The sequence below is a fragment of the Empidonax traillii genome, unplaced genomic scaffold (genome assembly GCF_003031625.1).
Source record: "Empidonax traillii isolate 1590-97213 ecotype Southwest subspecies unplaced genomic scaffold, ASM303162v1 scaffold175:size1888319, whole genome shotgun sequence".
NCBI lineage: Eukaryota > Metazoa > Chordata > Aves > Passeriformes > Tyrannidae > Empidonax > Empidonax traillii.
This window is the reverse complement of record NW_020955368.1, coordinates 1,729,862-1,865,666: the sequence shown is the minus strand read 5'-3', so window position 1 is coordinate 1,865,666 and position 135,805 is coordinate 1,729,862. Positions and strand designations below refer to the sequence as shown.

At 42.6% G+C, this 135,805-nt stretch overlaps 1 protein-coding gene and 2 long non-coding RNA genes across 9 annotated transcripts in view; all 3 read left to right on the top strand.

Moving 5' to 3' along the window:
• Window positions 1-25,561: 25,561 nt before the first annotated feature.
• FAM53A (family with sequence similarity 53 member A) lies at window positions 25,562-95,894 on the top strand. Of its 7 annotated transcripts, none has more exons than XM_027885958.1 (6): window positions 25,562-25,658; window positions 46,617-46,863; window positions 53,560-53,614; window positions 57,708-58,510; window positions 64,053-64,097; window positions 94,698-95,894. In XM_027885958.1, the coding sequence occupies exons 2-6, from the start codon at window positions 46,786-46,788 to the stop codon at window positions 95,022-95,024; spliced, it is 1,308 nt and encodes a 435-aa protein (XP_027741759.1). In that variant the 5' UTR covers window positions 25,562-25,658; window positions 46,617-46,785; the 3' UTR covers window positions 95,025-95,894. The 7 variants fall into 7 exon arrangements, with proteins under 7 accessions (XP_027741759.1, XP_027741760.1, XP_027741758.1 ...); XM_027885959.1 differs by lacking the exon at window positions 25,562-25,658 and adding an exon at window positions 25,795-25,879; XM_027885957.1 differs by lacking the exon at window positions 25,562-25,658 and adding an exon at window positions 25,803-25,893.
• Window positions 95,895-122,697: 26,803 nt separating this feature from the next.
• On the top strand, window positions 122,698-127,901 carry LOC114058542. The gene is made up of 3 exons (XR_003571469.1): window positions 122,698-123,004; window positions 123,147-123,255; window positions 127,872-127,901. It is a non-coding gene; the product is annotated as an uncharacterized LOC114058542 (long non-coding RNA).
• Window positions 127,902-135,375: 7,474 nt separating this feature from the next.
• The window catches only part of LOC114058543, a 3,026-nt gene continuing 2,596 nt past the window's right edge, over window positions 135,376-135,805 (top strand). The window contains exons 1-2 of the long non-coding RNA XR_003571470.1: window positions 135,376-135,444; window positions 135,725-135,805. The exon at window positions 135,725-135,805 is cut by the window's right edge and continues 53 nt beyond it. This is a non-coding gene — a long non-coding RNA (uncharacterized LOC114058543). The remainder of the gene's footprint in view (window positions 135,445-135,724) is intronic.

Sequence of the window (135,805 nt, the reverse complement as noted above, 5' to 3'; positions counted from 1 at the left end):
AAAAAAAAAAAAAAAGACACAGAAGCTTCAGAGAAAATGAACCAAGTCTGTCGGAGAAAATCCCGGAGCTCCTAGGTAACCCTGTCCCTCCCCCTCGCTGGATGCCCCGAGATGCAGCCCAGAGTGTTGTGGCACACAAGTTTCTTGTCTTCACAGACGTGACAGTAGCGATGCAAATAACAGAGGTAGTGGGGGAGCTTAGCCAGGGAGCCAGGTGCTGGGCTGGAAGGATGAGGATGAATGGTTTGGGAGGGAGGGTGTCTAAATTGTGCTCTGTAATCACGTCAGGCCTGTCACGCCACTGCTTGTCAGGGGTGTGCGGTTGAGGAGATACTTCTGCACCCTCTCGTCCTTTCTTTGCCTTTCCTGAATGGTTTAGCCCTCCCGGGAAAGGCTCAACTGCTGTATTTATTCTGGAAGAGGGACTGAAAAACCTTCATGTGTGTTACTGAATGGGGAGGGTAAAGCTGAGAACTGCAAACCCTCCCCTGCCTCCCCCGCCTTGTGGCTGCAATAAAACAAAGTAACACTGCAGGTACTGACTGACTGCTCGCCTTGCCTGGGGTCATTTATCTGCTGTCCAGTGACACCAGCAGCACTTTGTCACCTTAGCTCTGGGTTTAGCCAGGATTAGAGGGAAAGGGCTGGATGGTTTGTGGGCTCAGGGGGCTGCAGGTTCACGGGAGGGAACTCTGGGGCACAGGCAGAGCACAGCCTTGCAGTGGGCATTGCTCTGAAAACATCCCCTGTAAAGTCTCTTGGCACCATCACTCCTGTCTGACAGGGCAGGTGTTATATCCTGTTTGATAGAGCAGGTGGGGGCATACCTGCTCTGTGCTGCAGACATGCTGAAGTGGGCAGTGATCTGCACTTGGAGGAGCTCCGTGGATCACAAGCAGCACGGCTGCATTATCCAGCTGCACTGCCACAGTTCCTGGTGATGCTGGATCACCCTCAGCTGGGATGTCTGCTCTGCGCTCCTGGTGCCGTGGAGACCAGGATTCAGTGGTGTACACAGTGGTACCGTGTAAAGGAGTGTCCAAGCAGGGAAGGGAGTTGGGAATGAACCAGGAGGCCAGGGGCCGGCTGACCATTCTTATTTGGGGGCTACTGTGCAGTTTTCTTGCAAAGCAAATAGGGCTCATTTGTGCTGTTTCATTTGCGCTGTAATGCCTCTTGCATGCCATGTTTGGGAGAGAAGGTGGGAAACAGAGGGAGTCACAAGAAGGGGGCAAAACGAAACACCGGTTGGTGTTACGTGGGAATTTAGAAAACGAAGCATTGGTTGGTGTTGTGTGGGAATTCAGAACAGAGGTCTGCTCTGTGGGCAGGAGAGATGACTTGAGGAGAGGCTGTCCATGGAAACTTTGTTTCTGTTTAATGAAGGACAAGAAAACTATGCAGCTTCTGAAATATCACAGCAAAATCATCTCAGTTACCCTCTCCCAGCTGCGCCGTCAAAGGAGTTACATTTAAATGTTTTGTTTGGACTCTTCTCCCTTTCCCCCTCCCTTCCCAAATCCCTGAGCATCCACCCCCACACACATGGAATATATAAACCATCCAGCCAAGGGTATGAGAGCCCTGTTGCGTGAGCTTTGCAATTGCAAAGAGGGAAGGTAAGAGGCTTTCTTTGTTCTCCAAATCACTGTCAGTTGCAGTTGGAGTAAAGCTGTTAACTCATTGGCTTAACCAACTTTTCCCAGAAAAGCTTGGGCATCCCGTGCAGCAGTGATGCTTTGTTTGTAGATGTCTCTTTGCTTCACCAGCCTGCCTGCAGTCCGGGGGAAGTGGAAGCAAAGGGACTCCTTGTTAGACCCTGTTGGCTGAGACTGCAGCACAGTTTATAGCCTTGTTTTGGGGTTTGGGGAGTCATTCGCTTCCACCTCTCCTGATTTTTAGCTCTGTTTGTGCTCTTTTAAAGAGGGTGTCTTGTGTGGCCCAAGGAGAGCAGCAATGTGGGAGTGCAGAGCACAGGAGGGGCGAGCACTCAGCAAATTTCAAGAAATTAAAAGACCTACCAGGCGTTTCTGGTAAAAGAGAGTTATCTGTGATATGGGGCAGCCGTTTAATAAGAAGATGCTGGTTGCTAGAGAGGTCCTTGGGGAAGAAAGTAAATCCAGATGTGCAGCCCCTTCCCCTTTGCACAGCATCATCTTCAGTTAACGCACTTGCCCTGTGATGCTGCTGGTTTGCCAGTGATATAATATGGCATGTCTGCTCCATTCCTACATTGCCTAACAGGGAGCAGCATGCCTTTATTATATCAAATTCCTCATATTTTGGATATGCAGAGCTGTGGTTAACTGTGGAATTGGCTCAAATTGTAGGTATTGTCAAGGGTTTGGGTGCATTCACGCTTAAAACCCATAGAGTAAGGTGGCGGCTTAAATACGAGTCAGCTGGGCCTTTGTCAGGGTTTGGCTGTGGATTAGGGCATCTCATCAGCTGAGTGTTTTATATCGATAAACAACTCGGTGCTATCTTGTGTTTTTTCTCATTTAGCTTGCAGAAGGCAAACCAGCTTCAAAAGGCAAAAAAACCAGCTCCACAGTTCTGTAATATTACTACTGCTTAAATAACTGATTTCTCTTCTTCCACGGGGAAAAGGCAGAATTGTACCAACCCGGACCAAATAATGAGAAGAACTGTGTTTCCCTTCATCACTCACATGTGCATGACTGGAATAGCCCCCGCACAAAACCAGTCTGGAGTAAAGGTTCTTTCACTCTGTAGATAAAAATAATTGTTCACAGAAAAAGTTACTTATGTTATGTGACAGATTCTTCTATAGAAAAGGCAGTTTTGCTGTTGCTCCAGTGGCAACAGCCACAAATAGATCTACCCAGAACCAATTGCACCAGCCAAGCCTCTTCCCTTGATTACTGGGCAGAATGTGGGGGAAATGATAAGGAGTGCATGGCAAATTGAAAATAAAAATGATGCATTGTTCTGTAATGCCAAGGCTTCACTTTCTGCATATGTGCCCTTCGTGCCGTCATCTTTTCAGGGGAAAAATATTCTCATTCTCTCAAAACGCTGGTGGTCACTCAACCATGGTGAATGTGCTTGAATCTTAAGATTTATGATCACAATCCTGTTATCTGCAGTGTCAGGATGATTATCCCAGCAGTCCTGTGGGATCAACCTAAAAATTTTTGGACAAGAAAATTATTTGTCAGGAATTACAGCAAGAAGATGATTTGTTCTGAATTTGAAACAGACATAGTTATTTGCAGCTGCTCTGGCTGCCCCCGTCTCATCTTTCCCATGCTGTCCAAACAAGATGAGATACAGGTTCTGGTTTCTTCTGTCAGCATGTGACTGGAAGAAAATTCTCGCTTATTTTCTTTATTTTACAGCTGTAAGTGTGCAATAGTGGCATCGTATCTTAAATACAATTCAAATAAATTTTATCTTCTGTGTCCAAGGACTTGGTCTCTTGTATCAGGATGGGTATATTTAATGGAGCAGACATGAAATACAGAGAGAGGTCTCTTGTGTGCAGAAATCTGAAGAAAAGTGTCTCTTTGCCATGCAAAGCTTACCACTGCCCAAGTTCTAATCTCCTTAACCAAACAAAAGGCAAGCCCAGTGACAACTGCACTGCTAGTCTCAGTATAATTTCTTGAAGCCTCTGGTCAACTTTCTGCAACACTTTATCAGAAAATAAAAACTGGTCTTCAGACCAATGGAGTATGAAAAACCATGAAGTTTCCCTGGAAAAAGGAGGATCACTTTGATACTTTTTAAAATAATTTCATGAATATTCCTTCTCTAAGCACCCTCCGCCCTCAACTATGCCTAGACCTCATACTAGATATTAACTTCAGCATCTGTACAAATTTGAGCAAGTGGAAAGTTCTATAGACTTCAAGGACTGAAAGATGCTTGTGTCTCAGTGCTTTATAGATAACTTGTCTGATGTGAGACCTGCTGCAGTAAATGGAAACCTCCCACTGACTTCAGATGGCTCCCAGATTAGGTGTTTGGGAAGGCCACAAACGCCACCTGTGATAGAGAAGTGACTCAAGTTGTGTTACATGAGGTTTTCTGCCTGTCTGATTCCTCATTCTAGATGTGTTAATTGTGCTGGGCTTGTCTTCTGCTGGACGTGCTGAATATTGTTCCTGAACACAGGGCTTCACCAGCACCCACCTGGGTGGTAGGATTTGAATTCTTGCATCTATAATTGTAATTTAATTGACTTGAACATCTCCCACGAACACCTAGGGGCCAGGTGAGGATGTCTGAGAGGTATCTCAGAGCAATTATGAGTGGACTTATGGGGAGCTCTGTGAGATCTCTGGGCACTTGCTCCTCATCCTTCACAGTTATCTTGTCAAAGAAGCGCAGCAGAGTAGACTCCTCTTCTGTCCACGTTGCACAGCCACTGAGGACTCTGCTGTGCTGAAGGTCAGAGCCACCTGAAAACTGTTTATGGAAGTCACAACCCGACAGAATTCCAAATCTGTTAGTTGCTCTTGCATTCTTACGGTCTCCAATGATCCTTCTAATCTGGCTATAATTTATAGCCACATCTGTTTTGTGGAAGAGGTGAGTCAAATTCAACAGCTGAAACAGGGTCTAGGTAATGCCCAACACCATTTAAGGCTGGAAGAGACCTCAAGACAACCACATGGTCCTGCTACTTGTTTCGTACCATCTCTTGTAGTTGTCAGACCCCTTTGTAAGCCAACTGCATCAGCCAGTTGGTTTAGCTCAGTGAAGGTCACAAAAAGAGCCAGAGCCTGTGCAAAAAAAGGAGGATCAGGAGGCTGAGGGAAAGCACTGGAGATGCACCAGGGATCTTCAGGTCGGGTGGAGCTGTGCCCCAGGACAGAATTTCTGTTACGGCAAAAGCAAACTGAACAGCGGGACATGGAGGGAAGACATTGCTCTTCCTCCTCCTGCTTCCAGCTGTGCTTTCCCTTCCTCTCCCTTGGGCCAGCTCTGGCACTGGTGGAATCAACTGGCTAAGCAGGCAGAAAAGCACACCCGGAATAGAAAAGGAGTTTGCATCTCAAAGGGATCTGAATGAAGGGTCAGTGTGAGGGAGCGGTGGGGAGAAAGGAGAGGCTGTACCCTCAGTTCGTGTGAGGGGAAGGTGCTGCAGTGTGGACAAAGCCCAGGAATCTATCCCTAGGGAGAACAAATCAGTGAAACCGAGGGAGCACCACCATCACTTGGACAAGAGGTTCAAGGAGCCGGTTAAGAATATGAAGACATTTTGTAGCCAGTGTCCTGTCTGCTGGGTGCTGGAACAGAAGACAAGGACAGCAGTAGACGCTGAGATTTCTCTGGTACACTATCCCAGCTCCCAGCTATCCGTGGCTTAAAGGCTTCCTGAGTTAGACATGCTTTTGTGTTTTGTGGCCCTTGGCATGCCCTCCCCCTGGAAATTCATTTTTCATGTCTTTGAATCCATGAAAACTTCAGCATGATAATTGATAGAAGATCCTCGGATGAAAGGAACCATAGTGATATAAAAACACATCTTGCAGGAAAACACCAGGATTCCTCCAGTATCATGAAAAATTCATGTAAACAACACAATGTTTTTCCTATTTATATATATACATAAAAATGAAAACAAATCAAAAAATATTCAAGGATTGGTAAAATCCACATGCCTTTTGCAAAACCGTTCTTCTGTTTTACTCTTGTTCCTCTTACACAATGGAAATCTTTTTACATTTATGCTGCCCCTACACAGCCTAAGGGGTTTTGCCCATATTAACAGTGACTGTTTCTCTTCCTGCCTTGAGCTCTCACAATGACAGAAATTTGGGAGCTGTGGCTGCTGCTAGAGGTGTAGGTACCATGGTATAGGGCTGCTGGTGTGGCTTTGGAGTGCCAGAACCATCCAGCAGCCACCTACGCTCCCACTCCCAATGTTAACCAACACAGGGGAAAGCCAACTGATATTATCACCAAAAACAAACATCTTAGTAACTTCCTGAGCCTAAATGGGAAGCTGGCTTCAGAGAAGAAATTCCTGTCTTATTTTACTTGAATAAAACAGAATAATTTAGGTTAACAGGGACATGAAACCATCAGATCAAACCTCAACCCCACTCAGAAGACAGCTAGCTTCAGTTGGTCAGGGTTCTGTCTGGTTTAGTTTTGGTTATCTCTGTGGATGGAGAAACTGCCATCTCTCTGGCCCCCTGTTTAACCACTCTCATCATGAAGTAACCTTTCTTAATATCCATTGGAATTTCATTGATGCAGCTTGGATCTATCACCTCTCATCCTTCCACTAGGCACATGTGAGAGGAGTCTGGCTTCATGCTCTCCATAATCCTCATTCAATATTGACGACAGGTGATGTAGTCCTTTCCACTCCCTGAAAAGAGGGCAGAGCTGTGAAGCAGAAGTGCTTCAGTCCCATCCCTCACTGCTCTGCTTTTTGGGTTGTTTTCATTTTCTGTGTGACTTTAGGGTGTAGTTCCTTGTACTTCTTTTTTTTTGGCTGCCACTGACATGGCAGATTTTTCAGGTGACCTTCGCTGTGCTTGGCTTCTTATATAGCCCCTGTTACTGTGGTATGATAACACTGTTATGGCTTTATTACCACCTGCAGGGACACTGAAAACAAAAGACACATGAAGTAAAGACTTGCAGCAGAGCCCCTGGGTTGGTATGAGGGATGAGACCTCCAGAACACAGCCCAGGGCAAGAGAGAGATTTACAGCCCTGGGTGTGTGTCGAAGGCTCATGGCCATGTTTTTTGGTGGTTCCAGATCTCTGCTGAAAGTCTCAGCTCGGGGCCAGGACCCAGGGCACAGACCAATCCTCTTTGGCGAATTTTGCTGGAGGAGGGACAAGAAACTTCTACTCCTTTCTGCTTCCTGCGGTGTGGAAGGTCACGACACATCCAGCAAAGGGCTTGCGTGCTGGCTTTCCAACCAACCTGCAAAACCTGCTGCCTCCATCCCCTCCCCGTCCTTGGCAGTGACCCGAGCAGCCCAGGATGTGTGTCCTCCACCCCGCCTGCTCCCTGGCAGCTGCCGAGCAGCAGCGCTTCCAGCTGTGCGTCTGAGTCTGCTGGAGCGTGTCTGCTTAAGGGGTTTATCCGAGTGCCTCGAAGAATCCCCTCTAAAGCATTAGGGTGGAGACAGATTGCTTCTCTTCTGCAGGAGAGGGAAGTCTTGCACCGGGGACGGCGAGTCGGAGTGGAAGGTGTTGGTTACAAGTGTTGACTCGGTGCCTGCAGGGAGGGAGCAGCAGAGCTCTGCCGAGGGAGAGCTCCCTGGAGTGATTTGCATCGCTCTGTTCCATGTGTTCAGTAAAACCAGAGCAAACCTGTCCACGGGCACTCCTTACTTTGGTGTAGTTTCTCACCAGATTAAAGCAAACCGGTAGAAGCCTGGTTTTAATATGGTGCAGGAGCATCCATCCCTCTCCTCGCTCCGGGGGTTTGTATTAGTTTAATGAATTGCTTTAAATTAACATCTGGTTGAATGGGTGCAACTCTTTCATGTAGATGAGGCCTGAGGCCAAGAGATAAACAAGAGGTGAGGTGAGAGGACCTCTAAATTATTCACAGCCCAACAGAAACCCATATGAATGGATTGAGATCTATTTTTGTCTTTATTCTCCCACCTTTTAGAAGGAACCATAAAATGGCTGGAATGACTCTCAGCAGAAAGCCAGGGCCAGGGAGTGGGAGGAGAAGAACGCCAGAAGGTTATGGGTGCAACTCTTGGAGCTTGTACCTGCGAGTGCCTCATCCTAAAAGGCGGGGGAGCTGCCAGAGAGTTACACATGTGCAGCACATGAATGGGTGTAAAGAGGAAACACAGGGAAAGGCTGCAGGGCTAAATCCCAATCCCATTTAAAGTCAGTGGCACAGCTCCACTGACTAAGGCTGGCCCTCAGCCCTGAATTCATTTGTTCCGTGGGTTTGCTTGTGCATTTGTTAATCTGTGCTGATGAGCAATAATTGCTACAGGAAGGGAAAAGTGGAGAGGAGGCAGTGGCAGCACAAGAGCCCTGGAATCTGTCCTGACCCTGCCCGGACTCAGCATTTCACTGCATGGTTTCACTGTGCATTGCTGGAGGGGAGCATCCTGCTTGTGCCAATGCCACATCAAAGGGCAGTGTGTTGTGCAAGATTTCAGCATCCCAGGGTAGCAGACAGTAGCAGCCCGAGCTGCCTGTGAAATGAGCTGGGATATGGGACTGCAGCCGGACAAAGGCTCCCATTCCTTATGGAGATGTTTGGGAAAACTTAAAAAATCTAATCACTCACATGGAGGGATTCAGGGAACTCTTGTAGTACAGAGAAAGTGCATGTGACAGTCACAGAAGGGTTTCACATATCAGTGGTGGTTAACTACAAATCAGTGGTGGTTAACATCAGCCCCAGGTGAAGGATGTTGGTGTAACATTATCACAGTTCAGCTGTAGTCTTGTGGTCAGGGATGATAGTCATGGATGAGATGATGAGATTGTTCTCTGTCACCTCTAACTCCATCATCTGGGATTCTCTGTTGAGGGTCTTTCACCATCTCTAGCTGTGGTGGGCCAGTGGCACAACTTCCATGGGCTGGGAGGCAGCACGGGACAAACAGCAGCTGTTTTCCACTTTCAAATCCCCATCCCATATGTGGAAGAGCTGGCAAGCTCCCATCTTTTATGAATGCCTGAGACTTCATAACTTCTAATCTTGGATATCTGGTGCATTTTCTTCTCCATATCTTCCTTTCCTCCCTCCAGCCCGCCAGCCTTAACATCTGGAGTTGGGTTGGGAAGATTACCAGTGTGCAAAGGCCTGAGATTGCTCTAAACCAGACAAGCCAGCAGGCTGTCCTGTGCTGGTGCTTTCTCTTTTCTCTGAAAACTATCCCATCTAGTATTCCCTACAAATAGTCGGTGGCTAATTTTGGTCTCTAATAATAGGACTCCTTGTCCACCCCTTTATTTCTGAACTGGAATGAAAATGTCAGTATTGCTTTAATTTGCATCAATAATCTTAGCAGGAAAAAGATTGGGCAGAATTTCTGCAACTCTTATTTCAAAGTGTGTTTTCATACTTGGTTCTTCAGAGTAAATACCCAGAACAAGTTTTTTTCACGTTCTCTTTCGCTCTCATTTCAAGCACTGAAAACGTAATTAATATGTAAAAAATAAAATAAAAAATATAATTAATAACTGACTCTTCATTAAACCTACAGCCTTGTGATTTGCCCAGAAGAGATCTGACCACTAAAGCAAATTTAGCTTTTTATCACTCAGATTAACAATTAATACTAAACAGCTGGACAGAAGTGTTTAAAAGAGTTTAAAAATTTAAGTTTTTACTTAGGAATTACTTAAAATCTTCACAGTCTGTTAATTATTTTTTGTTTCTGTGGTGTGACTTCCCTGGAACACTTCAGACTCCCGAGCCTGGTGTTTCATAGTGTCTGACAGGGAGGATGCTGCAGTTGGTTTATTTGGTTTACTTGGCAGTATTAAGGATGTAGAGGAGTGAAGAAAAGACCTGTTGATGATATTTCTGGGTAAAATGCATCTGTGTAGAGGCTGCTAGCTTTTTAAAAAATGGGAAACATGCTTTCCTCCTTGTCTGACTGCCTCTCACTCCCACCTCCTCCCACTTTTGTGCAACGGGAACTGTTCTTCACTGAATGCACTGACCAGAAATAAACACATTTCTTAGATATCCTGCTTTAAATCTTGTTGTCCCAACATGACTTGGGTTCTTCTTGTTCTTAAAGTATGTAATCTAGTAAGGCTGACCCACTCAATTACTGAGGTAGTCCTTTTATGATATACAACAGAACATTTCCAGAGCAATTTCAACAGTTCTGCAGCAATTTCAACAATTCCTAATTCAAGCAAAAAAAAAAAAAAACTCAACCCTGGAGCTCAGGATTCCAAAGTGTGCTTAGCTTATACTTGTTCTCCAGTGTGTTGTTTCCCTCTTTGTGCACCTCTTTCAAACCTGAGCTAATCCATCAAAGGCTCATCCGCCTCTCTGTGCAGTCAAATATTCCATTGGACAGCGTTTCCTTCAGTCAGATGATATCTTGTTTTCCTCTGGAAGAGCTGGAAAATGCAAATCAAAATGGGAGGACCTAAAGCTACCTTGCTGTCTGGCTTTGACTGAAGTCTGAGTGTTTTTCTAGCTTGTACTCCTTTGCACACTTTATCTCTCCTTACCTAGTTACATCCGAGGGATAAAATCAATGCAATGCCCAACTACCTGCAAAGGACGCTGGTGTGAGAGAGATAAATGTTACAATCCATCTCTAGGTGGATGAAGAACCTCCCTCAAGGGCTGTATTCTATAACAGAATTTACAGAATAAGACTTTATTTATGGGGCAATTATGCCCCCTGGTAAGTCCTAGGAGGGGAAAATGTTCCTTTCCTTGGTGACATCTATGTTGCTAAATACAATGGAGCAGATGTTGTTTTCTGGCACAGCCTGGCTACATAGGTTGGTCTATGGAGCTGTGGCTTCCTCTGGGCCCTAAGACATCATCGTCTGAGGTTCAAAGTGCCCAAAGTGCTGTATCCCATCTAGATGGTTTTTCACAGTATGAAACTGCAGGTGTGTATTTTTGGTGAGCCCTGAGGAGGAGCCAGACATCCCTGAGGATGCAAAGTTTGCTGAGATGGTACTGGAGGACCATGGATGGAGCCAGAGCTGGCTCTGGACTGTCCATACTGCCATGCCAGGCATTTCCTGGGAAGGTACTGATGGGCAGAGGCCACAGCTATATGATGAAAGGCATTTCCAGTTTAGCAGAGTGCACAGTTAATAGTCCAGAGCTTGAGTTTGATGCAGTTCCAGAATTAAGCACACCTGATGTCTCTCCAGGGGATATCTATATCTATATATCTATATATCTATATATATTTATGTCAGTTAGGCAGACTGTGTCCCTCCACATGTTCATGCAGGCTGATGCACCAGTTATTTTCTGTGCTGTGGCTTTGGGTTGTTTTTATCACACGTAATATTTTTGTTAGTGGCACAGACTGACCCAGAGCACACAGTGAAACCGCTCTTTGCAGGTATTGTGACAATTCTGGTGTCAGCTTGTGATGGAAGAGAGGTTCCATGGGGGGATTTTTTCGGGGTTGCTAAATATCTCCAGCTGCTCAGAAAAACTACTGGAGTTGTAGGGAATGGCAGTTCTGAGGACTGGGCCTGGAGAAATTATTGCTGAGCATTTTGCTCTGCAAGGGAAGAAAAAGGGAGGGGATGGGAAAAGCGAGATAAGGTTTGTCATTCAAACCGAAACACGGAATAGCCTCACCTTATATCTTTAAATCTGCATCAATTATAATGCCTTGTTCACTTGCAAATTTCGCTTTTAAGATAAAGAATCATGCCTGGTTTGTTTGCCATTCCTACAGCCAAAGACAAGCTTCACTTACTCCCCTTTTATTTTCAATGACTAAGACTGAAAGAGCTAAATTACATTTCCTCCCCCCTATGGAAACCTGATGAACCAGTGTGAACCTGCACCTGAGAACCCCCGGGAACACCGAGGATTTGGCCACACAGATCGGACAGTTGGATGCTTAATTGCGTTCCGGGCACAAAGCCTGCCTGAATGTGCGTCTTTTATTAAGTGTGTGGGAGGCCAGCACAAAAAATTAGACCCCATTAAGGTGCCAGAAGGAGCAGAGTGGTGCAAAGGCGTTGCAGTGCCTGACTCTGCTGCCCATGTCAGGAGCCCTCTGCAAAATGTACCCTGAACATCAGCCTGGAGCTCACACAAAGATTTGCTGCGGGCGCTGGTAGAGAGAGACCTGGATGGATAGTTGTTTATGGAGCTGATAAATAAGGTTGGTGCCAGGAGCAAAAGCTCAGGGAAAGAGAAGCTGAAAGGATGTGAGTGGACCAGCAGAGCACAGGCAGAGCAGCAGGAGTAGCTGAGGTGTGCTGAGAGCACGTACACCCTGCAAGGCAGGTGATACTCCAGTAAAAGGGTTCAGCCAGAGATGGAGGTGAAAACGGGATTTTGGTCAAGACAGGGAAGTGGTGAAGAACAAGGACCAACTAGCATAATGGAATGAGTTCAGGAAGTGCAGATTTTGTTAGATAAAAGGGCCGTGATTTCTCAATTTGTAAAAAAGATTAAATTAGCTTTGTGGCATTCACTCCAGATCTGTGTTTGCACTTTCCCAGGCTTTGCAAAGTAGGTGATAGGGAGCCTTTTTCTGGATGGGAGCCTCTTTATTACTCTGTGTATCTTTGCATGAATTGCTATGGATGCTTGTAGCAGGAGTGAGATCCGGGCCTCCCTTGGAAGTAAAGTAGCCACTTCATGTGGCCCCTTTCATCATCTTGGTCACTCGGTGAAGATGCATTGTACTGCTGGCACACAGATGTTTGCTGCTTGCATCGGTCACGAACAAGCATAGTGTGTTATAAACAGACATGTTAATATTTTGAGTTTCAAGACCTTTTCAATCACCTCCTCATTATATTTCGTAGCCACAACCCAACAGAAGCACAATAAGCCAGCATAGTTAGTGTCCAATATATCTTACGGTGCTCACTCAGGATTTGTAACTCGGGGCTGTCCTTGGACTCTAAATCAGGACATGAGTGAAGTGCATTGAATGATCCCATTAATATAAATAGCACTAAAGTTAAAAGCAGGGCTCCGTGAAAGGACTTTTGATACACTGGCTACCGTCGCCCTCGAGTCAGCAGGTGGCATTATAGAACAATCGGGAATCACCAAACCTTCCCCGCTTCCCGCCCGCAGCCCCAGACCTGAGCCCACGGGGGAATGAGCATGAAACCCGCCTGTTCAGCACAGCTGAAACCGCACAATGAGCAGTTGCCAATTAGGGCCGGGGCTATTGTCTGAGAAAGGTCAAGTGTTGGCCTTGCTGAAATCTTTCAACACCGGCTCCGGCGAGATTGGGACTTAATATATTTTATACAGCCTGAAAACTCGCTCGGCCCTACTAAGGGCAGAGCCAGCCTTTCCTCTGCCCTTCCCCCGTATTCCCCAGGCCGGCAATACGTGCTGGGAAACCTCGGCGAGGGAGGAACCTGGCTTTTTAATCTGCTGCCACCTCCCTCCCTGTAGGTATTGTGGAAGAATTGAGTTGCTGGCAGGGTGGTAGAAAAGGAGGTGGTTTGGCAGCGTGGGCAAGGGGAGGGTGTTTGGGACTGGGTTTGTTTTACCATCTCCCAAGAGATTTTCTTTATAACTCCGGTGGTACATGTTTTTACAGCTTACTACTTTTAGTATCTGTCACTTGAAAAGAATAGATGGTCTAGATACAGGGGGAAAAAAACATGAGCAAGCAGCAACACGTAACCAACAAAAAGAAAACTTTCCCATGAAATACCCAAGCCATACAGATATTGCAGGGTGCTTAAGGAACCGCAGGTTAGGGAAAGACAGAGCTTTCTGGCTACCTTCTGGACCCAGAGGCTGCAGATGAGAGCCTCCAAGCTCCCTGGGATCTCATGCCAGGTGATCTATCAGCCTAATGACCATGCCAAGATACAGTACCTTGCAGCAGCTGCAGCTGGCAAGGACCTCTTCCCAGACTCCAGACTAGAAACTGGAAGTCCACGTTTGCCTATAGCCCCAATCCTGTGATTAACTGCTGCATGGAAGGGGTTCTTGGTGAAACAAGGGTTTACACGTGCACAAAGGCAGAGGTGAATCCTCTCCCTCACTTCCCAGTGTGTGATGAGCTACTGGTGTCAGTCCTTTTGCCCTTCCATTTGGGGCCAGCACTTATTAAGGCAGATGGTGGCTTTCATTCCCAGCCCACAGTGATTAGTGACTGTGGGGTCCCTGCGGGCCCTGGGCTACTCTGTCCCTCTGGGAGTGCAAGTTCAGCTTTTAAACCCCCGCACAAGATGTGCCCTTTATTTCCACCAGTGGCACACTTAGGATGGGCTCAGGGTGGTCCTGGAGAGGATCTCAACCTCCCTGTAATTGCTGGTGACAACAACCACGGGCTGGCATTGGACATGGCCCACACACTTGTGTTGTCACCACTGCGCTGTGTGACTTGGTGAGGATGTTTTCCAGTGGGCACTGGCATGGAGCCAGGCCACAGCCCAAGTTACTGCTTAAACCCACTGGTTTTAACGTGCTAATCCCCGAGTTTGAACTACGTGTACTCTGCGTGTGTGTGTGGTCTTGAAAACTCACCAGCCTACTTGCAAATTAAAAAAAAAAAAAATAAAAATTCCCTACGATATTTGCCCATTTGTTGCCATGGTGATGAAGGAGTGTGGGACAAAAGAAAGATATTCCGGTTGCCCCGGGCCTGTGAACAAGCAGAATCGGGGAAACTTGGTGAGAATGTGCTGTTAATTGTAACCAGAAATGCAGCATTCAGCCACCACCGCTGCAAAGTGTTCTTCAAACTCCCTTTCATGTCCTGCCGTAGCAAAATGACATCCTCTGAAAGCTGGGTGACAGGAACGCTGACAGCTGGGCTTCCATCGCACCAGGCTAGACTTGGCCCATAATTTAGGCAAGCTGAAAATCCAGCCTTGCTCCCTCCAGGTATTCGTTTTCCTCACTTTATCGATAACCTGGCACGAGCAGATCTTGAACCAAATGTTATCTCGGCGCTGCCAGGACTTGCCGGCAGCTGGAGGGGGAAGGCAGCGCTGCTGACTCCCAGAGATAACAGGTGGAATGCAACAGGCACTGCTTTTGTCTGCCGTGACTTGTAGTTAAAGCTCTCAGATGCTGCCAGGCCCTTTGCTGTCCCAGCCTGCAGACCTCGCTAGACAGAGAACCTTCCTGCCAGCCTGGACAAATGCAGGCAAAAAGAAATCCGAGGCATTTCACAACTTCCAGGATTGAAAAAAAAAAAAATGCATAACCCCCTCTATAGAATTCCTTCCCCCATGCATTTGTGGTGATAAGGAGGCACGATGCTGCTTCCTGGGTACAGAGTACAGGCTCAGAAATTAACTGTGATTGTTGGTTCTCACTCTGTACATGCCCAACATTTGGCATGAAAAGTGTCTGCATCTTCTGTAAATCCCTCTTCAATTGTGTGGAAGCGATGGGTTTAATTTAAACCATGACTGCTCCTACCTAGCTTAAAAATAAAATAACGTAAAAATAGAACCACCCAAATCAGTCATGGTATCTTGGTCATGTTTATGCTACATACATAATGTTAAATTTGCTGCTACACAGATGGAAACCTGAAGCCTACTCTCAGAGCTACCCAGTTTTAAAGTTTCAAAAGGCTGTTGGATCCATGCAGACTTGGCTCTTTCTTCTGAAAAATTATTTTCCCTGTCTCGACCTACATTCTTCTTTTTGCAAGAACCCAGAAGACGATGCAACCTTCAGACCAATTCCACAGCCAGGGAAAAGCCAGCACCCTCGGTTCATGGGTGTGAGGATGCCCAGGCATGGTATTTTTAGAGGCAGCATTTTATAGCTCTTGGTAGGTAAAATGGATTTTTCAAGAAGTGAAAGGGTGGTGGGTTAAAAATGTGCCCAGATTAAATGCGGTCTAATTGATGCAGTTTTAAATACAACGCTGGTCAATACAAAGATCCCAGGACCTGGTTTATAGTCATCAGAGACGGAAAAATAAAGCTCTGCAAGGGCAGAATTTAGTCCCTCCTAACAGAGGACTGGCTCTCATCTTTCATTGTTCTTTCTTCCATTAGCTTGATCTTTGATCTCAGTTCCTGTTAGAAATATCTGTTAAGAGTGATGAAGTTCTAGGCCATTAACCAGATGTACAACACAGTGAGAAGATCCCTGCCACTAACAGACCACCTGATAAAAAAAGACACATACAAGAGTAATGCTTAATAATAATAATAATAATATTTTTCAGGAAAGAAGACACAGCATTTTCATTTCCTGCAGGATGTGTCTGTCACATTTGAAGCAAATCAAGCTGCTGGAAATGCTGTTCACAACAGCCCTTTCAAAATCATCAGTCCTGATCATCCAAAGCCAAGCTAACTTTTAACAAATATAGGAGTTCAGTTTACCCGCCTTCATTATTTGCTACTCATTCCACCACCAAGTTTTTGACAGAAAAGGCACTTGAACAACAGATATTACAGAGACTGACCTTGTAACAGGGCATTGTATTGGTTTTATTTTAACCCTGGTCTATACAGAGAGCAAATCCCTAAAGTTTCCAGCCCTGCACAGGTAACATTCTGGGCATTAGCTCCCATGGCTAATGCTGTGGAAGGACTACTCTCAGACAGAGTTGAGAAAAACCTTCTCCTGAAAAGATCCAGCTGAGCCCAGGATGATGATCAGGTAAAGCTGCAAAGTGCATCTTTTAATTCACAAAGTCTCCCCCTGATGTAACTGATACATAAACCCACGCAGGCAGTGTCCACTGAGGAAGGGACATCAGAAAAACCCAACAAGTTGTTATAACCCAGTAATTTTGCACAGTGTGATTGGCAACACATAAAGGAAAGATGTGTGGAACAATCAGGTTAGAGACTGCAATTCTATGTATTATATATCCATTCTTCATAGGCTCTGGCTAAAGCATTATTTAGTCCCATTCACAATCCTGAGTATTTAAAAGTTCAGTCTTAAGCCTGCCCCTGCAAAAATGAGGCAGAGAAGGAGATCTGCTTTAAATGTAGTCCTAATTACTGCTAGAGAGCTTTTATGAATAACAGACCATAGCACTTCCTATTGTTTTACATTTTGTGCTGTTTTAGGGACTCAGGAGTGATGTCATAACAGGGGGAAACTTGTCATGGACACACATTAAACCCTGAACACAAGGAGAAGACCTTTGATAACAGATATTTGGATACATAGACAGGTAATTCAATAAGGGGAGAAAATACTTTAAAGCAATGAATTAAAAATGAATTAAAGACTTTTTTAGAGTTACTTATATGCCTGTCTTGGAAATTCTACCGCTGTTCAGAGAGGCACACGCTGAACTGCAATCAAATTACTAAGTCCAGCTCTGCAATTTCAATCATTTATCCCACTTATAGGGGTCTTTTTGTCTTGAATTAGGCAAAATGTGAGCCCAACAGGAAATTAAGCAACCAAGCAAAATCAGGAAATTCACTCAAGTGGCTTAGGCAGTGGAATGCCACTGCTATCTTCAAACTAAAACTCCAAAGGGGTTGAACTGCAGTCGGATTTATTTTCAAAGTGGCTAATGTGCTTTTAATTTGTACAAGGCTGGTAACCAGGAAAAAAATACACTGTTCTCATGAAGCTTGCCTTTAATTTTATTCACAGAAGGCCTCAGCATACAGACATAATGAGTTTAAAAATGCGCCACTTGTAAAAAATTTACAACAGCTATCTTAACGACAAAGTTTGAGATGCTTGTTTTAAATAAGTACTGTCTTTAGAACAGTAAAAAAGAACTGAAACAGAAGAAGTACACTCAAAGATTGCGCTTCTTCCTCTAAAAAACATATTTGATGATAGCTCTCGGGGAGGGGAGAGAGAAATTCTTTTAGCTGTTTCCAGCGGCCTCCCTGCATTTGGGACCTGCAGATCCATGTGCAGAGTATTTTAACTGATTTTCCTGAGAGGACAAGCTAAATTTTTTTTGTTCACATAAAACACTCCACTGCCCCAAACCCTCAAAGCAATTTCTTGCTTGCAGATTACCATTATTATTTATCTGCCCAAAGTATCTAGGAACTCTTGTGGTGGTCCAGGTCCCTGTTATGCTGGGCAGTGCACCAACACAGAGTAAGTACATAATCCCTGCCAAGAGGCAAGAAAAGCCAAGCAGTGTCCTTTGGTAGTTTAATAAGAAGACAGAGGTTCCACGGCCGATCCTTGTTATGATTCTAGTGGTCCTCCCTGTGTTGATACATTGCAGTTTGAAATCACAGGCATTTTTTTGGTGGTTGTAAATGTGTGCTGCTGCTTACGTGGCAATGCACTGTGCTTGCCTTTGACTTAAACCAAGCCATGGGGTGCTTCATTTGCTTCAAGAGGAAGCCAGGCAGTCTCACCCTGTGGGTGCCAGGTTTGGAGCACTGGAGCACCAATGCTGCTTTCTGAGCCCTGTACCTGTATCATACTCTTCCTGCTCAGCTCCTTTCTGGGAGTCAGGCTTTGTGCACAGCCTTCAGCTGACTTGTAACAACCCCAGTTCAGTATTCGAATAATGGCTCTAATCAAATCTCCTGTCTTCAACCAATAGTGTGGGAGATCGGGGAAAAAAAAAAAAGCACTGATTTAGAAGAGACATAAGGAAGAAATATTTCATGATGAGCGTGGTGAAGCACTGGCACAGGAGGCCCAGAAAGGTGGTAGATGTCCCATCCCTGGAAACATCCAAGGTCAGGCTGGACAGGGCTCTGAGCAACCTGACTTACCTGAAGACATCCCTGTTCATTGCAGGGGGGTTGAATTAGATGACCTTTAGAGCTCCCTTCCAGCCCAAACCGTTCTGTGCTTCCATGATAACACGTAGCCACTGTTACGTGTCATCTGTGCCTGTCTGTGCATACCTGTACACAATGCAACAGATTTAAAACCAGTTGGGCAACTTCAACTGAATCTGGTAAAGGTTTAGTGACCTTTTGGAGGTTGCACACAATTCATGGAAGTAGCCAAATGCATAGAAGACACCCTTCAAATGCTCCCACTGAAGATAAAGCAAATTAATCAGCTCCTGCGCTCTCAGACTGCAGAAAACACAGGAAAAAACCCAAAACTTGTGAAGTATTCTCCTACCCCAAGTGCAGAAAAAGATTCAGTCAGGACTTGCATCTTAGTCAGTCAGCCTTGAAACACGTCCAAAGAGACACCAAGTTTCATTGAAACATATTTTAAAATTTATTAGCTCCAATATTATCTCCTCCCTTCTTCAGAAACATCCAAGATGTCTCATAGCTCAAAACACAGAACAGTTTAAATGGATGCTTTGAAGTGATGAGGAAACCCCTCTTTCTACAGGACTGATGGATGTCTCTTGCTCTCTTGCACAGGGTTGATTGGGGGTCAGGAATACATTTCCCTCCCAGTCAGGGAAGCAAGGACATGAAGATTCATTTGTCTTTTTTTATCCCCTTCCTCTACAGCCAACAGCCTCACTGACCTCCTGAATCATCCAGGCCATCATAAAAGCCTCAGGCCACGGTGATCACTCTTGTTTTCTGCTTGTGAAACACAGGTTACTCTCCTGAGAATGAAAATCCTTTAGTTTAATTGAAACCTTTGGGCTTAATATATGAGTATCTTTGTGAAATGTAAGAGCCTGAGGTAAGTGGAGGCCACACTGGGTGATCTTACAGTGCAGTTTGTAGTGTCTGGGGGGCTCAAGAGGCAGAACATCCTTTGCTTGAGTGAGAGACAGAGGCAGAACAGGCTGTGAAGGGCTTTGAATGGAAAGATGAGGAGTGTGTGTTGATACAACAAAAATAGAGCCACCGGAGAGTTAGGAGGAGGAGGCTAAAGGACACTGCAGCAGCAGAGTGAATGGGTATGAATGGGATGAGATGGGATTAGTGGGGGAAGAAAGGGAGAGAAAATGAAAAGTTCTGTTTGAGTCACAGGGGGCTCTATCTGTCAGTGACGTGTCTGGGACAGGATTTCTGACAGGAGGCAATTTTAGCTGGAGCAGAGGAGGCAGGTCTGGGAGCACGAGGAGAAACGTGGCATTTGAATTGCCTTCTGCAGGGGAAATTATCCAGAAATATAAGATGTAGAAGAAAACCCTTTAATACTTGACTACACCTGATTATTAATATGCACAAATCTATGCGAAGAATTCATGGTTAAAATCTTGGGTATGTATCACTCTGCTCAGCTGAAACACAGTGAAAATGCATCCCTAAATCCCTGGTGTGATTTGATGATTAAAATAGTTCCTTCTTTATCTAACCACAGTCAATTTAGGAATGAGATGGAGTGACACACAGATATTACTGGCTCTGTTTTCCAGTAAAGTGTCATGTTTGGAAGATCTTTGTTTCCTGGAAAATGGTAGAAGATATTAAGGCCTGACACCATGAACTGCCCACTGCACATCTCCTACCACTTTACAGCAGATTCTTAGGTAGAATAAAAGAAAATAATATCTACGCAGGTATAGACACTACGGAAGTATTTACCCAGTGCGTTTACAAGGAAAAATTAATTTGCTAATTGCTCTCTCAGATTTCTGGAAAAGTAAAAGCAGAAAAGAACTGCAACAATGCTAACTACCACCCCCATAAGACAAAAAAAGCAAAACAAAGTGAAACAAAACCGACCAAAACCAAACCAAAAGAAAAAAACCCAAACTCAACTCATAAAAAATGGGAAGCAGATGAAATGGCTCACGCAGAAATTCTATATTAAGGATGGTGAACCATAACAAGTGTGATGCATCGTGCAGAGCATGCTTTAAGTAACAGGGCTTATTAATCAAATTTACTTGTTAGTGATCTGTCTTCCCTATGCCTGGTGTTGGAAATCACTAGAGGAGTTTGCAGGAGCTCCATAAGCCTTGTCCTGGTAGAAAAAAAAAAACCCTGCAAACTTGAGAACCTGCTGCACCTGTGCTGCCCCTGGCTTTTTCAAGGAGTCACAAGCTGGGAAAAAGTTCTGGGCTGAGAAAAGGCTCGGTCAGGAGGTGAACAAGCCATTTGGAAAAGCAGACAAGTGTAGGAAAGGTCTAGGAAGGAAGTGCAGCATATTGCAAAAAGAACAAGGCACTTGGAAACGTATGGAGGAAGGACTAGAAACTTGAGTAGGCAGAAGATGCTTTGGCTGAACTCTTAGTGATTTAGAGTTCTCAGGCCTGGAGCTGTTCCTCGGGGACTGCAATGGAAAGCTGAACAATGCTGTATTGGCTCAGCACTTGGAGCTTGATTTGCCCTTCTTGAAATCCAGTGGCTAATTCAGACCCTGAAAAATGAATTCTATCCTGGCCAGATGGCTCAGTTTAAGAAGAAACAGGCAACTGTGTAGCTGGAATAGCAGGTAATGGAGGTGAAAGGCTGGGTGTAGGGAAAGTCAGCTGTGTACAGGGGGCACAGGATGGAGTCACTCTTCCATGAAATCCAATAAAACCTGATCTGGTCGTGATTAACTCAACATTTTCAAAATCCTTTTAAGAGTTCACAAAGAACATAATGTCTAGCCAGCTCATAGTGGTATATGAGAGACCCCTGACTAATATTCCAGGATGTCAGCCCTCTTCTTGTTTCAGATTTTGATGCTGAACACTTCTTTGCTTCTCAGTTCTGGCTTATTTATTTAGAATTCTTATTGCTTTATCTCATTTATAGCAAGCCCTTGAACATAAGTGAGGAAAAGTACATTATACAGAAACCTCATCTGCTTGAGCAGTCTGAGCAAGGTTTACATTAAACCCACCAACTGATACATATAATTAGTGGCACAACTTCCTCTTGTGCCCAGAACCTGTGAAACTGGTCAACAAAGAGAATGGAGAAGTGTGAAAAGCAGCTTTGACGGGGCTCAGCCATGCTCAAACATCCCCTCAAAACAGGAAGGATATCAAGCACCCCTCAGTACCCAAGCACTGTCTCCTGTACCTGCTCTGTGTCAGACTCCAGTCCAGTTTCTTTCTTCACCCCCTTGCGTGGGGACTCCCCGGGCTGGGAGATGGAATCCACATTGCCTCTTGCTCCCAAGGGTGAGTGCAAAGTGCACCTGAAGGAAACAGGATCAGTGAAGGATTTTATTGGATCTGAACTCCTTCTGACAGGCCTTCATAAATTTGTCTTTTAAAAAAGAGGTCCCTTTGCCATTATATGTATTTTATGGGGAAGCAGATGAATGGCTAACAGTGATTGCTACAAAGAAGAAAAATACCATGATTTGGGATAAATTTACCTGAGAATTGCTATTCCAGCTGAGACCTGCTATCTCAACCCACTTGTCTTGCTTCCTTAACTCACTGTAAGAACACTATGTAGTAAACACACTAATTTTGGCTTACTGATATTGGGTTAATCAATGTACACATCAAAATACTTCCGAAAAATCAATCTGAAATACTGTTGGAAATGCTTGCATGAACCTTACGAGCCGCTGTGCACGTTACGGACTGCCTGAACTATTTTTGCACTTCATGTCTGTACATCAAATAGCTGCTGGGCTCCTTATCTACAAACAGTATGAAAATAACAGCAAAAAAAGAACTGAGTTGCATAGTCTCCTCTGCTTCCCTTCTTTATCTTAGGTGGTAATTTGACTAGAGTGGCAGCAGCTTAGTAGTAACACACACACACACACACTTAGCATTAAAGTCTCTCTTGTTTCTGCCTGAGAGGCAAAGCCAGCGTGTCACTCATGCCTATCTGCCATGTTCTGACTGAGGAGGGGAAAACATTCCCTTTCTTGAATAACTGGATGTGTGACCCAGGTGTGGAGACAGGAGGTAAGAGTAACTGCTACTCCTTTACAGGACACAGGGGGTCAAGATGGGCCAAACCGAACACATAGTGAAGACTTCTGTGATCTTTATGCAGGAGTTTAGGTGCATAAGATAATGCCCAGAAGGACATCTCAGAGCAGCCATGCCATCCATCAGTTCCACTAGGTGAAAACTGTCTCCTGAGGTTCATTCTGATTGAACCTATTTCAGCCTGTTCTTTATTGTAAATACAGCTTTGTGTCTCTAGTTTTGGGGTTTTTTTTCCTCTCTCTCTCATTTTTTTTTTTTTTAATTTAGAAACCTGCCTACATTCATGTCTCACTGTTTGTTGGAAACAGATGGCCCTTCCTGAAGACACACAGTTGAGTGAACAGACACCGACCACTTTACCATGTGGTAGCATGTTTGTAATTAGATATTTAAAGTGCTAGACAATTACTATCGAACCTTGTCATGAGGGAAATTTAGGTCTGTGTTTACCAAGATCTGAATTATAAACTGGATCCCTGCCAGGGCTTTTACTCTTGGGTATAAAATGAAAGAAGACTCTGGTTGAACGCTGAACAACACTGATTAAAGCTGCCACCTGCCCTGTCTCAGACATGACCACTCACTCCTGTCTCCCACCCTGTCCCTTGGCTTTTCTTGACCACTCTATATGGTTTGCCCACGTGCTGAGTTTTGGGATGCAACCAGCTGATCATAGGATGTACCACCTCTGTAACAGCTCTAGTTTAAGGCCCAGCTTTCCACCTGGTTTTGGACTACAGACAGGCAAAAGCAGCTCCACCCCAAGAGAAGTATCAGCCGTTATCATGATGGGAAAAAAGAGCTGATAAAGTTGGAGAAGAGATTGGAAAGTGATAAATCAAGGGAGACATCACAGGGGAGCATTGCAGAAAAAGAGAAAGAAGCTCTAAGAGTTATCTAATCTGTAAGATAATTTAATTACTGCAAAGTTTTGCCCTAGGTGGAAATATCCAGCCTATGGAAGCTGGGAGCAGCAGCACTGGGTGCTGGGGGAGTGTGGCTGTGCCTCTCTCATGTGCCTCCCCTATCACTGCAGCCAGGGCTGTAACTAAACAGTTGCAATGAAGAAACATCAGCTCCCGAAACACAAAGTTCCCTCTGGTTTTAATGAGGGAGGCTGAAGGAAAATATTGAGGCTTAACTGCGGGAAACATTACTGTTTCAAAACTCTGGAAAGGAAAACCAGTTTTATGTCAAAATCTCACACCTAAGCTGCTCTGCTCCGGTGGAATCCTTAGACAGGATGGTTGTGAAAGGTAGAATTATATAACGACTTCATTTTTCTAAGAAATCAAAATTGTGAATTCTAAGTTTGGACAAGGATTTAGCAATGAAATGCTTCAGGGATAACTTGTTTTCAGTGGGGAATTCTGTGTACAAAACTGATTACAGAATGGAGCCAAATCCCTGCCAAGGACATGGACAGGATCATGGAAGCAGATGAACTAAAATTTCCCATGCACTAGAATTCACAACAAGGCCAGGAGCAAAATGAGCACAACCAGAAAGCATTTCAAGAGCCAGGACTGAGGGATGGGAGAAAGCTGTGTACTTTCCTCTGTGTACCTGTAATCGCTTCTGAGATCTTTCTGAAGAGAGGTATGTGTTGATCCTACTGAGAACTAGAACACTAATTTAAATATTCATTGTATAATCAGGGAAAGGAATCTTGGAATACTGTTTGAAAAAAGCACCATAGGGTTGTACAGAGCACAAAAGATGCGAGGATAGCGATGAAGACCAGAAGCAAAACTTTGTAATGCTGTTTGAAATAAATCTGAGGTTAATTTTAAGGATAAAATTTGACAGCCCAGAAAGGAAGCAAGCCAAAGTAAGCATTTCAGGAACACGATTTCGGCTTGGACTCCACATTTCAACAGTAACTCGGGCATCTATGGCAGCACATTATCTTTTAATTCAGCAAAATTTCTCAGGGTTGCAGAAGGCTGGAACAACAGATGGTTTGTTACAGGGACGAGAAGAGCCTCGCTAACAGCTACCATGAATGAGAAATACCCGAACCCCGCTAATGCTGGGCCTGTGGGCAACAGTAAACCCGGGGTTTGGTTTCTCATGACGTGAAGGATTATGCACCCACACAAAACAGCCTCTGCCCGGACAAGCGCACGGCGCAATTGTTGTCCAAACACATCCCACTTCCCCGCCGCGGCTGACTCAGAGCCGCTTCTGAGAAACTCCCAGAGGAACATTTTCTTCTGGAGTTAGGAGGCAGACGCGGGGTGATTTTTCCTGCCCTGTTCTTGAGGGGCGAGGGAAGGGCGGCATTGCTCTGGGGGGGACGGAGGTGTTTTCCCGGCGGAGGGAAGCAGGGAGCGGGCAAGCAGAGGGCAGTGTGAGCACATGGACGCAGCACCGGGAACAGCCGGGAGAGGAGCGCGAGCGCCGGGAGCCGCTCGGGGCGGTGCTGGGGGTGCCTGGCCGTCATTCCCAGGGGTCATTCCCGGGGGTCGTTACCGGTCTCTCTGCACCGGGCCTGGCCGTGAAAGGCACATTTGCATCACGCCTTCACTAAACAAAACAAAACAAAACAAACCCAAAGCCCAACAGAATTAACTCTAAGTTCGGGTCAGGGTTTAGCAATGAGATGCTTCAGGGATGATAACTCGTTTTCTCAATGGGGAATTCTGCGCGCAGAAAAAACCCCTGATAATACAGGACGGAGCCAACCCCCTTGCCGAGGGTACTGACAAGGATCACGAAGGCAGACGAACCATAATTTCCCACCGCACGCGTTAGAATTCGCCGTTCAAGGCCAGGAGCAAAACGAGCACGGGCAGAGAGCGTTTCGCGAGCCAGGACGAACAAAAAGAGAATTAGGAGAAGGAGGAGAAAGAGGAACGGGAAGAGGAGGAAGAAGCAGGAGGATGAAGAGCAGGAATGGGAAAAGCAAAGGGACTACGCACGCCACGCCCACGGCTCCATCCGGGCATGACTGACGTCATCGCCCCTCTGCGCGCTCCCGCCCCAGCCAATGAGAGCGGGGCGCGCTGCCGCAAAGCCTCCTGGGGGCTGTAGTCCCACCTGGCCCCTCCCCGCAGCTGCGCGTCTCCCGCCGCGACCGGGGCAGCGCCCCGCCCCCCCACCCCCTTTGCGGGGCGGGGCCAGACTGCCCTGCCGGCCAATGGCGGGGCGGGTGAAGGGTCGGCGGGCGGGCGCCGCGGCCAATGGGCGCGGGCGGGCGGTGGAGGGGGCGTGGCCGGCGGTGTTTTGTTCGGTTGCCATTGAGGCGCCCGGGCCACACCGCGCGGGGGAGGCGGCGCGGCCGCGCAGGTACCGCGGGGAGGGCGAGGATGGGGTGTGAGGGGGGTTAGTTCAGCGAGCGCGGCCGCGCAGCTACCGCCAGAGCCGCGGGGAGGGCGGGCGTGCGGCACGGGGTGTGTGTGTGTGTGTGTGGAGGGGGGTGGTTAGTTCAGCGAGCGCGGCCGGCGGGTGCCGACAGCCGCGCGGGTGACGGGTAACAGCCGTGTCGGCGACAGCCCCACGGGTAACAGGTAACAATTAACAGGTTACGGCCCCGCAGGTACCAGCCAGCCAGGCGGCAGCACCGGGCGGAGCGGAGGGGAGGGGAGGCGGCCCCGGCCCCGCTGGCAGAGCCCCCCGCGGGCACCGCGCAGCTCGGGGCGGGCGGAGCGGCGAGCGCGGCCCGGGGGGACCCTGCGGGGCGGGGGTGTCCCTGCGGCCGCCCGTGCCTTCTCCAACACCGGTGAAGCGGCGGGGATGTGTTGGATATTCCGCTGTTGTTGTCGGCGCTCGGCGCGGGCCGCACTCCCCCCGCACGGCCGGCGCTGCTGCCGGGGGCTGGAGGCGGCAGCGGCCCCGCCGGCAGGGACAAAACCCCTACTCCCCTTTCCCCCCCCCCAAAAAAAAAAACCAAAACAAAAAAAAACCAAAACAAAACCACAACTTATCGTGTTTAATGATGCCGCTCGGAGCGGGATCCGGGCACACGGGTGGGACACACGGCCCCCAGGGCCCGGCCTGGCCCGGCCGTGCGGGCAAGGGATGGGATGGGGAAGGGATGGGATGATCCCCGCACTCGGCAGGGCTCGGACATTCCTTTGTGCCGCTGCCCTGCACTCACATGTCTGCAGGCACGTCCCCCCTTGATTTTAAGGCGATTCCCCCCCCTCTCTTGCTCAAGGATAGAGTTACCTCCGAGTAGGTGCGTGTTTTCCCGCAATAGCCGCCTTCCATAGTGGATCTTGGGTGGAAGCGGAGGTTTTCTTCCCTCCCCCCCGCCCCTCAAGCAATAGGAAAGTTGGTTTCTAGTTTATGACCCCCAAATTATAAGGACCAGTTGGGCTCAGTGGGCGAGTGAATGGGCTCATTGTGTCATTCCAGCTTTTCTAAGGGCAGTAGCGTGGCTTTGTTCTGGTTGTTTGGCTTATTAAATGTTTTCTGGCCTGCAAGAAGGCTGAACAGAAACGGGTTCTTGAGATTCTGGGTGTTCTTTCGGGAGGTCGCTTTAGGTCTTGTGGAGGATCCTCAGTGCTGGCCTTGAGTCGGGGATCTGAACTCGCGGGGTCGGGATCGGCAAGTTTGGGTGTTTTCCCCTTTAGGGAAAAGACATCACCACCACGGTGTTCAGAAACCAGAATCTGGGCTTTGGAGCAGCACGCCAGCTTTGGGGTTGCAGGGCTGAGAGGGGTCGGGGTGGTTCAGACCCGAAAAGTCCCTGGGTTTTAACGTGCATACCCAATCCTAGGCCTTGGGATGAGTTGAGCCAGCTGGTCGAATCCATTTTCTGGTTCGCTGTGCTTACAAATGAAATTAGCTCCTGAGAACAGTTATTTTACAGCCTTTACTGTTGCACTGGCTCCCGCTCATCCGCCTGACTGATAGGAAATATTTTTGTCAAAACCGTTACTGGCAAGAACCAGTGAGTTTGTGTATCTTGTGGCAAGCTGAAACATCTCTGGATGTGCTTTAGTTGTGAATAGTCTGCTTGCTTCGAGCCTGGCTTATATGAAACCTGGAGTACATTGTTTGCTGAATAGCACAAACTTTCCTGATGAAGCATGTGACTGGGTCTGGTTTTATTGGAGGGGCAGGGTGCATGTTCAAGCCCAGAGAGCTTCTGTCCTGAAAATGCCTGGAAGAGTTGCAGTCGGGGGTCAGAAGGCTAAAAAGCATGCATTTCAAGTAGATCCTAATAAGCTGGTGGAACTCCTAACTAGAAAAATGGGTTTACTGCTCATTCATTTTGAATTTCTGGGAAATACTGTTGATATTAATGTGTCTGCTATTTTTAATTATCCCTATTTTTTGCATCAGTAGCAAGACGTTATTCTTCATCATATGGAAGTACATGCTGCCTGTTAGACAGACTTAAAATACTGCTCTGCAAGATCATCCCCCTAAAGATATGATATCCTTTTGGGATGTTCCTGTGGTAGTCTGGCAGTCCTCTAGTGGCCTTTACCTGCCAGTGCGTAGCCCATAGTTATTGTCTCTTTAATTGGAGAATTAAAGTTGATTAAATAATTATAAAGTGATATTTTGAATTTGAGACAGTTAAATTTTCCTGCTTCCTTTTGAAAAGCTGTTTTTCTGCAGAGTGCTGTGATTCAGAAGAGTGAGGAGGCTGAAAGGAGAATTATTTATGTTTGCAACCATTGTGTTAAACTTTGGTAGTAGAGGTATAAAACTGTATTTATGAAAATATAGTGGACAGATAAACTGAAAACCTAACTGTAGTGAGAAGACTGCAATTTATTGCATGGATTGCTTTATTTAAAACAAAACCTTGAAGGATTTATTCTTTCCTATAGGAATTCCTTGAGAGTCTGGTAGCCATTACTGTGGCTCCCTTTTTAAGTTCCTTTTTTTCCCTTCTCTGTTCTTTCTCCCCCTTCCTCTGTTGCCTCCCCCCAATCTACATTCCTTTGTGTTAACAGTGATGATGGCAGTTCTAGTCACCTCCTGTGGTTTGATAGATTATTCCCTTTAGAAACATGGTGTACTTAAAACTTTCCAAACACAATTCTTTCCTCACTCCTCCACTTTTTGGTGCTGGCTCTGAGTTTTGTTCTAAAAACCTCTGTGGTTCTGCTTGTGAGTTTTCTTAAATGCTAGCAAGAAGTCTAGTTAAACCTTTAGTGGAAAATATTAGTATTTATGTTATGATTTACATTTCTTTTTGTGTGTGTTTATGGCCATAATATAAACAGAAATTTTGCCTTTTGGCAACAATGAGTTTCTCTCTGTCTTGCAAGCTCACAGGTTTTGTGCTTTCTTTAGGGGCAAAACTTTGTTTGCTTTAAACTTTCATTTTTATTTGTATGAAATAAACTTCTTGGACTATTTTTAGATTAGTACAGTCTTGAGATCTGATAGTTATGTAAGAATGATCTTGCAGGTACAGGTTCGTAGGACTTTGTCTTTGGTCTTACACAATCTACGTGTAAACTTAAATTTTGAAATGGAGTACTTGCAACTTTCATTGTAGATATTGTAAGTAACATAATCTTACTGGGGAAGGTGGAACTACTCACAGAAACCCGTGAAGGGCTTTATGAGCACTCCTGAAGGAGGGGTTAATGAGCAGAAGGAAGCCCTGTTCAGTAATTCTAGGGAAGAAATTCATGGCTAGGAAAACAGGTATTGAAATCAGGGCAGTATCTGATACTTTCTTGGTAGGTAAGCTTCAATCTCTTTACCCTGTTCATCTGCAAGAGAGCTATTTATGTTGAAAATATGTTTTCTTGGTATGTTATAAAGTTTGTGTCCTTAAGATCTTAGCACTGAAGTATTACAGTCCAGTGATAGATGCAGAGTCTGTATAAAAAAAAAATCTTCACTTTCTTGGTTTCTCTGAACTGTAAACACTCTTAGGGGATTGAAACAGTCATATTTTTCAGAAAAAATGGTTGTCTTTAAGGATTTGCTTCTCTCTCAAGAGGAGGTCTGTAAAAATAAAGGCAGGGGAGGGGCATATTTTTAATTCTTTCTAGGCCGCTCTACAAATTTTTCTGTGATACAACTGGATATTGTGGTACTGTTGGGTGTAGGAAAATCTGAAATCAAGGTAGCTGTCAGCTCTTTCGCACAGCCATTTCTACATTTTGTGCTGTTGTGGCTTTTTTTGTTTGGCCAGTTTGGGGAATAGTGTCATGAACAAGCTGGCAAGAAGCTGCTCAGCTAACTGCTAATGCTTTGCAGTGGGCGTAAATAACTTCTGAAGGCCGTGTTTCTGCTAATTTTTAGGTTGAGGGGAGGAAGTAGACAGGGTTGTTACTAAATACATTATCTGGGTTATGGCTCTCAGTTTACTGACAGCACTATTTTTTTTTTTTTGAAGGAAGCAGTTGAATATCATTCTTTAGGTAATATGAAGTGTTTCAGTTAGGAAATTTACTGAGTTATAAAAACAAAACTAATATAATTTGCTTTCTGCTGTCTGAGCTTGATTGTATTTTAGTGAAATGCTGGCTGTCATGTTTTGCTTGTTGGATATTAACAGTAAGATCAAGGGTGCTGATTACCTAAGGTTAGCATTGTTGCTCTGAATTTGATATGACAACATGGTTTTAAGTTCCTGTAGGAAAATGTTGGGAAAAATTCTGTCAGTGATATATCAACTATATCAAAGTGCAGGCCCAGAGCTTTGGACATCCAGGGCCAGTGATGGAAGCTGCTCTTCAGTGTGTGTGTCTGTCTGTAAAGATAGAGATAAGAGTGTGAAATCAGTATTTTTTGCTTAGGGCTGTCATTACAAGTGTCATTTGCAAAACTGACTCGGTATACCGAGACCTACATGTTGTTGTGGGGAAGGCATCTGAGATGGAAGAAAGCTGTTCCTGCATTTGCTGAGCTTTAAAATTGGAACCCAGCTGGTACAGGAAATAGTTGAAGAAATAACTGCAGCACCACTGTCTATACCTTTACTTCTGTGCTTTAGCCTGAGCTCTGTGACGCTGGAAGATAGGACCTGAATTCCTTTTTTTCTGAAAAATACTTGTTTTTCCTTAACGCTCCCCTCATCCAACCAAACTTTTTTCTTTTTTTTGTTAATTCACTTTTTTTGGGTTATGAAAGATCACATTTTTAACTTGTCAATTTCTGCATTAAAGTTAAGGTGGGTTAATGTTAAAAATGAAGGAAAATCTTTACTGTCCTAATAAGACCTCATACAACAGGGCTGTGGCTTCTCTTCTACTGTCACCTCCCCTTGAGCCATGAATGGGAATAATAGGAACTTCTGTCGGTGTTATATTAACTTTAGGTCCCTAATTTGCATCTCAAATAACATTGTGAACAGCATTAATGCCTTCGAGGGCTTTGGGAGGTTTTTTAATTTGTAGGGTAAATGTATTTTTTAACCTAATTGGGCAGTTCATATTATTATTGCAGCATGTTTAATTTTTGCTCTGTGCAGCTCTTGTTGATGTCAGTGGCCCTAAATCATTCCTTCAGTGCTGTGCACATATACTTCACCTATTTAACTGAGGCTTTAGATTTTTGTCTTAGTAAAGTATTCCTGTATTTCATACAGGTAATGTTGGATACTGGGTGATATTTTTGTTCTTTGTTCTACTCTCCAAAGTTTGTGTATAGTGAAAATTCTTGTTTTAAAGGTACTATTTTCTCCAACTTTTTCTGCTTTTCTAATGAAAACTGCACTTTCTGTATTCCTTCAAGGTTTCTGTTGATCTGCTTTTGGTTTTAGAGGGAAGCTTATCATGTTTAAGGAAGGGTACAAGTGTGTCATTAGGGTCTGTGAAACCCTATTGTTTCATCAGCTTCCACTGTCCAAAAGTAGCATGCAGAATATGGAAAAGGTGAAAGTTTAGAGCCTCATGTGTGTGCTGTAGGTTATGAATCAACAGAACTATGGAAATAGAGTTGAGGCAGGATGGGTCTGGATCTGTGGGGTTCTGCCTCTTGCAGCTCAGCATTTCTTAGTCAACATGTTGGTGGCCACTGAGGTTGCAGGTGGGTTTTGTATCATGTTTAACCAGCTTTGTTTCCATAACATAAGAGAATTCTGCTCTATGGGCAGGTTTGATTTATTTGTTTTTAAGTGCTGGTCTCTATTTAGATATGTAGGATCTACTGGTATGTCTGTATAGTGTTTTTGATTAACTGACAGTTACAATTTCTATCCTAGTTAAAAAAAACCAAACAAACAAACCAAAAAACAAACCAAAACCACCTCTTTCTCAGTTATTCCAATGTGATAGTAGTGACAAATAATAATTCATTATGTCCTTTTTGGAATGGAGGTAGTGGTGTGTAAGCGTGCCCCAAGACTACTGCTGTGCCTCAGAGCCTAATTTGATGCAGTATTTAGTAAGTGAGAGAAGAGAGGAGTAATGAAAACAGCATTCAAGAACTACTTACTTGAATTGGCTAAAATACAGTGTGTGTTTCTTCTAGTGGGAAAGGGGAAAGGAGCAAGTACCTGGCACTTCATCTTTTCATTTCTTAGAAGCGATGAAATGAAACGGCGAAGTCGAACCTTGATGAATTTGAGAAGTGTGAGTAACTTGGAGGCTAAACTGAAGGGCTGTTGCCTGCTGTAAGGGGCTACCAAAGGTTAAGGCACAACAACAGTGTCGCTGATGAGGAGATTGTGCTGGCACTGGAACATGTGCCAGCATGTCCCAGTGCCAGCCTGTCACTTGGCCTGTTCACTTCCCAGGATGTATGGTGGTCCCCTTGAGCTTGGCTGCATATGTACTTGCTGACCTCATCATTTTCTTCCATTAGCACTCCATCCTGACCAGACCTTTCTGGTTCAGTATTTGGATAAGAAATTGCTGAACTCCTGCAGGGTAAGGTGGACTGTTGCTGCTCTTTTCACGTTTCACAAATCAGAAGAACGCCATTTAATAAAGCAGACGAGGACCTGGATAAATACTTGTAGTCTTGAAAAAGGATAGTATTTTGTCTATGGTTTATGCTTCTTAAGTGGCCTGTTTATGCCTGAGCTCTTAAGGGTTAATTCTCCTGTGCTTTAGTGACTTTAGCCTTTGCAGTTTAAATGTGAACACGTAACAGATTCTCTGTCTGTAACTAATGCTCTCTGCTCCAACTCCCCAGCTGTAAAATCCTGCATGTTTTAGTTTTTTATTTTGGATTATTTGGTTTACATGCAGCATTTACATCCTCAGGAAGTCCTAACCAAGCCTAAGGCAGTGGTTGTAAAAAGCAAAAGGTGTGTGCATATGTTTGTGTGACAGTGCTTTGACACCACAGCAGTGAAAGCCATTACATCACCCTGCTGGGTTGTTAGGAGGCGAAGCACGCTCGTCTCTGGTCAGAAGAAAAATACAGCAGGATACTGCAATATTGTTGGAACTTGCATACTGCCACGGGAAATGATTGGAGTGGATTTATTTCTGTGTGAAGAAAGTATGAGGCAGGTGTTGACTGGTTTTATTTTTTTTTTTTTTTTGGTATAGTAAAATAAGCTGGATGTGCAAATCCTGACGTTTTAATTTGAAAAATCAGAAAAGTAACTTCTAGCTTGTTGAAACTAAACACACACTGTAGGAGGATAAGCAAAAAGATTGCAGTGGCTTGAAGTTGAGTTAGTAATTTAAATTAAAAAAAAAAAAAAAAGGCAGGACTGCAGAAGGTGTAGGCTGGGTGTGAATCCCCTGCCCCATGCTGGTGTTGCACATCTAATGTGATTCATAACAGAGGCTTGAGCAGCTCTTTTTTTCTATTCAGTCCAGTGCTTTGCTGTCCTCAGCATTAAAACTTTTTCTGAGTATGGAACCAGACATCCTCCTTCCTGCAGGTCAAGCTCATTGCCTGATTCCCTGGCCATAAGGGACAACTATGCTTTCCCTTGTAGTAAGTAATCTTATAAAAATATTTAAACTGTCCTTTGCCATATTCCTGTTTCCTTGTGTCTTGCCCTCCACCCTGCAGCCTTGTGATGCTTTTGGCCTAAATAAAACTAGTGTATTCAGGTCTTCCTGAGAGGTCATGTTTTTTCAACTCTAAATAATTTTTTTTTTTTTTCTTCTCTCAGGTTAGTTCACATCAGGCTTTGAGCATGGTGCTTAAAGCCCAAGTTTGTATTACAGCTGAGGCTTTCCTGAGCTGAGTGGAGTAAAAAGACTGCTTCATGTGCCCTGGAGCTGATATTCCTGTTTATGCATCCCCATACATTTGACTTTCTTACACCAGCTTAACACTTGTTTCAAGGTCAGTCTGTTGATCCAGCCGAGCCCACAGCTTTCTTCTGAAGAATTTGCCTTCCTGTTTGTTCATTTAATCCTGCCTGAGCGCACCTTTCAGAACTCAGTTGTATCCTGTTACTTGCAGAACAGTTTTTCAACTTGTCAGAGTTTTATATAGAATTTTAAGGCTGTCTTGCTGTTCTTCCTGCCTTTCCCCTACTTGTAACAAGCCTGCTCTTTCAGAAACAGATCATGGGAAGCACAGAAATGGAACTGAGCTGGGTTCTCCCACTCACCACTGGTAACTGCTCTCTGGGTATGGTTGTCCCCCAGGTATTCCACTCACTGTAAGCCTTTGCTTACTTCCCAACAGCAGAAATCTGTAAACCTTGGGTACATGATCTCACATGTTCTCTCCTGTCTCTAAACCCTGTTATTCTGATGTCCAAGTGAACCAGGTGGGTGCTGAGCACCTCTTTGTTGCTTTTCAGTGCTCACAGAAGGTTCCCACCCTCCCCAGAGATTGTGTGGAATGTGGGGAATTGGAGACCAGTCACATGAATTTTGACCTTTCTTCTGAAGGCAGGCATGGAATGAAGGCAGGCCTAACCTCAGAAACTGATATCCAAAGTTTTCTTTTTGCAAAAAGCATGCCCTTTTCCTGTCTGTATTGAAATATATCACGTAACACTCCAAATTTAGTACTTTGCCAATAATTTCAGGTGTTGGAGTGACTGAAGTCATCTGTGGCTAGGGTTCTTTTAAGCTCTCCATTCTTGAGATGAAATTGCTCTTGCATTGCAAACTGTGTGTTGAAGGATAAGCTCTGCTACTTGGAACAACTTTTCTTTAGTGTATTTTTCTTGGATTTGTGTTTGTAAGTTTTTGTTGACCTCTCTATAGGTGCAATTTTCTCTCTTTGAAATCTTAGTTCTCATGTCGTTTCCCCTGCTGAACTCTATTCACATAATGAATCTTGCGCTGCATAGAAATGCATTTCTCCAAGCTCTGTCTCTGTTGGGGTTGTTTGACACAGTTCTGTAAGTACTATTTGTTGCTGCTTGTCCAGCACCTCTCCCTGTAAACTTTCAAATTACTTTGCATTTCCACCATTCAGTAATTTCCTTAGGCTTGCTCTAATCTTATGCCTTATGTATGGTTTCTGAATATGTAGGCGGTTTATTCCCATCACAGAGGTGTATTTGAGTGTAGTAAAAGTTTTGTTGTGCCTGGCTACAAGATGGAATAGTGAATCTTCTAACCATCCGTCCCACCGTGCGCTCTGAGGAGATGCACATCTGTCCTTTCAAATCTTGCTGCAGTGTTAAATTGAGCAGAAGTTTAGAAAGTCTGATAATCGTTCTCTAGAGATGTCGAACGTTTGCTAGCTGGGATTACCTCAGTGATCACTTGGAACCCTCAATATGTTGCCAGAAAAGTTAGGCAGCATCACCTGGTGTTGAGAAGTTACAGGCAATGTGGATGGTGAAATGTGTACTTCAGGCTGTTAATACGTGCTTTTAAGTATTACAAACATGATAAGACAGTATTATGGGGGAGCTACGGTCAGAAAAGCTCTTTTGGGGGTGGGTTAATACTTGGTTGTGGCAGGTGTTTATGTATTAAGCGTGATACTCAATTTCTAGTAATGTAGTCGGTTGCAAAATGCCACAAGTCCTTGAGAGTAAACTTTATAGTCCTGTTAAATACAGCCTTAACCTTTGGAACTAGTTTGTTGAAGGGGGGAACCTTCCTTTCACCCTTTTCTCACTTGAGCACAACCTGATCAAACAAAACCTAACCTATTTCTGAATTCTAAACGAGTTATTGAACTAAGTGTTGAGCTGAGCCAAACTGAAATGAAGTAAATGCCTGTTGCACCTGCAGAAAAGGCTGCAGCTGTCAAAAGCTTGTTTATCACTTCAGTACTCCTTGGGTCCAGGTGCTCAGCCAGTGACTTCCCCTGCCGCAGTGGTTTGTTTCAGATCTTCAACAGAAAAGATGTGACTGCTTCATGCAGACTGCAGTGTGCTTAACGTTTGCATGTGTGAAGATGCCAGGAACCCAGATGTCATTTCAGAAGCTTATTTTGAAGGAAATTTAGATAAAAGTACGCTTTTTATCAGCACTGGAAGATCATTTGAAAGACTTGAGTCTTCAGGTGAAGAGCTGAAAGGACACTCTTGCGTCTCTTACTGTTGACTTCATCAGATCTTAAGTGTTTTGTCCTTCAGCCTGGTTACCAGAGCTGATCTTGTGACAATGCTGTCATCTGCAAAGGTAGCTGCCCAAGTGGGAGGACACAGATTTCCTTTGCAGACACTCATGACCCTGTCCTCTCTCACACTGTTGCTGTCTGTGGATGTGACGTGCTGAGCTTGCCACGTGACTTACATGACACCATTTAAAGCTGCTAAATTTCTGTCCCAGACAATGAAGATTAAAACTAAAGACCTTCCTCAACACTCATTTTTCACCTGGCCTTTTTGTGCTGAAATAAAACAGTTATTTTGCCTTACACTGACTGAAGTGTGGTCTGCAGTACTTGTGTACTGATCAGCACCTTGTGCCTGGTCACCTCCCATGCGAGGGAATGGTTTTGCATTAAGGCTCCATAACCTGTCCCCCAGGAGTAAACTCCTCTGTGATTTGGAATTCTTGTAACTTCTATGAAACCACTTTGGCAAGTGAATGTTTCTTCAGAACTTACTTGTAGAATTAATAAGTCATTCATTAAACATCTGATAGTGCTGAGGTAGCGCACAAATGCTGAGCTTTTCCATCATGCAGAAGGTTGTCTTTCAGTATTTAAAAAAAAAAAAAAGATACTAATGTAGCTAAAACAGTTCACTGTTGTTTTTTTTTTCTGACTGAACATAGTTATCTTCTCTTATATGGTGTAATTTTGCTTACCTCATGAGATTTCTTTTAGTTAATGTAATTATTACATAAGCTTCTTCTAGATACCAACTGCGACGTGTACCTCTTGGCTTGTGTCTTGACTTGTAGCACAGCCTGTCCTGAATCCAGCTGTTCAGTGTGCTGCTGAAGGCTGAATGCACAGTGAGAAAGTAGCTGTTTTGCTTTTGAAATGGTCTGGTGAACTGGTAAGAGCTGAATAGCTCAACTGAACTAATTTTTATTGAAGTACCTTAATACGTCTGGCAAGAGGGATGTCCCCGGTGACACTTAAAGAAATATCTGAAAGCACACACAGTACTGACATGTGTGCACTGCTTTTGTCTTTGAAATTTTCATTCTGTTATTTTAATGGGCTTTAATTTGTGGTCTGCCCATACTCGGGGCATTTGTGGACTGTTACTGAGGGCTCACATGTAGTGGAGCAGTTTCTGTGTAGTGCAGGTCTCTCCAGAGACTTCACCATTCAAAATCTCATGGTACGTGTGAAACAGAAGTTGGACACCAAGAAATATTTAAGTTGATAGGAACTGTAGCTTTAGCAAAGTAAGGAGCAACAACAAGACATTCTTCAAAGTACCTTTCAGTTTTGGTATTTGTGATGTGATAGCTGAGACCTCTTAAAGAAAACTTTTGCTGCTTGAAAGCTGTGTGGTGTTTTAAGCTTTATTTTCTGAATTCTAATGGATTTGGTAACTAGATGGGTGTGGTAAAACTTGAGGTCTTTCAGTGGGCCACCTCTCAAAGTGGTGTCTCCTGCCTGATGAATTCAGGTTTCTTCAGTAACAAATTACAGATGGTCAGCCACGATAGAGAACAAGTTGGGGCCATGAGATGGAGCTTGGTTGTGAGTTACACAGCATATTTCATATCTGTTCAATGCATTTCCATGTTCTTCCAACACAGATAACGTTGCACCAAGCTTTAACTACTTTATCCAAACCTGCTTAAAATTTTACTCTTGTATAAACTCTTCTTTGTAATTCACCTTCTTTATACTTTTGGGCTTTATATGAAAATATGTAAGCAGTGTATTTGTCATACACTCGTAAAAGGAGGATACACACATACAAGTGCTCATTCAGTACAGTTGCACAATGATCTTCTGGAGAGTTACAATTTTGAGGCAAAGATAAACTTATCTTACACTGCTAAATTCAGCATAGTACTTTGTCCTGAGAGGGAAATATTACTTATAGTATGAAGAATTAAGACAGTAAGGCTTGGAGTTGCTCTAAGCATTAAGATGTATGGATATTTACAGAATACTGCTCAGCACTTGAGTTCTAAATTTAATACTATCTGCAGTTCACCAGCTGTACTATTTACTGAAAAATATTTGGACTGCCATAGGTTCCTCATTTTTACATAGTTATACACAAGCTAGTGTAGGGAGACTTCCCTGGGTGCAGATTATATAGCTCATTAGATCCCTGAAATGCCATGAAGGAGCATCTTAACCTAAGTGTTCTCCACCTGGCCCGAGGCCTCCAGCAAGAACATTTCACACTCGGGATCATAAAAACAAACGTACTAGCTGGGCTTTTTATTTTAAACAAGCCAACCACATGTCTGAAGCACTTCAGAATGAACCTGAAGGCAAACAGGAGGAGGTTTATTAGCTGTGTGTGTTTTGGGAGCAGGATGTATGGAAGAGATTTGTATAATCCCTCAGCTCCAAACCCATAGGCCTCGGTAATAGGACGGGACTTCAGTGCTGATATTGTTCCATTCTGTTATGGGGAAGCAGGATGTGTGTGGGGTAGTCATTGTTGTCACTGCCATACAAGTTGAGGGTCAGTGCTGTGTTTTTTTTCAGGCCTGGGTATTTTTAAAGCATGCACGTGTGCCTATTTTACTTCTCATTTTTAACTGCAAATATTAAGACAAACTAGGTGATACTATTCCTTATCTTTATTTTTTTCCTCTGGCTTCTCTAGCTGAAGGAAATATCTCAGCAGCAGGGCCACTTAATTGTGATCTATTTCTTTATTCCCCAAGCCTTAGAGTAAAATAAAATCTTGTGGCTCTTGTACACTCTGGATCACTTGCTTTAGTAGGAGTGTACAAGGTTTAGACTGGTGGTAGGTATATTTCTGCAAACACTAATATATTGTACTCAAACACTAATAGTGTAAATTATTATTTGAGTCTGAATTTTGTATTTTACTGGAGGCTTTGTACACTATATAAATACTTCCATTGGTTTTAAATAGCATATTTCTAGAAACAATATGTGGAGGTGAAAATAATCCGTGTAGGACTTGAGCTCCAAGCTTTCAGTAATGCCCTAGACTGAAAGTTACAGTAATACTCTTAGGTGGTGTTTTTGGTTCTGAACTGCTCAAACAGGCATTAACTCTTGGTTTGAGTATCATATTCTTGAAATAATGACCATTAGCTCATTTAGTTCATAGTTATGGCAAAAACCAGGGGCTTGGTGTTCATGTGTAAAAGTCTCGGTAGACCAGGTTTTCTGTTCCTCAGCACTGTATGTTGTGACTTTGGGCTTTCTGCTGAGGAGGAGGAACAGTCCAAAATGGTACATTGAAGGGAGATGATTGGTCACAGGCCAGTACTGATGGCTAATTCAAATGGAACTCCAAACAGAGTAGATGTAAATAGTCTTCAGCAAAATTAATGAAATCCTTGCTTGTCATTGTTGTGTAGATTATTTTAGGAAGGAGAACGTAAGTAACTTTAACATCTTGGAACAGGATCTTTGTACAGCATCAGGCACAAGGCACAGCCTGGCTCTTGTCCAGTCTGACAATGATGCTTTAAAAAACATAGGATGACTTGTCTGTGGTGTGAATATTAGGTGGTCTTCAGGTCTGAAAGACAAGTTTAAACCTGGGAGACTGACTTCTTAGTGGTATGAGATGGCAGTAATAAATGCTTTAACCTCTGGCTGGGTTGAGTTCTTAGCCCTAGTTTTCTGTAGTGATACATTACCTGCTTTAATTAGGTATGACCTGGAAAAAGTCCCTGGAGCTGACTTCACCACTTCTGTTGCTTTGAGAAATGTACTTTATAAACTGTGACAAAGGTTTAACATTCCCTATCTCAACCCTTTTTTCTCCTTTGTGGAAGGAGATTCTTCTCTTTGTTAAAAAAACAAACAAACAAAAAAACCAAACCTGATAGTAACTTGTGAACTAAAGGGCAGTATGTTTATTACTGAAAACAGTTCATCATGTAATGGAGTAAAAAAATTTTTTTCAAGTTCAAAGTTTATTAAATAATCTTTATTTTGTATGTGTTTCTCAGCCAAGCTGGATGAATTTTGCATCTGAAGAATGAGAAACAGTACAATCCAAGGCAATACCACAGTATTACCTTTAACCTGTTTCCAGCACATCATCTGTCTGAACTTGCAAATTGGAAGCCAGCAACTGAGATCAGTATATTCTCTTTAGTTCACTTCTGGTGCCTCTGCTTGCAGATTTTCTTCATCTCACACAGGAGGCTTTGAAAAAGTCTGTTTCTTCAGTTGGAAAACTGAGTGCTGCTTTTTCCCTTTGAATTTGAGGCATTTGTCAAATGTGTTGTGTTTTAAGTAAACTGAGCTCCTTCCTTCATAGGAGCTCTTGTACCTGAAGATTGGGAGATGGAGTAGAAGTGAGTGTGTAGGATGCAGCCTTATTTTGGGAGCAGTGCATATTTTGTCACAGCTGACTCAGTGACCAGTTGGTGTTAGTGATGATGCTTTAGGGTCAAAACAGTGAAATTTTGGGCTCAGTAGTGGTTTTCTGCATTTCAGGCAGGTGGACTTAAATGTTTGTTCTTGTCTACCTCTAGAGGTATTAACCCAAAGGATGCCTTCTAGCCTATTTTCCTTGTTCCTTTTTGCGGTTTTGTGCTGGAGTTGTGTCAACCTTAATCCAAGCTTGAACACCTCAAAATGCTGAAGCTTCCTTCTGATAAAATCTGGCTTATGAGAGCACTGCATGGAGAAAGCAAAGGGGTTCTATAGCTGAAGAAAAATCTCTTTGGTCCTTTTAAAGAAACTCTAAATTGCAAAAGTAGGAATTACCTTCTTTGGCCACGTTCAGAGTTCCAGCATGTGTAGAGTGGGGTGTTGAGCCTTACCTTATTTTGTCACATCTAAACTGTTTAGGGGAAAAAATTATGATTTAAACCTAATTTGCTAGATGCTCATGAAACAGTTTTTACAGAATACAGACTATACTCTTTGTCCCTTTTGATCAGAAACTGTTATTCTAATACACTGTTTTGAAACTCTTTGTAGAGAACCTCAGAAAATAAAGGGGTGCTAGTTAATTGCATTAGAGAGGATCCCTAAAGTATAACATGCTGGAAACTGAAGTGTCCACCTCTAATACCTATCCCTTCATAATTTTATAGCTGCAGGAAACTTTCTAATTAAAACTGATTTTTTTTTTTTAATTGATGTGGAATTTTGGAGGGTTTGCAGAATAGCCACACTGCAAATTGGTGCTGAAAAGGATAGAGTCCAAATAATTCGCTTTTAAGTGCCTGCTATCGAGAACCTTTCTGGGCTAAAAGTTAATAATAGACTTATGTTGTAAGGAATGCTTAGCCTCCGTGTGAACTTCTTAGCACTGTGGTAAATATGTATTTTTAGAAGTAGAATGTTCTCTTTCCTTTTGGAAGCTGGAATTCTGCGTTGCCAGAAACCAGACATTCTGTAGCTTTTTTTTTTTTTTTTTTCCTTCAGATGGCATAAGGCATTAGCTTGGCAGTTTCTGAAAAGCTGGTCTTCCAACTTAGTGTTGCTTCAAGCATAACTGGGATGGGACAGACAATGCTCTGTTAAATCTTGATCAGTTGTGTGTGATGTTTCAATTTTGAAATGCTCCTTGGATGCTACAGAAAGTGCCAGGAGGCAAAAAATCGCATCATCTTTCATCTAGAGTCTAGTAGCAAAATCTTGTAGATCTGGAGTTAGTACTGCTGGAGTGATTAGCTACTTTGGCTTGCTGAAGCAGAGATAATATTTTAAAGGGCCTACTTATCCGAATTGGAATTTTGACTCCAGTTAATCCTTTTCTTCTGCTGGGAGCAGGCTAAGTGTGTCTGTATGGGGTTGTTGGTTATAAGGGTTCCATGTAGCACTCAGGGCAAAGACAGGAGATAGTGTGAAGAAGCAGAAAAGAGGGGACAACCTTCTGTGTTCTCACAGGCAATTTTAGTACCACAGGCAGAAAAAGATGGGGTTGTGATCATCAAGAAACACCTACATTTTGTGTTACGGAGAAATCATCTAAAAATCTTGTGATCTCCTCTTCTTTATCCAAGATGGAACTTCCAGAAACAGAGAAGAAATTGTTTGAAGTGTTTCAAACTAATGTAAATTTTCCCATCGGGATGAGCTGTTGCTGGAACATTTTGTCCTGCAGGATGCAAGGAGGAGGAGGAGTGGGTTGGAAATGAGTCTGGCTGCCTTACTTTCTTAGAGCCAAGAAGAGATTTTTGTATTGGCTTTTGTGTTCTTCATCAGGACTCTTCATCTCTTTGAAAGTAGGTTGTCAAATTGAATGAGCCTCTGACATCCTTTAATTGACTGGGAGGTTGGGTAATCTGTATTTTTAGTAGTTTTCCCAAAAAAAGACACCAGTGATGTCACTGAGAAGATACAGAATTCGTGACATGAGCACTTCTTTTCTATCTCCTCTGTTAATTTTAGCAGAGATTTTACAAGTCATTACTACTTGTGGCTAAACTTTTAAAGAAATAAAACCTCTCTTCTTTAGTAGTACTATAGAGATAGAATAATGAATCTTTACTTTTCTCAGCCCTCAGAATGAATAAAACAGAACTTCTAAATCAGAGACAATGGTGATACTGATTCCATCACAACTCATTCTCCAACTGTGAGGAATGTTAGCTTTGGCTTGCATTTGGAGTTTGATTTTTGTATTCCATTTATTCCTTTTCATTAGTCTACCTTTCAACAATTAAAACAGCTTCTTCCCCCCACCTCACCTCTGCCCCCCAGCTTAAGGAGATCCTAGGAAGATTAAGTCTCTCCCAGGACAGAGACTGACTAACATCTTTTGTTGTGTGTGTTTATCTTGGAGGTCTCAGCTTTCTAACTATTCTACCTAATCAGACTGCATAAAGGATGGTGTGCTAAGGGAAAGGTGGCCATAATCTTGTAGGACTTCATCCAACTTGGAGCTCCAAGGGCTATTGTTGCTACCTCAAGGCTTGGAGGATATCAGTGTTTGAACTTGCCTGCCTGGCTCCACTGCTGCCTGTAGAGACTTGGTGGCACAGAGGTGTGTGCCTACAGGTTGCAGGGAGAGCAGGGCAGAGCTGGATTGTGCCAAGGTCTGTGCCATGAGGCAGCTGAAACAAACGGTAATTCAGCAGATCCGTGTTGCCCCAGCAAGGATGGCCAAATGGTTCATATTACTGAAAATCCAATTAGTTTGAAGTGCCGAGCAGTTTGAGCAGATTCAGCCTGATAAGCATAAAGTGCGTGATAAGGAGAGGCTGAGAAACAAAGTTCACTGCCTTCAATCAGCTCTGGAAAAACGGTATGGTGGAAAAAGTACATAAAGTAAACAATTTGCGCACTCTCTCTCTCTCTCTGTGTACCTTAAATACATAGCACAGCAGAGGGTCTTGAAATAAACAAAACCCCCTCAAAAAGATGAAGATACAATGAGAAGCTTCCTTCTAGGAGGTAATAAGGGACGAAATGCTTGAAAATATTAAATATTAATAAAGTTTTAAAATAACAGCTCAGTGAAGCTAAGAATGCTTAAGGACTCGTAAGCATCTCTGGTCTCCTGGCAACCAATATTAGCAAAGATGAGGGAAGCAATTCCTGATGGAGTACAAATATTTCAACTAAAGTGAACTAGGATGTTGATCACTGAGTTGGGGTGCTGAGGCTGCAGGGGTGATTTTTGGATCGCTTTGAGCTGTTAAGTTTGACTAGTCAAAGCAATATGAATTGTAAGTGGAAAATGGGAGCAAAACATGTTGAAACCACGCTTCAGGAGGAGATGTCTAATTCCTAATTATAGGAGAATCTGCCTGGCTCAGTGTAGGAAATGCTGATCTCAACTGGCTTTCTTGTGTGACTTCTTTCCTTTTTTTTTTTTTTTTTTTTCTGATGCTGTAGTTGGACAGGTACTGGGACAAGCAGTGTCAGCGTCCCACAATGTGCCCACACAAGCATTTGTGTCCAGTACATGGCAAACCAGACTGGGGAACCGATCCAGCTGGAAAGCAACCATTCCCAGAAACAAAAGGAAGTGCTTTGGTTTTATCCAGCTATAAAAATTCCTTGATCTAGTTCTCTGTGATGAGCAGAAACACTTGTGCTGGCACACTGCTGCGGGCCACAAATAGCCAGGGAAGAAAATGTGTTGGCAGTTGTGATGGCAGCTGAGGTGTATCAAACTGCAGCCTAGAATGGCTTTCGTTGGTAGGAGCTTGTTGGTGACATTTTGTCCCCTTAAACATTCATTGTGTCATCATTAATGTGGGCTGCCCGGTAGGAACAGATTTGTGGTGTAAAACAGTTAAAACTGATGTACTGAACAAGCACATTTAGGAAGATGAGGAGGGAATTCACTTGCAAAGCCTACTTCTGATCTGAACTAAAACCCCTGCTCACTCTTAGGGTTGTGCTTCATACTGAGAAATGGAATTTACTCACAAGGGGAGCGGTAGAAAGTGGGAGCAGGTAGATGAAGGGTTGTCTGGCTGACAGCACCTTTTCACCCCTGTCCCATACTTAAAAAAATGTCTTTTTCAGTGGAGCATGTCTCCATTTGAAAAAGTATTGCTGGTAAGTGTGAGCTGCTAAAATGAAACTTTTTTGGGGGGAATTTCCACATTGATTGTGTTTCAGAACTGATTTGGTTTCATGATGTGAGAAAGGGCCTGAGTGGCTGCAACTCCCAAGTATTAACTTTCAGTAGGTGGTAGGATTTACAAATGTGGGTAACTGTACAATTCAGCATGATTCTGAAAGTGCCGTGCTTCAGTGATCTCATTTGCTTTCCCTTTATCCTTTCATTCAGTTGGTTCCTTAACTAAAATCTAATATCATTCTGTCTAGTCTCTCCTTATTTTAGCTTGCATTAAGCTGACTTAAAATTTCAGTGAAATATTTGAAGATTAGAAGTACAAAGTAAAATATTAACATAACACTATAGTTAAATAATTACAGATCAAAACTTTTTTTTCTCCCATCTTTGGTAGTTTTATTTAATTTACGTTTTTCCTTGAGGAAAAAAAACTTTCACACCAATTCTTTTATGACCCTTCCAAACAGAAGTAATTAAACATTCTGCTGATCTTGTTCTTATTAGTAGCCTCTTACTTGTGGAAATACTCATCCTTAACATGGATCTGAAAGTCTTTGCACCAGTTACTAAGCTCTTCAACTTCAGTATGTTTTCAGTCTGTATAGGGACAGTTTCTGACCCCCAGTCAGCCTTTCTTTTGACTTCTACTCTGGGTTTCTAGATCTAGTTTAAGCTTCACTGGGTTTAAAAGGAACACAGCATTGTTAGATTGTGCTACTCTAAATACTGCTGTGTTCACATGCTTGCCTTTAAACTTGCTCAGCACTTCATGAACCACACTTGGCTTTGACAGATGCTCATATGGAACAGTGTATATGTATATGTGACTTTGATGTTTTTTAATGTTTGACTCGATGTAATTTCAGAAGATGTGGTAAATATTTCAAGTTGTGTGCTTCCCTGAAAGACAGGGCACATCCAGTAAAAACAGACCAGCTGAAGTTCCAGCTCTCTGGGTGGCATTATTTGTGGTGCAAAAGCACTTCTAAGCATCCTATCTTATAGCACACACAAAAAAAGTAGATACCAGAATGAGACCAAAAGATGGGCAGAAGTTGTGTTTGTGGGACAGCTTTTGGGCCAAGGAGGGGCCAGTATGTGGCAGACTCCTGTGAAGGTGAAATAGTGTATGGTTAGCATATGAAAATCATATTTGAGGATGTACTCAGAGGCAACAGGTTTAAAAGATAATCTAACATCACCATTAATACTATTCATATCTTAGTTTTAAAGGGGTTTAACTTGGCTCATGGCCTCAAGTGGCTTTTTTCCTTGCTACTACTGGTTATTTAAATAGCTGGTGAGTAGCAGTGTGGGAGAGGCAATATTTTATAGAAACATTAATTGAAAATTATTATTTTCTGCTATTCTATTTTTACTGTAAACATTAAAGACTAGCAAATGGAAGTAAAACTTAGGGTCCTAGCAGCATCAGTGTTCCTTCCCCAAGCCTCATGTTGCTTTGTTTAAATTTGGAAATACCTCTGTGTGGATCTCTTCCCTCTTTTTATTCCATAAGTGGTCACTGAATACGCTTGACCAAATTAAATCATAAGCAAGAATGGTTAGTGCAGTACACTAGAGAGAGGGGAGGAAATTATGTGGGGGATGTTTAGGATAAAAAGAGGCAGCTGGTGAACTGAGTGCTTTTGATTTAGATGACTGCTCACAGAATAAAGATATCTAAGTTGTTGTCTGTGATGCTTTTTAGTGCATGGGAATCTGTCCTGCTTATCAGTGTAAGATCTGGTGTTTGCTGACAGGTAACAATTATGTAACCTTAAAAAAAAAAAAAAAAAAAAAGGAAAAACAGGGAGGAATGTATTAAAAGTAGCTGAGGGTTTGGAAAGTGGTTATAGTGTTGGAGCTACCCCCTGCTCCACTTTCCTTTTTAAGGAGGGATTAGTGATGAAACAATGCGGTAGAATGTCTTGAAATGGTAAATAGTGTTAAACATGCAGAACAGTGTGGTGGATATCTGGGTGTTTCATATGCTGTCCCAGAATACCTGGCTAAGACTTCAGTAGTTTAAATGAGGAAAAGCTTAAGTCTTTCCTTCTGCCTTGGATCAAAATCTAGGTAGAATCAGTTTAGTAGTGGGAAACAGCCAAATAAGACCCTCATCTTTACTGTGTATGAGTCTCATCTCTTTTCTGAAGCTGTATTCATTGAAGCCTCATTAGGAGTGTACTTTCGTGAGTGGAGACATGTAATCGGAATTGCCAGGTGTTGGCACTGGTCACAGAGGGATATATTTACATGAAGGAATAGTCCAAATGGGAGTTGTGTTATTGCAATGTTAACTACAACGTGAATAAGAATTTTTCTGACTTTTTCCTTTTTCTACTCCAATTTTACAGGAAATCAGAGATGATACACTGACAGCGTTTGGAAATAAACTTTGGCAGTAAGATGGAAGCATAAATCTCAAGACTTCAGACCGAAACAGAAATGGCTCATGAGTATTGAAAGAAGAGACCGAAGAGCCTCCAACACTTCTGAGTGAGCAGTGGAAAAGGAACAACTACCATGGTAACACTAATAACTGAAAAGCTGCAGAACCAGAGCTTGGATGATCTGACCTGTAAAACGTACAATATTAATCTGGTAAGGATCTGCCAAAAAAAACACATGTCACTCAGAACTACAAAATGAATTCAAGAATGTAGATCAGCCAGAATTCAGCTATTTAAGTTAGGGCTGGTTTGCGAAGCCGGGTCAGAGTTGTAAGAGGGGGTAGAAGTCAAACTTAACTGTATGGTCCCTTCTTGAAGTGATGCTTTCTTGTTTTAATGATCTTTTTAACCTTATTGCTTCAATTTAGATGGTTGTCTTCATGGTGTTCTAATGATTGAAAAGAATTAACAAATCTTCGGATTTCTTTTTTACTAACAAAAAACACAAGTATTTGTGTAGGTTGAAGTTGCCTTCACGAAATCAATGTTGTGTCTGATAACAGTATTTGCTCGCAAAAATCCTGGACTGCCACACAGTTAGCTATCAAACACTGGGGAAAAAGGAGAACAGGTCATCAAATAAAAACAGTTCAATTAAAAGTCAGGCTACTGTCAGACTGTTGCTTGATGCTAGTAGAGCAGGTCATTGCTTTATCAGTGTCTCAGATGCCTGGTGCTCTGAAAAATTCTGCAATATTTATATTGGGTTTTTTCTGCAGTTTAATCTCTGGACCCATGATGTGGTTCAAGCATGTTATTCAGACACTAAGAAATCTATTCCCTTGTTAATGAAATACTGTCTACTCCTGAGAGTGCAATGCAGAACAGTCTCTCACCAATTTTAGATGCCTGCCTGAGAACCCTGAGACCATATTGTATACGTAATGCAGGATAGCTTTGTTTTACTGACTGTAATTGCAGTGACACCCTTCTGTAGGTCAGACTTGAAGGTTCCAACAGGACACAGATTAATTTGACTAAAAGTCAAAGTATTGTTCAACTCTAGTTCCATTATTTTTAAAAATAAGAAGCGGACATCAGACCTGAAGCATGTCACTTTTACAGTAAGATTCTGCCTCTGTTGTAACTTGTATTTAAACAAGTGAACTGCTTCCTTATTTCATGAGCACGGAGCAGGTGAAGCATATCTTGAATGAGGTGGAGTTTGTGCACGAGCACCTGCCATTCTCATGTGTCCAATACTTTGTCCAGTAAGGATATCTAATAGGAGACATCAGTCAAGTCAGTGGTTTTATTTTCAAAACTGTAGCAGGTCCATTTAGAGTTCCTCCAGAAATTGCTTTTACTTTTTTCTTCATCTTAAATACATGCTATTCTTGAAAGGCAGATTTAAGGTCTTGGAAGGAGACCTTTAAGCTCTCAGAAGTGCTTACTCACTCAACTGGCATTTATTTTGTCTAGTTTGATGAAGCACTTGGGGTTTGTAGGAGGATCTGCTGTATCTGTGAACTGGCAAAGTCATCATTTGTAATTAAAGTCTGGGCTTAAGTGGGAGCCAATGAGGACCTGTAACCAGTAGCAGTGTTTGTAACTAAACATGTAGTGGCATCTTGTAATTTCTAATTTTTTTGAGGTCCTAAAGTTTGCATAAATTTGGAAACTGAACTGTCTTTTTACTGATAGTCACTGTAGGTTTTGGACCAGAGACCCCTAAGAGTAGAGGAGGATGTATTAGTGCTTTTGCACTGTGTGGAGTCTGTACCAGAAGTATGTTCTCTAATGTGTTGTGGGTTGGTTGTGGTTTATTCCTGTCCTTATCTGTACTTACAATAAAGCATGAAAAAGAACAAGTGGAGCGGAAAATGGCACATGATGTCTCATCAGTTGTTTCCTCCTCACCCTTCTCCTGCTCCTCTCCTCCTTTTATCTGTCAAGTAATTGGTTTTGTAAGTGCTTTAGTTCTTAGAGAAAATGGGTTCTGGGGCCAGAGACAGGTTCTGTTTGTACACAATGGCACCCTGAAAAAGTGTGGAAATTGCGGAGTGAGGTGTGGGAATAGGGAAGCAACTGAGAATTAAAGTGTGCAACTAGGTTGCTCCCGACTAAAACAGATTCCTGACTAAATGCAAACTTAAGAGGATAAAAAGTATCACTGGTAAAGATGATTGCTACATTTTAATAAGAGAAAAACACTGCTAGTTGGGGGTCTAGTATCAGTGCTAGCACCTTTAGTCTTTTTGGCAAGAAGTTCGGGTTAATGATGTAGTTTCTGCTAACAGCAGCAGCAGTTTAGAACAATTCTGAAATGATCTTGCTGCACCTTCTGTTCCTTGTGCTGGCACAAAGTTTTGTGGCACCGTGTGGTGAACAAACATTGTGAGCTGGTCAAGGATTAAGACTAACTTCTCTTGCCTGGGTTAATGTTGTTAACCCTTATCAGTTTCCTGGTACCTTTTGCAGTGCATCTGCACAAGTTGCCTTCTTGGCAGAAGGAGATAAAATAGCTGGAGAAAAGCTATTCTGTAATACAGCTTATGAATGAGGGTTATAAAAGGAAAAAAAGAAGAATAGTGCTTTCAAAGCTATTTGCTATCCATCCAAGCTGGGCATAAAGACAACATGTATAGGCCATAGTGCACTTTTTTTATTTGTGTAAGCTCTATGATGACCGAGTACCTTTCTTTTATGTTGTAAAATACTGGCTGTACCTTTTTACTGCCCTGTTAAATGACATGCTAATTTCCCAAGGTGGTATAACTCATGTAATTTGGCTAGTGCATGCTCAGTTATGATGTATAGCCTTGTCCTGCACCTGCCTTCAGAAAGAACCCCGAATGATTTGAGTGTCCTGCTGTAGAAGCAGGAAGGCTGTCCCAGGCTTTTACCTCAAGTTTGTACTGTAGCTCACAAGGTGAAGTCGTGTCCCTGGTTGCTCAACTCTACCTTGCAACAGTGAGAAGTTCTGCAGGCACATGGTGGCTTTCGTGGGTTGACAGCACATAGTTGGCTTCTATTCCCCTGAACGCAGATCTCTTAAATCAAGAGTCTTGAGGATTTTTCTGTACATTCTGACTAAACTTGTACCTTTTGGTATTTGAGTTGGTCTGTGAAGTAACAGCATGTGAGCTGTAACACTTCAGGGTGTGGTATTAAGAAGGAAATGTGAAGATCTCCAGACAAGCATTTGTGAAAGGAAGAAGTTCTACCGTAAAACCCTTCAGTGCATGTGGGTTTTCATTATTTTGAATCTTGTGACTCAGAATTGGGCTGAAAGCCACTGGCCCAAAGACTTAACATCCTGAGAAAGGGTCAAACATTCCTCCTCACTCTTCCCTAGGTAGTTGTCTTTGAAGGATATTTGGTAGAGAGATGGAGGTCTGGCATGGCCTATTTAAACCAAGTCCCTTCTTTGTGGTGGTGGTGAAATTAGTACTTGAGTGATGAGCACTGACTTCCCTGTGGTTTGGAAAGAGTGCTGATAAATTGGAATAACTCAGATACACTTGTAAACTGGAAAAAAAGGTCTTGAAATTGAAGCCACTAATTTTAAAATTATGAAGTCCTCATTCTGAGAATAATGAGGAGGATAGCACAGGCTGTGAAGTTGTTAAGGTAGTAGATTAGAGTGTAGAAGAATAGCCAGAATTATTTCTGTTGCAGTTGGTTTCCGCGAGCAAAGAACACTCTTTAAATTAGTGATGGAAATTATAATTCGTTGTCAGCCTCACTTGCATGGCTCTCTACCACTTACTCAGTTCAGACTAGGTGTCTTTTGAAGTGAATGTTTTAACGAAAGAACAGCTGCTGAGACTCAGTAAACCAACTGAAGCTTGCAGTACTGTCCTGAATGTTGTACCACACATTTCCTTTCCTTTTGAGTGTAGTCTCTCCAGATGCACAAAAAAGGTTCTATCTGTGAACAAGCATTTCAATATAGATGCACTCTTTAGCATGAAGCAAACCATTCCAATCTCAGGCGAAAATTCAGGTTTTATTGTTTTGTGTGTCTGCCTTAAAATCTGCCTTTTTTTGCCCTAGAAAATTCTCAGGAGGCAGGAGATCTTGGTGGGTGTTTTAATATCTATTCGAAAAGCAGTAGTTGGAAGATGGATGTACTTCCTCTTCAGGAAAGTGACCTTGTTGAATAATTTGGCCTTATTCTAAAGGAAGATTTCCTTCACAAAGAGGGCAGCAGACTTCCCTGTCAAGGTTCTCAGCAATTGCAATCTCTTTTCAATCATAGTCATAAAAAAAAGCACTTCATTGAGGAAGTTTCAGGTAGATCATAGCACAGAGGGAATGAATGGGGGAGGGTAGAGCATGGCCAGCCCAGGAGAGCTGATAAACTGGTTCAGTGCCCTGTTACAGTAATATCTAGTGGGACTTGTGCCATGTGCTGTATAGATAAAAAAATCCTCCCTCCCATAAAGAATTTTACAGCCTGATAGTCTACTCAAGTTTGGACTTCCAGGCATCATTAAAATGCACCAGCAGACAGTGTTTCCAAGTATTTTAGTTTCAGTTTTAGAAAGCCAAGTGTATATTGTAAAGCAGGTTTGTTACTTATTGTCCCCTTAGTCACTCACCCCTTATTTCAGTGCCTCGAGCTTTTACTGGAAATGGTGCAGCTTGTTTTCGTTTTTCAGCCTGTGGTGTCACATGTGATGTTCTTAAGGTTTTTGGTCAAAAAGCAAAGAGCTTTTTGATAACTTAGCAGGATTCTGTGTAAGTGATCACTTAAGAGACAAGTTGCAGAGGAAATACATCTGGTCTGTCACAGAACTGAGCACTGACTTCAGTAAAAGCTGATCAGAAATAGCTCCAAGGGCGGGGTTGCTGTCTGTGTTGGAGAACATTGCAGCTCTCTGGAGTACAGATAGTCTGTGTGTGATCCCACTTTTTCCATCCCATTTTTCCCCTTGAAAAATGCTTTCAGTGCTTCACAGCTGTCAAAGATACAGTAGTCTAGTCTTTACCCGATGGACAAGAACTTTTTAAAGTGGTTAAAGTGCAGGGAGTCAAACAGCTTGGGCACTGGTGAAGAGAACCTTGTTAAAGATGCATTTGGCTGGAAACTATTTGTAAAAACTAAATATCAATCTAATAATTGTCACCCAGCATCATCCTTGAGGTTCTGTTCCTTCTGAGCATTGAATATCTTGCCCTGTGTACATAAATAATCTCTTAAACATCCCTAATTATTATGTTAACATTAAGTCATCTTACTACCATTTTCTGTGTGGTTCAAGATAAATTAGCTATAAAAATTTTTGACACAATTTTGTCTCCCACAAACATCTTTTACTTAGCTACCATCTGATAGTTGAATAGGTTGGTATTGCCTTCCATTTAGAGAAAGTTGTAGAGGAGGAATTTGCTGAAAAACCTTATCTTTAAGTAACTTAATTTGTTTCCCCTTTAGGGACAACTGAAATGCTACTACTGCTGTTACTCTTGCATTCCATGTGAAGCCCTGGTAGCTGATTAAACGATTGATACTGATTTTTCAAAATATGGATACCATATAACTGGCAGGTTGCAAATTCCAAATGGTTTGAATAGGTCTAATTATCAGCAAAACCAATGGAGGTTCAAACTTGGAGTTCTGCTGATTATTTAAAGTGGCTTCTTTAAAAGGAACTTTTATAAATGCATCTACAGATGCAAATGTCGAGTAAAAATGAAATGGCTTGTCTCATGTGCAGATGCTGATAAAAAATAAGATTAAAGATGCAGTTGGTGCCATGTCCTTTCATCTGTTCCCTGTTATTTCCTACCTCTAAAACAATAACACCAAGGGAGTATTACCACAGCTTAGCATTTCTCTTGTGTGGGGCTCAAGGATATAAAGTTGTCACTAGCACTGTGTGCTGCTGTACAGCAAAATAAAAAAAAAGAAAAAAAAAAAAAGAAAAAGCTTTGTAGCCCAAGGATGTTTGTTTAAAAATTGACTTTGTATCTGGAAAGGAAGTGTATGTACAATGCTATCTTCTTTGGCTATACACAAAGAACAATGTTCACATAAAGTGTGTTGCTCTTTTTTAAAGCAATCTTCCTCTCCATCCTGAGGTGGTGGGGGGGGAGTGAGTAATGACCCTTGGGCTGATGGAGCCATGAGCCATTTATTTATAGCTCCTTTATAGGAGGCTGGCTGGCAAGCTCTATGCTTTGTCTGAGAAATCTAGACCATTAAGAATGCCTTTGTAGCAATATTTTCTAAGTAGAATTAGTGAAGAAAATGGAAAACATTCTGCACACAAACTTACTTTGTCTTACTGTGCAAAAAGATGTTTGTGAGGATAAGACAGATTTTTTTTTTTCCCCCAAGGGCTTTTCTACCTCGAAGAAATAAGAGAACACTTTGCTACATTGATTATAAGTAAATGTAAAATACTTACAAAGCCTGATTGGAACACTATTCATGGTGGTGAACCTCAAGAGATTGTATATTTAATTTAGATAAAGCTATTCCTGTCTCTTAGTTGAAGATGAAGTGTTTTGCCTTCTAGCCTTAAGATTGAAAATGGAAACCCAACTGCCAGATTGTAATTTCCTCTCCACTGAAATGAGAATTGGATCAAAGCTTTTTCATTAAGGATGAATTATCACTCTAAATTTTCCAGTTTATTCACATGAGCTAATGTTGCAACTCTTGAAACAGTTTGATACTTAGCAATATATCAGAAAATGTTACAAATAATTACATACCAGAGGCTTTATTTATAAAAATCAGCTGTTTGGGAGTGTCTTCAAGATGATACACTGCAAACTCCCATTCTTTTAAAGGCATTAAGTGTACATATAGGGAAACTGAAAACTGCATGCAGTTTCCTTGAAGTGAGTGCTGACTCTTTCCACATTTAAAACTTTTTTTCTCTGATTTCAGTACTCATCTGAGAAGCTGAACAAAAGTGGCAGCTTGTTCCCTTTCGAAATCAATGGTAAGTTCTTCAGAAACCTTAGCTGTGTTTTACTGAGGTAATTGGTATAGCAAGCAGCCTTTCTTTTGTAAATAAGGTGAGGGGGATGGAGCATGCTGCTGTAGAGCCTGCTGGTTTAAGCTGGTCTTTGAACAATACTGGGAATAGCTGGTTGTTAGTTTTGTACTTGTGATCTGCTTTGCATAGTAAAAAGCCCTTGTAACACTTCTTTTCTTGTTCAATATCTGCTCTGGTGTACAGAAGCACCAGTAATGCTGTCTTTCATGTTAAACGTTTCTTCAGGTTCCTCAGCTAGTAAAAGTCTTTATGCACCTTCTTACAGTCTTTGCCACATAGAATATCCAGCATGTTGCAACCTACAAGTTGAAGTCCAGTGCCCTCATACAAGTGTTGTTTGCTTTTATTCCCCCTTGGTCCTATTAGAATAAGAGTAAGTTTTATCTAGCAAAACCAAAAATTTTACTTATTGATATGTAAAGTTGGTACTGCTTTAAGGGATGGACTTGGAATATTGCATGCCTTGTTTTCTTTATTTGCTCAGTGGGACTCCCCATAAACTGTGAATCTTGGTTTGTGTGGGGTTTCAAAGGCAAATGGTGCTTTGTCCTAAATAGCGTTGCCAACTAGGCAGGTATCCTGGTGGGAGTCTCTTACAGACCACCCAACCAGGATGAAGAGGCAGACAAAATACTCTCCAAGCAGCTGGGAGAGGTCTCACAATGACTGTTGTCATGGGGTACTTCAGCTTCCCAGATGTCTGCTGGGAATACAATACAGCAGAGAGGAAACAGTCTGGGAGGTTCCTGCAGTGTGTGGAGGAGAACTTCCTGACAGAGCTGGTGAGAGAGCCAACCAGGGGAGATGCCCTGCTGGACATGCTGTTTGTGAGCAGAGAAGGCTGGTGGGTGACGTGCTCAGAGGTTACCTTGGACATAGCAATTAGGGGGTTGGATTCTTGGAGAAGTGAGGAAGGGGATCAGGAGAACTGCCTCCTTGAGCTTCTGGAGGGCTCACTTTGGCCTATTTAGGTGACAGGTTGACAGGGTCCTTTGGGAGGCAGTCCTGAAGGACAAAGGAGTCCAGGAAGGCTGAATGTGCTTTAAGAAGGAAATTCTAAAGGTGCAGGACCTGGCTATCCCCATGTGCTGAGAGATGGGCCAGTGGAGAAGATTGGTCTGGTTGAAGAGAGCTTTGGCTGGAACTTGAGTTAGAGAGTTGACATTTGGAGGAAGGGGAGGCAACTCAAGAGGACTTAAAAGGATGTTGCGAGGTTATGCAGGGAGAAAATTAGAAGGGCCAGCTTCCAAAAAGAACTTAATCTGGCTACTACCAAAAAGCCCAATTAAAAATTGCTGCTATAAATGCATCAGCAACAAAAGGAAGGCTGAGGAGAGTCTCTCGGGGAGAAATATAGGAACAAAGGAGGAGGACAAGGCTGAGGTGCTTAATGCCCTCTTTGCCACAGTCTTTATTGTAAGACCAGTTCTCTGGGTGCCTCTCCCTTCAGCTGGAAGAAAGGCATGGGGAGCAGAAGGAAGCCCCCACAATCCAAGGGGAAATGGTTGGTGATCTGCTACATCACTGAGACACACAGAAGTCTATGGGGCTGGATGGGATCCACACAGGAGTACTGAGGGAGCTGGTGGAAGTACTCACTAAGAGACTTTCCATCAGCAGTCCAGGGTGACTAGAGGTTGACAAATGTGACACCCATCTGCATGAATGGCCTGAAGGAGGATCTGGGGAACTACAGGCCCAGCCACTATGGCTTTATGAAAGATAGGGCCTGTTTGACCAACCTGGTCTCCTTGTATAACAGGGTGACCTGTGCAGTGGATGAGGGAAGGGCTGTCGATGGTGTCTACCTGGACCTTAGTAAAGCATTTGACACAGTTTCCCACAGCATTTTTCTGGAGAAACTGGCTGCTCATGGCTTGGATGGGTGCACTGTTCCCTGGGCAGAAAACTGTCTGAATGGCCAGGCCCAGAGAGTGGTGGGGAATGGAATTACATCCAGCTGGTGTTCAGTCATCAGCGATGTCTCCTAGGGCACAGTGTTGGGGCTGGTTCTGTTTAGTATCTTTATCTGGATGAAAGGACTGAGGACACAAATTTGTGCTCTGGAGAACAAATTTTATGAGGAGCAGCTGAGCGAGGTGGGGCTGGAGAAAAGGAGGCTCAGGGGAGACCTTATTTGTCTCTACAGTTCCCTTTCAGGAGGTTGTACCCAAGTGGGGTTCAGTCTCTTCTCACAGGTAACGAGTGACAGGACAAGAGGAGATGGCCTCAAGTTGCACCAGTGAGGTTTAGATTGGATATTAGGAAAAATTTCTTCACCAGAAGGGTTTTCAAGCATTGGAACAGGCTGCCCAGGGCCGTGGTGGAGTGTACTTCAAAGATGTGTAGGTGTGGCTCCTGGGGACATGGTTTAGTGGTGGACTTGGTGGTGTGAGGTTAGTGGTTTTACTCTGATCTTAGAGATCTTTTCCAGTCTAAATGATCAGGTGTTTCTACCACATAAACAATTAAAACACAGGTGCATCTTTTTTTTTTTTTTTTTTCCCTCCTGGCCTGGGAGAAAGCTTCCTAAGTATTTTTAAAGATCAGGCCAGTCCAAGCTAGGAAATTGTCCTACAGTAGATGCTAGGAGTTTCAAACATTAGCTGGATCCCATTGTGTTGGCTGTTTTACTTGCATTGAATTATGGATGGTCCCTGCCTTGAAGAGCTTACATGCTTAAGGCAAAGCACAGTATGTGGTTGTACCCATCTGAAAGAATAGAGGAGGAAGGACAGAGGAATTCTAATAAAACATGTTTGAATAGGCCAGCTGTCTGCACAGTTAAATGATTTTGAGACAATGGGGTGTTCTTTAAATAAGATCCAAATAAACAGGATAATCCATGACATACTTTGGGCATGGAACATGTACAACTATTTGAGTTTGCAACTTTTAAAGCTACTCAGCAAATCTTTTATCTGTTAACTACTCTAAAACTTAGTTTAGACAGTCAACCATAAGAATATACTAGTATTTAATGTTTAGGCTGTATCTAGATTCTTAAAATAGGTGTATGGGAAAAACTTACTGTTTTAAATATTCTTTCTTTAAAGCCAGGATAAGTGAAACTTACTTGGCTAATTGGTTTAAATTAGCAAATTTTCTAACCAAGCATGAAGCACTGTTAGCTGGCCAACAGTTTTGCTGCTTTTCAATTTGCAAATCCAAAGTCTGCTGTAGTTCTTCTTACACTTCATTGTATAATGTGGAGGAACAGCTGTAAAATGTGCAGAATGTTCTCAAAGAAATGCTTCACAAAAGAGTGAGAGGCTGCACTGGCAGACTGCTTTTAACCCAGCATTGCCACTTCAGATGAGAAGTTGTGCACTATGTTTGCATTCACAGTAAAACTTGCAGGAGGTTCTTAAGGGATACTCATTTTATGCATTGAATTAAGATTATTTTTTTTTTGCTTATATCAAAAGTGTAGTGGGGGGGGAAGAAGGCAACAATCTGATTTAACTTTATACTGTTTCTAATTTAAAGCTTTTCACACCACAGAATTTGAGTACCCTTTGCAAGTTTTCTTTAGTAAGGTGTTCTTAAAAGAAAAGTTTAACAGCCAAATAAAGAACATCAGTTTGAAAAGATTACCCTGCTCTTGCATTAAAAAAATAAGAATGAAAATTCCCCGATGGGTTCTCACATTACTTGTTTATTCCTTTTGGTTGTACCTGAGACTGTTCACTGTTGTATGTTTTAACTGTGGTATGTGCTGTGCACTAGGAAACTGTCCCTGTTGTTCTCTGAGAAACACAGTGCTGTAATCATTCAGTATACAGGGAGAAGTATTAACAAGGTGTATAGGTTGGAATGCTCAGAGTGGCTCCTGAAATACTTCAGTCTTCGTGGTTTTGGAGTTTCCTAAAGTTCTTTTGAAGTGAATGCTTAATTATAGTGTGAAACTTTAAGAGCTGGGTATTTGTGGCTCATCCTTCTAAGCCTGACTTTGATGGTTTTACATTAAACTAGGTTTAAAACAAATAGGTTTTTTCCCTTTTCATCTTTCACCTGTATCTTTTTCTGTTTTCAGAAGAGAGTCCTTGGAAAGCTTTAAATGGGGGTTACCCAATCCAGACTGACACAACAAGGAATTCAGCTTACCCTTTCCCAGTGTGCCCATTCAGCACCAGCACTGCCAGCAATGGTAGTCTGCAGTGGCAGCAGGAACCTTCCAACACATCCATGGTGTCAGGATGGATAAGTGAATTAAACCTTAACGAAAACTCGGGTCAGCCCTTGGCACCACCAACAAAGCGCCACTGTAGGTCCCTCTCGGAGCCAGATGAGCTGGCTCGCTGTCGGTCACCGTGGAAGCCTGGCAGTTCCAAGGTTTGGACTCCCGTGTCAAAGAGACGCTGTAACAGCGGCGGCAGCGCGACCTTGCAGCGCTGCAACAGCCACGGAAGTGCAACCTTACAGAGAAGCACAAGCATCAGCCTGCCACAAAACATACTGTCCCTAAACAACGTCTTCACTATCACCAGCTTCAACACATCACCAGTACCCAGACCTTCCTCTGCCAGCAGCGGGTTCGTGGACAGCAGCGAGGGCAGCACGAGCTCGAGTACCCGCTGGAATTCCGGAGGCCCTTGTGACTTTAACCCAAGGCGCCGCCTCTCCCTCTCCCAGGAGCACATCACCGAGACAGGAAATCTCTTGCCTTCAGCCAACAGCACTCCCACCTCCACACCCGAGCTCAGCCGGCGGCAGGGCCTGCTGAGGTGCCGCTCTCAGCCTTGCGTCCTGAACGAAAAGAAAAGCCGGCTGAAGCGCAGACGGGAGGAGGATGTACGATGGAACAGGCCATCGTTAGACTTTTTTAAAATGACACGGGTGAGCTCTTACTTTCCTCAGTGTGGGCAAGGGACTCTTGCAGGAAGGCTGTTTCTAGATAAACTGCGCTAATTTGTGGTTGTTGCAGATCTGCTCGTGTCCCCGTGCTGATGGATATCACCTTCAGCAGGGTAGCAGGCTGCTGTAGGCTGCCATACCCTCTAGCAACTTACAGTTTGCTTGCAAAACCGGGTTCTTGAAGCCCAGTCTACTTGATATCGAGTGCAGAGAGCTCTGAAAAGCTGCTTGAAGCAGAGGCCAAAGAAAAATGACTTGATTTTTCAAAAATCAAGGAAGCCACAAAGAAGGGAGAGAACATGGTAGCAAAAAACTTATGTCACTGTGTTCCCAGATGCAGTGATTTCTAAGTAACCTTAGTTCAAATCTGTTTGATTAAGCCTCCCCTTACAGTTTGAGTAATTCCATAAGGCTAAATAAGAGCAAGCAAGCCCCTATAAATGGATTAACAAAAGAAACTGCTAATAAGCAAGTTGGAAATAGTGTTCTGATATGGTAACTGCAGGTGCTCCAGCTCAGTGGAGAGGTGTTTTACTCCCAGTTATTCGGAATTCTGCTTCCCTCCTGAGGGTAAAGCTGCTTATGCAAAAACTAGTAAACCTAATTCATGCCTGTAACTTTGCATGTAATACAAATGCTTGTACACAGCTTTTTTTTTTTGGAGATAGTGTCCACAGAGTTGAGTGCTACAGTTTTAACATATAAAATTCAGTCTTGTGGTCAGAGAACACTTATACCTGTGAATATTTTCCTACTGCCTTCAACAGATAACCAGACCTGGAAAGTTTGTGTGAATAGATATGTTTAGAGTAGTGAGGAGGAGGAGGTCGTTTGCGAAAGTAGCAATAAAAATTTAAGGAAAGGACCTAGTTGTGCACCAGTGTCCCTGCACTGTGCAAAGGAAAAGCTGACTAGGATAGGATGCTGGCTAAAATGTCCAGTTTGTGGTACCTTGGTATTAGCAGGCTTTACATAGAAATGTCTGGGAAAATTGGTAAGGTATTGGGACAGAACTGCCTGATGTTAACTAATTTATATCCTCTTAGCTAAAAGTCTGTATGATGGCATCTGTCCCTCTCTTGTACTTTAGTGAGTCAACTTCCTTTATATCTTAAAGGATTTTTTTCTTTAAATGTAAATACTTTTTTGGTGAAACTCTGGGGGTAGGTGATGGGTCGACGAGCCATACAGAACAATCTGTTTGCTTATTGATGAGGTTGGTAACCAGCTCTGTTCTAAGTATGAGTAGACAGTGTTCAGAGTTTTGGTTTAAGATGCAAGTTTACTAGATAGCTAATCAGATCTTACCTGTTTCTCTGTGTTAATCACTGCTGGGATTAGTTTCCTAATCTAGACCAGAAGTATTACCGGATTTGCCTTTCAACTCTCTGTGTGGTCTGATTCAGGTTTCTTTATGTAAAATTCAGAACCTGCCACTTTTTTTTTTTTTTTTTCTAGACTCGATGCTTGCAGTCTTTGGGCCCTGAAGGTGTTTACAGTATTTCAGACTGGCAGAACAGTTTCATTTGCTCAGATCTTACACCTTCTAAGTAATCCATATGGTGTGGGTATATATGGAGAGAACCTGATAACAGCCCATGTCTATAGGAAGCTTTTTGGCTGTTTAGATTTGCTGCAGAATTGTACCATTAGACTAACATTCAGCCAGTCTTGACTACTTTTTCCTATAAGGCCTATTTTGAAATGATGTTTTCATGATAAGCTGAGTAGTTTATGCAACAAAGTTCATTTTCCAGTGTCAAGGCCTGATGGATGTTTTTTCCAGCTGTTTCAGTAGAATCTTCCTATCAAGATACTACTGTGTATTTAATCAAAGGCCAAAGTTATAGTTTGGAGATACATCAGTTTCCAACCATGCTAAACTTTAATAAAAACACCTGTTTAAAAGTTAGGCAAATACTGAAAACATTTGAAGTAAAAATTGTTTTACAAGAAATATTGGGGTTTTTCAGTATGATGGTTTGCTTACCCATTACATTAGAAGTCTTCATATCTTACCTTCTCCCCATGCCCCAAATCCTGGTGGATGTGTATGCTTTGAAACTTACAGTGTGGTGTTAAACGAAAATTGCTTCTGTGCAAAATATTATGAACTAATACTACAGAAGGCATGTTTTGAAGTGTCACACAAGAAGTGGATGTGTCCTATATCTGCATACAGCTCAGTGAAGATCAGGACTAAGATTAGGGGAAGTTCAGCAAGACCTTTCTTTCATGTATCTTGATGGCTCCTTATTGTTCCCAAAAATACTTTTTCTGTGATTTCAAATTCACTTCTAAGTCAGTTTATGAAAGACCTCTGTTGGAAACAAGCGCTTTTAAGGATTTTTGTTCTGAGCTTTACTGAAAACATTTTGATGTCCTCAAGTCTTCCCAAAAAGCTCAACTTATCAAGTAGTTGCTCGAAACCAGGCCAGCAGTTAGATAATATTGCTCATGGAGAACTTAACATGGGTCAGCTATGCCTGATGATAGATCTGAAGGTGCTGGGAAGGGAGAATTCTCTATTCTGCAGTCATATTTTGGAGCCACAACTGCGTGAAGAGCAAAGTTTTGGGGCTGCAGACATTTCTGCCAGTGCTCTGGAGTCCTGAGGGCTCAAAGTTGCTTAAGGCTTTTCAACAAGGAGTTCTCTCAAATCAACATTTATCAGAATTAATGATTTATTTACTTTAACCTGAAGCAAGGGCTGTTGTATCTAAATGAAGATCTTGAATAGCTGTGGTTGGATGAAGCTTTAGAGGCAGAAGGGGATGAAAGGTGTTTTTTGGTTTGATGTGTTATATTTTCTTGTTATTGTTTGTGTTTTGGTGTTGGTTATTGTTTGTTTTGGGTTTTTTTGCATTATTGAACAGGGTTTTTCTACTAGCTGAGTTCTGAACTTGGTGATCTACTTCAGTCCCTACTTATTTGGTAAATTGTAGTGCTAGAAAATCGAAAGTCTAATTCTGGAAGCAAAGTTTCCATTGTCATTCGTTTTTAATCTTAGAATTCATAGGTGAGAAAATTCAGATTATTAATCTATCCCTACCTTTCCTTTATTTATGTGCTTGTTCTTGGCTTGCTCCTTCCTCTTTAATATTCTAATTTGTGCCTTTATTCAAAAGAAAGAAAGAAACCAGGCAGCTCTTAACACCATAAACTGTTTATTTCTATGTGCTTTGATTTTGTTTTATTCATCCACAGACTTTCACACTTCATTCCCCCTCTGTTTTAGGTTTCTCATGCCCTCATGGGAAGGAATATACCATATCTTCAGTTCTCATGTACAATGCTGCATTAATATCCAGTAAAGAGTGTGATTCATGTAGGTAGAAATAGAATGAAATGATCAGGCAGACTGCTGTACACCACTGCTTAGCTGTCACATAGTGCTAAATTCTGGAAGGATCTTTTTCTGGACTAGAAGCTGAAAATACAAACTCGTGAAACATCAGACCTTCTAGAACACGAAGACAGCTGTAAAAACAAAGTAGAAAAGACTGTAGGAAAAGATAACAAAATATGATAGCTGTTTTCAGCCCCTAAGGGCTCAAAATTACTTTCTCTATTCAGTTATGTGAGCAAGAAGAGCTGTGTGAGTTGTAGAGCACCCAAATAAGAAGCTGCTCCAGTGAGGAGTGCAGGCACATCCCATCACCCTGGAATTTGAAGATGACTGTGTGGCAAAGGACCTCTTGGGGCTTGTGCTCTCCTGCTAATATGCTCCATCTCAGAGGCTGCCACAGAATGAGCAAAGGTGGTGTTTAGGCTGGTAACTGCAGTACAAGGACAGAAATGTTTCTCTACTGAAGTGGAAACTGCTGAGCCTTTTCCAACATTCTGCTTCATGAATTATGTCAGTTGATCCTGAGGTGCGACAAGTAAGGAACAGCCAAGAGGTTGCACATGTTTTTCAGTGTGTAAGCAAGTCCTACTGTGGCAGTGAGATTTAATTCTGTTTCAGATCAAACAGCACACTGTAGTTTGAAGCCTTCCTGGTGTTTAACATTCTTGTGCTACTCCACCCCCAATGTGGTGGCATGGGGTTCCAAAAAGTAATAATCCTGGTATCATACTTAAAAATCCCAAACTACAGTAGCATGTTATCTGAAGTGGTCTGTTTAAATAGTTAATACTAAGTACCTGGCTTTAACCACGTAAGTAATAGTTTCAACTGTTCGATATTACGGCATCTCATGCATTAATTAGCATTAGACTAGGTTAGACAACACAGTAATAAGTTTTAAGTGTCTCTAAACAGTGAAGGAACTCAGGGACCAAAGTTGTGATTTCCTAGCACAGGGGGCTTCTCTTCTTAGAAATGGTTTAAAGTCATCTGGATTTTATAGGAGTGGATTTTCTTGGTGCTGAGGCAGATCCTGAGTGCCACACCAGGTCAGGCCAAAGCTGTAGCTGGCACCCTGCCCAACCAGAACAGCTGCTTTGAGGGATGCAGGAACAATGAATGTGCAATGTGATACTTCCTCCAGCATGGCCTGGCTCCTGCCACTGTGCATCTTGAGGGCTTCAGAGTGTGCATTGGTGGTTTAGACTCTGACATCTACTCGTAGAGCTCTTTTCTATTGATGGTTTGCTCTTTTTTAACCCCACATCTTGGACCTTCACAGTGTTACACAAGAGTTTAATTTTTGTAAACAGTTCATCATATCCTGCAAATACCTGAATGCTTGGTTTATTATCTTTCCTGAAGTTTAAGGTCTTGAATAGGCAAAACACTTGTATAACTTTGATTTTTGAAGTAAATTTAACTAAAATTATCTCTGCTTTATGATTATTGACTTCATGCTGCAGCTCACTGTGATGTAATGCCTCTGTATATTAAGAAAGGTTTCTTAACGAAATGAGTGTGAACACATAAGTCAAATATGTCAACTTAGACCAAAACAGCAAAATAAGTATCACTTACATGTGAGAATAAACAGAGGAACTAGCTGATAGTGATTTCCATGGCAGTTTTAAAATGTTGGGAATGTTGGGGCTGGATATGTTTCCCTGAAGGGTTTGATGAGGTGGCAGTACTTAATAAAGGGCAGAACACATCAGCAGTGCTGTGACTGAACTTGGGTCAGATGAGTGCTGCTTCTCCTGCAGAGATTTTCTTGGTGTAACTCCTGATCTCTCTTCTCCAATCTCTGCATCTACTTAATTGAGTTTTCCTTTGTGTGGGCCAGTTTGCAGAAGCCAATGTGAATAGATGCAAGGGTGAGCTGTAATACTAATTATTTTAGATAAGTAACTAAATCAGAGTAACAAAACTTGTGGTTGCAATCTGAGAACTCTCAGGCATTGATTTTGGGGTTTTTGCCCCTTGAGGTTATTGTAATGGTCAGTATGTCGACGGGTTTATGAATTAACCACACTGTGACCTCACTAAGTTTAAGCAAAATAAGCTCTGAAGCATTCTCCTTGGATTCCTAGAATTCTTATTGTCCAGAAGATTTTGAGTTATGCCCTGTTAGGCATAGTTACAGTAAATGTGTTCACTTTGATTATGCTACAGCAAAGTGGATTAATGTTCCTGAGCTGTACAATCGGTGTTACTGCTGTAAGTAGAACCCAAGAATGGACATGGCAAGGACTGTTTTCCTGCCTGTGAGCAGTGTAGTGAAGTAGCTGTTCTCTCAGTGTTAGGCTTTCTCCCAGGCTGCTGTTTTAGCATGTGCAAGATAAGTGGTACAGAGTCCCTCACAAAACAGTCAGGCTGTCCTGTGAGTCAGGGCTGCACTGGCTAAAGTAGGTTAAGTACTGGCTCATGCAGTTCATTCAGATTGTGTGCTGTAAATAGTAACCATGTTTCTTTAAATAGCTTGAGATGCTTATGTAAAGCTTGTAACCTCCTGTCAAAATGGGAACAAACAGGTTATTTGGGGTAGATGTAATTCCTGCTTGTGGATGCAGCGGAGTCAGCAAAGGCTGTTCTCTGCCCTGCACGCCAGTGTGGTGTGATTTGGGGAAGATCTTTAATACGATTGCAGGTTTTAATCACTTAAGCTCTTGTGGTACACTTGCGAGGTGTACTACAGCATCTCTTGGTCAGTGTGTAGGCCTGATTGTTTTGGTGGTTTTTTTTCCCCCTACCTGTGGATGCACACTGCAATTCAGTGGTGCATTGATGAAATAGATGGTAGATGTCCTTGCACTGTGTGTGAGAGTATCTTCTGCTGCAGGGCACCCTTGGTGCCCTTGGCCTTTGGAATATGGCTTGTGGAAAATACAATACAGATGAGTAATATGTGGAGAAGGATTGGGCTGGGTTGGATTGGGATCAATAAAATGGTAGCAGATGTAAATATACAACACTGGTGGTTTTCCCTTTGTATTAGCTGAAGGACCAAAAAGAACTACTATGAATGAAGCAGTTCAGCCAGGGACAGAATTTTAGTTCTTGTTTGAAATTTTAATACCTATTCCCAGGGGAGCTTTTAACTTAGCATTTGAAAAATAAAACTAATCCTGGCCTACCTTTGCTTTGAAAAACAGTTCTGGGAATTTTTTTTTCCCCTGGTAATAATTTCTGTAAGTGATCATAAACTGAGAAAGCAAGAGGTAACATCATTTGTATTTTAAATATCATGATTGTGTCAAAAATCGTATCAAAATTGTCCAGCTAAATAAGGCAGTAGTTTAAGTCCACTTCTAGGCACAAACATAATTTATAGCTGAAAAGAAATTGTCAGCAGTGGACCTCAAGAAAAATGTTTCTGTTTGCCTGTATAGTGTACCCCTACATGTAAGAGGCTAAAGACTTCAATATTTCCAAAGTGTGTGGGGTTTCTTTTTTCTTTAAGGGTAACCTTATGTCTTGTAGGACAGATGTCTGAATGGAAATGAATACAGTAAGATACTTGTAGGTTTTCTAAACATCAGCAGAGTGAAAGCGAACTACTGCTTTGCCTGCAGGATTTTGAGCAATGAAGTGCGAGTCAGCTGGAGATTGGTCAGGCTATTTTATTTGTTCATTGGAAATCAGTTAAGAATCCAGAAAATTGCTAAGATCAGGAAGAAGTTTTCTTTAGAGAGGAACGGGTAGGTGGAAGGCTGGAGCAGTTTCTTGAGATGTCTGTTCTTGTGGCATTTACAAAAGGGAGGGACTTCTTGAGCTAACTTCAGTGATGGCTAGTGACAGCACCAGCACCACCGTGATTGTGAAACAGCTCAGAAATTACTGAGCTCTGCACCTGTCTCTGGGTAGCAGATGTCCTAGGAAATTTCCAAGTGTTTTGATTTGAACTGTATGTTAAATCTGCTTCTCTGAAGTTGAGCAGTACGCATCTGCTGTGTAGTGTGATTAAACCTCCCATATCCTCAAATTAAATAAAAATACTATACAGCAGTTTGACTCGAAGTTTGTGCTATCAATCTGTAAAAACCAGTTGGGGAAATCATGGGTGAGGAAAGATGTCTTAAGTCATCCTGTCTCATTCTCTGTTAGTGCATGATTACTTCCCACAATATATATTTTTCTAGTATTTGGTCCTCTGTAGCCTTTTAAATGCCTCCAGAAATGTGGTTTCCTTAGCAGATAAAGAGCCTTTTGTGGGGAGCAAAGGCAGTTTCGCTTAAGCTATAACATTCATTCAGATTCACTTAAGATAGTGTCATGTATTTTTGGATCTCTTTCCTACTGTCACGATATATTTCGTGGAAATAGAACTTTGAGCTTCCTGGTCCTCTAGTTAATGAAAATGTATGAGTTCTCTTAGTCTCTATTTGAAAGCAGCTCTTCCAGGAGGAGGGATAGCAGGTATTAAGTATGGTATCTGGAATCCAGGAACCTGTACCCAGTTATACCCTTCTGTTTTGTGAAACATTTACCAATGATAGTGCTTTTTTTGCCTGAAATATTTTTTTTTCATGAGTTAAAATTACACAGGAGCAGTAAATAGGATTTTGCTCTAAGAAATCATAGTCAAGGACTTGGAGCTTCTTGCAGAGTTTTGAGGACTTGAGTAGGACCAGCTGAAGTGTTCAGCTGGATCTCCATTCAAACATTTAGACTATTCCTTTTGCTAATAGTTAGGTCTCTGAATAATTTAAACCTCTTCAAAGTAATCCAGTAAAATAGGTTAATGAAATGAATATTTTGTTGAAAGTGATAAACCTTTTCAGTCATCTTAGGCTTTATTTACTCTTGTTTGTGAATTGTTATACAGATGCTCCTTACTTATGTTGAAGTTCTTATGTTAAAAATAATTGACTGCTGTTTTCAAAACTTAGGAAAAAAAAAAAAAGGAATTCCTTAATGTGTATTGCATCAGAACAGAAATCTGTAAGTAGACTTAAACTCCAAACGTTTAAAAAAAACCCCAACCAAACAAAAAACCTATCCCAAACCAGCACAACTTTATTTTATGCTTTTATAATCAGCATAGCATTCTTTTAGATTTCTTAATCATGTGGTAGCATCTAGTGCTTGTCTTTTGCTGTGTCCATTGTTTGAGCAGGAACTTGCTTAAATAGCAGTAGTATTTTCAGGGCGGTGTGAAACTATTTTTGGAGTATACATTTGTGGCATAAGTAGTTGACTTAAGCTTAAAGACAGCTTTGTAACCTTGTCATAAATCTGTATTTTCCACTGGGCGTTATGCTACTATCTGACAATCAGTTTTGAGTTGGATTTTGTCATTTCAGGCATAGTTGTATGGCTCTTTCATCCTTCTAAACCTAAATAGATGAACTGCACATCTGTTGTGTGAAAGTAACGTAGGAAGTCTCTAAATTTTTCTGTTTCAAGAATGACTTTGTTAACATCAGTTAAAAGGCTTATCTATAATTACACAGTTCATATTAACACTGTGGTGTTGCGAAACTGATGTTCATTTTCCATCCCTTCCCAGATGGTTTTTTAGTTTGAAGTGCTTGAAAAATATTTCTAAAGCTGGGTATTATGCTTAATAACTAGCAAAACAATACAACAAACTAAGTTTTAACTTTTAAAAATTAGTTCAAACCCTGTAACAGGTGAAATCAGAAGTTCTCTTGGAGGAAGAGCCGAGTCTTTCACCAAAATGTGTGTAGCAGCATTGCCTGAGGACAACCTTTGTGCCATGAGTGACTTTAAAGGGCCTTTGGGAGAACAAACATTAGGAGCTTTTACTGCTGATGGGGAGGTGCAGGGACTCAAGCTTGGGTTTTAGTTTGTTGGTGTGCTGTGATGAATTTTTGTGGAAGTGAGAACGGTTTAATTTCCTAAAATGGAGAAAGATAATGGATTATACCTTTCTTTCAGAGGGAGGCAAGTGCTGTATAAAGCTTTCAATATCTGTCTATAGGAAAGGCAGGACAGGTTGTAACTGAACTTGACAATGATTCTCATAGGGCTTAAGATCCCAGATGATGTTATGGTCTGGAGCTACTTGACTCGTGGGCTTTCCATGTAAAACTTGTGGGCTTTATCCAAGTGTGTATAAGGAACATGTAGCTTAGCTCAAAATAGGGGGAAAAAAATGCTGTGGATTTAATTGTCAGAGACACTGCCCTGTGGAAATAATTTTCCTTTTGAACAGTATGTGAACCTTTATGTTTGCAATCCATGTAGTAGATTGTGTAAGCTGTGAGGGCTTCCTGGCAGAGCAGTGCTGGCTGTAGAGTGCATTTATTGCAACAGAGAGGTGTAGGAGCTTGTATAGCAGCAGACTGGGTGGATGAGTTTGGATCCTCTTTGCTCGATGGTAGATGTTGAATACCAACAGATGAAACTGGGAAGGATGCCTGGATTTCAAGGCTTTCAGTGTTTCTTCTTTTCCTTTGGAAAAAAAAGTGCTTCCTCAAGTAGAAGCACCTCTGATAGCAATTCATGTTTGCTGTATCAATTTCTTGAACTTTACAGTTCAGGTAGTTCTACAGTTGAACTAGAAATTCTACAGTTGGATGCAGCTGGAGAAAAGGACATCCTTAATTAAATACAAAATAGGATGTTGAAACTACTTCTTGTCAACTTCCAGGGTTTTTTTTTAATCTGGGATGTAATTGAGATTGAGACTCCCCCCTGTCCCATTGAATAAAGTGCTTATTGGGAACTTGAGTTTAATTTTTCCAGAAAGCTCTGTAAGTGAAAAAAAGTAACTGTTAAACTATCTATTCTTGTTCTGAATTACAGGCCCTCCTTCATCACTTACTTTAGTTTTTTTGGTTTTTGTTATGTAGATGAGGACGTGCTAGCTGTGAAAAACTTCATTCTTTTCACATCCACTCTTGTGTAATTTTAAGTTTGGGTCTCCCAAATTCTTATATTCATCTTTTTTAAGGGTGTCCTTAAGCAAATGGCAGTGTGCAAGACATTGGTGGCAATGCACTAACTCCTCTGAAGCTGTGCTTTCCTGTGGTCATCCTGCAGCATGTTAGTGTTGCGCATAGAGTCTGCTTTGAAATCATGGAGGGTTTGGTTGTAGAAGCCACTTGAGTATTTGTTTTTCCCTTCCTCACTCCCCTCCCATTGCCACCCCTGTGGTTTGAGTTTTGAATGAGGAGGACTCAGAGGAAGGGAAGCTGAATTCCTTTTCCTTGTTTTCATCTTTCAAATACAATGGTGATTACAATGTCTGCATGGAACAGGCATTATATTTTGGTAATAATGTTTTGTCTCAAAGTGAGTCATCTGAACTGCCAGGCTTCAGAATTCGACAGTCCTTAAGAACTTTCCATATGAGGAAGCAATAACAGACTTGTGGGATGGCTAATGAATCATGGATAATTAGTGTCCTGCTCCTGCTAAGCTTTAGCATCTGACAGGTATTTTTGCTTTTAGTGGGATGGTTTAGAGAAACACTTTTTACCCAGTTTATAATTTGATCTAATACATGAAACCTTTAAATGTCAACTTTTTTATAGTGCGATACAAAAGCAGCATGAATTGCTCTCACAGGATTACCTGTTGGGCTGCCTTTTTTTTTTTTTTTTTCCCACTTAGTTCTTGTGAGTTTATTCTAGGACAGCAGAGATTAAAATTTAATCTATTAAAAATAATTATTGTTATAGGTGGGGAGACGAGAGATATTTTGTCTATATTGGTGTGCATGTAGCACTAGCTTCATATTGATTTAGATGAGCAGAAGAAGGATCCTTGATATATCAAAGATTGTGTTGCTTTACCTTAGTTCAAAGTACTACAAATAATTACTTCAGCAAGCTAGAAGTTTCCAGTTACCAGTATTTGGCTTGCTTTGAGAGTGGCCTGGGGTCCCTTAATTATCAAAACTCTGTTTCTATTCAGTGGGAATGTCCTGCCCATGGCTTTTGATGCCTCTGGTGAACACGAGTGGTCTTCCAAATACATGCTATTTCAGTGCTTCTGATGGAGTTCATGTACAGCTCTGTGGATGGTGTAAAACTAGGGAAATTCCTTCTGTTACTGATGAGGATTTTTGACAGTAGAGCTGTTAGCATTTGTAACTTGTCCAAGGAACAGCCATTATGAGAAGGAAGACCTTTCAAAATAGGTGTCTTAGAGCAGGAAAGCTTTTCCTAAGAGCTCCAGTGCACATCTGAAGCTTGTTATGTAATCTCAGACTTATGGTCCTGTCTCAAGACCTTCAGTCTTTACCTTCAGGCTTGAATTTGAAGTCGGTTTTAATTTTTTCAATCCTGTTTTAATAAACAGGCCCAATTTACTGAGACTCGTTTTACTGTGATGTCAGTGTAAATACCTGAGGATGAATCTGCAGTTTAAGTTGCTGGAGATAATGCGAGTCTTAAATTTAATGTTTTTACCTCTTCCTGCCATGACCAAGGTGAATTACTTAGGTAGCTTAAAAAAAGGGAGGAGAGGGGGTTGGAAACTGCTGTCCATCTAGGGCTCCATTTCAGATGCTTGGGTAATCCAGATATTGTGTAATTCCCCCCTTCGTTATGATAAAAAAGGTACTTTACTTATAGCTCTAATTGCTAATTAATGTAATCCTTAATTTGTTAGAAATACCTTTCTAGGCTGAGCACTATTAGAGGGGAGCATTTCTTTCCAGTCTTGCTCCTTAAATGATCTTTCTGTCAAGAACAGATTTAAGTTTGCCCCGCTGAAACATAACTGACAACTACATTCCAGACCAGGGCTGTACAGGTCATAAAGTTTGTTAAGAAGTGGCCTTGTGGTTTTTTTTCTAACCACAGCAGAGCATTTTCTTGACCTAGTTATTTTTCAAAGACAGATGACTGTTTTTCTTACCTTGAATTTTGTTGCCTGAAGGGGTTATTCTGATGGCTTGACAAAGGGTTTGGAGAACCTCTAGTCTCTGCCTCTGTTACTGTTGAATTTGGATGCTCTTCTGCCCAGCTGTGTTCTTAAAAAAAAAAAAAAAAAATTGATACTTGAGCCTGAAAAGCTCCTTCAGTAACAGACCTTGAGAAAGGAAACCTTTCTGTCAGCACGTAAGGCTTTTTCTTCCAGAATGAATCTTACATGGTACAAACCTAAAGTATGGAACTGTTCAACTGGGAGTCAAATGGCAGTTAAGCATCCTTGCAAAATGCATGTCTGTGTTCAGTGGGAATTGGCAAGCTGGTATGATGTCTGCTGACTAGTTCCACATGGTCTAAAAACTTTTTTCCTCCTAAGTGTTGCCAGCTTCTTTCCCCGTTTTACTGGGTCTGTGTGTGCCTGCCTGTGCTTGTGTTTTATAAGGATGTTATTTGCTGCTGTAGGCTCTTGTTCTCTTGGAGGGAGGACAACAGAATGGAATGTTGGAAGCAGGAGTAATTCTTTTTATATTACTGTGTGAGACCGGGACATGTGCAGAATTAAGTAGTTTACACAGCTTGCCACTCTTCACGTTCTGTTTGATGTATATTACTGTTCTGTGAGTCCCTCTTGGCTTTGCTCTGAGTTCCCTTTGCTCTCCTTGCTTTGCTGCTTTCCGCTTGGGGATTTTTCAGGTTCTTTGGTCTGGTGTCAAAATCCTGTTTAAATTCCCTTTTGGAGAATAACTGTGCAGAAAACCTTCCTGGTGCTGAGCATGGCAAAGTCCTCCTCCATTTTCACAATGGCAGTGAGAAATATTCTATGCCTTCTACCAGCACTTGTTATGGCTTGTAGTATTTTTCTGGTGAATCTGTTTCTTCAGACAGTGGTTCTGAAAGTTTAATGTTACTGTGTTGAGTTGTAATCCACTTGGCATGGTTCTGGCTTTTTCTGTCTTAGTACATATTCTGAAAAATATGAAGACCTCTGGGGAGCTGTGAGACAAAGTCTCACAAGTAGGATGAATGGCACAGTCAGCAGGTAGATCGTGGTGCCAAAAGGGTAAAAACTGCCCAACAGGTCTGTTCCCAAGCAGAATTTAGGGCTGTTTTTTTTTCTTTACTTTACCACTGTCAGCAGTTTGATAGTCTGGAAGTTAGTGCCTTAAAGCTATGGGTTAAAAAAAGCATGTTATTGTACTTCAGGAGGGGTTGCCAGCATTGGAGGGGAAAGGAGGGAATGTCCTCTGCAACCTTTTTAGTGTGTGCTCTAGGTCTATGAATAGCTCTCAATGCCTGTCTCTTCCAATTATTATTTCCCCGAGCAGCACTATTTGTAAAGCTGATGTTCTTGAGATGGCCTTTGGTTTCAAATATCAAGCATAAATGCTATTTTTTTTTCCTTCAGGTGTGAGTCTATTGATACATGCTGGATCTTCTACTTTGGGAGTTTCTCGTGCACCTGTGAAATAACTTCAGACTCCTGTTTTGAGTAGTGACAAAACCAGCTGCCAGTCATACAAAACAAAAATCAGTATCCTGCTGCATTCACTGCAACTAATAGTGGCAATGTGAGGTGTTTTTCTGTCCTGCAGTAACTTGTGGGAGTAGCAGGAACTGTGACCTAAATAGGAAAGAGATTCAGACTACTGCTACAACATATTGTCTGCAGAGTGTAACAAGTGACAGGTTTGGGACACTTTGAATTTCTCCTCTGCTTATCTAAAAAAAACCCCAAAAAAACAAAACCAACCAACCAACCAAAACCCAAAACAACCACCTTTTTTTTGCTTTGATATCTTGCTGGAGATATTGCAAGCAGTACTGCTCGGCTACTTTAGCTGCTGTCATACAGGGGTGTCTTGTTGTTGGGTTTTTTTCTTCTATAGTGGTGAAGTCCTTCCCTTATTGTGAAATGGACTTAATTGTTCCTTCCATGGGGGATCATTTGATTTATCGTCATTCAGAGTGAGGGTCAAGTCCAGTTTTGTAATGATAATATAGTTTGAAATGCGTATTAGTAGTTTTACCTTTGGGTTACAGCAGAAATAACTTGATCCCAGAAATAACTTGATCCTTGAAGTTCATGCTTGGAAACTGTAAACCAAGGGATTACAGAGAAGGAAATGAAGAGGAGGGGCAGGATGTTGAAATGCGTTTTCAGCGAGCAGTCGTATTTGTAATAACCTCTAATCTGTAAGAACAAACCTCAGTGGAACTGTTAGTGAACTATGAGCGCTGCTGATAACTCCCTCTGCATTAAAGCTCCTTCCCCTTCCACATGTCAATTCCAGATCAGTCATATTTCAGTTCCTTAATGTGACTCATACCTACTTTGATTTTTTTTTTTTTCCTCCATCTGAAAAGGCTTTGTGTACGCAGAGTAAGGCTGCTTTTACCCTTCACTGACCAGCTTGTGGTCAAAATATTTTTGTGTGATCTATTTAAATATGTTCTGAGATTTTTGATAAGTTTGTTCTTGTGCAACGCTCCCCACCCTATAGTTTCTATTCCTCAGCCTTCTTGGTTAGACTCAAATACTGGAGAAACATCAGTTTCCAGGAAGTGATAGCTGTCAGATGTATAGCCAAGCTGAAGTCTCTTGTTGAAAGAGGTTACACAGGTTCCCAAGCTTCAATGTACTGCAGAAGGCAAGTGAATAAAGCAGAAGTTAGGGTGGTTGGAGTTTCTTTTAAGATTATCATGTGAGCACCAGCTAAGATGGGTTTTAATTTGAACTGGATTTTATTATTTGTTCCCAAAATGGTTGGTTTATGTCAGAAAACTGCCATGAAGAATAAGGTTGTGAGTAATTTCTTAAACTTAACTCATACTGATTATATCACTTGTCCAAATTGTGTGTGTTCCCTGGAGCTGGTTCTTTAGCTCTTCCTTCCAGTTGATCCCTCTGCAGTGTGCGTGTTTAGAGAAAGTTATTGCTGATTGTCCCTTTCCCCACGCTAAATAAACCAGCTGAACCTTTCCTACCTCCAGCTCTTTTCTTAATACTCTACAATTTTTTTTCTGTTTGCTTTTATTCTCTCTCCTTTTATGGCTGTATTGTGTTGGTGACTGCAGTCACTTGTTTTTCTTGTCCTGCTCTGACCCTTCCAACTGATGAATTCCTCGTGATGCAGTTTGATAGTGTGACCTTGTGCTTTTCTATAAATGTGCCCATGATATCATTTCAATCAAGTTCATGAATATTCCAGCCTTCCTTTATGTGGCTGATGTCACTCAGCTTTAACTAGTGAGGTGTGTTAATATCATGTGCTCTTTTGGGCATATTTTCCCCTCCTTTTCACCAGCTCTCAGATGCATTCTCTGTACATGGCCAGCTCCATCTATGTGCAGTTGTTTTGTATTGATTAGTTCTGTCTTCTATGTGAGGGTCTCAGTATTGGTGCACTGAGTCTGGCAGAACTCAAAAATGATGGCCCAGAACTCTGGGCATAGATAGCATCAGAGTTGGGATCACGTCTGTGTGCCACACTAGAGGTAAACATGCCAGTGCTGTTAAGTACTAGAAGGGGTATAGTTCTTGGAAAATGTTTGACCGTAATAATCACTGGATGGATGTTGAGGAGAGCATTTAAGATACAGTTATTCTCTTCTGGGCTTGTTTTTCTGCATGCTTTGTTGGGGTGAGCAATTGAGGTTCAACACTTAGTTTATTTTTTGTAGGCAGTGCAAGTTGGTTGCTATGAGGGTTTTTAATGCAGACTATATCTTGACTTTTTATGCCAAGTCACTATGTCATAGTGTGGTTTTGAATAACTAGCCCTTTTCCTTTTGGGATAAGGTGTGACTTCCAAGACTAGTTGTGTCATGCTGCTGTTATTGGCCCCCTTGGGCTGAAGTCTGGTCGCTCAGCTGCCTTGCCTATCTTAGTTATGGAAAAGTGTTTTAACTTGCTTTGATTGTGTCAATAAGGGTAAGTAGAGTATGTTAGGAGTTGCAATTAATTACTGTGCTGAGTGGGGTGTGTGATCCCTTCAGCTCTAAGGGATTATGAAGATGTGGCAGGGCTGAGGTTTTTCTCTGGAACCATATTCTGGTTTAGGTCTGTTTCTTTGGACAGTAAAAACGGGCATGTGAAAGAGAACCAAACTAGTAATTCAGATACAGTTCAGAGGCTCTTTAAAACTTTCTCAAGTCTCCACCCAAGAAACTTCCTGTGAGATCAGTACACACAGGAAGAAGATAAGGAGGTACCAGGTTTAAGTTGGATTAGTGCAGAAAACTTGTCTTTTATGGGGTTTTTGATGTTCAGAAAGAGTTTTTGAATTCAGTGTGATATATAAACATATTAGAGAAAATAACTTGCTGCAAACTTGTTTCCATAAGACTACTTTAGTGTAATGACTGCTGGGGATTTTGGGTGAAAGAACAAAATTGGCTTATAGCAAATGCAGCTGCAATCCTGAGATGAAATGAGCTTTTGTAGTGAAAATTACGAGGGTGAAGACTTGTGTGTATCTGTAGAGGGGAATTTCCATTTCGAAATGAGAATGGTTTAAGTTTGCAAAAAGGAAGAGGAATCTTCTCTGTTTTCAAAGAGTTCTCTAGGAATCAGCAGTGTCAAGAAGCCTCTCCAATCTGGGGACTTTATTGTGGAAGGGAGAGAACAGCAGGAAGGACATTCAGTGCTGATGAGCAGTCCATTGGTGTGGATATTGAGTGTTTCTGGAATCCATATGGGAATTTACCAGGATTCAAGTGATCAGATGAGTGAGGTTTTTACTGTGCATGTTGAAGCAAAGGATTAAAGAATTTTTCTTAAATGAAAAAAGTTGTCTATGGCAGAAATTAATATGGTCACATTCAGGCAAGTCTGTTTAAAGAAAATGAGGAGTAAATGAGTTCTTTTAAATCTTGCTAGTTTCTTCATATCTAGGTGTTTGGAGTGGTCTACCTTTCTGTGCAAGCAGAGACCAAAAAAATAATTATTTTAATGTGCTTTTCTTTAGGCCTTGCAGTCGTTGGTTTTCTTAGTTCTGGAATAACTTTCTAATCTGAGTCATTTTTATGCATGTGTAGCAGAAGGGGCTGGTTTCAAATTTGCTCTTCAGTGATCAAGATTGAAAGTGTCAGTTTGGAGTGAAAAATACTGGTTGTATTTGGGCAACACAGGATGAAATTAAGACTCTTTGATACCAGGAGGTGTTGCAGCCTTTTTTCCTTGGTCACTCGTTGTTGTCATGGTTATAATTCCTCTGCACTGTTCCCAGTGTTGGAGATCCCACCATAGATTTTTGAGGTTGCTTTGCCACGTGAACACATCTGCTGTGTTGTGTATCTGACTTTCAGGAAAATACTTTGATCAGGCATCACCTGTCTGGTTTAAATATGCAATTAAATAGTTCAAGTAAATATTAGCATTAGCTGGCAAATAAGGTGGTACCTTGGAGATTAGGCCTGTTGTAATAATGAAGTGATGGAGAACAAAATGCAGCTCCTGAACAGGAGTTCTTAACTCTGAAGTGCAGTAGAGGGTAGTCAGAGATGAAATACAATTTCTAGTACAAGTCATCAACAGAATAAGTAATAGATCTTTCTGTGTTAAGCTTAATTTTGCTGTCAAAGCATGTGTCTTGCTGACAGTGTGTTTTTGATAAACCTGTAATGGCTAAACTGGTACTTTGACTTTTTAACAGTAAAACTGCAAAAATGTGAAGAGCTTGTCTCAGCTGCAGCACCCTGTGTGAAGCAGAAGCCCTGGTAGCTTTCCATTTATTAGGGTTTTTTTAAGTTGCAATACTGGCCTGACAGACTTTATCTGCCTAACAGCCTTTTGTAAGTCTTGAACTTGCAGTAATTAAAAAAATTAACTTAGTTCATTCAGAGCTCTGTGTAATGACCGTTCCATTGATCTGAATGCTTGCTTAATAGTACTTTCATTTTTTTTTAAACTGTCTTCATGCAGTTTTGAGAAAATAGCAAATGTATCCTCAGTTCTTAAATGGAACTGTTTCTGCTTACTCTCACTGTGTAGAGCGCCAACACAGAAGTTCTGTGTGCTGATAACTCCATTATTAATGTGGCAACCTTGTAAACTTAACCAAGTGACTAAGCACTCAAGTGCTCAAATGATACAAAACCTGATAAACTGATGTAAACTAAAACATAACTTCGACAACTATTTTAAGTGTAACTAAAACATTTCAGAGCTAAGCTTGGCAGTTTATTTTTTTTTTCCCTCCAAAAATCCTGTCTTCTGGGCATTGTAAAGAAGGATCACAGGGGAAGCAAAAATGCAGAATACTTTGGAAGCTGGGATAGGAGGGAGGATTTAACTTTTTTGCAGCTATTTGAACAAATTTCTTTGTTCAACCTTGGGCCATTGCTTCCAGCTGCATGAAAGCCAGTGAACTCATCTGAACTGAATTTGTGTTTAATTGAATTCTGCTTAATTAATACAAGGTATACGGGATGATTTGACAAAGGATATCTTCAGATTGTCAAACGTGTTTCTGCTGTGGCAGGGAAACACCCTCTGGTTTTAATTTGAAAACAGCACAAACATTCTTTGACATGAATTGTTTTGCAGTATCACCAAAGGAAGCCTGGAATTTAGGAATTTTATTTTTTCCCCTCTAATCAGACTGCTGGTTTGACAGCTTGTTGTTTTGAGTGGATAAGTTGTAGCAGGGCCCCAAGTATGTATGAGTGAGTTGAGGCTTGTCTGTGTAGCACAGTTATCAAGTGAGAAGGGTGTGGGTTTTGAGGGACAGTGACTATTGTAGAACAGCTAAAAGCAGATACTTTTGTCTTAGTGCCTCTTCTCAGTTCTTTCTCTGTAAGTGGAAGCCTTTAATTATGACTGTTTTCCTCTAAAAATGGAGAAGGGACATGTTTTGGTATCTTGGGGTTTGCAAAAATGGGGACCTCATGCTCACATCGGTAGAGTGTTTTGAATGTGAATTATCTCCAGCACAAAAGTGGCTCTCTGTCTCATGATGCAGTGGGATAAAACTCTGAGTTATATTTTGGAGGCCTGTTGAAAATGTTTAACTTTCAGTATTTGCATTTTCAGTAGCCTACCATTCCAGGATCATTGGCATCACTATACAGTCTGCCTTGATCAGAAATATCAAAGTGTTGGCATTTTATGTGCAGAATTTTGTGCATGTAACTGTATGTAAGTGTAAAATGAGGTAGCTTTTGTTTCCTCATTGGAGGGACATAATGCTTCAGTGCAGTGGGAAGGGAACACTGTGCACATCAGTGTAAGGGGGACGAGGAGTGGTAGATTTCACTTGGGTAGACACTCAGGTTGTACCAGAACCTGGCTCAGTGTGTCCCTTCTGGATGCCCTAGTGCTTCACTGGGGTCACTGTTGCCTGTGTGGGTCTTGGACCTCTTCTCCTTCCACCTTGTCCTTACCCAGGAGGGATGCATGGAGCAGGAGGCTGCAGTACCACACTTAGTAATATTTCTATCCTCCTCCTAAAGGAACTCCCTTCCCTCAGCCTAGCCTGAATAGTAGAAGTCACGAAGCCCATGTGGTCCCTTTTCTCATGCAAGAGGTAGACAAGTTTGTCACAACTCAAAAATTCCATTTATGACTGCTTGGGCCACCAATTACACTTACAGGTTTTATAAATGCAGAATTCAATGGAGCCTTTAAGAACCAGGGACTGACCAATTTAAACCCTGCAAAGGTTCTGTCCTTCTGGGATAGAGTTTTGCAGATACCAGGTGGTTTTAGGCCTGGCTGTTGATACTGTATGAGGTTTTTTTCCTTTGTATAGTTATATTTTAACTCTCAGCTTTCAGTTCTATGTTGATCAGTGTGTGCTTTGCCTGCCTTATAGGCTAATGAACATTAACAGTAAGGAGCAGGAGAACTTTGTGGTCTTCGCAGCATTCAGACAAGAATACCGTGGTATAAATTGCTCAGTAGGAGTGAAAGTTTTCTGAACTTCAGCTAATGTTGGGCAACCTTATTTCAGCTAGTGTTATAACTTGTCCTTATTAAAATACAAATGTTATAAGGGTATTTAGACTGCAATTGTAGGTTAAAATAAGTGATATGAAGCAGTGTTGTGATGTACAAGTAGCATGAAAGATCTTAAATAGGATCTTAAAACGCATGTGACAGGTGCTTGTGGCTTAACTGTCATGTCCTATTTTGTAGAGCTTCAAGGTTACTTTAACTGCTGAAGTGTGTGCTTAGAGTGGCAGAAATCAGATGTGCTTGAAGCACAGTCAGCACAGAGCCTCTCTCAAATTCTTCATTAGTGCACAATAATAAAACTGATCCAGAGGCCGAGACTCGTGATATGCTCTAAGTCCTTAAAATGTAAACTTAGTGTGTTGGTTTTCCCCTTCTCTCTTTTCAGGTTTTAATTAGTTTACTTTTGTGTAATAGCTTGCCTAGCAGGGTTGTTTTTTTTTTTTTTTTTGAGAATGTTATTCATTATACTTGTTTTAAGGATACCTACCTGAATGAAAATATAGACTTGAGTGTTACCAGGTGATGGTATGCTCCTGAAGTGCTCAATGCACAGTGGCCATTGTGTTTAACATTTAATGCCATTTGGATCAGGTAGCCCTTGTAACTTGAGCATGTGTTCCTATAGAACCAGAAATTCCTTCAACTTGAATTCCCAAGGCTTGCTACAATTGCATGTCCCAGAGCAAAAAGCTTGCTTTTAAAAATTTTGTAAAACTCTCATAGTTGGCACAATAAGGTGTGTTTTCGGGGCATGCAAGTGGGCAGTTGGGCTGGTAAATGGCTCTTAAGCTTGTTAAATTGAAATACTTGGTCAGGTGAGTAGGAATATAATAATGTAATATGAACAGAAATACTTAACTTTGCAGTGAAGTGTTTAATTTCCAGACTCACCTCATGTTTGTAACTAAAGAATATATACGCTCCATGTTGAAAAATACTATTTTCTGCTGTTCATGTTCTAAAATAACTGAATTCCTTCTGTTGTTCTCTCTTCTAGGGAGAGAACACATCTCCTAGAAAGTTCAAATAACTATATGAAGAAGTAAGAATTTTCTCTCCTCTCTGCTGCTGAGTCTAAACTACTTCAGCTGTAGAAAGCATAGGTCCTTAGTAGTGATAAATGATCTTAAGTGGCTTCAGTATCCTGGAAAGAGCTTAATTGATTCCCATCTTTTGAGGAACTATTACATTCTTCATTGAGATCCAAACTGCCTCGTTACTCCCTTAGCTTGTGGAAAAAAAACTGTTCTAAATTCAGGTTACCTTACCTCTTTTCTGTGGTGGTTGAGCTCTGCAGGAGGTGTCCTTTCCCTGAAAGAGCAAACAGCAGAAAGAATTCAGTTTTAAGGTAAAAGTGAGCTCCTCGAGTCAACAGGGGCACCTGGATGTCAAGGGTAACGTTTTTGTTCCATCTTGCAGTGATACAGCCTGATGCAAAACCAATTTGATTAAACTTTAGGGTTACGTTTAAGTCTAGTACTCCATTCTTCACTGTTTAATGAGGGTAGGATTTTGTAAATGCATACTTGCAATACCTGAAGTATGTGCCCACTTCTTAAATCTTATCAACTAAATACTTGCATTCTCACCTTTGGCTTGAGTAAAGTATAATACAGACTTGTTCAAGTGGCCTCCAGACATTTGTAGTGGACCTAAGCCAGCATATGCTTGTGAAAATGCAGCAGTTGTAGAAAATGGTGAACTATTGGAAATGGTCAATGAAATTTGTGTATGTCATAATAAAATGCTTCTGTTAGGGGCAAGGGTGATACTGCTCCAAATCAGAGGAGTTAACACTGAGTAAGTTAATGTAAGTGTTCTTGTAGGCTAATATTATTGTGTTTATTCTAACTAGCATCAGGAGATAGGGATTTGTTTGTGGCTGCTTGAAGAGCACATATTTATAAATGTATTTGTATAAAGGTTTTCCTGTACCCTGTTCCCTGTGCTCTGCTTTTGGAGACTGGAGGCCTTGCCATGGAAACACGTTGCTGAATAATGATCACCATGAGGACTAGAGTAATACTGTTCAAAGTGCTAAGTAGTGGTAACAACCTTATTGAGGTTAAACAAATATTTCTATTGTATGACCCTTTTCTTTCAAAGTCACATTCTTCAAACTATGCTCTGCTTTTGGAGCATTAATTTTGAAATTGGAGGTTCAGGATAAACTCAGACTTCACTTCTGGATTCTATTAGCTACTTAACTAGGATAAATTGCAAATCTCCTACTGGTTCCTGATTTTTTCCAATATATGATTTGATACAGTTAAAACCAGCTGTAGATCACTTTTAACACAGGCTTGCCATGTAAGGATATTGACTGAGAAAGGGTTTCAGTGTTGAAGTTGTGGATCACAGTTGCTTAGACCCCTTAGACACTGGACTGGAGGAGAAAGATCTCTGAATGGATTAGGATATAAATGTGGGTTGTACAGACTCTTCTGACTTGCCACAGTTCCTTTCACTGGCACACAGCCATCTCTCAGATGGGTATGGACTTGAGAGTTAATCACAAAGTCCTTTCTTTGTGATCACTGATTTTTAAGGACAGATAACTGTTGTTTTTCCATGGCCATCTGGTGTGTAAGGGAAGGATGGCCTTATCCTGGCTCTTTTTGCCATCTTCTCCAGTCAGTTGCTTTCTGAGACTGTAATTCATCTGTCCCCATAGTCCTGTCTTAATGCATAATCACAGTAAATATGCATATGTGCTAGCTAATAAGGTGGCAGCTTTGTAAAGGGAGTCAGGTAGGTTACACCTTCCAAATCTGTATAAAAATGCATGGTTTTGTGCAAGACTGATACTGCATGCAGAGAAGTGAGATCCTTCCCTACAGGAAAGTTGGATGCTTTGGTACAAGGCTTGCAACAAAACACATTTTTGAAGACTTCCAGATCCTCTGATTATATTCCTGGTTAATCACCAGTATTACTTTGTTCTCATGTTGTAATGTATTTTCAGGTTATGCAACAGCCTTAGGGAATTGAAGTACAAGTTGTAAGCTTAGTTTTTACTCTTAAACATACTTGGCAGTAACTCCTAAATTTATTGCGACAGTTACTGTATATGTTGGCTTTTGTCCATGTGCTTTATGTGGCCACTGAAAGTACTGCAGACTGTTTCTCTCCTTTGCACAGCTTTTACTGAACTCTCACTTGAGGCAAGATTATCCTTTGAAGGGTGTCCTCTCAAAAGATTTGGAGTTTTTTTTTTTCCCCTTGAGAGGGACCAACCACCGGGGACACCAGTTGGGAGCAGGTCCTGCACTTTGGCAGATGGGGCACAGTGGTTGCTGCTGGGGCGTGTGGAGATGCCTCTCACCAGGAGCAGACCTTGAACATCCTGGCTCTGATCCTGGGAATGGCCTGACTCTGTACCATTGGAGCCCTTCCATCTACCTGGCGGTTTGGTGTGCTTGCTGTTAGAAGTGCTCGTTCCCTGTTTCCTCCACCAAAAGAAGTGGTAAGCTGGAAGGAAACATCCCGAGGGCTGCTGGATGGGCATCACTGTTATGTTTCCTTCACAGCCTGAAATTATTGTTGCGTAATGCCAGTGCCAAATGAATGCTACGTTAATCAATAATATGGATTGCTTGAAAGTTTCAAAGCCCTCAGGACTCTGTTAGAACCTGTTCCTAATGGCTGTGTGTATGTCTGTTGTGTATTTGTAGAATTTGATTTTGACCTATGTGCTACATGCTGGGATTTATTTTGGGTTTTTTGCTACATGCAGTCTACTTCCCAGGAATGCCTGACTTGTGCTGCAAGGCCTAGTAAACCAGTTTGCAACCCTTATTGCTGCTGCCCTTTGCAACGAGTAAGAACTCCAGGAGCTCATATTTTGGATGAGTCTCCTGCCTTTGCTCTAAAGTAAAATTTCTTAATCTGACACAGCTAACAGTAAAGCTTTTGAATATTTGTGCTACTTTTTTGGGTAAAAAAGGAAACTTCTGTGAGCCAGGAGGATAAGATGAATATATTACTGCTATCAAATGTGTTTCTGAGAACTTAATCGGCGTGCAAGTATCCAAAGCCTTGCTTCCCTTGGAGTTCAAGGAACTGGCAACCCTCTCAGTCAGTCCCTCTTGTCACGCTGCAGAGGCCACCAGTGTCGTGTCACATACTAAAAGCAGAATATTAATGTAAGCTTGAAGAGGTAATTCAAGGTTTGGGGGAGCTTTTGAGTGGGTGGCAGCTGCAGCTTGAAACTCCTCATCTCTGAGGCAAGGTGCCGGCAGCAGCTGCTTATGATTTGTGTCTCCCCCTCTTAACAGCAGCCTGGCCTGGCAGAACGTACTGGTGACAAAATATCTATGGGTTTAATGAGGGTGAAACTTGGCAACTATGGCCCAGAAAAGCACTGCCAGGAGTGAACACTTTTCAGATGGCTTCATGCAGTTAATGATCACTTGTTTCTTTCCAGATAGTAACCTCCTTTGTGTGAAGCACGTTGCCCCTCGTGTTAAAAAAATCTGCTCAGTTCTGTGAAGACAACATATAGTGTTACATCAGCCCAAGACTGTCCTTAGTCAGCAGGTTTGATTTCCAGAACATGATTAGGAGGATCGCTGCACAATAAATATTCTGTGTGATCCTAATCTTGTGCTTCAGTTTAGGCTCTGTGCATTCTTTTAAATGGGCAAGGAAGAGGGAACTGGGTAAAAGTGTGCTCTTGCCTAAGCAAGGGAACAAATTAGAAAAACAGATGGTGCTAAAAATAATTTATTACTAGGGTCTAAATATGGCTCTGTGATTCCCTACCCCCCCCCCTTTATAAATAATGCAGCTATAAATCCTGCTAGGTATCAATAAATATTGAATTAACTCCAAACTGCTGAGTGTTACGGAACCCTTTTGGCAGCTTTCCAAGCTTGGCGTTGCCCTTCATTCATAGGATCAACATTTAATTCCTTAACAGGGGAAACCTGAAGAATTCATCCTCTTTGAATGGAAACATAGATGCAGGGAGCTCGAATGAGTAGCCACGGGCAAAGGCATCCCACTGGAATGGAAGGGGAGCCGTGCTTGATGAGTTCCTGCTAGGTCGCAGCCAGGATGAATCTCCCCCTTTCTTTCCTGCAACGCATGAACAATCAAAGGCTCCTTTTTTATCTATTGTTGCCATGGAGGGCGTCCATTTAAAGTTCAAATTCCAGCAGGCTTGGGAAGAAGGAAGGGAGGTAGGAGTAGGCCGGGCTGGGAGATGATGGGCAAGCATCAAAAGTGAGCTGAAGACAAGCCAGCACTTTGTCCTGTGACAGGACAGACCAGGCTGGGGGTACTTGGTTTTGAATGGATGCCTGGAAGTTTTTTGGGCTGGTGAATGGAACGCTGCTGAGGTGGCAGGCGCAGGGAGCATCTGGCGTTCTGCTTTCTTTGCGCCGGCAGAGCAGATCACAATGAGAAATCAGGCCCGAAAGGGCGTTTAATGAAGTGAGCCCTTGTGCTTGGAGGTTCCCTGCGCTCTGACAGCGAGGGAGTGCAAGCCTTGGGGAGAGTGAAGGAAAAGAAATCTCATTAGGGATGGAGGCTTCTCCCCCCTCTTTTGTAAATGGATTCTGTAACAAATGTCTTGCAGACACCCAGAGCTTTCCAGAGCTGTTCAGCACTGTTGCTTTGCCATACCTGGAGTTGGCTTTGTCTGTCTGCTGTACTTTTCTGTAAGCAACGTGCTAATAAGAGGAGGAGGCAGCTTAGTATCTGCTGCGGAGTTGCTTTTCCTTTCTGGCAAGTTCCTCCTGTATGCACAATAAGTATTCATTGCTGAAAGAGCTAATGAGTACCAGACCAGCTGCATTTGACATTATGAGAAAAGAAAGGGGCCATCTATGGACTCACAAGCCAGGTTTCAGCCAGCTGTGGATATTTTCTATTTTAATTATTACTTATCCTGTCAGAAAATTGGATTATGCTGAAATTATTGGTGATGTTGCTTGCAATACAATACAATATTGAGTTAAGAGCTATGGTCCAGTGTTATATATAGGGTACTTATAGTTAATGTGCCTAAGCTGCACCAGAGGGTTTAAAGAGAGGTGAGAGCACTTTTCTCAGGTTTTACCATCTGGGTTTTGGCAGGTGGCAGGGGATTAAGTTATTTTTTTTCCCTTGCTCTAAATTGTAAAAGATGGTGGCTAGCAGAAGTGTTGAGTAGTGTTTCATCATTGATATGGGAACCTTTTTCAGATGTCTTGGCAAAAAAATGAAATCCCAATGTAATCTTTTAAAATATATTAGAAAAATGGGTTATACCTCTTTGAATTTAACTCAGGGTAATTTTGGGAGAGCGTGCTTTAAATTTTCGGTATTCTTGTTATAACATGCTAATAAAATTAATAGATTAGTGCATTTCTATGGTGCTTGAATGGAAAGACTCTTAACTCTGAAACTAGACTTTGGTCTTCTGTACTCTGAATATTATCTGTTGTGAAACTTCTCTTGCTTTTTGACAGTTGCTTTCTGACTTGATGCAACATTTTCTAGAAGAAACATCAACCAAACTGATTCACCAGAGGCTTTGCTCTGCAGAGAGGTTTATTAAAACCACTTTGAGAAGTCCTAAATTTAACTGTCACTTTGTCTTTTGTTGGTCTTGCATTGCATACATCAGTTCCTGCTGCATGTCTATAGTGGTTCATAGGTGTGATAAAAGCAGAATATGTGTCTCAAGCCTATGAAAATGAACTGATTGGAATTTCTCTACATCACTTAGTGATGTCAGTTCTTCCATTAGAATGGGAAATATTGACTTGTTTACATGCTTTTTCAAGTATATACAAACTGAAGAGAAATTTGTCATCGTTTTAGTGTGTTGTTGGGATTCTTTTTAAGTTGCTGTTAGATGCAACTTTTAATTGAGCCCAGTTAATAAGGAGGTAAGTGATCTGGGAGGTCTTGGTTCAGTGCTAAGGTGAGCTGCAGATAATCAGATATCTCATCTATTCCTATTCTTGAAAGTCCTCAATTCTTTATATGCTGACAATGACACGTGCTTTGCAATAACACTTGGGTATTACCAGAACTGGAATTTTAAATAAATGAGACTTCTGACGGGTTTCCGGATTTCAGTTTTCATTATTGTCGCAACCATATGACTAAAACTCAAAAGGCTTTGATGGTATGCTAGGAGGCTTGCAAGCTGGGGCAGCATAAACAAAGCAGAGGTTAAAACAAAGTATATGTAATACTTGAATGTGCAGCTTTTTAAATGTTGCAACTTTTTGGGGCAAACTCCGCTTTTATTACAGGATAAATGAAAGCCGAGGCCATACCAGTGAGAAGCTGAGCTCAGTTTTAGTGTTTGCTAAGTGTGTGTTTTAGGCATTTGAAAGTTGACTGTTACACAGGTCTTGTGTCTACTTTACTTCTCTTCTGATTTGGCCCAATGTGTTTTAAAACATGTATTGTTTTTCAGTGTAACTTGAAGGATAAAGGACCACATATTTCCTGACTCTTTTAAAAAAACATGCTGAGCATCAACTGCTGACACATTGTCAGCTTTGGCATTTGAACCAATAAACCAACTTGTCTGAATTGCATTTATCAAGCAGAAATTTTAGCACAAGTTGACTTGGTGTTAAAAGTATGCATCAGTCTTGCCACTTGATGTCAGGAACATCGTTTCAGAAATTTTCAGAATGGTCCAAAATCAAGTACCAAGCTAGAAGAATGCAGTACCACGCACTGTACACCCCCAGACTCCAAAACTGATTCTGTTCCTTCTAAACAAATGTGTTGTACAACTTGTCCCTGGAAATAATTAGTGGTGAGGGTCCACCTACAGCTTGAATTAATGCCCCTGGAAGAATTTACTGTTGAATTGTGGGAGTTTGCATTGAGTTGAGCAAAAGATCTGTAGCAGCACTTGTGTTTTGTCTGTGTGTGTGTGTGTGTGTGTGTGTGTGTGTGTGTACAGGCCGTGCGTGCCTGTGTGCACTTGTATAACAAGATCTTAAGGCTTTGTTTTGGACAAGCATTTCAGTAGTGGAAAATTGGTCTGAAGAAGGGGCGAACTGTTCCCAAGCTGATGAAGTTGTTTCTTTCCCATCCCCCTTCCCTGGCAGAAGTGAACTTTATGGTCCAATTATAGAATCCCTTAAAATGCTAGTTATGATGGAGTTCCAGCGTAACCCAATAATATAGGTGAGGCTGACATCTGTCAGTAACTAATGAGGGCAGCCTTAGAATCAGGATTTGGAGTTTACTTCTCTAATTTCTCCTAAATTTGATCCATCACATCAGCTTAATAATACTGGACCTGAGGATAAAAAAAAAAAACAAACGTGCAAGAATTTTAAGAGAAATTCTTGGTTACATGGATGTATTCTAACAGTCTGTGCATATGTGATTCAGTTATGAAAGTAATTGTTTGCAGCTCATAGCAAAGTCATGAAGGAATAAGACCTTGGCTAAACTGTTCAGGAATAGAAGTTCTCTATAAAAATAGATGACACATAAATGGCAGGAAATGAAGGCAGTATGGTCATGTTTTGAAGCCACAAGGGTCAAATCCTGTCCTGTGTTACTCTGGTGCATAATCAGTCAACTTAAACCCTGTTACTTGAGAACAGAGCTTGGCGTGGTAAAGCAAACTTTGAAATGTCACTGATTATTGGGAGTTTTGGGGAAACACAGCTACAGCTTTTTCTCCTCCTGTTTAAATGTATCTAGTTAGAAATTGAGAAACCTCAGTAAAACTCCTGGGGTTGGAGGTAACTTTTTTGTTTGTTATTTCAGGGCTGATTGTTAATTCCTCTGTCAGAAGAATAATACATCAGAAAGCTTTGACTACCCAGGGTGGTCTTTGTTTTTGGATCCTGAATGCTGAATGCTGGGAGATGGTACTGCAAGTACTGCAAGCAATCATAGTCTTGTTAAGCAGTTTTCTTGCACTGCTCCTTTTGAGCATGTGTTTATATGCAAGGGATGTGTGTGTGTAGCTCGTGCTAATGATGTGTGCATGCTTTCTTATTTCCCAGTTTAAAATGCAGAAAACTACATATATCTTTCATCTGTGTTAATTGGGTGTGATTTAAATTAAGCCTTTATAAAATAATTTGGCCATATTGCTAATGAAGAGGGTAGCAGGCATTTTGAGTTGTTTCTTGCTTCCAGAGTGTGTGTTCCTTTCCTGAAAGGAAAGGTGGTAGTTTTTGAGTAGGAAAAGAGGGAACAACTCTGGCAAAACATGAATCACTTCTGTTGGAAGAGAGCATGTGCTTACATTGTTTCCCCTCTGTGTCCTTCTACTACAAAACCAGATGTGTGTGTCATCCCTGTATGCACACAAATGGTGCAGCTGCCTGCTCATGACACCGTTGCTCATTAGTGCTGTTGGCTGATTGGGTTTGCCAAACTGAAGCCTCTTGAGCTTGTGCAGCTCAAGCACGGTTAGAGGCCCAATTCCACATTGTCCAGCCCTTCAGCGTCCATAAAGTGAATAAATTCACTGTCCATATTAGAGATGTGTGTAGGGTCTAGTAGGGAGTAGGAAAATATCTAGACAAAGGTGTGCAAAGACTGTTTGTTTCCCTTAAGGCAGAGAAATTTCTTTGGTCCTGCAGAGATCCCAGACTGCAGCTGCTGCTGAAGCAAGAACAGAGCAAGAACCATCTCCCAGGCTGCTCTTCCTGCTCTTTCAGTGCCCTTTTGAGTCCTTTTTACTGTGGGCCTTTCTTGTGGAAACCTCTGTTTTAATGCATCAGTGCATTTCAGATGAACACTGCTGCTCTTATCTAGTAATTGTCTTGTTTGGCTTGATCTTCCTTCTCCCTGGCCCGAGTCTTGCACTGTTATTATGCAGCTGAACAAAGCACTGTCACTGCGTTCCACTTTGACACTGTATTGATTATCAGCCCCTTCAGGAGAGTTAAATCCACTGTGTGAGCCTCCTCTGTTTTGGTTAATGGCATAATTCATAGCATCTGTAGGTATTTGTGCTGGACTTGGTAATAAGAACAGCTGAAACTTTTTTTTCTGCTTAATTACATGCAGGTGAAATAGGTAGGCCTGATGTTTGTAGAATGTAATTCCACATTCTTACAATAAAAGCTTGCGTGATTTATACTTGCTCAGACAGGGAAGGTAAAAGGTTGCAGTTCACAAATCCACTGAATTAGAAAATCTGAGACACCAACATCTTAATAAAATTCCATATTGTGAACTTTTTAAGATGCAGTTTAATGTTGGCCTGGATTTTATAAAAGGAGAAAATTGCTATATATGCTCACTTGCTTCATGTTGGTGTTGAATCATATTGTTGACTGCATTACATTAAGTACTATATTAACTCAGCTTCCAATTTATCTTTAAAGCAAATAAGAGTTAACCCATGTCATGAATGGTCCTGGACTTTAGAAACTGCTAAACCCCAGCACCTGAGTTTCCCCACACTAAACTGCCACTGTCAAAATTTAATTTACAAAGGAATAAATACAATATGTCAGTAGTGGTTTGGCTGCTTAATTTCAGTTCCAACACTTTTAGACTGACAAACCTTTTCTTTAATCTGCTTAAATTCATTAGTTTATCTTACTTGATGTTGGAACTTCATTGAGTGCATGTGCACTGCAAACACATAGAGAGGTGAGCTGACAGTTCTGAGGGGCTGGGTATGTTCTCAGTGGTTTAGATGGTCTTGCAAACCACTGAAAGGGAAAGATATTTAGCTTAGGTAATTTAATATCATATGTGGAGTGACTACCATGAATAATTTTTATGTCTGAGTTTGGGGCAAAGAGGAAACAGGCATTCAAGTTGAACTTCATCTGTCGTGGTAGTAATTCCTGATGTATTTGGGATCTACCTCTGACTTTGTTCATGGCTGTCTGGAATTTGGTGTGATAGCAATGACGTTAGCTGGGTCCTAGAAGTTTCCTAGCGAAACAAGTAGGCTGCTTCACAGGCCTGAAAACTTCAGTGCATGAACTCCTGGAATCTCCTGAGCAGTGCAGGTGACCACGTGTGGACTGCAGTGGTGCTCAGTCACAGGACTGGACCCCAAATCCCCCCCAAGTCTTTTTGCATTTTGCTTTTCTCACTTGCAGACTTTAACTATTTCACTTAAATGTTTCTACTTCATTGTCATCGTGCTTTGTCATCTAATAGCACTAAATTAAAAGCCAAATTAAATTAAAGGTTCTTGCAGCTTATAAACAAAACTTGTAAGGATACTGTGGCACAATTTAGAATATAAGCAGAAATATCTAGGCCAATAAATAGATCAACTTGCATGGTAGACTACACCAGAAAACTTGCATGCTTAAATCTGGAACAGTCTGGCTGGTGGGAGATGAAAGTCTGTTACATCATGATGTTGTTTAGCATATGATGTGAAATGAGTTGATGTCAGTTTCCTTCCCTTCCTGGGCACCTACATCTAAAAAATTAAAATAATCTTTGACAATACAGCAGAGACAAAGCACTGAACAACTTTCATTTCATGTTGTAGCCATATTGCTGTGTGTCAGCTTGTATTGATTTTTAACTGGGTCTTTGGCATTGCAAATAGGATTTACCTTATTCGACTACAGGAACTGCAGCAGAAATTCTTTCTCTGGGGGAAGGAATGGTTATTGTAGTTCAGTGTCTTAATTACGTGGCAGAACGCTAGAGGTTGTTTGCTCTCATTCATATCAAATATTCTGTGTTTTTTCTTCTTTCTAGCTATAGATGATGAAATAACATTGCAGTTTTAATGTATAGAAGTACATTTCAAATTTCCAGGAAAACGAGGAATAACTGCAGAGCGACAAAAAGTGAGCACCATGTTTGGTTCCCAAATGATTTTGATCAGAGATTAAATTTTGCCCATTAAGATTTTTCTAGGGATTTGGTTGTGTTTCTACACAATAAATAAATAGAAATGGGTTTGTTCAGTACTGTTTAAACTCAGTGCAAGAAAAATAATTACTTTGCTCTTGGTTTACTTCAAATGCATAGCTTAAAAATCTGCAGTGGTTTTTGACCTTGAAGTATTTTCTTAGACACTTGAATTTAAAAAAACTTAATGTATTCCTACACCTTTAATTTCTCATTTGAACAGGGAGAAATTCTTTCCCACTTAACCTTTGGTTTTTAACTTTTAGTGCATTAGCAAGCCTCGAGCATATCACATTATGGAGAATACTACATTGTTTTCCTCCTGTCAGCACCCCTTTGTACCCATGAAGCAGTATTTCTTCTCGATTGCAAGTGTCTTGAAAGCGAAGGTTATCTGGGAATACTGAAGTGTTCACAAAATGCTCAGTGCAATTCAAGACAGAAAAGTCAGAGTCAAATGTCTAGAGATTTAGTCTACAGAAAGATTAATAGTTTGTTACATCAACACAGCATTTTTATTACTATTTTTCACTTCATGCCGGGATCAGGGACTGCGATGGGATATTTTTTAATCTATATAACCAGCTGACATTTCTAATAATTTGCACTAAACACTGTGCATATCTCCAACTTCAGTTGTCACAGTTAAAGATATTAATGCGAGTCATTAGATACATGAAGTGAAAGTTGAGTTTGCAGGGAGGGACTCTTCACATCTCTTTGTGGTCAGATGTGATGTCAGGGGATGGTTTGTTCAAGGGCAGTTCTCGACGCGACTGTGTGAGTAGCTTTGCACCAGCCTTTTGTGACAGTTCTTATAAGTTGGAGTCCTCCCTTAAGCGTCCCTCTTAGCTTCATTGAATGAAGCCTCCTCAAATAATGAATTTATACCATGGTTGGCTTTATTGTTGCTGAGACTTAACTGTGAGCTCTTTGTGGGCAGGTTAGTGCCTGAGACGCGAATGCGTCGTGCTGTTTGTGGTGCTTCTGATCTGAAGCTTAACCGAGTTACCATCAGTGAAGGCATTTGGTTTTGAGCCAGTCTTGACTAATCTGTAGGAAACATAAGTCAAGGAAGTGAAGCAAGGACCGTGAAGCCCTCAAAGGGAGAAGTGCAGCCCTTCTAACTTGCTCCATCTCAGACTGTCTGGGTACAGGGAAGCAACAAAAAAAGCCGCATGTTGCTCCACACTTGGGCTCTGCCATTTTGATTTACTCTTGGATTGGATGCTGGCACTCCAGGAAATTCCAGGATCTCCCAGTCATGAGGACCATTGCACCATCCACATCTTCTCATGTTCCTGGCAGAGAGACCTTAACAGTGAAGCAATCCTGTGTGCCAGTATATCTTACAGCAACATATCTTATGTTGTGCCATCACAGGCAAAAGTCTCAGGATGGGACAGAAGGCAAGGCAGATAGCGAACCTAATCAGTTTGATGAACTCCCCCTCTTCCTTAAGCCTGTGACTTGAGGGTGCAGCCCATCCTGTGGTGATAACTGGTGCTGAGGAGCGGTGGGATGGGCTCAGGGCTTCTGCTGGTTTCAGGCTTCCTCTGCTCCTCACTGTGTGCAGCTGCTGCAGCTGCACCTCCCGAGAGCAGCTGTATCTTCCACCCCCACTCAGACCCGAGGGGTGGACTTGGAGCATGATGGGGGCACGGGGGAGAGAAGCATGAGAACTGCTGCTCCCATTACACACTAGGTTTTTGTGCACGTAAATGTCTTAATTTTTTTTCCCCTTGACTACTGTAGCAAATGCTCTAGTTTTGTTAGTAAAACAAAAACAACCTTTTTATTGCTTCTTATATTTGGAAAGTTGATGTATTACGGGTTTCTGAACTGAAGCTTTGGTAAAGAGCACAGACATTAGCTTCCTTTCAGGCTGCTCTGGGCCTTTCTTGTTTGCTTTGTATGGCAAGGGTCTAGAGAGATTTCTTTTATTTCCTTCCCCACCATTGTTTTTGGTACAAAGTTGGGGTTTTTTTCTTAATATTCAGACATTTTATCGCCTCACTTCTTTTAAAACTCCGAGGTTCTTTTTTTTCCCTTTTTTTTTTCCATCACACAAAAGAATACTTTTAGCTGATTGAGTTCTATCCATTGCCAACTGTGGACTCTTTTGTCTTGCCAGTCCGGCATCCTTTATAAAATGAGGACCATTGAGCAAGTACTCGCAGGCTCCCCACTGAGCACAATTGTGCTTGAAAGGTGTGGTACTGTACCAGTGTAACATGGAAAGCTGCAGTTCAGAGGCCCTGAATGCATTGCAATTTCTACCTTTTGCTTTGTGAAAGGAGCGGGATTGTGCTGCGAGATAATAAATCCACCTATTTTTAGTTTGGTGAGGTTGTGACAAGTGGGTGAACAAAGAACCAGTTGAATGCACTTGCTGTTGTGTTGAAACCGGCTAAAAGTTCCCATTCAAGTGGTTTCAGCACAGTACAGCTAACAGGCAATTTTCCATTTATGTACACAAACCTTCTAGAAAGACAGCTGTGTGGTTGGATTAATTTCTGGCAGTAAATTGAATAAAAGATATTTTGAAGGGGGACTTGGGAATTCCTTTCTTGAAACACTGAAAGCAGAACTTTCAAAGCTTTTCTTTATTTGGCCCCTTTCTTTCCCAGTGCCTACTGTAAGATTTAAAGAACTGAAAATATTGTCCCCTGTATGGAGATACACAACAGGATGTATTCTTTTTAAAAGCAATGAGATAGACTTCGGGTTTAAAATATCCTTTAACATTTCTTACTTTCATAAAGCAAAACAGTATATTTTTAGAGAAATTCATACCTGTTAGTCATAGAAAGAAACTCAAATGTTCTTAAATGTTTGTATTTTAGTAAGCTATAAATGAGCTATATAGAAGTGTTTTGAAAACAGGAATGTATATGATACCAAAACTTCACCATAGTGGAGTTTTCTCTTTTATGCAGTTGTATACAGGTAAGGCTAATTCATCTTCTGAATTTGTTGAATTTTGTCTAAAAAGTACCCAGAGATACTGGTGAGACGCTTAAGTGGGTGCTGATGTGTTATGGTGAAGCAGGAACATTACCCAGTGCTCTGGAAGAGCATCTGGAATACAGCACACTAGGAATGTTGCAATGTTCCTATTTCAAATAAACAAATATAAAATACTTAAGAAATGACAGATTGGGAGAGGAAGCTGGAAATGGGTGTGAAAGTCGGCCTTTTTCCCTGCGGATCTACTTGTAATAAAATGAGTGCTGTGTGTGAGACTGGAGTCACTTAACCAGTAAGACACTGAAAATTAGTATAATGTTATCCTCCTGTCTCACACCACCTCAGAGGACCCCTGGCTATTTCCCCTTCCTCTCACTGTGTGATTGTATGAGGCAGAATTTAGAAGTTTCTCACTTGTTAAAATCTAAGTTATACTGTCTGTATATTTCTTTTGGTTCTTAAATGCTGCTTCAGGATTCCAGTCAAGGATCCCTTACAGTTACATGAGGGACTTAGGCAGAGGAAGCGCATTTACTGGGGGTTTCTTTTCTTCTTTCCTTTGTCTAAATAAAGGCGAGTGCCCCTCTGGTTTTTAATACACTGTAAACTTAAACAGAATTGCTCCAATTCCTGAGCTCCTTGTTCAGACGGTACCCAGCTGAAAAGACAAGCTAAGCTGACTCTGGAGCAAGATGTTCCCAGTAGAAGCTTGGGTTCCTTCTGTTTGGAGTTTACCCAAATGTGCCAGTTGCTTTGCTGACTGTGGCTGAGGTGACGCCTGAGGGCTCATTGTCTGCATGAGAAATTAATTGTTGACCAGGCTGCAGTGCAGCTGTCTGACCTAAATGCTGATGTTACCAAATGCTCTGCTCTGGATTTGCCAGAAACCCAGTGCAGTGAACTGGGCGGGTGTGTGCATGTCCTCGTGGTAGTTGACCAAAGTTAGGTTTTTAGATATTTGTGCATAAAAAATAAGAGACACTCTTTTTCTCACAAATGGGAAACTACATAGGCAAAATATCTGTGCAAACCAGACTGTAGTAAGTAAATACTATTCTTCCTTTTTCTTCATACCTCTCATTTTCAGGATTACTTTTAACACGAGACACTCTTGAGTACGTGCTCTCAAACCATTCAGGAATTTAAGGAATTTATTCTGCTCCTCCTGTACAGTCATGGTTAATATATTCATTGCTACGTTTTTTTTTTTCTTTATTGCAGACTTTAAAAAATTCCAAAAGTCTTTGCTCCCTTGACTATGAAGATGACGATGATGACACACAAATGAAGACAATTGTGTCATCGCCATGTGACTCAAATGATCTTATGAACATCATCACCCCTGGCTCCAGCCCGATGAAAGAACAGCAGCTGGACGAAGTCAGGCATCACGGGTCGTGCCAAGGTGGCTTCAAAACAAGGGATTATAAGAAAGCAGACGCAGTGTGCGAAAGCGACGAGGACACGAGTGATTGTGAGAGCACCGAAGAAGGAATCTTTCCTCTAGACTGTGGGGACCTGGACCTAGAGCAGATCGAAAACAACTGAGAACTCCGAGTTGTGTGCTAGAATCAGAATTGTTCTAAATTAAAGTGATAGAGGATTACCTTTGCCATGCATAATCCATGTCCCTGAATCTCTGTATTGCCTATCTTGGGCTGTGTTAGAAGAAATGTTTCAGGTGGGGGAAAAAACGTGAACCATTGTTACCTGTTTAGTCTATTGGTCAATACGTGGATGACAGCGAAATAAAAAAGTAGGAGTTTAAATGTTATTTTGAACATTAAGGAATAATTTTGATTAAAAATTTCCTAACAGATATTTTGCATTTTTATGGCTTTTACAGTTCTGGAGAAAAAGCATCTCTATTTTGAAATGAATTTTCAGAAGGGCATTCTATAAAACTAAATCTGTCTACAGTGATTCTGGTGCGGGTCTATGTTGCTTTTGTTAAAGAGCTTAATGTGAAAAGTGAATTGCATAATGAATTGGTAATAAACCTTCAGATAGAACTCTTAAATATCTGGTTGGCAACTGGTCCAAAATACTTAACTGCCGTCTTTGACAGTGTCTGGTTAAAAAACAACTTCATAACATGTACAAGTGTTTTTTTTCATACATTCAGGACTTTTTGATCAAAATATGGTAGTGACCTTAAAGGTTAACATTTTCCATTATTTTACTACTTGAATTGTTTTCTAGCCTGAAGCAATGCTAATTTAGGTGGGCTAAAACTTGCAAGTAGCTGCCCACCTACTTGGTCATTATGTTTTCTGTGGTTCAAAAGAATGTACAACAAGAGCACTTGAACTTTTAGACAGGGACTTTGTAATGATCAATTCCCCAGGAGGTGATCCCTTCAGCAATACTAGAAGGAAAATAGTCCTTGAATTAAATAAAATGACATTTTGCTTTGCACTTGTGTCTGCTTATGACTTTTACTAGTGGAAAATGCGTAGTCTGTGGCAGGTTCTGTGATGAGATACTTGTGTGCAGAATTGGGTGGAGTGGAAGGGCAGATTTCTGGTTGTCTGAAACAAAAGTGACATCAGGTTTGTCTGGAGAGAGGGGGGGAACAGCTCGTGCTGGATCCCAAAAGTGTCTCGGTGATTACATACACTGGAATAATTTCAAATGTGATGCTGCCTTCATTGCAGGCTATTGCAACACATACTTATTTTGTTAGTTCAGCTGCAATAAGGAATTTCCTCAACAGTGGGGAAATGCATCTCGACATGGTTTTACATTGGATAAAAAAGGGGAAACTGAGATTATGGCATTTGAGTGCATCATGTTAGTGTGCTAAAGTGAGCCAGCTCCTACTGTAACTTGTGCCATAAAACCAAAATAGAGCAACGTATTTTAAGTCAGCTAATGGAGTAGGATTAAAATGAGAAGAAAATCTCTTAAGACACATACCAAAGGCTGTAGCAAGATGTGATACAGGATCCAGCCCCGTGGTTCGGGCCAGCCTTTAATTACTGAACCCATGTTCATGGCTCAAGATCTATACAAAATTTTAAAAGTCAGGGTAGTCAGTAAGATGCTCTAAAATTTCTTCTTACTCTCATAGCTCCTACTCCTTATGGAACTGCGAGTGGCAGTGATGTGTGATACTGGTGTGTGTGTGTGGTAAGGTGCAAGAGCACTGCAGAGACTTGTTGGGTCCTTGATGTGTTAATGTATATTTTGTGTGGGAGAAGTGAAGCTGCTCACTGTTGACAAAAATCATTCTGCCTTTTCTAGATGAGTTAATAAAGGAGTTGCTGTTGGAGCAAAATTTCAGAAGCTCCTGTTAAGTGTCTCACCCCGCAGGTACCTGCTCTGGGGCAGCACAGAGCACACAGATGGCGACATGCACATCCATACAGCTGTTTGGAATAACCTTGTGTGGCAGAGGATCACTGTTCTTGGCACTTCCTCAAGAAGCAGCAAGTGAGGTACAGCCAGTTCCCCTCTCGGGTACATGGGAAATGTGCAATAGTGTGGTGGTCAGACACTGTGGGCGATGGAACAACCCAGCTCACTCCTGGACTGCAATTACTGGTTGCAGAACTACTTTCTCATTGTGTATTCTTCTTAATTGAGCAATAGAGGTAAGTAAAATTGAATCAGCTTTAATGCAGGATTGTAGCAGAGGCCAATAGTACCACTGGGATCACTTAAAAGCGAATTTACCTATTTGAAAGCACTAGTTAAAAGTGTAAAGGCATGGAATGAGAAAGCTAATGTGGCAATCCATTTAGCTCTTCCTCCCCCAAGGAAGGCAAGCCTCCTGCAAGAAGTAATAGCAGAAAATACCTCAGAGGATATGAATAGAAGGGGGTTGAGATACGAAAGATAGTGATAAAGCAAAGGCAAGAGTAAAGAACCAGATAATATTTGTTCCAGCTGTGAAATATGGTCTGGCTGTGGTCTCAGTGGATTGACTTCTCCAGCCTCAAAGGTAAGGTTCTACCCTTCCCTTTAGTAGGTGTGCTGTTTTCAGTCAACACAAAGCCACATTCCTACCCAGATCCTTAGGGTAGGAAGGGGTTTCCCAAGGGAAGGTACACATACATTTGGTTATGGTTGCACAAGGCTCAGTCTCCTGCTAAGCCAGCTGTTAAAACTGTAAATAGCCCTTTCATGGAAACACACAAAAAGGAGTGGGTTTGGATACTGAAGAACAAGTTTCATGACAGTAGGAAGTAGTAATTATCTAGTTTAGGCTCGTATTAGTCAGTGACAAGAAAATAAGCGGTTGAGCAGCTGTGCAGTGACACTGGCAAATGAGGAAATCTGCTGGAAGGAATCTGCACCTTGTCTGCAGATGCCAGTGTAATCCTCCACAGTGACAAAAGGAACTGTTGGTTAAAACTTCCTTCAGATGGAGCTTTGCATCCCCAACGAGATCTGGAGTCCTACTCTAAAAGAAAACAACAGATGATGAGTTTGGTGCCTTTGCTCTTGCTTATGGGATAACGTGGTGGCTGTTGGGCAGACACAGAAGGTGGTTTGCAAGAAGGGAAAGTGTGGGTTTCAGAGATTGAATTGTGTTTGGAAGCGGGTTGAGCGAGGCTGAAAGCAGCTCTTGCTCTGGGAGTGGTTTCCTTCCACCTTGCACCCAGTGTCAGAACGGAAGGCCGTGTTGCGTGGTGGGGCTGTGGGAGTTGCTCTGGGTCACTTATCTTTCATTTTTATTACAACCTGGATAACAAAGTAGTATGCACGTTAAATCTGCAGTCAACAGGAAGCTGGACAGATGTGGAAGATAAGATAGCATTAGAATTCAAAATAGTCTTGGCAACTTGCAGAAATGGTTGCAGCGGGGAGGAGATGGTGGGGAAAGACAAGATCCTTTTTATCAAGGCACTAAATTTAGGTAGAGGAAAACAAATGCACAGTTTCAGAGTGGTGCCAACTAGTGAGCACTGTTTCACATAAAGGCTCTAGCAGTTTGTTCTGCTGGTGGTGGAGAAGCTTCAGGCTGGGGTTCACAAATGGTTTGGTGAGACTGAAGGTACACCTGTAAGTATGGAACTTGAGACACGGTACAGGACAGGAAAGTGCAGTGGGCAGGGGCGTGACTGATACCTTGAATATGTGGGGAAAGGCACCTGTGAGGATGGAGTGGAAGAACTGAGCTTGAAATCATATGGTGGGTGGGACTTAAATTGTAGCTAGAATGAGTGACAGTTTCTTTTAGGGCCAAATACAAACAAGAAAATAAGGATAGGGGGTCACTGTACAGATGTGTGGGGAGCTGGCAGTAGCTGTTAAGAGCAAGCATTTGTCAGGAGCAATAGCAGCTCAGCAATTTTCAGCTTGCTTTGGGGCAGGGGAAAAGGCTGGCTGACTTTTCACAGTCCTTTCCTGTCCCATTTTCCTCTGGATCTGTGCAGCTTGCATCTCTGGGCAAACCTAAGTGTTTCAAGGTAAATAATTGTTGGAGGAAGAGGAGCTGAGGTGGCAAGGAGAGCACTGGAGCAGAGAGGTAGGAGCTTCCAGTGCAGGGTTCAACTGTGATCTGTAGCTCCTGCTCAGAGCTGACATTTCTTAGATTATAGGCCCCTATGGTGTAAGTTTGGGCTTCATAGTGTCTCAGAAAACCATAAATATGTATTTATCTGTATCCAGGTCCATTCTGGGGTGGGTGGTGCTTAGTGAATTTACCTTTATTTTCAAATCACAGGTAAGGATGCTGCTCACCTCTTGGTGTGAAGCTGGCCTCTGCAGTACCTCTGCAAACACACATTTGTTGGAAAGCTCTTGGTGGCTGGCAGATGCCAGGATAATTTTTTCTCAATCTGTTCACTGTGTTTATTTTGCAAACTACACACTGTTTGTTTTTAAAAGTACCAGAGTATAGATCTGTGTGCTTGCACAGTGGGCTCTCACAGCAGGGCTCATCCTCTCATTAGGAATCATCCAGTGCTGCTCAGCAGATAACCTGGGAGGTTTCCTTTGAGGTCTTGTCATTGAAAAAGGTGAGTCAGCCGTGCTGGTGGCACGTGTTGCATGTGCTCACCCTGCAAAGGACCCGGTGCAGGAGCTGCCACTTCCACCACACCTCTGTACCTTTTCATCGGCATTTTAAAGGGATGAGCATCAAACAGTCAGGATCTGGGGCCCCACTGCTGTGGCTGCTAGTCCTTGGACCCCTTGGTGGAGCTTGTTAGTTGTTTAATGGACACAAAATGCAGTTTTACTGGAGCGTTGCTGCCATATGCTGAGCAGCCCATTCTGGTGTGTTTTCGAAGTGAGTTTTGACATCAGTTGTTTTGGAGTTTGTGTGTAATTAACATCATCCAAGTTACTGCTCCCACCACCATCTGGTCATCACAATAGTCACTGGCATGCTGAAGTGCTGGGTATTTACTAGGGGAAAATGAGGCTGCTTTCACTATCTGCAGTTTCTTGGACCCATCAGCGGTACTGCTTTTATGGTTTTTTTTGCTGTTGTAAAGTGCTTTTGAGATCTATTCTGTGAGTGCTTTGAGCCAGGGAAACATGGCATGAAGTCTATGGAAACAAGTTTAAAACTTCCTTAGAGCAGCATTTCACTTCTTAAACTCTTTAAAACCCAAACCATAAGTTTAAATGTTTCATGATGCCTCAGTTTGCACAAAGAGCTGTGGTCTCCTGATTCAGGTAAGCTTGTCTGATGTGAGCAGTGATGTGAGTTGGAAGTGAGGACTGTCCTGTAGAGTACTCAAAACTTGTGTCCCACTTTCCAAAACAGACTTGGCTGAACTCCTCCCTGCAGCAGCGTGGAGTGAGGATGTATTCCCAGAGTTCTCAGCTACGGACTGGGGTGATGTTCAGCTGACTTTTTTTTCTTTGTTCTTCCTTGCTTCATCTTACAGCTTCTCTGCATCAGGTGGGGGTTTGAGACACTGTCTGAACAGGTTTCTGGAAGTGTCAGAGCTGTAGTTCATGACCAGGTAGCTACAGCAAGGGGCAGGTCAGTGCTGTAGCCCTTGCTTGTGATGTTGTGGTAGCAGTGGAGTTGCTCATCAGAATACGGGGCTGCTCACATCTCAGGGAAGCAGGTATCCCTCAAAATTCATTCTCATGCAATCCCCAGGCAGAAAAAGGGATATTTTGGAAAAGAGAGGCAGAGGGTGGCCCTGTACTGTCTGCAGCTTTTGCTTTTTTTGCAGCTAGTGAGGTTTCAGTCCAGCATTCAACAACCTGATTTTGCTGCATGACCCTGCTTCATCCTCCCGACGGCTCTTCCCATGCACTGAATGGGATTTGTTCCTGTGAAAGATGGAGCATGTCCTTGCATGAACGGAGGATCTTGCATAATGCAGAAAGGTGCATGAGAGCTAGCTGTGAGTCTGCAGGCAGCCTTGCATCTGCTGTTGGCCAATTCTGAGGCACTTTGCAATTTTCATCTCCCTCCGGCACACAGTTCTGAAAACCTTCTGTGATGTAAATCCTCCCATGAAAGAAGATATGGAAATATTCTAATTGTCCAGACTTGGTCATCAGCGTTGTCATGATCTTAAGACCTTTGTAAGTCCTATGGGGAGTGGCTGAGGGAGCTGGGGATGTTTAGCCTGGAGAAAAAGAGGCGGAAGGAAGAACTTATTATTCTCTACAACTACCTGTAAGGAGGTTGTAGCCAGGTGGGGGTTGGGCACTTCTCCCAGGCAATCAGAGACAGGACAAGAGGACACAGCCTCAAGCTGCACCAGGGGATGTTTGGGTTTTACATTAGGATGAAATTCTTCACAGAAAGGGTGATTAGGCATTGGAATGGGCTGCCCAGGGAGGTGGTGGAGTCACCATCTCTGGAGGTGTTTAAGAACACGGCACTGAGTGACGTGGCCTTGTTAACAAGGTGGTGTTGGGCCATAGGTTGGACTTGATGATCTCAGGGGTCCTTTCCAACTTAATTCATTCTGTGATTCCATGATAGTATGGATCCACCAGAGGGGAAATAAGATACATGCTTTACAGATGTCTTCATGGCTTTTTACTTACCAAGAAAGCAGCATCCATGCCTAGGGGGCATAGGATTCACTCTGGAATTAAGTCTGGCTGTTGCAAGATGATCTAGTTCTGATTTTCCACTTCTGCTCAGTTGCATCCATCATCCTCTATCAGTTTGAAAAACCATATCCAGAGGTGGTTTGTTGGAAGGATTTGGGTGGTATTTGGGCTACCTGGGCAGCAGCAGGGAGCTGGGACAGCAGGTGCTTGCCCAGCCTGTAGGAAATGTTTAGAGAATTGAGATGCTGAAACTTTAAATCTTATATAAGAGTTTACAAACTGAACTGCTTTTCCAGACCTTAAAACAAGGTCAAAATTGGATGAAATTTTATGAGAGTCAGAAATGCTGATTTGTGACAACAGTTTTGTGACAATTGAACCAACCCAAGGCAAGTACCTGACATGGAAGAACTTTTGTTTGAACACCTTTAAGTCATTGGAAACAAGTCTAAAATCAGGATCTTGTCATGGAAAACGTTGGGTGACCTGGTCTTGGAGCTCTTCTCTATCATGTAGGGCAGGGCAAGTGTGTCTGACTGGTCTGTCTGATGTGAAAGTTCTGCTTTCAAATGTCATTATACTGGAGTTTGTCTAGGCAAATGAGAAAATAGTGACAATGAGAAACAAAGGGGGAAAACCCACAGAAATCAACAGAAATATCAAAATCTGAATAGGAAAAAAAAAATCCAGCAATGTAAACCATAGTTTAAACCAAAAGGCTTGGGGACAATGTTCAAACTGTAGCAAATGCAAGTTGTTCTGCCCATATATTTTTGGACTGAAACCAAAACCTTTCCTTCTAAAGGAAGGCATTTCTGTAAGTCAGCCTCAGTGAGGGCTAGTGGGAATGGCTGGGATAGTCTTTAGGCACCAAACTCTTTGAGTTCTTGCCAGGACAAGTTTCCTAAAGTTATTGGCCTTGAGGAAAAGAATGTGAGTTTAGCACATAGGCAGGAAAGCACTGGGACTGTAAGTCTTATTTGTGCATACACAAAGCTGTCTAGACCTTGAGCTGCTGAAGATGTGTGTTTCTTGCACAGTAAGAGCTGTTTAGAATAGTAGCAGTGACTCCAGAGGCTCTCAGGCAGGAAAAGAGTGACTTCTGAATGTTGTTTGTTTGGGGTTTTTGATTTGTTTCCTTGGGTTTTGTTTGTTTGTTTTTCAAATTTGCCTAATGCCGCATTTTCACAGAATCTGGTATCCAGAGTTACACCTGTTCCTAAATCCACTTCCGAATAGTAACATCCAACCTCATTTCCACGCCCTTCCTTCAGCTTCCCTCACACTGAGGTGCTCTGGTGGGAGACCATGCAAGAGGGATGCAACGCTGTGCTGTGTGCTGGCATGGGCACCTGGATAGCAACACCTGCAACCCAGTGAGCTGGATGCTCTCTAGTACACGCTGTACACCCTTGCCAAACACACATGGGTGCCCAGGAACACTCCCCTTGGAAGCCAATGGCAAAAGCTCTCCAGGGCTGCACCCTGTGTGTGGATGTGCTGCACTGGCACCTCTCACCTTGTCATTGCACGTGCGTGGCTGTGAAACAAACACGTGGCTCCCATGGAAGTTGTTCCTGGAAAGCACTCCACGTGTCTGTGCTGACAGGAAAACCCCCACCGTCACATGGTGGGCGGCAGGATGCAGGGATGCAACGCAGCCAGGACAGCAGACACACGGATACAGGGAATTCAGCACCCTTCCTCTGGGCAGAGGTGGAAGCAAGGCTGGAAAAACGTGATGGACAATTCATCTGGCTGGAGGCCGAGCACCGTTTCAGGTGTTGAAATCCATCCCTGCAAGCTCTGAGTTGCAATTAGTCACGCAAATTGTCGGGCTCTTGAGTGTTGAGCTGCGTTGCTTGGAGAGGGGGAGTCAGGAGGGACACACAGGTGGTGGGGATTCATGTTGGGCTGGGGCAAAGCTGCTCATCATGGTGAGTCGTTTGTGGGGACAGAAGGTTGTCTTCGATTAACAGGTCAGTGTATGGGTTTCTAAAGCCAGTGGAAAACAGTGGATCATGGATATAAAGAATGAAAAAGTATTACCTTTTAAGACACTGTATGTGCAACCCACAGAGAAATTTACTGCCCTTGGCAGCAGCATCAGCTGCATGTAGCAACACTTTCAGGTAAGCAACACTTAATCTCCCATAGTCTTCCTATCCTAAATAGTAACTTGATGCATCTTTCAGATCCTCTCTCTGCCCTGCTGGGGAGCAACCCAATGAGACAGCGGCAAAGAATGAAGAAAAATCTCACCATCATCTACAGAGAGGAGGTGTTTTCCCCAGAAAGACCCTTTTTGACTTGTCAGGTGTTTGAAACTTGACTCATTCTCCATGTCTCACTCTCTCACCAGAAAGTCAGTGCTTCCACCAATGCTAATTCTTGCAAATAGCTTTTAGTGTCTAATGCCTTTTGCAAGTAGTCCATCTGAAAACACAACTGATTCCTATGGAGATAGTCCAGACCACTGGGAAAATAATGTGTCTTTACTGTCTAGCAGATTGGTGAACATTTTTAGTAAAATGTATTTAGAATCACAATTAGTCCCCTTTTTTTAGTCTCTCCTTTGTAAGTGAAATGGAAGGTCTGATTAGCGGAGAAATCCAGCATTTCCCTAATGAGGTTAAGCGATTAGATGAAGGAAATTCATGACCACAGTATGTCCTGCCCTAGGAGCTCCAAGCAGCAGCCTGCATTTTCCAGACTGGGAGCAATTCAGCTTCCTGGCCATCCTCTTTTTCTTTGCAGTAGGGAGAGAAATATGGTTTCTTTACATATGACAGGACTGGTAGGATGATTCTGGGATGTGGATGCCAAGGGAAGACTTCCTCCAAGAAGCTGTGCTTTCCTTATTACATCTGTTTAGACACGACAGTGCCAAGACACAATTTTCATTACTTTCTTGTACTCTCTGGAGCCTGTGCTCTGGTCCTGTGCTTGATGTAATAGTTGGGACTGTATCTTCAAACTGGTGAGAGAGCCTGCAGTGGAGCTGGGGATGGATTCAAGGATGCTCTGCTCTGCCTTCTGGTTTGCTCCTTGGCTGAGTGCTGCTGGAGAGCTGGTCCTCAGGATTTTTAGCATAAAGCACGTTCTCTCACCTGGTTTTCCCAGCAGGACCCAGGTGCTATGGCACCCTTTGCATCCTGTTTGCAGCTACTTTAGCTGTAGCACAGCACTCCCCTGATGGATTTCATGCACCGTTCTGTAGCCTGGTTAATTTTTCTTCTTCACTTTCCCGCTCAGGCTGGAGGCTGACAAGGTCTGTCTCCTTTATGCTCAGCCTCAGCCAGGCATGGATTTCAGTTGGGGCAGTTTAACGAACAGTCAGCCCTGGCCTCATTGTGCTGCTTTGTTTTTGTGGGTGTCTGCACCTTTCAAGCGAGCTCCAATTAGAAGAGCGGGGGAGAAGAGGAGGGAAAGAAAGGAAGTAAATAGAGGCAAAATGATTCAGCTTTCAGCAAATGTGTGCAGCCTGTTTATTAGACAGATGGAGCCACGTAGTGGATGGCTTTGCTGCAGCCTGGCCCCCGAGCAGGTGGGTATTTTGGAAAGGACGGGCGGTTTGCCCCGATAATTCGCGGCCGCCCAGCTTACACCGGACATATGTTGATTACAACTTGCCTCGGCTCCTGCTGTTGCAGGAATCAGAACGTGTTCACCCTTCCCCACCGGCTTTAGAAAGAAATTGTTGGAATAAAAACAAAAAGTTACAGACACTTGTTGCACTGGAGTGGGAAGGACAAATGAGGGCTCAGAACCACCCAGGCACGGTTTCACTTAAGTACTAATTGCCAAGTGCCTTTCATTAAGAAACCATCGTGGTTGTCCCAGCAGCATTTTGAACATATATGCAGATGGGCAGATGGCCCCTTTGCTGTAGTACAGGCAGGCGCATCTAGTGTTACAGATGGATTATTATGTTGATTCATCACCAAAAGAAAAACTTATCTCACAATAGGGCACTCGTTTGAGCACGGTTCCTTCTTGAGCTTATGTTTCTCCTCAGTATTGCCAACTTTTACTGCTTGAAACAGAGTTTTCAATCACCAAGGCTAGTGTTTCCCCTTCTGCGCTGCATAAAAGAGAAAGAAAAAACTTTAAGAGCCTGTCTAAGAGTAAAATGGTCCTCTGGAAAACCTAGAAGGTGTTGTATAACTTCAGCTACTGCTGGGCAGGGAGTGCACCTTTCCTAAGTGGTATCAACTCTTCGTCTTTCTGACTGCTGAACTGTGCTCATTCCTAGGTCAAGTCCTCCATCATCAGCACGAACAGAAACCTTGTGTTGTCCTGGTGGAGGAGGAAGTTTAAAGCTGAAGATGATGTTTCAGCCTCAAGCACCAGCATAGCTATTGGATTGGCAGATATGGGTCAAAATGCATTCTCCACCACTACAGTGGGATGAACATGGAATTTCCACAACCAATACTGAGAAGATGTAAAGACTGCATGGTATCTCATCCAGTTATTTAAAAGGATACCTTCTACGATGTGGGGGCAGAGGCACCGCCCCAGATGACAAGACAAAGAACGAGGTGGATGGTTGGATTGTGTCAGACTGTGGCTTTCCTTGGGCTGGTGCCAAAAAGGTCCTCTGACTACTCTCATGGTGATCATCCTGCAGATTTTGTCACAGTCTTGTCAAAGGTAGTTCTTTTCCTGGGGACATCCTCCATGGGAAACTGAAGCAGTGGTGGGAGGAGAATCGAGTAACAGCCTCTCATGTCATTTGCCACCAGCTACAGTGCAGCTGTGACAAGAATATCACTCTTGTTTCATCCTGTTTAAACAAAAAAAAAAAAAAAAGGAAGGGAAGAAAAAAACCTCCTCATTTTCTGCTTGACCTTGATACCTTGATGCTCAATTTTTTATCCATTAGAGAAACTCATTTCCTGCTCCTTATCTACTCAGCCTCTGTAACTTGGTGTTGTCATCCTGAGCAGAACTCTACCAGACGTTTGGACAACAAGAGAAAAGCAAACAAAAGATGAACTCAGAGATATGAAATATGGACCTACACTTGCTGCAAACAAGGTTATTCTAAAGCTGGATGTAATTGCACAGTTCAATAAAGAAGCAGGAGCAGAAATTGCCCCACAGCTGAGGTACCTGTCCCTATGGTTGTGTCAGTCTCGAGTAGTCCTCTGTCCTGAGATCACACCTTTTCTTTTCTCTTCACGAGGTGTGGTTTAACACACCCATCACCCTAGGGTGGTCTGGGGAGTTAAAAATCCTCTGATCAATGGCATTTCTCCAAATAAAGGGGTAAGCTGTGTGCCAAATGCTGAAAATTACCCTCAAGAGATGCCTTAGATTTACCATTTGTTACTAGGGCCTTCTACCCAGGCTTGATGCAGGATTTCAGGTTTCCAGACTGTTTCTAGACAGTCATTAGACATGAGTGCCTGGTTCACAGCTTGCCTCAGTGATACCTGCTCAAGGTTTGTGTCCAAACCATCAGTCCCAGTTACCTGCACATGGGGCTTGGTGATGGTCTGTAGGGATGGGAGCTGTTGGGGACTCCAACATGTGATGAAAGCCTGCAGATAAGGGAGATCTCCAATAAAAAAAGCAGAGGACTTATCTGGGTTGCAGAACAGACAACCACGGAAGACAGCACAATTTAGGATAGACACACATGTAAAATACCAGGAAAAATGGTTGCATAACATGAAGAATATTACACAACGCAGGGAAAGTCATATAGTCCTTAAAACAGAAAACGACCTTTTGGTTTTAGTTTCTGAATGACATCAACTGAGATTATGCAACAGTTGACCTGCCTGTAAAACAGGGGAGTTGATATTTACCTACATCTCCACCATGTGAGTCGTCAATTAATATTTGCAAGGCAGTTGGAGGACTTTGGATGAGCCACTTTGCAGGTACAAAGATATGCCTTAGAGTCTCCTCACCAACAATTCATTGTTAATGAGTTAACCTTACCCTAAAATGCCTTGTGCCTGGAGACTCTGTGGAGTCACCCTGTGGATTTATTGGTCGTATTCAAAGAGGGAGATGGTTTTCGTACTGGACATGCGATGCCTGCTGTGGATCTTCCTGACTTTGGTGAAGGCAGAGTGAATCCATCATCGTATCAGAGCATGAAAATGTATCTGCTTAAATGCACTACCTATATCAAACAATACAAACTTCAGTGGTCCCCACCTCCTCCAGCTGTCCAATGCTGCAAGTGTGATGTTATTTCCCAAACTCCATGGAAAGCTGTAAAAGGGAATGACTGTCAGCACAGGAAGCTGTTTGGGGCAAGATTTGGTGGAAGGTCTCTCCTCAGCAGCTCCTGCTGTCACCTTTATGATCTGATTTTTCAAAGAGCCTCTAGATTCTAGGGGAAAACCAGAACCATTTATTTGCCCTGCCTAACTGGGGTTTGAACTAAAGTTTGAAAATCTGGCCCAAATATTTCTCCTATAACTAAAAAAAAAAAAAAAAAAATAAAAATTCTGCTTCTTGGAGTTTTAATTGTCAAGAAAATGCTGGTGTCTTTATCTGAGGCAGAGCCCTTGAGACTCCTCACATCTATATTTTGCTGAGAGGCAGTATCTTCCCATATGGCTCAGGAAAACACGGCAGTCAAAGCAAAGAGGCACAGGAATTGTAAGGTAGCAGTGATAATATCTTCTGCAGAGTTTATAGTGACCTCATTGCTTTGCACTGATCTAGTTGACTGTTTTGAAGAAGAGTGAATAAACCAGGGGGAAACAGGCAGCCCACCAATTTGAGGAAAAAGGAGAGAAGACCAACTGTTGCTGGAGCTTGTTCAGTGCTTTCTCTGTAAGAAGGAGACCCCCCTAGGTCTCTGCAAAGGATGGTCTTGAGCTGTCAACAAGCCAGGATGTCTCTTTGAAGGCGAGAGACAACATGAGCATTGGGGTTCTGCTGCCTTTGAAACCACCTTTGTGCCAGCAAGAACTGGAGCTTCTCTGCAAAAAAGGTAGGCTGGTGTTTCACAGAGAGAGCTGATAAGAGCAAGTGATTTGCTAAATAGGAGACAAGCAGGTGTCCAAAATGCCTTCTACCTATCCAGGTCGTGATGCAAAAAGGGGAGCTATTTTCTCTGCTGCCTGTAAGATCCAGAAGCAGCATCTGCAAAGCAGAGGTTATATTAATGTTTGGTAGGGTCCCCTCCACCCTGGCTGAGGTCTCTTTTTCTCTGGGTGATTCACATCATCTACAGCCTCCATCCTCCTTTCCTACTTGCAGAGTCCCAGTTTCCAAGCTGTTGGCCCCACTGCATAAAGGAAGACGCTGGTGCAGTGTGTTAAGACCAGGCCAAACATTTATAGCACAGAATAGAAAAGTAAAGGTGAAATGTGCAGCCCAGGGCTCCCAGTTCTTTCTTGTGTGCTCCTGGGAATGGAATTTTTGTCCATTGGACTTGAGCTGCTCTAAAAAGCGCAGAACAAAAGCCGATCTTAAAAGTGATCCGCAAAGGAATAAATGGCAGGCTCACTCTTTGTTATTCATGTATGGTGCTCAAAGAGCACTTGAAATGGTTGGGATTTTCTGCTGAACATTTTCTCTCTCTTTTTTTTTTTTTTTTTTTTTTTTTAAATTCTGCTTGGGTTTTGGGGGGTTTGGGTATTTGTTTTAGCAGTGACTCAATCATATGTCCCTCCTGAGAAACATTATGACTGGCTGGGAAACCCATACATTAGTGACATGACACATGCAAGTGAAATGGGTAGAAATGGGAAAAGCTGGGTGGTTGGAGGGGTGATATTCTCCAAGAGGCAGCCTGGCCTTTGTCTCTTACTTAATTTTATTCCTGCCTGCCCTGTGCTCTGTGCCACACGATTTACTCACTGAATCATGCTCGGCAGCTGTATTCACAAGCTGGCATAAATTTATTTTCGCCTGCTGGCCAATTACACCAACTGCCTCAACTGTTGTTTATTTTCTTCTGTTGCATCCTCTTGAGTTACTGTTAACAGTGTCCCTTTTGAGTAGAGATGGGCTTTTTGGCACGGGGGCCTGTCGGCCTGCCAAGCTAATGGACCATATCTGTTATCTAACTAGTTGTAAGGGCTCCAGTTTCAGGACAGCTTGCAGTTGCTGTGGCCACCTGTAGTGCATTGGCAGGGGTGGAGGCCACTGCCCATGTGGGACCTGTCACCCCAGCTCAGGAGTGACACTGACCTTGGCACTGACCTGCCCTCAGGGGGACACTTCTGGGCTTCGCCTTGGGAAACAAATGCCCTTGCCTGGCTGAGGGTCCCATCTCCCCCCTGGCTGTGAGTCGGGCTGTGCTGGGGGAGCCTCACTGCCCACACAAGGGACCAGGAAGTTCCCAGCACACACTTGCTCTGGAGGCTGCTCCTCCAGGCAGAGAGGCACCTGATCACGATGAGGCTGTGGGAAGGAAGAGCCCTGAAAGGCAACAGCCCCTTGAATGCCCAGGACTGGGGAAGAGGTCCAATTAAAGGAGGAATTAATCAGCCTGAAAAGTAGATTAGGGTAAGGACGTCTTTCATGCAGTGCAACTATAACTCTGTCCTGTTCTGAGAGGCGTATCTCTACACCAGTGATACCAGCAAGGATGAGCTTTTACCTTTGCAGGATGCTTTGGGCACACAGCACTTGCACCCTGCAGGATACCCTCTGATTCATTCTCCTAGCTTTGTAGGGTGTGCTGACTTTTGGCCAACAGAAGCTGTTTGTGTCTTGCCTACGTGCAAATTTGGGGCCAACTCCACTTAAATCATCCCTGGCTTGCAAAGTACTCCAGCCATCTGAAAATGGGCCTGGTTGCTTTGCTATCTCTCTGGTTCTATTTACTCTCTTTGCTGTGGGTTGTTTACTGCCTGCCTTGGAGACTCATCTGGGAATTGGAAAGCTGAGCCATGTCGTTTCTTTCCCAACAGCCAGGGTATCCCTGTGCCAGCAGATGTAGCAGGGTGTTGGAGGACTGTGGCCTCCCTGAGACACAGCGACAGCCCCAGGGGCACTGCACAGAGACCGTGTGCTGATGCTGAACCTGGAAGGGGGGTTCAGACCACAGCCTGCATTTCCAGGGCTGCAGTCAGGAGGAAAACATTGCCTTGCTGTTCGACAGAGTGCCTTTGAACTGTGCTTTTTCACCCATGCACTCCTTGTTGTGTCACGGGGACAGTTTGTGTGTTCACCTTTTACACTTGGGACCTCTGAAGGGCTTCTCCTGGGCATGGCAATGGGCAGGTTTTAGCTGGTCACTTTGAACAGAAGGGTCCTGGGCAGGGTAAGGGTCCTCAGCTTCACCCAGGGAAAAGCCTTTGCTACCCTCGTGGTTGATGTTTGTTGCTGGAGTTGTGGGAGTGGTCTCAGCTCTCCAGGCTCATGGAGCAACAGCTTTGCTGGTAAGCAGGAAGATGAGATCTGTGCCATGGCCCATTTCTGTTCCTCTTGGGCAAAGTTTTTTTTTTTTAAACTTTTTTCTCCCCACCCAAGCTATTTCACCTTTTGTTCATCACCCTGAGGTCCCTGTCGAGAGCATTGGTGCAGAGATGCATGTTGTCTGCACATCATCTTTTGCAGCATCACTGGTGGGTCAAATCCAGACCTGCCCCTCTACAGAAGGCTCAGCTTTGTGGATTTTTTCCCACACCCTGAGAGAGAAGGGGGAAACACATAGGCTTTGATGACCAGTTCCTCTCTTCTCCTGAGGCTCTTGGCTTTTCCCACCCAGGTGTGCAGTCCAGATAGATACCCCCTAGGACACTGATGACAGTCATGACTTTTGTCCCCACTGCCTCTGCCCAGTGTCAGGGGTTACAGTGATAGGAAACTGCAGAGCTGTCCAAAGAGGGGTTCCTTACTGGAAGGTGGTGCTGTGGCCCCTTACTCTGCTCTGAGGGAAAAGTGGCTCTTGTGTTTGGAACCCAAGGTTTGGCTCCTATTTAAAAAAATTTTCAAAGCCCAGAGCCCTACAGTCATACCTTTGCTGCAGGAACAAGGGCTCTGAAAGTGCCACAGCAAATGCTACTGCCATGCAGATGCAATCTGGACAGGGCAAAGTCTTCCCACAACTATTTGGCAGCACGCCTGAGGTTTGTAGGCCAAAAGCATTCACAGGTGAGCATGACAAGCAAACTCAGCAGCCTTGAGGGGTGAGATTTTCATTCCCTTTGAGCAACCTTTATGAGAAACCCTGTCTAGAACCACGGCAAAACCATTTCTGGGTGTGCATGACATCCATGACTCTGCCTGGCTGGCAGAGTTGGCTGCATCCTTTTCAGAGCTGCAGTTTCAGGGTGCGTTTGCCTTTGCTTGGAGGCCTGTGACAAAAAGCCACGCTCTGAGTGGCTCTCCTGAGGCATTTGGCTTTCTGCTCCCCCGCGAGTGGAAGGACGTGCAGGCGAAGACGGGCCTGGTGCTGCCAAGTTTGGAGTCATTTCCTTCTCCCAAGCGCTCGAGGCTGTCTGGAGCAGAGGTTGTACTTGAGGCTCATCCGTAGCCCTCAGCAAACTTTCCATAAACAGGAAAGAGCCCCGGGGAGGCCAACAAGACAGAAATCAGCCCCGCTCTGATCTTTTGTTCTTCCCCTCCCCTTTTGTCTTAAAACTAACAAGGCGTCGCTTGATTTGTTGCACTGAGAGCTGCCAGATGGAAGTGAAACTCCTTCCTTCAGAGCCCGTGGAGGAGCTCAGCGAGGCCTGAGGTGCTTAGGGAGGCTTCAGGGGCTCAGCTCACCACACAGCCATGGCTGGAGCCCATTTCCAGCTGATGACAGGCCACCTGCCAACCCACGCCCTGAGTGCAGCTGACACGCTTAGAAGGACAGTGGGTACCAGCACAGCCACTGCCTGAGAGAGGGATTTGGGGTGCAGGGGTGCAGGATGTTATCTCAGCCCGCTGTCACTTTTTGTTTTGTTTCCTTCCTTAATGTCCTCACTGTGAAGGGGAGGGAAAGCTTTTGTTTATCAAATGTTCTCTCCAGCCTTTCACTGCAGCCTCCCCGAGTGCCAGAAGGTGGTCGGGAAATCCTCCCCTCTGCTAATGAGGCTTGTCCTGCTCTGAGGGGACAAAGTGCCCGGGACTCCATGGCAGAAAGCAGCTCTGTCAAAGTAGATATCTCCAAAATGGAACAGAAAGGGCTGGTCCTCTTCTGTGTGACCTATTCCCAGCCCTTCCAGATTTAAGGGGCCTCTGGAAACATGAATGGATGCAAAAATGAGTGGTGCAATGCAGAGTTTGGAGGCATGGTATAGTGATAAGGATACCCAGCTGGAACAAGGAGCCAGGACTCTGCTGTATGCCTGAATTACTAGGTCTCATTTCCTTCCACCTGGCCACTTTCTAGCCCCACGAGTCTTTCCTGTGAGGGTACCTGCCTTGGTGCCTTGGTTCCCTCTGTTTAAGATGCATTCCAAGCAAAATGGGAATTTAGGTGTTTTCCAGGTGGAGGAGAAACTCTTTTCTCATGTCCTAGGTAAGAACATTCCAGCGAGCAGTACCACATAATGCAGCTTCCAGCAGCTGTTTCAGGTTCTGTAATGCTTCAGCTGACTTTCTGTAGCTCACCTTCATCCCTTGGGGCTGCACCTACAGGTAACCCTGATTCCCCTTTGGCAGCTGCCTTACCACTGAAACCATCATGGGAGTTTCCTTCCAAGACTCCTTCCCTTTCCCTTCCTGCCCAAGTCCCCCAGAGGAGTATGAGAGGATTTGGATCCATTACACATCTGCAAGACACTTGGCTGTAGAGAGCCACATCATGAGGTTATTATACACAGTGTGCACCTCAGTGGGGGTGAGGTGGTTAATGACTAACTTGTAAAACTGCTCGATGCATGGGTGAACTGAGTAGGTGTTTTCAGAAACAGCTGAGCCAGTTTCCCCTGTCAGGATGGGGTTGGGTGCTGGCCAACTTTCCTGTCACACACTCTGCTTGCAAAACTTTGTGGGGTTGAGTTTTGGTTTCTGAAACCTGTCAGGCACAACTAAAATGCGAAAGTGGCATTGCTTGGTTTTGCAGGACTCTGTAACAGACCTTTAGTATTCTGTAAGAAGCTGAAGTCAAAACACTACTGCCAGGAAATTGCCATCTGTGACTTGCACATTGACTATACCAGGAGTAGAAGCCCAAATCCATTTGGATGATGCTTAACATACCAAAAGCTCAAGGGTCTGTACGTAGTGTCTGGAAAGCTGGGCTTGAGCATGGGTGGGAGCTATGAACCCGACCATTTTGGCATCCTAGCTTTTAATAACCTGTATCATAAATCTTCCAGTGTATTTAAACACTTTGTATGGAAGTCTCCTTAGAAAGGATTGTCCACCAAATATGGACACAAAAGCACTTGTCAGTTCAGGTCCCTGCCTCTTATGGCAACATGTCACCCAGACCTGGAGAAAGCTCTTTTTGACCCAAGAGTCAGACTGCTTTTCTTTCAGTGGACTCATTACCTGGGAACAGTTACAGACAAGTCAAATTTTGTGCACCAGAACCCATTTAGGCCCATCCAATACCGTGTCCTCTACACTGCTCTTGGTGCCCAGACCTCTTCCTCCAGGCCGGTGAACCTGTCACATTGAACCTGTCACCTGTCACCTGACCCTGACATTTCTGGAGAGAGCAGAGACTTCTAGAGTGATTAGTTCTCTTACAAAACCGGAAATAAGAGTTTCCACCCACTGATACTATTTATAAGTAAATAGTAACAGCCTTAAACTGGAATCCCTGCTGTTCCTGATACAAAAGAATAATAATAAATCAAAGACTACATGGTTGTTACAGTCCCTTCATGGGGCCTGTGGGTGTGAAAGATGTGCTTTGCTTTGAACCATTTATCATTTATTCTTATCACACTTGAGCACCTGTGAATCAGAGGTCTGCCTCTTGCTTTTTTCCCTTCTCTCAGTCTAAAGGTTGAAATTGGGGGTTTCTGGTAGACCTTGTCACATACATGTAATTTGGCCATCGGAGAATGAGATGCCTAAATGATGTCAAGCTGCTTATGGGCATGTCCTCTGCACACATTAGGGGCGGCATGTGGGTGCACAGGTGTGGATTGTGCTGTTGTGCTTTCTGCAAGGAACCTACGCCAGGGCTGGGGAAAGTAAATCTACAGATGGAGCAGCCTGTTTCTGGTGTCATTGCTTTGGGGACCCACCCCAGCATCAGCTCTTTGCAAGCTGATGAGTTCATCCAGTCACGTGGCACACAAATGCCACTCCAGGTCTCTGAGCAGTGCTCCCCTCCATGTCACCTTTCGTAGCTTTGCTATGGGAAAATGTTGATCAGGCAGGGCTGGCTGAAATTTCCAAAATTTGGGGCTGCAAAATGGACTTTTAATTTTGTTCTCTCCCCTTCTCTGACAAATTCTATCTCTCCCTTTTTCAAAGCCTCTGAGCTGGAATTTTCAGACAGTTATTCACAATTACCTCAGTCCTTTTCCTGTGCATGGCTAGGATGATTTCTCCCACATACATTAATCTGTGCTTGTTGACACTGACTTTTAACTGTGGGTTCATTGCCTGGTTATTCAGTGTCATGGTGTCTTCCCACAATTACTCACATTCAGGCTTAGATCTGAAAATCTTCGATAACTTCTGGTCCTTGATCATTGGTCATTTCACCCACCGCTCATCCCCTTTACAGATGACTATGATTTGCACTAAACATCTGAAATTCCAATACAATTTACAAGCTGTTAGGGCATTTTCTGGAAACTCTTCTTCTATTACATATGTCAGAATGTGCACATAAGCAAAAATGTACACCCATATGTGTATGTTTGCGTATGTAGCATAATTTATTCTTCTTTTAATTTCCTATGTCCCAACCTGGTATGAGTTTAAGATAACCCACGACAATAATTTCTTTAGAGACTTTACCAGCTGTCAACGCTTTTCAAAACCCAAGTGCAGTGAATCAACCCAACTGCTCTGGCCCTCGTGCCTGGCAATCCTTCAAAAATATCTGAGGGATTTTTGAGGTACGACTTAGCTTTACAAACACTGTGTGGGCTTCCATTGATTGATTGATTGATCCATTGAACAATCTATCTATAGAATCATAAACACGCTGGTTGGGAGCGATCTCTGGAGACCTCTAGTCCTATTCAAAGCAGGACTCTTGGCCATAGGAAGTTGGGTCGCTGCAGCCTTTCTGTGGCCAACTCCTGGAAACCTCCAAGGCTGAAGTTTCTACTCTCTCTAAGCTACAGATTCCAAAGCTGCCAGTCTGGGCCTTATGCAACTGGGAACCTTTATTATTGTGCCTTGCTTAACCCTCTACCACTAGCAAGAAGAGTTTGTTTCCACTACTTACTGCTCTTCTTTCAGTAGTTTCAGTCTGGGGACTCCCCATCCTTGAAGATACTTAAAAGTGGAGCAGACAGCTCTGAAGGCGACCCTATTTCAAGCTGGGGATGGAAAGGGGGTCTCCAGAGGTCCCATCCAACCTAAATTATTCCATAATTTTGTAATTAGGCTGAACTCTAATAGCAGGTTCCTCCACAAGAGACATCAGACATACTTGAGAAGCCTTGGCATGTTGGAGCAATGTGAACAAGCATTTCACCCTTGTGTTTGGTTAGTGTTTTCTGGGATGTGCCCATCTTGAGAAAGGCGCTGTAAATTGATATTCTGCCACTCTCTTATCTTGGGTTGTCAGTCCTTTATTGGATCCAGTGCTTGTTGTAGTAAAATGGTGACTGGGAAACAAGGCCTGTGTCAGCCCTTACCAGCAGGGCATTCTCTGGAAGATAAAGAGCTGGGAGGCAGCTGGGCAGGAGCAGCGAATCCTATCAGAGCCAGCAGCAAAACACTTAAATGATGAAGTAATTCAGCATCTGCTCAGAGCAAGAACTACCCATATGAAAGACACTGATCTGTCATAGATTTCAAGGCTGGAAGGGATTATGATGATCTTTCAGTCTGACCTCCTACACGGTTCAGACCATACGGCATCATTTTGCATCAGGCTCATAGTTTCCAAATGGGCTTGTAATAAAACTTTTGAAAGAAGGACCCCATTTTGGGGAGATCATGGTAAGATAATACAGCTGGGAAAAATACTGTCTATTTCAGTGCTTTATTTCAGCTTTCAGCCTCTGGGATTTGTGTTGGTGGTTTGTTTTGTTGTTCTGGTGGTTTTTTTGTTTTTTGTTTTTTTCTGACTTAAGCAGGGGATAACTGCCAGGGGAAGTTTAGCCTCCAAGAACAATTTTGTCCAACTTTCTTACCTTTTTCAATACCTTCTATAGAACCCAGAAGAACTGTTTCTGGTTGGGCTGTAGACGTTTCAGATAACCTCGACCCTAGCTTGTTTCTGCTAACAGGGATCCTCTGTGAAACAAGAGATAATACTACTTCCCTCTCTCTCACAGGTGTTGGCTGTTAAAAAAAAAAAAAAACAGACCATTAATATTTCTCAAATGCTATTAGTGGGAAGCAAATATTAAGTCAGTCAGAGATCAGAGATACTGCATTCCAAAGCATGGTTTAGTACAGCAACATGATCTACTGGAAGCCAAGTCCTCTGATATCACTAGAAGATAAGAGCTGTATTTTCCTATATGGATATTGGTGTTCTTAATGAAAAGACATCAACTGAAAACAGTTGTGTACATCAATAACTGGATACACGTGAAAGAGAGAAGGTATTTGGTGAAAATAGGAGTTAATTGTTTCACTTGTAAGGGGCCTTGGGATAAGGCTATGGAGACCTTGTTAAGAGTATTTCTCATAGGAAAAGCCTTATAAAAATGTAAAAACAGAAGCTGGTCTATTTGAGTCAGTTCATCTGTTTACTCTAGATGGGGCTTTTACTTGTAATGGAGCCAGTCGTCTCAGCTATCAGCCACACCATTTACAGTCAAAGGCTAGACCAAAATAGCTCCCAGGTCCTTCTGATTTTCTATTTTTGTCAGTGATCTACTTAAATGCTGACTATATCCCACTTAGGGTACTAAGATCAGTCTAATTGGCTAAGCATCATTTGGCTGCACAGTGGCGGGGGAGTGGATCACCTCTCTATATTTAAAGTGGATGAATCTGTGATGTCCTCGTGGTGGGTGGCTGTGGGCTGGCCTGGCACAGCCAAGTGCAGAGTCATGGCTGGGGAAGATGCCCCACTTCAGTGAAAGGGCTGGTGTCTCCCGCACTGTTTGTTGCTCTGTTGCACTCCAGATTTAAAGAGCTGTGTAGGGATGAGCCAAGAGAGTGGATGCTCTCCCTCTGCTGCCTCCCATGCTTGGGGTCACCTTGTCTCCTGAGAGGACACCAGAGATGGATCCAGCTTTCCTGGTGATGGGGAGTGACTCAGTGATTTGGGAGTGCTCTCAGCCACGCGTCAGGGAACAAGTCTCTGCTCTTAGCTGAGCTATGACCCTCTCCTGAAGGTCCAGAGAGGTGCTCCCAGTTGGGAGCACCATTTTTGGTTATTCATAAGTGGTGTAGGTGGCTTAATTTATCTAGTGCTCCAAACACATGTGGTGCTGAGCTGCTATTCGTGCTTGAGCAACAGCCCAGAAATCCATCCACATTTCCATACACAGGGACTGAAAGGCTAATGCACTTGCCTTTCTCTGCTACCCTGTTGACAGGTTATCATCAGCAGAGCTGTCTCCAAGTCTGTATTGCAGAAATTATTAAACCTCTGTGGCAAAACCAGACAGTGAATCAGAAATATGAGCCTTCTTCCAGATTATTCTGGGGTGAAGGCCTCAGTCATGTGCCTTGTGTAGCTGCTGTAGGTCATTTGCAGGTTCACACAGAGTGGTTCAGCATTAACTAGCATTAACCAGCAATTATTGGCTGATTAATTTCACCTAAGCAGAAATGCAGAAGAGGTTGGGTTCAGCTATCAGAGTGATTCTCTGCACACTTGCCTGTGTAATGCCAAAGAGTCTCACCTTCTGATTTTCAAACCTTAAATACCATGCAGGAAGAGATTTTTTTAAATCTTCCCAGAGCCCCCCTCCTTGTTGTTTACGAAGACAGGTAGACTCTAAAGAAAAGTTATGGAAAAGGAAAATTCTTTTTTCTTTTTAAAAGTAACCAGCTAAAACAGATGAGTCCTGGGATAAAGTACTTTGTGGGGAAAAGATTGGACCAGATGTGTTTTTGGGAGCTCTTGGGCACATGGAGGGGATTGTGCTCAGGGGTACTGGCTGCTAAGAGCCTTGGCTTTGTTTATGAACACGTGTAGACTGTACAGTTTCTTAATAAAAATCAAATCCCAGCATTACAGGACCAGACACAAGAAAGTCATGGTACTTTGGCCACAGGTTCCATGTCAGGTCATAACTGACCCTGGCAAACCCAACAAATTCTTTAATGTTGTTATGTATTACTTTAGTTAATTGAACAATGCAAAACCCAAGTCACAGCCCAGGTCTTTCTGGGTTTGTAATTGCAAAAGCTGCTTTGGCAGGGTCATATGTAGCTAGAATTGGTTGATGGTGGTTCTCTCCTCTCCTTCCCCTCTCTTCCCCTCCTCTTCTCTTTTTCTTTTTTCTTTTCTTTCCTTTTTTTCTTTTCTTACATCTTTTCCCAGTGAGATAGGTTTTGTAAATTATTATTTCCTTACAGAAAATTTTGAAATAAAAATAAAAAGGCCTGGCATTTTCCCACCTACCGGTCTTGGATTTCATTCAGAAGTGCTGTGATCAGGAAAAAATTTTGTCTTTGCCCAATGGCAAATTTTGGATTCCAGTGTGGAATATAGGTGTGTTTTATCTCTTGCTTCTGCTAACATGTCCTATGTTTTTTGGTAATGGTGTTCTTCCTGTTTGGGTCTTTTCTGGTATCCTATTAGCAATATACCATACAGTGTTTTAACTAAGAGTGTTAGTTACAGGCAGTATTAAAACATACTGTTTCTCAAAAGCTCTGCTTCTGACACATGAAAAAAGAAATGTATTAAATGGATGATAACCCCCAACCCACGCAGCATGCAAACTAAACCCCAGGTGCTTACTTTGCAGCAGTAACTTTCCTGGTGTTATCCTACACGTCATTCCAATGGCATTAGTGCAGGATGGAAAAGGAATGGAGATTTCAGTTTTATTTGATTATATGATATGGGGAAAACTCGTGTGGCACTGCTGGTTTGAATTTAATACCATGGGCTCAGTTGATGGGGTGTTTCACTGCCTTTCACTGACCTATCATGCATCCAAGGACACAGAAGTTCTGAGCAGACATTTCCTCTGCCTCTCCTCTCTCAGAGAAAGGAAAAGCATTTGCCAAGGTGAATTGCACTCAGAAGAAGCAGCATTCATTTGTGAAGACAGTCTCTCTTTGGAACAGCTTTGATTCGAATGCAACCCTTACTTCTAGTGGAGAAGGTACCCCCATGGTTGCCCATGAGAGCTGGACAACACATGGGTCCTTAAAGCTTCCTGGAGACTGCGGGTGCAGATCATCAGAAACTTCATTGCTTTTTTCTGTCCTTTCCCATGAGGCGGTGGTTGGGTGCCCCTGGCACCCCAACCGCCCTGGAGGTCATGGGATGTTCTGGAGGGATGGGTGGTCACCAGGTGAACAGGCTGAAAATAAATAAATAAGTGCCCAGAGGGTGTATCAGGTTCAGGTCGCCTTGTGTGTGACAGGGAAGAGCTCGGCTTGCACAACAGACAGGAACAGATTTAGTTTAAATTTAGCAGCAGTGTTGTGGTTGGAAAAGGCCGATGAGAACTTGGCACTAAACTCCTCACCTTGTACCGCTCCCCCCAGTAGGGTTGTCGGCCTCCAAAGAGAGCACTGCCTGGGCAAACACCCTTTAAATAACCTTTTCCCTGCTGTGATCTGTTTTGCTGAGCCGTTCTGGTTTCTTAGCATCCACAATGGCCTTTGTGTGTAGCATGTGGAGGGGGCTAAATTCCACACCAGAAGCAGGGGGACCATGAACTGCTGTGAACCTCCCTGTCAGGCAACCATCACCTGCATTTGTGGGTATGTGCCATGACTCCTGTCCCACCCCATGATCCAGGCAGGAGATGCATCTGGTCAGGCTGATCTATAGCCTCTTGAAGCCAATAGCTCCAGGTACCATGAGGCCACTCTGCAATGCACAGGAACTGATCCCACATTCCTCTTCTCCTTGCTGTCTCCCAGCCCTCTCACTGCACAGGGCAGGTAAGATCTGGGCTTGTTGTTGACAACTGTTTATCTTCTCAGCACCACTACCCATGTCAAGACTCTCTGTTTGTCTTCTGGGTTGTGATGCCTCCAAGCAGCTCTAGTGCAACTTCGGGTCAGGGAAAGCTGGCAAGAGATTTTGGTGTCTGGAAACTCCAGATCCCCCATGACTACATCCTCTGTGCAGGTCTGTGAACTTTCTTAACTCAGAGCAAGTAAGGGAGGTTCACTGGAAACTGTGCCGCCTTCAGACTCCTGTCTGTAGGGAAATTGTGGATTCCCCCAGACAGGTATTTTGCCAGTGAGTTGCAGGGGAATATTCCCTTCCCCAAAACTAGGAGAATGCCATGCTCATCTACAGATCCTGCTAGGTAGCTGGGAAGCCAGCAAAGAGAAAAACCTTATTCCCTCTCCATCCTTCCCACCCAAAGGAAATAATCCTCTTAGTTTTCTTCCGCTGGCACATCATAAACACCAGTAATATATTTTTTTTCTAGTTACATCCTGAGCCTCTGACTTCCACAACGAAAATGCCAGTGCTGTCCCTGTCATCACCTTCTGGGGCTGCAAACCTGCTGAACTTGGCTGTTGTCCTCATTGCTGGGATGGGGACAGGGCTATCTATTTTGTGTAGTCCTACAGAAACCACGTGTTGGCTCCAGTGGAAATAAGCAATGGATTTCACTGGAGAGGAGTGCTGCAGACTCTGTCAGCTCATCATGGGTCTTTTCCATGCTACAATGTTTGCTTTAGTCCAGGTGACATAGTTAATGACCCCTCAAATGAGTATCTGCAGCCTTTTTAAAGCCTTTCTTTCAGCTTAATTGGAAAAATAAAAGTCCTTTCCAAAAGTTGTGTGCCCGTTGGTGAAGGAACAACCTGTTTTTAAGCCCCTGTCCTTCCACATTACATCCACCAGACTCAGTATTTGTTTTCTGCCCCTAGGATTCAATTGCAGAATGTGTTAAACACCCTGAAGGAAGAAACTTTGCTTGCTGTCCTCCGTGCTGCTCAGCTCAGGTCAGCAGGGTTTGTAATAGAGATGGACCTTGCAATGGACCTTGAATGCCCTCAGTGCTGCAGGTATCTTTAGACCTTCTTCCAGGAATGGAAGGAGAAAGCTTGGTCTCTCCTTTCTGTGCTAAGATGAAACCAAAGTGGTGCACTGAAAACTTTAGAAGATTTCCTGGTCTGAAGTTTTCGGAAGCCTAATGCTGCAAAATAGGAAGGATCAGGACAGTGTTTTTGTGCACACTGCAATGGCTGGCAATTGTGTCCCCACTGAAGCAGTAGGACTGAATACCAGCAAACTGCATATTGTAGGGGTTGAAGGTAGCTAGGGATGCTGCTGCTCTCCCATTTTGAAGTCCCTTTTTCCTGTCTTCCTCCCTGCACGAGAGACCAGAATTCTGGGGAGAAGACCTCTCACTGACTGTCAAAGCACACTCACTGACAAATGAAAGCACTGAGATTACAAGGAAATTTCTGGTCGTGGGAGCCTTTACCAAGGATATATGAGCCTCCCCCTCCTCTCCTGGGAGTGACCCTGGCTCCAATCCCAGTCCCGCAGCGTGCAACCACGACTGGGGCAGCTTGTGACTCCTCTTGGCCATGGATCTCAGAGCCCATACAGGTGAAATGTGAGACGTAACTTTACCCTGTGGGGCCCTAATGAACACAGGGTGGGCAAAGCTGCTGGAGCATCCTCATGCCATGATCTGCAATGAGCAGCATCACAGTGCAGTGCCTTGGCACGGTGGGGAACGGCACTGAGAGCCACCAGGAAGAGGGCAGAGGAAAGCTGACCATCTTTCCAAAATGGAGCCTTCAGCAGCTGCCTGTGATGCTGCCTTGCAAAAGCGGTGGGGTATGTGTGTAGAGAGAAAAAAAAAAACTATTGAAAATAATAGCACAATGGGCTGTCTGGCAGGCTAAAACTTCAGCAGAAGCTGTGATTATAGTTGTCACTATCTGTTAACCTTCAAAACAGGTGTTGTGCTTTTGCAGAGCCAAAACGGGGCTCAGGCTGCAATCTGTGTGTGATAGGAGCATGGGCTGGAGGAAGGGCTGGGGGATTTGCCAAGTGGGCACGGGCACAGGAAAGGGCAGGCAGTGACTGTGACGCAAATGGACTTGGCTGGCTCTGGAAGGGGGAGCATCTCCCGGCAGTGCTGGGGCTGAGAGGGACACGTCCTCGGCTGATGGCAGACAGTGCTCCAGCCCCCCAGAGAAGGGACTCCTCTTTTGGAGGCTGTTTTAACAGTTGAAGGGTTTGGGTCAGGTTTACTAAAGTTCTCAGACCGCTGAATTCTGGAGTAATAGCTGGAGGAACCTTGACTTCTGCCACAATCCCAAATTTTTACTTGGTTTTAGGAATTAGGACTGTAATGCTTTGATGCACCCTTGGTCCAGTGTCTGGCCCAATGTCTTTCTTTAATGTGCTTAGGGTCTGTTTCCTTCTTATAAGAGCCATAAAAGCTGTTAAATTTAATAATTCTCTTTTTTTTTTCAGAAAAAAAAATTAAATGTTTCAGTGAAACCAGCAAACAAACAAAAGTACTTTCTATTTTTTTTTTTTTTTAATTCCAGGAAGTATTTACATTATTAAACATTGTGATGACAAAAGTGTCTTGGGATCTTGCAAGGCTGTATTGTTAAGTAAGGCAACAAGCAATGTAACCCCTGGCATCTGCTGAAGGTGAGTCAACCGGGTGTCAAAATGGAAAGATTAAGTAGGGCTCTGTAGAATACCTAAAGAATCTGAAATACAAGACTTTGAAGAGAAATGTCAGGGATGAAGATCAGAAGATTGTGAGGTGTTAACGATTGGCAATTGGCATTGCTTGCAAAGCAAAGGACTAGCAGCCCACTTAAAAATCTCCTTATCTCGTCTAACTTAATGTAATTAGCTTTAAAATCCAAACCTGAACAGGGATGAAAACGTGTTTATACCACATATATGAACAAGATAATCTTGTGCCTGAGTTCCACCGTGAGACTCTGTGTCGGGCTATCTGATTGCTTTTTAAAATTAGATACACCTGTATCATGCCCTTGTCCCAAATAAGAGCAACTGAGAAACATCCCATGTGGATGTGCGTGACACTCATCAAGCAGAAATAGCTGATTGTTGACATACTAACAGGTTTTCTCTAACTGTTGATGAAACTCCAGAGTTAGTATTTTTTTCTTTTTCCTGCTACTGTTTATTAAACAGACGTTGGTTTGGGTGTGAAGTCGGCAGGTGTGGAAAATCTGTTTTTATCATCAGAGGTGGTGCTGCAGGGTATTGTCTCAGTTTGGGGTCTTTTTTTTTTTTTTTTTAATACTGCATTTTGGAATATTGCAAATTATAATGCGATAAGCGAGTACCCATTAACAGTCCCCTGGCAGCATATCTTGATGATCAGAGATGTAATGCAAATGTGCCTTCTCACCTCAGGCGTTCTCAGACCATTCACCTCCCACCCTGTTCCTGCAGGTGGGGGAGTTCACACCCAAGGTTATGGCTCAGGGTGACCCGAGAAAAATTGCTTGTCATTTCCTAAGCTCTCTGCTGCAGGACAGAGGTGGCTGTAGTTTGTCTGTCTGGGGAGGACAGCCTCGGTACAAGGGGTTTGCAAGCCTGGCTCGAATGCAGCGCTATTTCCCAGCTGGAGCTGGGAGGGCACGCATAATATTTAGGAGAATGCTGTCCTAGAGCCAACAGGCACATCTAGAAAAAAAGAAAGAATAAATCCTCAAAGAAAACTAAAGACAGAGAGATATCAATGCAAACAGGGCTTTGGTTTTACTTATTCTTAATTATCTTTGCACTTGCAAAAATCCGGGGGTGGCTGCACATCAGGCTTTGGGAGGACAGAGCTGTGAAGCAGAGAAGTTTCCATAAAGCTGAGGAGAAATGGGGTCTTTGAGAGAACATTTGCTTTAAAGCAATGAGCAATGCCTTCTGTATGGTGGTGGGGAGAAATTTTATTACAGAGAAACACAGATTGAAGTGTTTTCTTGGAAAAGAGAGCTCTGTTTCCCTGTTGCAAAGCATTGGATCTGTTTCTCTGAAAAGTTAAATGTGAAAGGGACTTGTGTGGAGTTTAACCTGCTGATCAAAGTGGGTGTCTTCTTCAGGCAAACAGCTCTCCACATCTCACTGGCTGCGCTGATTCTGTTTCCACTGAACACAGTGGGAATTGGGGCACTTTTCCATGCTCCTGTGTCCTAATGTGGGATTTCAATCCCACCCCTCAAGTCACAGACAGTTTTAAAGCAGGTGTGATGGTTGAGAGATTGAAAGTGAGTTTCGTCTCCATATGGTAAAAGGGCTGTTGGAAAATGCAGAAATAACTGCAAAAAGCAATTGGCAACATGAACCCCAGTCATTCCCTGAACTCGGTAACCTGCCATTGCACGCTCCATCTGGGAGCGGTGATTATTTCAGAAAGTTCAGGACCAAAAGGGGATTTATCTTTTCACCTCAAGGAATTATGTGCCTTATTTCAGCAAAAAAATGACAGATATATACATATATATATATATATAAAGCGTTTCAGTTATTTATAGAGACCCTGCTCCATGCCTGTTCCTGATTTGGATAGAAATTAGATGGAGTTGTCTGTTTATCTTCTACTTCTTTCACAAAATCTTTATTTCCTTATACTGGGGGCTAATTACTGAGGCCTATGTGAAAATAGAGGGGAGAAGAGTATTTTGTGTGAGCTGTGGGTGTTTGCAGCTGTTCTGGATTGCACCACTTCACAGCCTTATCCCATGGTTAAAATATAATATTAACAAAAAATTATTACTTCATCACCACAACTAACTAAAAAAATTTACAGATTAGGGCTGGTAACTTTAAATTAAAAAGCAGATTGAATTGCACTGGCCCTAATTAGGACTTCCTTCATCCTTTTAAGTTTGATAACAAATGTTTTTTCGAAGAGCAAAAATCTGAATTATGGGTCACATTTCTCTAACCCCCCAAATATTTCTTACTTGGGAAATAAGGGGAATATTTTCCCCCTTTTCTGGATATGAGAACAAGTGAAATCAACAGGTCCTATCTGTCTCTGCCTTGGTAGTGATGATATTAGCAATTTTTAGATACTTTGTTTTTAATAAATTCTTGCAAAATATTATTTAGAGTACCTCCTTGAATTCTTTAGTAGTTAAATCTTGTATAAAATTCTCTGTTATTACTACCCTTAGCAAGTGTCAGGCTGACAGATTTATGCCTATTTGATCATTTCCTTTACCACGTCCAAACATTGCAACAGTATTCGCTTTCTCCCAAGTTTCTGCCACTTCTGAGCCCAAGTTACCAAAAGCAGCATGCAGGGGAACTTCCTAACCTGCACTTTTAGTAATCCTGGTGCCACGTATTAGGTTGTTAAAAAGTTACTTTAGTAGTGACTGTTTTGCTTCCCTTTCGATTATGGCCCGAGTGGAAAATATTCATTCTTTCCTTACAATATGAACCCGTCTGGTTTACTCCTGGGCAGGGAATGGAAGTATTTGTTAAAGACTCCTGATCTTCTGCTTTATTACTGACTATGCTGCTCTTACTATTCCTGGGAGTGTAGTATTGGTAACTCTTGGTCCCAAGGGACTCAAACATCTGCTCCTTACTGTCTTTTTCTTCGCCCTTATGTACTTCCTTGCATCCCTTTGCTTTTTTATTAGTTTTGTATAGCTCCAGGATGTATTTTCAGTGTTTACAACATCCTTTATTATGGCTTGTTTTGCCTCATTATCTATCCTAGATTTTTTGAACCATGCTTCCTTACCCACAGTTTTACTTTGGTTTTGTCGTTGTTATTTATTTCTTTTTACACCTAGCTAAAAAATTTTCAATTACTCATTTCAGGCATCACATTTAGTCTTCAGTCCTTCCTTACAACTGGCTGGTACTTGCTTCAGCTTTGTGAAACTGCCTGTCTTGAAATACCATGTGTTTTTAACTGAGACAGGGATCAAACATAATCACTTCCACCTTAGTTACCGTTAACTTTTACTTCTTGGTTAGAAAGTTGTCATCCATGATTTGTAGAAATTCCAGAGGAGTTAGTACTGCTAGCAGGAGATTTTGATATATGTCATCCAGGGTCAATTTTCCCATGGCAGTCCTGCACCCATGGTAGATAAATGTCTTTGGAGCCGCCCCACAAATATTGAGGGTGGTTTAACATTGGGGCAGGCAGCCGCTATAACCTCATTTTGTACTTTACCCACCTGGACATGATCAACAAGCAGTCAAAATCATTTGCTCCCGAGACATCACTGCTACAGTATAAATTTGCACACCTGATGCTCCTCTGGATGGCTACGGTCACTGCCTCCGCCTCACTCATGAAAGTAGATATTTTCTCTGGTTTTCATCAGCATGAATCAAAAATAACAATTTAACAGTGAATTTTGAGAGCTATTTTACGAATGTTGATGAGTGTTTTAAATTGTTCCTTCTAGGTTGTACTTTTGAACCTAAAACCTGTGTTTCCCCACCCTCAAAATATGATTTTGCTCTCTCAACAACTTCAGTTGTAACATCTATAAAGGGCTTTATCTTTTAATTTCAGTTTTCTTTTAAAAGTTGTGGATGAGGGACATACAAGTTCATTGCTTTCAAAAGGCTGTTTTCTGAACTGTGCTTTTACAGACTTCAGAGAAAACACATAGTAAAGAGGGAAGCAATGACAAGACCTTCAGAGGTTCAGTTCCAGTTGGTGTGACAATCGTGCTCCTCAGCAAAGGCAAGAAGAAACTCCGTGTAATCAGAAAAAACATATTGAGAAATTTAAGTGATCCAGAACAAGAGACATCCTTTTGCATTCTGCTTTTAGTGATTTGTAAGCTCAGGCTTTCACCATCTTTTTGGGTTCAGCAGAACTCACAGGGGTGAATTTACAACCTTTCAGTGTCCATTTTCAGCATTCAAAACTGCTGATCCAGAAGGGGACACACGGGAGAGGGGTGACATCCTTGGGACCAGGAGGCCCCATGGAAACACTGCTGTCCTCAAGGTGGTATCTCTCAAGCCCCATTTCCAGGGGCTAAATGTGACTGAAAGACAAATATTGACCTTTGATGGAGTTTGGAGAAATTCATGTGGGTATTTCCAAGAGTTTATGAATTAACCAGAAATGGAGATAAGTCCTAGGCTACCTATTTCATCAGCTAAGAAACTGTTGACTGAAGCCTAGCATGAGCCAAGTACCTACATGCATGGTGTTTCAAAGAATTAATCATATCTTCAGATGTAGAACCTACTAGTTAGTTTAATTACTGTCCTTTTTTTTTTTCTTTTTCTTTTTTTTTTTCCAGTAGCTAAATGGATCCCATGAAAATTCCTTTCTTTCTTTCTTTCTTTTTTTTTTTTTTTAATAGATGAAAGAGAAGCAGGCTTCAAAACAGATAATGAATTTCTTCTAACTCGTCTGGAGACTGAAGAGCCATAATTCTGATTGATCAGACATGGACTGCTTCGGAGAGGCACCAGATGTGATCCAGATTTTAAATAGATGCTGCTACTGTCAAAATGCATTCGCTCCCTCCTGGTGTAACAAAGTGAAGTCCATCTGTCTGGAGTTGTGCACTTTTTTTAGGGGTAATAACAGTTAGCATCAACAATAAGCTTTGTCTCATTAGTATCACATAATCCCTACTACCAAGTCCCCAGTTTCTGGTCCCCATATTATCTGCCATGGAAAAAATAAAGACCACAGCAGGAGCTAAGAAGGTCAGTGCATTCTCAGGGTAATCAGCTGTAGTAAATTCAATTCTGACAAGACAAGGCTTGCAAATGTCTGGGGAATTAAGGGATCATCTATAATTTCATATGTTGAGTGGGAAAGTGTCCTTCCAAACATTTATTAATTACAGATGAGGCTGTGTATGGCGCTCATCCTTGGAGAGATTTCTTCTGAAGCAGAGCAAGAAAAATAGATTTAACTGTTTGCTGCTACTTCTAAAGAAAAGCTACTGATCTTTGCATTTGGCCTTACAGTAGTTTCAGTCAGTATTCTTTCTCTCCTGGTGTTTATTGCTCTGTCTTAGCAATAGAGGCCTGTCACCTTTTATGAAACTTTTTGTATAAAGGTTTCCCACTGTAATCAACGGAGAAACTTGCCTTGGCTTTAGTCTGGCTTAGTGCCATCACTCCAGGATTTGCAGTGCTTAAGAAGTAACAAGTAAAGAACAACTGAAAAAAGAATTTCACATTTAGAACTGAAATTTTCTCTTGAAGATCTTGGAGTACTTTAGGAAAATGACTCCCCTTTGAGGTTTGTGTTGTCCTTTCTGTTTTAGAGATGAGGAAATTAAAGCATAGGGAGGTCAGAAGCTAACGCTTTCCAACTTGGGCAACTGAAGGTAAGCACATCCACACCTTTCTTCCTTGAGAGGAAGTCCTCAACACTTTCACACTCCTTTTTGCATCCATTTTTTGGAAGTGTTGGATATATCCCACCCAAGACATCACCAAAAGTCACTAGCATTGCTGACAAGGCAATTAAGTTGTCTTAAAAGTAAGAGATTCAAAGTGTGTAGCTTATTTATTTGTCCAAGTGAAACCAAGACTGAGGAGGAGAAATGAACACAAAATCCACTGGGGACTAAATATCCAAGGGGAAAAAGAGCTATTGAAGTAAAAGAATAAACCTGTGATGAGAAAGGATTGATCTCAGTTAAACACAAATAAGCACGGATTGAAAATTAGGATGAGGTTTGTAGTGATCAGAGGAGTGAGATCTGGGGACAAATGGGGAGCTTGGGGGCAAAAAATGTCATCTAGGTTGAGATGGACTTGGATCAGAAACTAGGAGGGATGGAGAGATACTGCATCAGCACTTCCAAGGGACTGGAGTTGGTAGTTCAGCATGTCCTCCACCATGTTGTGTTCACAGTATTGCAAACCAGTTTCTTAACCCCTGGACACACATAAATGTCGGGACGAACTGATCTTCCTCCTTTCAGGGGCCCCTGGGTATTTCTCCTTTAGGTTTTAGGTTATTTGGGTAGGAAAACGCTATTGCTGCCACAAGAAGAAAATGAATACCTGGTGATATCAAATATCCCTGCAGTGCCTCGTATGCCAGATTGCAGCTATTGTATGGAGAATTTTCAGTTCCTTTTTGTGCCTGGCGGCTGATTGAAAGTTCATATTATTTATGGCAGAAAACAGCAGTGTACTTTTGAGCCTGAGGAAGCTGGGAAAGTGCAGTGGGTGTCAATCAATTAAGCTATTCAACTTATTTATGAAACAGGACAAAACAATGTCTAGGATATGAATTCCCGTCTCAATAGGATCCCCCCTGATATAAAATGTCAGAGCTGAAAAAGGGTCAGCTCATGACCCTTGAATATTCTTTTAAACTATTTGCAAATCAATACCTCTTTTCTGGGTTTGTTCAGGGACCATCATTCCCTTTTATTATAAGTCACGGGGCATAGACTGCTTATCAGGGAGTATGGAGACAGATCACTGCACTAAAGCAGCAGCTGGCTTTGGGGACTGAGCCTAACTCCCATTTCTTGGTGGGGGCTCACTTCACTCTACTCTGATGGTGCAAAGGCTTTTAAAGTGAGTATAATTATTGGTTTTGCTGACTCTTGGGCTCCTTAATATCTGCTGAAAGAGAAAAGAAGTCCTTCGCCATACATGCAGTTTGGGACTGCCTCCGTCTTACGAGTGCCTCTATCAGCCGTGAAGGTCATGTCTCATTTTCTCTTCCTTGTTCTTTGTGTCAGGAGGCCCTTCCATGTCCCTGTGTACCTGGGTTTTGGGTTTGTAGCTCCTAGTTGTTTACCTCTCTCTCTTAACAGTTCTGCTAGAAATAACCTGTTTGGTACAGGTAGGGCTTGAATGGACAGATGGCCTGATCCTCAGCTGAGCATCTGGCCTATTAAGCTGTCTAAAAAGGCATCATCTTTACAAATCCCGGTCTTAATCTCATTGCCCACTGTGTGACCCGTGGGGGTTGCAGATCAGTGCCAAAGAGGGGAAGAGGAGGAGAAGGAGGGCAGCTGGAGGATCCATGGAGTCAGGGGGAGGGAGGTGCCTGCAGGGCAATTTGGCTGAGTTGAGTTCTGGGGATGTGACCATTTCTCCTGATGAGCACTTGGAGAAGGAGCTCTCCTGCAAGGAGGACGTACCCAAAATAAATCCTTGAAGCAGTTGGTCCAGGCCCTGGGGTAGGTTTACCTAGAGGGCCTCCCTTTGCATCTTCTTGTGGCGTCTTCTTTCTCAATGTAAAAACATGGAGAAAAACATCTTTTCAGCAGCACTGGGGCAAGCTCAAGTCCAGAGAGGTGAACTGAGGATAAAACAAGAGAAAAAATACCCAGTTGCCTACTGAGGTTTATCAATAAGAAGGGAGCATTTTGACAAAGGCAGACAAGGAGGACCACAGTTCGCAAGGAAGTGAGTTGTTCATTGTTTAGTGACCCCATCTTCCGACAGCATGCCATTCCTCATGGGAAATCAATGTACTTCTTGTCTGGAAGGCCAGCAGTGGGGTGTATCCATAAAACCCCTGTGAAAAAAGGGACTCTTCCTCTCATTTTGCCTGTTATAGAACAAGGTAGATATGTGATAGCGTTAATGGCAGGTGAAAAAGTGAAGAATTTTCAAAAAAGTTGTACCTGCATATTACTGAGTGACCCTGAAACCAGCATTGAATTTGACTCTGATCCCTACAACTATGGGCTGGTTTTGAGATAGATCAGGTCCAAATGTAAAATAATTTAGAGCAGTCTTGGATCAGATTCTTTTAGAACTAAAGGTATTGACTATTTGAGTTCCCTGAGATTTTTCTTTGCAAAATCCAGACTAATTCCATAAAAAAATGAATAAGCACAGCTGCATTAAGTGATTTATGGTAACTAAGTATAGAGATGGTCCCCTTCTGTTCTTCAAATCTATTTTAATGTATTTTTAAAATTTCAAGGTAATAATCTGTTTTTCTTCAACCCACTTCAATACCTGGAAAAGTGAATAGTTCTGATATTTTGAATTTGTGCTGCTGGAAAAAATGTTTCAGTGTAAGTTTCCCCTATGTCTGTAAAAGAAAACTTGGACACTACTTCATTTGCAAGTTTGTTTGCACTCAGTAATTCTGGTGTGGGCCTGTAATGATGTCTGGTAGGAAACATGAAACAAAATCCCCAAAAGAGTATCTCATTCTTTAGAGGTTTTTTAATAGAGTTTTATTTTAATTAGTGAATCTTGGAGAAATTACTGTTCACTTGGATCTAAGATGTGCAGTGAAATCCTACATCAACCCAAAAGGGTCAAAAGGAAAACAAACCCCCTGGCTGTGATCTGGACTGTAACACAGGTTGTTGTAGAGACCCACTCTTCAGCTTCAGGCCAATCCTTCCAAATTCTCTTGTTTCAGGATTCCATCTAGCAAAGTTATTTAGTGACATTCTTAACTTTAAATGCACATAGAGTTCTGTAAAATATCATTCAAAAGGCCTATTCACAGATACAGCTTAACTCTGATATGCGTAGGAAGGTGCTACAAGCATATTTCCCCAAAATAATCAATCAAAATTGTTCAGGATCAAAATAAAAAATCAAGCAGCTCATTAGCTATCAGTTCACAATTAAGGTAAAGGAAGGAAGTCCAAAAGTAAGAAAGAAACACCTAAGTTTTAATTATAGGCATGTAACCAATATCTTTAATGTGACATTCACTAGAAAACTTTCCAGATTGCTTTGTCATTGAAAAGTGAAATAAAATTGGGTGAAAACATCTCAAAGACTGGAATATGAATATGAAAAAGGAAATTTCCAGTCAGTTTGTTATTAATAGACACTCGCCACACAATACTTCTTAGAAATAGATTAGGAGTTGAAAGTTCACCACGATGTAGCTATGAAAAAAAAAAAAAAAGAAAAAGCTGATGAATCGCAGTTGCTTCCATCTAAATAAAGAGTAACTAACCAAGGAACCATCTGTCGGTGTATGATTACCAACTTTCTTTTTGTCTTTCAAAACAGCCTGAGAAATCAAGGGCACTGGGAGTAGAGGGGAGAGCACACACACGCTGCAGGCTTGCCAGCAGCCAGCCCCAGAGGGTCCGGTTTGATCCTCGCCTTTTTCTCTTGCTGCACTAATTTCACACTGCTGGTTTTCATCTGGCGTGCCTGTATATTTCAAATACATGCTGAACACTAACAAGGCTTTCCTGCAGTAAATGTGGCTAATTTTGGTATAGTTGAGAGCTGAAAAGTAAAACTTTTCTAAGAGAGGAAAATCCTAAAGTCCTCTCAGTTTGTGAAATCAACAGAATAATATTAATTCATTTTTTCCCCCGGTTATTGAATAGTAAAAAGCCTCATATACCCTGAGAAAGCATGTTCTTAATGGTTTTCTTAAGGCTGAATGCCCTACTAGCAGTAAGAAAGACAAAGCACTAAGATCTAAGGCCTTTTAGTCTCTAGAAAACCGCATAAGTTTTTTTTTTATGCTGGAAAAATGAGGGATTTATTCCTTTTTCGGTCACATGAGTTCAGGGTCAATGTACAATTTCTCTTTTTGTTTCTATTCCAATGACCATCTATTTTGGGGTGTTTTATTCCCCCAAACCCCATCTGACTCTGATCAAACTCGCCGCATCTGGCTCTTTGTTGCCAAAGGCGCTTTGCAGCCACGTACCCGCAGCTCGCACAAAACCCAGCACCCACAAACCACCCTTCCTTTGTGAAGGAGGAGTGATGGACGCCAGATTTGCCAGTGAAAGACTCTCCCATCCTAGCCAAAATTATGGTTTTTTATGTAATATTTTCACAAATCCCCCGCCCCTGCCCACGACTCCATCCCTTGGCCTCCCTCAACTCCTCCAGCCTTTCTCACGCCCCAAGTACCCTTGCCTCAGGCTCCCCTCTCAGCTTCTTTCCCTGCTGCTTTTCCTCTTGTCCCCGGCCTTTAATCCATGCTTCCCACCTCTGACCCAGTGGCTAGGAGCAGGTGGAAAGGCAGGTGACAGTATAAATATTTATGTCAAGAAGTCTTCACTTGGAAACGTTTCCTGGTGGAGTTGTCAGACTAAAAGGAAAATAAATAAAAAAATCCAATCCCCAAATGCGTGTACAAATCCACGAAGAGGCATATTTCCTTTGCACGGCCACCGAAACAAAGACTCCCTCTGAATAATCAATAGTAAGCCCCAGGAGCATGAAATTCTACAGAGTCAAATTTGCCAGGATCACCTACTCAGTGTATTTCTACATTGGGAAGATAGACAGCAATTACTATCCTACAACTACAGGAGTAAAGCAACTGTTCACATGTACCTCTCGTCAGTGCGATATGACGGTTCCTGACTCTTGTCAAGTATAAATGGGAACACTCCCATTGAAGTTCCTGGTTTTTTTTACATAATATACTGATTTAGATGTTACTGTTGCACCGGCCAGTGCAACATCCAGGTGCCAGTGAATAATGTCCTGTGAGCACAGATTTAAGCAAATAAAGCAACTTGCAAGCAGCTCTAATAAGCACCATCTCATTGCATGCCTGGAAATTCTTTCAGACTCGTTAAGCAGTCAGCAAATAAGACACATTTGTCTCCCATTAAAGAGTAATTTGGAAATACTGAAAGGAAACCTATGCGTGGCCGTGGCTTGTCAGAGAGTGTATTAGCAGGAGCAGCCACAGTATGTGTAGCAGTTGGGTATGAGTTAAAGAGAGGAACCAGAGTGAGAGGAACTATTTTAAATCGCCTCTATTAATACTCTGAAAGCACATTTAAAACCATCAGCAGTCAGAGCCATCTTTGACTCTTCCAGGAGGAAGTTGCCATTTGTTGCAGAGCTGCTGTTGCTTTAATTTGACACTCAATATGTGTTTTCCCCACAGTATTAGATATCTTGGTCTCCATCCAGGACGCTTTTGGGAAGGAACTGATCCCTGTAGTTCCTATGCAACGATGAGATTTACTACTTAGGTCGATGCGTGTCTTCGGTGAGTCAAATAAACATAAGGAGCATTAATTAGGGCTGCTTGCTGAATTTAGATTGCATTCACACAACCTGATACGGTGGCTGGTGGGGCCAGGCTGGTTCACCCGAGGTCTCCCTGGGTGAGACAGGCAGCAACCGGGGCCTGGATCAGCTGTGGGATGAAAAATAACCAACCCTGCTGACCTCCTGCACAGGCTCTAGGCTGACTTTGGGAAACTCCTCGGAGTTTATCTGAATTTAAGGATTTAAGGCATAAAACCACAACCTTTTCTGGGTAAAGAGAGGTTTGAGATTATCTAGGGGTATGTCAGCAGGACAGTGCTTCTGTCATATTAAAACTGATGTTTCAACACGCTACAGTAGTCAGATACACATGTGATAAGTGAGTTATAAAAATACATCTTTAAAATACTTTAAAGTCAGATTTTCATCTAGGAAGGCTGGAAGAGGGGTCTAGGAGTGTTTTTGATTTCTGTTCTCAGCCCTGCATTAACTGCGGTCTCTCTAGGCAGAGATGATGCTCTCTGGAGCTGTTTGCCACCAGGTGCCCTGAAATACAACACCCTGGTTCAGAAATCACAACAGCTTTCCCTTCCCTCAGCTTCTGAGTGCCAAGTGTTTGCAATCTCAGACAGGAAAAGTTTTGAGGAGGGACATGCTGGGATTAAGATACTTCCCAGAAAATACATTTGGCCAGTACAACCAGCATGTATCAAAGCAATTGCAAGCATTTGCAAACTATTTAACGTCTTGTACTGAGAAGGAAAACTACTTGGTGAGAGCAAGTCAAGTCTTATCAGGATCACTCTAATAAACTGGACAGAGGAAGCCTTTGGTGTCCTACCTGGAGAGTTGCCATCAGCTGCTGCTGGGCATGGCTGGGATTTCAGTGTGGAGGCTGCATTGCTGAGATCTTGGAGGGAACAGGTAAGTCTGCAATCCCTTCATGTCTTTAGCAAGTCAAACATGGGTGAACCTCTCTTGCTCGAACATCCCCCCTTCTACAGCACACACCAGGACCTGCACGACAAACTGAACACGTGTAAAGCTCCCAGCACTTCTGTTTGAGTTATCCTCACTGTGGGGCAGTGGTTGCTTCTGCTTTCTATGTCAGATGATTTTTGCCAGAGGAGATACATATTTTAAAGTTTTAAACACTTTGTTTTTATGGCTTTACTTTTGCCAGTGTCACGTTCACTCACTGCAGAGGTGGCTTTGGGAAGTATTGGTTCCTGTGTGAGGAGGGAGGAGGAGCAGAGCAAGGCAGACCTGCATCCTTTTAACTCTG

Excerpts from the sequence above, each read along its gene's own strand:
- FAM53A (XM_027885958.1), top strand. The coding sequence starts at position 46,786 with ATGGTAACACTAATAACTGAAAAGCTGCAGAACCAGAGCTTGGATGAT. Across the intron at positions 46,864-53,559 it reads AAACGTACAATATTAATCTG|TACTCATCTGAGAAGCTGAA; the intron begins GTAAGGATCTGC and ends CTCTGATTTCAG. Across the intron at positions 64,098-94,697 it reads GTACAATCGGTGTTACTGCT|ACTTTAAAAAATTCCAAAAG; the intron begins GTAAGTAGAACC and ends TCTTTATTGCAG.